This window comes from Lytechinus variegatus, chromosome 14 (assembly GCF_018143015.1).
Source record: "Lytechinus variegatus isolate NC3 chromosome 14, Lvar_3.0, whole genome shotgun sequence".
Lineage (NCBI taxonomy): Eukaryota > Metazoa > Echinodermata > Echinoidea > Temnopleuroida > Toxopneustidae > Lytechinus > Lytechinus variegatus.
The window spans coordinates 4,143,846-4,288,024 of NC_054753.1; the positions used below are offsets into that span (position 1 = coordinate 4,143,846).

At 35.7% G+C, this 144,179-nt stretch overlaps 2 protein-coding genes across 8 annotated transcripts; one reads left to right on the forward strand and one right to left on the reverse strand.

Moving 5' to 3' along the window:
- The first annotated feature begins 27,404 nt into the window (after positions 1-27,404).
- On the forward strand, positions 27,405-81,155 carry LOC121427258 (titin homolog). Of its 7 annotated transcripts, XM_041623583.1 has the most exons (20): positions 27,405-29,304; positions 35,149-35,237; positions 35,973-36,001; positions 36,643-36,784; positions 40,638-40,716; positions 42,637-42,718; positions 43,142-43,337; positions 44,207-44,371; positions 45,768-45,861; positions 48,645-48,713; positions 49,256-49,479; positions 49,878-50,060; positions 51,859-51,903; positions 58,663-58,833; positions 62,724-62,903; positions 68,790-69,108; positions 69,724-69,847; positions 70,314-70,464; positions 79,536-79,646; positions 80,675-81,155. In XM_041623583.1, exons 1-20 carry the CDS (start codon positions 28,452-28,454, stop codon positions 80,693-80,695), a joined length of 3,327 nt encoding a protein of 1,108 aa, XP_041479517.1. In that variant the 5' UTR covers positions 27,405-28,451; the 3' UTR covers positions 80,696-81,155. The 7 variants fall into 7 exon arrangements, with proteins under 7 accessions (XP_041479517.1, XP_041479520.1, XP_041479521.1 ...); XM_041623586.1 differs by lacking the exon at positions 51,859-51,903 and having other exon boundaries at positions 27,408-29,304; XM_041623587.1 differs by lacking the exon at positions 62,724-62,903 and having other exon boundaries at positions 27,410-29,304; positions 80,675-81,154.
- Positions 81,156-128,265: 47,110 nt separating this feature from the next.
- On the reverse strand, positions 128,266-133,702 carry LOC121427877 (choline dehydrogenase, mitochondrial-like). Its single transcript, XM_041624450.1, has 2 exons — positions 133,672-133,702; positions 128,266-130,062 (listed from the first exon to the last, which is right to left on the reverse strand). The coding sequence occupies exons 1-2, from the start codon at positions 133,700-133,702 to the stop codon at positions 128,309-128,311; spliced, it is 1,785 nt and encodes a 594-aa protein (XP_041480384.1). The 3' UTR covers positions 128,266-128,308.
- Between the last annotated feature and the right edge of the window lie 10,477 nt (positions 133,703-144,179).

Consider the following 144,179-nt stretch of genomic DNA (forward strand, 5'->3'; position numbering starts at 1 on the left):
CGACCAGCTCTATAGTAGAACGGTTTTCCTAGTTTTGATTCATGATTTAGGTTGGACCTACTCTGCCAGATCATCTTATCAACAATGTGGCAAATACTAAAATAAATCAACACTACTCTGAAAATGAGAAATCCGTTCAGCAGGTTATTCACTATTGATTTGAGGGTCTCTTATAATGCAAATCTGAACTTTCAACTGTTACTTGAATAGGATTATTTACCTATCAAACTATGCGGACAATTAGGACTTAAAGCTGAATGAGAGTTAAAGGAAGAACATGTCTCACATTTAAGCCCAAACCCAAATTGAAAAGGTTTTGATTATGTAATAAATAAAGCTAAACATTACAGCGGTACCATGCTGAAGACAACACAGTGTCACAAAGTGTGATCACAGTGTGTTCACAGTGTGGACTTTGTAAGTACCATTCAACAGTGCGGAGATATTTTCACACTGTGGACACCTCAACTGTGTGACTGTTCACAGAGCGTTCTCATGGTTGAATATATTGTTGAAATGCTTAAATTTAACAGTGTAAAAGTGATTTCACAGTGTGAGCCACACTGTGGCACACACCATGGAATAATGTGTTCTTTCCAGTAGAGAAGGACTTTGATTTAACAACCTTTTTTCTGATTCAATTTGACAAAAGCATTTCTCAAATAAATATGATCAGATTTTTGAACGTAAGATATTTATTTGATTGATTTAACTTTGAAGAGTTGAATTCTGCATGAGACAAATAATGATAAAATCTTACAAATATGTAGGACTATGTATATCCCTTTAAAAGCTTACGTATAGTGTTATAGTACAAAGAGATATTGATGTCACTGGTCACTTGATTTAATGATGGTCAGAACAAATATACCATGGTCTTATCAATTGGTATTTGACCCTAACAACCACTATTTGACCGGTGTTGTGGAAAATCGTTAGAGTAACTTGTAAATACTATCAAAAGATGTTGTAATCGAAGGATTTAGAGGCTTAGTCACTGATACCGGTAGGTAGTAAATTTATGTACCCCTACATTAGTTCTGCTAGCTCTGGACAATTTCCCCATTTTACATTGAATGGAAATATGAATATTTGGTATAAATGCAAGTTATTTGATTAATTTGATTTATTTTTTGGATTTCCCCCCTTTTTAGCAGAGTGAGGATATAGGCACCGCTTTTCTTAAGCGAAGGATAATTTTTTAGAAATTACATCATAAGTATATGGACCTGGCTCATGAAACTTGGACATAAGGGTAATCAAGTATTACTGAACATCCTGCCTTGGTTTCAGGTCACATGACCAATGTCAAAGGTCATTTAGGGTCAATGAATGTACAGACCATGACTTGATGGGGGAATCAATATCGAAATCTTAATCTTTAAGGTTAAGTTTTTGTCTCACCTGCGAAGCAAAGTGAGACTATAGGCGCCGCTTTTCCGACGGCGGCGGCGGCGTCAACATCAAATCTTAACCTGAGGTTAAGTTTTTGAAATGACGTCATAACTTAGAAAGTATATGGACCTAGTTCATGAAACTTGGACATAAGGTTAATCAAGTATCACTGAACATCCTATTAGAGTTTCATGTCACATGACCAAGGTCAAAGGTCATTTAGGGTCAATGAACTTTGGCCGAATTGGGGATATCTGTTGAATTCCCATCATAACTTTGAAAGTTTATGGATCTGATTCATGAAACTTGGACATAATAGTAATCAAGCATCACTGAACATTTTGTGCAAGTTTCAGGTCTCATGATGAAGGTCAAAGGTCATTTAGGGTCAATGAACTTTGGCCGAATCGGGGGTATCTGTTGAATTACCATCATAACTTTGAAAGTTTATTGGTCTAGTTCATTAAACTTGGACATTAGAGTAATCAAGTATGACTGAACATCCTGTGCGCGTTTCAGGTCACATACCAAGGTCAAAGGTCAATGAACATTGGCCGAATTGGGTGTATCTGTTGAATTACCATCCTAACTTTGAAAGTTTATGGATCTGATTCATGAAACTTGTACATAAGAGTAATCAAGTATCACTGAACATCCTGTTTGAGTTTCAGGTCACATGATCAAGGTCAAAGGTCATGTAAGGTCAATGAACTTTGGCCATGTTGGGGTTTTTTTGTTGAATAACCATCATAACTCTGTAAGTTTATTGGTCTAGTTCATAAAAAGTGGACATAAGAGTAACCATGTATCACTGAACATCTTGTGCGAGTTAGAGTAGTATTCAAAGTCAGCACTGCTGCTATATTGAACCGCGTGATGCAGGTGAGACGGCCAGAGGCATTCCACTTGTTGAAATCATCATTACTTAGGAAGTATAGCTACATGTATACACCTAGTTCATGAAACCTTCACATATGAGTTTCAGGTCATGTGACCAAGATCAAAGGTCATTCTAGGGTCAATTGACTTTGGGCATGTGAGGGGTATTTGTTGAATTTCCATGGTAACTTAAAATTTTATGAAGCTAGTTCATGAAACTTAGAAATCGGAGTAAACCTCCTGTGTGAGTTTGAGGTCACATGACCAAGGTTAGAGGTCATTTAGGGTCAATGAACTATGGTCATGTTGGGGATATTTGTTGAATTACCATCGTAGCTTAAAAGTTTATGGATCTAGTTCTTGAAACATGTATAGACCTAAACTAAAGGTAATCATGTATAAATTATTGTTTTGCACACATCTTAGATCACATGATCATGGTTCAAAGGTCATTTTGGGTCAATGGACATATTTTCATATTATGATATGAATGTTTTCTTTTGCGAATAATTGATTCAATAAAAAGCTCTGTTTTTCAAGTCAGCACTGCTGCTGTATCAAATCGCGTAACGCAGGTGAGACTGCGAGAGGCATTCCACTTGTTTCATTTACTCCCCCATTTGTAATTATAACCCCCCCCCCCCGAATCAAAATAAAAGAAAAATCAAGACTTTGCAGTGTCTGATATGCAGGTTACTCATTCATGTGTTGGTAGATTTTTACTAAATATGTCCTTGGCTCCAGTTTTTAAAAGCTCCCCAAACCAGGAAGTACTAGAAAAAATGAAGTTGAAGAGAAGTCCCTGTTCCATGTTTGCTGTCAACAGTAAAAAATTACATGTGCATTTTTGTATTTGCTTAAATGAGGAGGAATTCAATAAAAAGAATTTCCCTCCCTTTATGAGTTACCCATTTTTCATGAGGCAAAGTACAAAGGCTATCCAAAAGCAATTTATGTTAATTTCAGTAAGGATTGAAATTAATGTCTGTTTAATGTATTGCTTTATGTAATTGCATTGTAATTGGCCATTTCAAAACCATATGAATTGGCCATTTATTTCTTATCAAGTGTTTGGTCTTTGTCAAGTGAGTGGCATATTTGTTTGAGATTGCAATTGTTCAGACAAAACATTAGAACATTTCTTTTGTTTGTTAGACTGGTATATAGCAACTATCCTCTTTTTACATTAACTTTAAAAGTGATTATCTTTAGTTATGGTTCACTGTAGAAGATCTTCAATTTTGATTTTCTTAGGAATGAATACTATTGAAAATTAAAAAAAATGAATAAAACGTAACAAATATTTAAAAAAGTAAGTAAAACCACCTTATAACTATACAAAGAATGGTTTAAAAGTACTAATTTTAGGAAAAACAAATTACCTGCCCCCTAAACATATGAATAGACACCAAAACCAAAGACCACCAAATAAAGAAGTTGTGGCCAAAGCTGTAATTTTTTAGGGTTTTGGCGGCCATTTTGGATTTTGGCCTAGCACAATTTTTCTCTGACCCGAGACAAAAATTTTCATCAATTCATGTTGAGATAAGGTAAAAAGAATACCAAAAAACTGTTGGCACAGTAAAACCCAAAATCACCCATTTATAGCCCACTCCTATTATTTTTATTTAGGGGGGGGGGGGCTTTACATAATTTCCAAGTTTATTTGATATTATTTTACTGGTTTGCAAGTTTTTCTCTTTGCTTTTAATAATTGATTTATTTATTTATTGACTTATGTTATTTTTAGAAACAGTAGTTGCAGCAAAATTTCACTAGAAAATCTTTTAAATCAAGGTTAATTGTCAAAATATTATCACACATCTAGATCTGGTACATTAATGTGAACTTACTTTGTAAAATCATAAAATCCTACATGTAGCTAAAAATTGATTATTATGATGATCACTAACACAGAAAAGCATATGTGGGACAGTATATTAATATTGCTCAAAAAAACACCGGACATTTGATTGGATTCTTGTTTATTTTGCTCATTTCCGGTGAATAGTAATACGCATTTTCTTCCAGAGCTATTTTGCACATATTTTTTTATTTATACACTTTGGTGGTAATTTCTTTTGAGTCTGTTCGAACTCAGTTTTCATATCGTTATCACAACTGGTATTTATCTTTAAGACAGGGCGATATCTTCAGTTCATTTTAAAAATATGCTTTTCGAGAAAGCCCTGTAAATTTAATAAAAGTTCTTTGATTTCAAAAGTACGTAATATATTTTTACCTAAATAATGAAATGATATATGATAATGATTAATAATAATTGGCATTTATATAGGGCTTTATCAATCTACGACTTCGTAGCAATTCAAGCAGCCTGTTAGGCGCACACATGCTAAACTAACCACAATGAGAGGGGTTTCCTACCGATACCCAATTAGCTTCTGGTTGAGAGTGGCAATGTGTGGATCGACGCCTTGCCAACCCCTACAGAAATTTAAGCGTGCCGCTTGCTAGTAACTAGCATGCGACCTGCAGGGCGCTCGCTTAATAAGCGAGTGCATGCTAGCGAACAGTCCCTGCTCGCTAAAAGATTGCTTAACTATTACTCTGCACGCATATTACACGCTTATTAAGCTAGCCGCATGCTAGTTACTAGCATGCCGCAAGCTAGTCGCACGCTTGCCGCAAGCTTGAAAATTTCTGCAGGGGAAAGGGCTTGGTGGGTTCAGAACACACGACCGTTTGATTGCAAGGTGAGAGTCAGAACCGCTACACCACAGTGCTTCTACTTGATATTATCATATGTGACCTTCTACCCCAAAACCTGCAATAAGTCGACCAAAATGAATACATGTATTGAGATTTTTATTGAGCTTGAAAATTCATTTCCTATGCTTTAAGGTGATATATGATGTGTTAAAATTGACCAACAATAACCATTACCAGTACTTGATTGAATGCAGTGGAAATTCAGCAACAGCTTAAAAAATAAGGAGAAAACAAGGTTTGAAGTTTGGGGTTCACTCAAGCATGAGATGTGCATACTGCTTATCTCAATGAAACTTCCAAGTAGTTCGAAAAAGTAGTGTCCAAGTCCAAGAAACTCTTGTATCTTTTCTTTTATTCAACTTTACGACTTCAAATTCTTACAGAATGAAGAAGAAGAAATGCTTTTTCAGATAAGCTATTTTCTAATTTAATATTGATTTTTCGAGACAAAATACTATTTTGGCTTGCCTTACCTGGCAACTTATTGGTGGTTTTGGGGTGGTAGGATACTACATGTAGGCATGTATCATGTAGATATTTAGGTAAAATCTTTGCTAGTAAAGCCAATATACATGTACATGTATATTTATTTAGGAGGTGAGAGATAAACAGTGTTTAAGGAAATGGTTTCATGTGCTTACATGAACATGAATTATCTCACCTCAGATGATAAAAAGTCAATATACGTCACACTTTGATTTAATATCTGTGCAAATATTTGACTTTAAACTCAAAGATTATGGCAAACAATCAAGGAATTTTCTCTTTATTTTGACAGAGATCCAATTATTTGAAACAGTAGGCCTAATGTGTGTATTTCATGCTCGTTCAAGGCCTACAAATAAATCATTTCAAAGAATCTTGTAATGGAAGAGTGAATTTGATGTTAAGTTAGCATTTATCCCACGCAGATATCCCTGTAATGATGATAATGAATGGAACATAATGTGCTATATCTGGGACCACCTCTCTGTAGTTTTAAGGTCAAATAAAATGATTAATATTCATTAAAAAATGTAAGGATCACTTTACATACTTCAAGTAAATTGCTTTTCATACTAATATTTCACGAGCCAAGATTTGCTGGAAACAAATCTGATTATTTGATACCAGAAATAATATTTGTATTTGTGGTATAATTGCTTGTTATGGAAAGTAGACTTTGAAATTGAAGTAGCCCCACAATAATTTGGCAATGCCAAATTGTGAAAATTGTAAAAAGCCTCTAAATACATTTCCTGCCCTGATAAAGCAGGTTACTATTAAGAAGCAATGAAGAGGGTTGCCTCTGACCGTGGAGTCACCAACCCTCTTTGAAAATTAGTCTAATGATTTTCTTCTTTGATTTTTCAACGATTTGGTAAACCTCAATATGTAATAGATAGTTGTAATGATTAAACCCCAATTTATGATACATAGCTACCCTCCAGTTTTATGGATGGCAATCCTTCAGTTAAAATGCCTGACAGTTGGACCTTCAGCTATAGGCCCACGTGTATGAATTACATACTAACACATAATGAGCATACATGTATAATAGGTAAAAAGCCTGGTCATGCATTCCTATCAAAGACTTGTCAGGAAAATCTTTGCATCACGCATAACTTGACATGTTCTATTCTTTACAGTGATGCCAATTTTCAATTTCTACATAAATTTCTACATAAATTACTACATTTTCTACATTGAAAATATAGAAATTTTCAATTTCTGCATCAATTTCTATTCTTTACATTAATGCAAATTTGCAATTTCTACATCAATTTAGCAAGTACTGTGAGGTGGTACTAATAGGTTTCTGTAATTTGCTCTATATTTCACTTTCTGACTACTTTCCTTTCCTGTCTCCTGAAGTCAGCCTCCACCAGCCCGGGTTTTCAAATTAGCGCACTATTTCCGATCCAGCAAATTATCCCAATCTGAGCAATCTCGAGATTATTTTTAATGGAGACACAATTATCGTGCTAGTTTGCTGGATTAATCTTGAGATTGCAATACCAAGTCAAACTCGGGATCATTATCCCGCTAATTCAGACGCACTCGGGATTATTTATTCACTGCGTCACACCATAATCGATAATGCATCGATGCCTCGCTATAGCACTAATCGTTCTTGTGATGGTGGAGACAGGGTTTCTTTAATCTCGAGAATAATCGCGAAGAGGGCTGATCGGTCTAAAATCTGGAGATTGGGCAAACTCTGACTGGTGCAGCACAGCCTAATGTTTCAGAAAGGCGACCCTCTAGTTCTGTTTTGACAGGGTTCAGTATTGACTTCAAAGGTGTGATTGAAATTAGGCCATTAGTCTGTTAGTGACATGCATGATTGATTGCCTAGATTTATCTATGAAGTGATTTTATTTTTTATTAGTTCTCTTGTCTGATTTTTGTTTGTGTTTGTTAGTTTTATTAGAGTAGGGTTCTTTCAAATCATTAGACCAGATTATTTTTAAATCGATTGGTACTTTTGTTGTATAACACTTTAAATGGAGGGCCTTGGAATTATTATTTAGAATGAAATTTTCATCATGACTGATTTGTTTAGAGCTTCTTTCCAAATACACCAATGTTTCTTTCATTTTTTGGATATATTTCCATTAACATGAATAAGGTTCGATTGAAATGTTCATGCCTTATATTTTTTCCACCAGGTCACCTTACATGTACAATATTTATTACAATTTAGTGAAAATCATGATTTGTCATACAAACTGCAAACACCTAAAAGTGTATTTCCTTCTTTTGATTTCGCTGTAAGTTCTGCAATTCAGATGGCGAAACTAGATTGAGATTAGCCAACTGCATACTAAATACATAATTTCTTGATCGTTTAATAATATTGTAATGGACTTCCTTGAAGATCAAGTCCACCTCAGAAAATGGAGAACAATCGAACTAGCATAACGATGAAAATTTCATCAAAATTTGATGTAAAATAAGAAAGTTATGACATTTTGAAGTTTTGCTTGTTTTTTTTCACTTTTTTATTTATGTCTTTATTGATAAATCATCAACATACAAATCATTTACATCAAATTTCACTATAAAAGTAACATAAAAAATCAAAGATAAATCAAAATATATACAGAAGATTGGAATGATCAGGAAAATAAAGAGAAAGAAAGGAAAAAAACAACAACAAGGAGAAAGCGGAGTACATGTATATCATTTCATTAAAACAATATCATACTTTTACATGAGCAAGAAACCCTGGAATGGAAACCAGAAAGCAACGAATTTTGGCAAAGTTATTTAAAAAAAGAAGAAGAAAGTTTTGCTTATTTTTCACAAAACAGTGATATGTTGTACAACTCAGTGACATGCAATGAGTCAGTCGATGATGTCCCTAAAATTACTCACTATTTCTTTTCTTTTTTTCTTGTTTGAATGATACCATATCACATTTTTTTTTATTTTTTTTTTTTACAAATATGACAATAAAGACCAACTTGACCGGACCACAATATGAAACAATGCTAATATCACATGTTCAGGGAGGAATGAATCGTTGTTTCACTTGACAATGATAAAATTAGAATATTTCATTTTTCATGAAATAGAATACAAAAAATAGTGAGTGGATAATGTGAGCAGTCTCCTCATTTGCATAGCGACTAGGATGTGCATATAGATGTAAATGTTAAGTGAAATTAAGAACAACTTTAAAATGTCGTGACTTTCTTATTTTATATCCGATATTGATGAAAATTTTAGTGTTTTGCTTGTTGGATTTTTCTCTTTTTATTCAATCAACTCTTTGCTGGAGTGGACGTACAAGTCCTGTAAGTAGCTACATGAGCTTTTAGTACAAAATATAGTTGTACATATGTAAATCATTGAAATTATTAGGGAACCAAATTATTTTATTAATTAAAAGGAAACAGAGAAAGAGAGCAAGCTTGGTAATCATAAAGTTGCAGATTTTACATGAACTTCTGCTGGTTATGACATTTAGAGGTTTATTTTAATAACTTACTCATCAACATATTTTCATTTGATCATTTCATTTATCTTAATATTTCAACATGTTACATCTACTTAAACCAATGGCTTTTTTTTCAGAATGTCCTTGCACGTTTATGTATCGGTAGTAAAGAACTGCTAATTATTGGGAAAAGGCTCACTATTGGAAATGAAACAGGAAATATAAAAATATAAAATAAAAATATGTTGATGAGTAAGTTATTATAATGAACATTATAAAATATAAAAATAAATATGACATCGCAACAATTAGCAATTATTGGGAAAAGGCTCACAATTGGAAATGAAACATTATAAAATATAAAAATATAAAATGAAAATATGTTGATGAGTAAGTTATTAAAATGAATATTATAAAATATAAAAGTATATATGACATCGGAACAATTAGCAATTATTGGGAAAAGGCTCACTATTGAAAATGAAACATTATAAAATTAAAAAATATATATGACATCGGAACAATTAGCAATTATTGGGAAAAGGCTCACTATTGAAAATGAAACATAAAATTTAAAAATATATATGACATCGGAACAATTAGCAATTATTGGGAAAAGGCTCACTATTGAAAATGAAACATAAAATATAAAAATATACATGTATATGACATCGCAACATTGTTCAATGATAAAACCAAGCATGCTTTGTGAGACACAGGTATGCCTGAAAGCCAAGGTGGCTGGACAAGATGATGATGATTATTAAAAAGAGAAAAACAAATGTATGGAAGATTGATAGAAAAGAAAGGTCACTTGACTGCTAAGTCCACCTCAGAAAAATGTTGCTTTGAATCAATAGAGGAAAATTGAACGAGCCTAACGCTGTAAATTTCATCAAAATCGGATGTAAAATAAAGAAAATTATGGAATTTTTGCTTATTTATCACAAATCAGATATGCAACTGAGACAATGATGTGCCTCACTATTTCTAAGTTTTTTTATTGTTTGAATTGTACTATATTTTAGATTATTTACAGATTTGAAAAATATGAGATGATGTTTGACTGAGTCACACAAAAAAACTGGCAATATTCCTCATGTTCAGGGAGGAATAAATCTTTGTTTCACGTGACGAGGAAAAAATTAGAATATTGCATATTTCATATAATGCAATACAAAATGAAAGAGTGAGTGGGTGATGTCATTGGTTCCTTAATTTGCATACCAACCTGAATGTGCATATAGCCTACTGTTTTGCGAAATTTAGCGGAAGGTCCTGTCACATCATTCTATGCAAGCCTTGCAGGCAGATATTTTCCAGCATGCAACAAAATGTGTGTGGGCAAACAAGAATTTTCACAAATTCTGTGCGGGATGCGTGCCCGCGAGTGTGGCGCGTGCAAGCTTCCTTGTATTAAATTCCAGGTGGCATATGAGCCCTGTGTGTTATCAACCTGCATCAAATCTGTGAGTTACAGTCATTCGCCCTTACCTGTGATTTGCTCGTGCCCCTCCCACAGAACCCACCAGGTACATGGTATGTTGGCAGTATCATGACCGTTCCTTTGCCAGTAATTTACCCATATTTTGCATTCAAAATACCCGCAGATAACATGCGCGCCACCCCCTCCCTCCCCCCCCCCCCCCCCCCCGAGTATGATAGATGGTAGAGGAGAGGAAGAAAAAAGTGGTTATTTTGAAAGAAAGGGTTTTTGTATGCTTGAATGACAGCCTTTATCTGTAAGTTTCTACCAATTACATTTAGTAGGATTCGAGCTTTCAAGGAGTTGCTTATTTTTTATATGTGCCTGCATGGCCCTGCTCCATCCAGATATCTGTGGTGGCTATATATTGACATTATTTTCAGCTTCTATTAAAAAAAAATCAACTATTTTAGTTTAAAACATACTGATTGCTAGATTTGAGTACTAACACTACAAGCCTGGACCATTTCTTCTAATTAAGATGCATTTTTACATTTATTTTTTTGTATCTCTTACAAGGAAGTAATTCTCTTTAATAGTCTGCATGACCATGTGAAATTGCATTAGGCCTACTGATGTTTATTGAGGCCTTCACTCATAAAGGTTTTTTTTTCATTTCTTTCATGATTTATTTAAGTTCAGTTGTGTGCTTTGGGTTTGATGAAGCAGCTTCCTTGCTTTTTACCATAGAGGGCAGTATATACCTTTCTCATCTCTGCAGTCAAGAGTCCAAATTGGTTTCAGATGGCCAGCATTCTGCACAGTGCACATGGTGGTGGTGACTTTTTACCTGATTGCTAAGAAAGCATGAATGCTTGTTAACAAGCAACCAGAGGACTGACAGCTTAAAGTCCTCTCCAAGGGACCTGGTAATGAGGATTAATGCCTTTAATACCAAAGGGCACTAGCGCATGAAGTGGGAATTGAACCTGAGTCATCGGAATCCAAAACCCCTTCTCTACCAACTGAGCTATCATGCCTCCTGAAGAGTATGCTCTTGTCTAGCATAACACCTTTTTATTGTTGATGATTATTGAACAGTATGAGAGAGAACCTACCCCTTTCCCCATCTATTTTATAATAGGGCTTGTGTTAACTGAAAGCAACTGCATTTCTGCCCTCAGAATTCCTTTATTTCCAACATTGGTTCTATAGAGCTATTTTATAAAAAAAAAATTGTGCCCTCCTTCAGGAATACTGCAAGGGCTCCTATTTTGTGACGACAATAAATACTAGTAAACAAAATTGAATGAATGAATTAGTGAGTGACATTGTTAAAAGCAAACTGAGCTTTATCCACGACCTCATTTTTTTTCTTCCATTTTCTTTTCCTTTCCAGTGCTTGAGGACCTCTTACCAGGCTTTCAAGATTTCCTCTCGGACCTAGCTCTCATCAACCTCACGACCGGGCTGAGAGATAAAGTAGCTAAATATCAAACGTCAATAAGTGATTATATAGATAAACATTCAGATGTGCCCTCTGCTCCTTTACCACCATTACCTACACAAAATAATGGTAAGAATGGAGATGATGTGAAAATGCAAAAGGATTATTCTCTTGATGTTATTGGTGGTGATTATGATGCCAGCGGTGATGGTAGTATTTTCCGTTCATTATGATGACAAGTATAAGAATGATGATGGGTTTGCTGGTGGTGATGGTGGGGTTAAGGTGATGATGATAAATAAATGGCAGTAATGGGAGGGAATGCTGATCATGAGGATAACAACATTTTAATGATGATGTTATTGATGATGATGATGATAGTGATGATGATCTTGGTGATAATGGTGCTGATGGTTATGGTTGAGATGATTTTTATGAGGTTACCACTGTACAAAATGATCATTGTATAAGAAGATATCATGGTGATTAAAATTATTTGTATCATTCTTTTAATAATCACAAATAGGATTAAGATTATGGAAAATGGGAGGGGAAATATTGTTTGAAAATACTTGAGTAAACACATAAACTAAATAGTATATTCATTATAGAGGGCAGCATACATCATAAGTATCATTATTTTTCATGCTGTTCAACTCTACCCTTCACTTCCTCTATTTCTCCCTCTCTTTCTCTATATTCAAAGTAAATCAATCTATCTCCCCTGTCTCTCCCTCTAATCTCTATCTATCTATCTATCTATGTGTCTACATATCTGCCCACCTGTCTGGTTATCTGTCTGCAAGCTTGTCTAGGCTCTCATGTATCTATAACTTTCTAACTGCTATATTTTCTGTCTATGTATATGTGGTCATCTAAATGTAACTGTGATGTTGGTGACAAACTATCATTTCTGAGGCAGTTTGGATGGATGCTGCCCTCTATTGTGATAGTGTAATAGTCTTTGTCTTTGCGTTACCCCAAGTATTCTCATGTAACATTCCTTTCAAAATACTCTTGACCCATTAGTAAAAAAAATTATATAATTATTTCATTCATCTACATGAATTAATAATAATAATAATAATAATAATAATGGTGGCTACTTATATAGCGCACAGGTCCACCTTTCGGTGCTCATGGCGCTTTAAGGAAAATGAACAGAAAACACATCAGTAATAGAAAACAAACAAGAATAGAATTTCAATTTTCCTGAAAAAAAACACAATACTAAACTCAGGGCTCCACACTAACCCATTTTTTCTACTGGTCCAACCTATTCATGTCAGACCAGTAGATACCCAGTTTTTCAAATTTTTACTGGTCCGAACCTAAAATCTACTGGTCCCAAAAAATAAAGAAAACATTAATAAAAGGCGCAAGTATATTTTTCTAGCGTTGCGTTACCCCCCCCAAAAAAAAAAATGGAGGACAAAAAAAAGCAAGACCGAAACGAAGGAAGACAGAAAGAAAGAAAGAAAGAAAGAAGGAAGAAAGAAAGAAAGAAAGAACAGAAATAACAGAGAATGCATGGTCCCCCCATTTGTGTTTTGTTCTGGGTGTCTGGAGCAATATGGCATCAGATGATGAGCGAAGACTACGTGAAGGCTGATATTTTGAGAATTCACAATGAAAAATAGTTCCTCTCATCAACTGAAATCAAAAGGTGCATATGAGTTTGGGTAGTTATTTACCTTATTGTAATTAAAAAGAATATTCTTTTCCCTAAATAGAATGTTAGTTGTGCGCATCATTGTTCGGCTGACTTCTGCATACAATATAGTACAATGGAATTGTAAATTTAGATATGGTTTGCCTATTTACTACAAATTTATCTGCCGTCATGTATAAAAAAAATCAGAATATTTGTTTGAGGTCAAACAAAGTTTATATAGTCCTGTATGCATGAATTCATATTATTTGTCTGCCTTTGTTCTAATTGTTTTGTGGTTAAGTTTATGGCTAATTTCCCCATGGTATGCATAAAGGGAAATTATTTTGATAAGTAGAGAAATTTGCTACATATCCCCAATTCTACTTGGGCTTCTGTTAACACGATGTTTTGAATACCTGAAACCCTAATAGGCCTATATAATATAGGGGTACACAGCAAAAACTGGTGATAACTATTTTACATAGAGGATCACACCAGTTATTTTACACTTGTGTTAAATTGGTGGTTAGTTTTACACCTGTAGGTGTTATTACAAAACCTTTTGTTGTTACATTTACACTCTTTGGTGTTATGTTTAATATCTAGGGTGTAATTTTAACACCTCAGGGTGTTGTCCTCTATTAACACCAATTGGTGTCAGTTTAACACCGCAGCTTTTACAGTGTATGTTTCTATTATCATTAGCAACAGAATATCAGTGTGTTTTTGTATTGTTAGGACAGTTGATTGAATTATTTCACATGTTGTTATGTTCTAATTTTGTTCAAAAGGCAGCTAGGCATAGGCAGGTAATATTTCACCCGGGGGGCTACTTACATTGACGAGTGGATACTATGTGCGACAAAAAAACACGTAAAAAGGATGTCTTTTTCACGATAGGGCACGTTACGTACGTAACGTGATAAGGGTGTCAAAAACACAAAAATAATGAAAAAAAGGGTATCTATTTTACTAGGAAAATTACGTGTTTAGGGTCGATTTTGCGGGGATGATCAAAGGCAGCTAGGCATAGGCAGGTAATATTTTACCCGGGGGCCACTTACATTGACGAGTGGATATCATGTGCGACCAAAAAACACGTAAAAAGGATGTCTTTTTCACAATAGGGCACGTTACGTACGTAACGTGATAAGGGTGTCAAAAACACAAAAATAATGAAAAAAAGGGTATCTATTTTACTAGGAAAATTACGTGTTTAGGGTCGATTTTGCGGGGATGATCAAACAAAATTAAAATGTTTTATAAAGGATGTCCTTTTTGCCCCAACACTTCGTGTTTAGAGTCCGATTTGCGCGAGATGTAGAAGGTGGGGTCGTACTAAACCAAATAAGGTAAAGCCGACGACCGAAGGATCCGTAACAATAAAACATTCATGTACTTGTTTAGGGGTTCATGTCAGGGAATATATGCCAAGAGTATTGTTTATTTTGTTTCCAATACTTGTTAAGGGTAGGGTTTCACACACCAAAACTTGTTAAGGGGTGCATTTTCAGAATGTGGAAATTACGTGTTTAGGGTGCTTTTCGAGACCCCATGGTCGCGCATGGTATCCACTCTTGAATGGAAGTGGCCCCCCCCCCCCCCCCGGGTATTTTACTGGACAGGAACTTTCCTAAGCATCTAGCTACATGTACTTTAACCTTGGATAATTCATGTTTTAATATGCTGTTTGCTTTGTACACAGTAAAAACGTTTTTTAAATTTCTTATACAACGCTGTTTACTATATGAACCTTGCAGTAATTGTTTAAACTGTTTAAACAAGTGTTTAAAATCTTAAACAACAAAGTTTAATTTTGATATATCTAATCTTCAATAAATTAATCATGATGGTTTAAACTGTTAAACTATTGTAAGGTTCATATAGTAAACAGTGTTGTATAAAATCTTAAACAGCGCCTTTACTGTGTAAAATACTGGTCTATTCTTCACGTCATTTTTCCACCTAAAAGAGATTGGTCTATCACTCAAAATGCACCCCCTTCCTCCACACACCTTTCCTCACCTCTCCTCTTCCTTCCCCTACAGGGATCTTCCCTTATCACCTTCTTTTTTGCCATACACTTTGTGAAGTTTTTTTTTTCTAGAAAATGAAAAAAAAATCTAGTCAAGCTTTGATTGTCACATGTAAATGACATGACAGTATCACACGTAAATGACAGTGCCACTTTAAGAAATAACCTTATTCAGCGGACTTTTTATAGAAAGATTTGTTTGTTGGCAACGTATATGAATGGCTTACTCTATTCTCTTCTTTAACTTTATAGGCCTAAAAACAGATTAAGAAGGGGGTGGGGGAGGGAAAGAGTGGCCTTTGTTGGGATTTTGAATGAAAGCAGATGTAGAGAAGAGAGGCAGGGAATGGAGAGAGTCAACATAAGGGGGGGGGGGGTACTGTAGGGAGAGAGAGAGAGGTAGAAAGGAGGGCTATTAGCAGAGCTCCTGTTCACTGATTCTGAACAGAGGTTTGGTTTATGACCGAACAAATTTGACTCTGTGGTTTTACTTCAAAACCCTTCCAAAATGAGTCATACCTTTGATTGTGAGGTAACTTCTGTGTGCTGCAAGACGGACAATGTGAAAGTTCTCTTCAAAAGTGAAAACAGCAACGATGACGTGATTTGAGTCCCCCCTCCAAGCTCTTGTGGTTATTGTGGATGCTTATTCCTGTCAAGCTCTTCCCCTATCATTTTGCTATGTGGAGTATTCTGGATTAGCTGGGGCAAGAAGCGTGTCAAGCCCACTTTGTAATTAGTGAACATAAATGGATCAACCTCATTTTTAAAGTTTGTTCAGGATCGCTTAATTTATGTAATGTATCAACTTTATAATTAATGAATGCCTTGTGATGTTATATGCCCTTGGATTTCTCCGTACCTTGACTCATCATGGTTTGCTTTGACAAATTTTCCCTCTCGTCAGGTTCTTCTTAACCAGTTTGACCAATTGATAGGGTTTACATTTGATGTGGCAGATAGTGAATGGTGATTTATTAAGTTGTCTCTTTGATTTAATTTTTGGAAAGTGAAAGCTTTGCTGAGAGGATTGTTTATGGTTAGCCTGTATAGGGTTCAACAGGTGAACATTGAATGGTTGATTTTGGTTGGCCAGTATCACGCAGTCTCCATGGTTGATGCCAAATGAGCTAGTGCCTTCAATAGTCTACTGTGCAAACCCTTCACTTGAGTAAAGGGTCTGAATTGCAGCCTACTCGTGCCTTGTGTACTGAAGGCCCTCTCGCTCTGAAACAGCAAGTTTTGTATGTGCTAGTCTTTGCGTGGAGACACACTTGTTGATCAAATGCTTCAATCAGGGTCTGTACCTGCAGACTACCTCCATATGACCTGTAAATGGCATAGGCCTATCAGCCTATAGATTCTATTCATAGTATCTTGAAGAATATTGGAATGTTGAGTAATATATATGTTATCTTTTCTATTGATATCTTTTTGTTGATGGTATTTTTTAGTTTGTTATGTTTAAGTCCACAAGACAGTTACAGTAAGGCCCTTGCACACATTACCTGTCATGACTTGGTAGCAGGGTCAAGATAAGAAAGGTTTGGAAGGTTAGTTGTTATATGATTTTCCTAAGTCCATTTTGTTGGTACTGTCACTGAAGAATATGGTTGCGAGGGGGTGAGGGAAGAGGGGGCTGTTGTAAAAAAAGCCATTTCTAAAGGTTTGTTAATATTATAGAGATGTAGGCCTATATGTAGTTTACATATGCTTAGACCTACCTGCAAACTATTCTTACTTTAAAGAAAAGAAAATTTCATTTTAAATCAGTATGAGTTTTCTTTGTAGTATTGAAGAAAATTTATTCATAATTTCTTCCTTTTTCTTGGCTGTCAGGGAAGACAGGTTTACGATGGCCAGTAATTGAATTGTTTTTCTTACATTGGGCTAATTGTTGAACTGACCGTCTTTGAACACCATGTGTCAATCACGGTATCTGTGTCAATATCTCCATGATAAAACCCATCTCCAAAATCATAGTACTTATGGCAGTCATTGACAATCATTCTAAACAAATCATTTAATGTTTGCACTTACTTCAACATTTGATTGTATGGCAGGCTATATCATCTGAAATGTGCAAGGTGCACTACAAGATTATCTTTTTTTCTTGACACTATCCTTGGCTTGCTCACATGATTTTTTTTTCACCTTGATCATTCATATACCTTGGCATGTTCCCATGTGCAATGTAAAGAAGCTCCATTTTGATGAATGTCTTATGTCCAACCTGACGTTAACTCAGAAATAAAACTTAAACACAAACCAAATTGCGACCAAATTGCAAGAAACATATTTCTTATGGTTTGTTGAAAATCCATAAAAGAATAAAAGAGTTATGCATGTTCAATTTTTATTTTTCATTTATTTATTTTATTTCATTTTTTTGGGGGGGAGGGGGGGTCATATGCGTCCAGCTCCATCACATGTAATCACATAGAAGGCATCTGAACCAGTAATGGCGGGGGTTGGGTAGGGGAGAGGATAGTTTATTTGTCATTTCAGTAGAAAAACAATTCCAATGCCCCTCCAATAAGATGCAATTTTCTCAATTATTTGAAAAAAGGATTTTATGATGTGCATTCATGCAGACATACTATACACTTAGAACTGCTGGGGAAACAACAGTCATCCAGAACAACAGATGAATGGTACATACAGTAGCTGCACACAATGATGTCACAAATTAAAAGTGAAGATACAATCTTGACACCACAACTTTATGCATATTTTTATTGTTTTTTTCCTTCAATTTTATTAAAACAAACTTGACACTATGGTATTTGTTAATAGTTCAATTGCTTCATGGTCACACCATTCATAGCCTTTGCCACATCAGAGTTAGACCATAAAAATGAATAACAGATGCATTGCTATTTATATGCTTGAATAATGTAATTCACAACTAATCTTTATTTAAGTAGGGTATTAGTTTTGGAGCCAGGAAGGGGCTACTTTTTAATTTCAAGATCGTGTTTTGATTTATAAATAAAAGCTTTAATATGTGCATGATAAACAAATATATATGTTTGCTGTCTAATTGTGCAGTGAACACTCCATGTTTTGAAAGACTTTAAAGGAAAGCAAATTATTGGCTTGGACAGGTCATTTGTTTTGAATTTACTCAGCTGATAATGAATGTAATGTTTTAATAGTTCCCTTTTTGTTTGCATCTAGGCGATATTTTCTTTTGATTATATAAAATATCTTGCTTTGATATTTATTTCTACTTTATAGAGAGTCTCTGAGATGATAAACATTTTCCTTTCCAGAAATTATTGGTAATACTAGCTTTGCTAAAAATATAAATTAATGAACTTTTGACTTCTAGGTAGGTATACACTGACGGGTCGGTATCTTTCATTGAAATTTAAAGTTATTTCAGGAATTTGTAATGGTATTGTGACAATAGTCTGCCATTTTAGATTTGATTCAGCACACATGACGTGTGTACTGTAGACCCATGTTCAATTATTTAGTGACCAGTCGCCCATCCAGATCTATGCAAAAAAACTGAATTTCATTTGATCAAAGAGTTAAGAAACATGATGAATGATAAATGATTTGATAGATGAATTTGAATGAATTAATGTTAAGCTGTGAACATGAGTAGAGAAATGTAACTTATAGAGACCTTAGACTTTCTACTTCAAATGAATCAGTAATTATGGATAAGATTAATGATCAAGTGAAAAGTAAATGAATTGTATTACTTTTAATTGATCCGTATGAACAATAGAGTCAATGTATCATTAAAAAAAACACTCAATACCACAGCATTGTTGAAACATAATGTACTTTTTTGTAAAGTTTTTGCATCTCTATTTCCAATTCCCTTAGCTGGGTAGCTTTGTATTTGAACGAATTTGGAAAATTAATGATCAGTTCTTTGTTAAAGTTATTTTCACAATCATTAGTAGATTATCATTCAGTCTAGGGTAAAAAGAGGAACTACTCTAATGTAAATATGTCCTATGATCATTCTGTCTAGACCACATGTGCATACATTATAGGGCACAATTAAAATTTGATATAAACAAAATATTGGTATAAGAGTTCAGGAAATTGCCTCTTGGAGCTGTATCCACTCACTTGACTCTTGAGCATGTCTATATCACTCTAAATTACAGGGATTTAAAATAAGTCTAGATGGACTGTAGTTAGGGACCAATCGATTTCTGGATTTAGTTTTCATCCTAAAGACTTAAAGTTAAATCTGAAATGATTAAAATTTAAATCTTTCGAGATTTAAAAATGAATCTTAAGGATTCAAACTAAATCCGGAATTCGATTAGTCCCTAACTACAGTCCATGTGGACTTATTTTAAATCCCTGTAATTTAGAGTGTAGTAGATTTTCTATTGCACTCCCTTTCATACAATAATAATAAAAAAGGGAAATAGTGTCGTTTGTATGAAATTGCCAAATATTCAGGCCTTTTTCACCCCCCCAAAAAAGATCCCCCTAGGCCCCTTATTTTAATATCAAGCTGCGTGTACATGCTGGCAGAACTTCCTTGCCGCATACTATAGTACGCCCTACATATTAAAGGGATGGTCCGGGCTGAGCATATTATATTTAAAGAAATAGATTAAAATTCACAGAGCAAAATGTTGAAAATTTCATCAAAACCGGATAACAAATGAAGTTATTGAGTTTTGAAGTTTGGGGGTTTCAGCAATGTTGTGTGAAAACAGTCATCTGCACGTCGTCATGTATTCATTAGATGGGATGATGATGTCACATTCCCACAATCCCACAATCCCTTCTTATGACATTACATGAAATCATAATTTTTCATTTTTTCATACATGTGTATAATTGTAAATGATGTTTCTCCATTATGATGAAATTAATTACAGCTATAAATACCTACATTAAATGCACTGAATCAGTTGTCAATCCAATTGTTTTCGTTCGTGGTAGATTTTTTTTAATAAACTTTATTTCATATAAAATAATGATATACAAACAAAAAAGAGGGGATATGACATTATCAGCCCATCTAATGAATATTCATGAAGACATGAATATTCATGTCTTCATTATTTGCTATCCAATTTTGATGAAATTTTCAGCATTTTGCTCTGTGAATTTTTCTCTATTTATTGAGATATAATTTCTTCAGCCTGGAGCATCCCTTTAATGATTAATCATCAATATTTTACAATTAATTTCCTGTATTCTTTTTCTCTATAAATCATTGCCAGGCCCTCAGACTGAACTTTATCTTTACCTTTTTACTATGAGGCTTTTGCCATGTCAGCAACATGATTCCGAAATTCTCCATCAACCTGCTATTACACTGATGACATCATCATCATCATCCATGAATTCTTGACATTATATGTTGTGAGCACCACTGAGTCATAGTTTAGAGCTCCCTGGACACTATTTTACCTTCAAAACACAGCTTTCAAAGAGTGTTTGAAATCGTAGTTGCTGTGTTTTATCATTTCTTGTTGGCCCCCAAGACCCAAACATAAATTTTCAATGTATGCAAACTTGAACGAAACACTACTAAACATTATGCATTCAGAAACTGAATTAAAATGACATTCGGCAGAACCATGTACTTACATGCTTAGAGTCAATTTAATTTAATAGAAATCTTAGTCATTATGAGCAGCCTGTGACACTGGGTTGTCTAGAAGTGTTTCATTCCCTATTTCACAATAAAAATTGTGCATGTATTGGTCACATTAGAGCTATCATCAAAACCCAATTAACCCTACAGTCCTACACCTATACGTATACCCATTTTATAAATTCACCCTCAAATAGTCTGGATTGAATGTTGATCAGGATAGCACAGCTCGGCAATAAAAAAAATGTGAGTCTGAATTAGTACAGCGAGGAAGTAGGGTTAGAATACGCCAGAATAAGCCATATTTTTTGAGAATCCTGTTCATCAATTTAAAAAAGTGAGACTAGATGTGGCTTGAGTGCTTATAGAAGGAGGACTCGAGTAAGTAAAGCAGTTTATTCTGCTTCTCAACATTTCATGAATTGGAATTTGGAAATAAACAGCTGCATGTGATCCGCATCTGGTCCGGAGCAGATCCCCATGCATGAATACATGAAAGGGGTATTATAGAGGAAGGGTGAGTAATGTCTTTGGTCTCATGTCAAGCAAGAAAGCATGGTATCATGTCTCCTAAGAACAATATGATGAGGCTGACTAAAGGATGTGAAGCAAGAGTCAGGATCCTGTACCTGCTCAGCTTGGGTTGTCTGCCAAACCAAGGGGGTCGTTTCATAAAACTACAAACGAAAGACTTAACCAGCAATTCTTGACCTTGTGCAGTTATCACCAAACAACATATGCGCCAAGTGTGTGTAAAGTCGTTTGCATCTTTTCAAGATCTTTATGAAACATCACCCTGGGGGCAACTCCTTGGGCCAAGCCAGTAGGTTCCCTGCCAAACAAGTCATGATGCATTCATATGATGTGGGTGTGTACTATATAATCAATCAGGAACAAACAGATAATAATGAGCAATAACAGTCTCAAACTATGATCTGGGGGGCGTTTCATGAAAGGACTTGTCAGACGTTTTATCCGACAATTTCATCCGACAGTTACCATAGGAACAGTGCCTCTTAGCCAATCAAAATCATGGAAAGATGTCAGATCTGACAACTTGTCGGATGAAAATATTGATGAAACGCTCCCCTGATCTCAAGAAACTCTGAAGGGACTTTTGTCCCAATCTGAAGATTGAAAACATTTTCAAAAATTGTGTAGCCTGCTGACATAAAATTTGTTTCTACATGCTCCTTGAGCCATCCAATAGAGTTTTTATTTTTTATTATCTTTTTGTGTAAAGGCCTATTATACCCCTTTCATATTGCGCTTTTCACCGGCGAACTTCACCGGCGAAGTTCGCCAGCGAAGGGGAAAGTGTCCAGTATGAAAGGTACACAGGAGAACTTCACCGGTGAAGTTCGCCGGCGAACTTCTCCACCTCTAGAGGTGGAGAACTTCGCCGGTGAAACTTTTCACCGGTGAAGTTCGCCGGTGAAACAGCCAGTATGAAAGCAAACCGGAGAACTTCTCCTCTTTAATGACGTCAGAGGTCAATTTTTTTCTCTCCCGAAGTCCCCTGTACCGAGATTCTGCGTGCGATAAGTTGCAAGCTCAGCTGAATGCTGTGGCCAAGTAGATACCCTCGAACATTTATTTTTTTTACTAACAATATTTATTAACTCTTCATGCGTTATGTTCGCATTATTGCACATCCGTAGGCGTGTTTCGTTCGCATTTTTGCACAACCACACATTTCCCATAGACGTCCCCTGTCCCATTGTTTTTGGAACAATTGCATGCCCCGGAGCGTGACTAGCTACAATGTATAGCCTGGCGTTTGTGTATACCGTACATGTGTAGCGATCGATAAATCGCGTGCGACATTAGTTTAGCGTTCGACGGATTATCGCAGTTTACAAATTACAGAATCGTTGAGTTTTCCCCAAAAATCAATACATCCTGATCACAGCCAGGAAGTTCATTGAAAAAGGAGAGGAGAAAATCAATAAAAACCCTTCTCACAAACAATACCATGGCCAGGTTTATTGTTAGGAGTCTGTTTTGTTGGAAGTATTACTAGGAGAAAGCATTTAGAAAATGTAAATTACTATACATTTTTCCATAATCATGATAATTAATCAATGAATTTATTTACGATAAGAAAGCCCAGGAAACATTCTACAAGTTTGCTACATGCAACATTTTCTTTCAAAATGATCAGATAAAAAGTAACGGCACCCTAAATAACAGAGTGTATTATACTGCGTAGAGGGGATCACGCTAAAATAATGCAACACACAGGGGGTTTACAGGTGAACGCATGAAGAGTTAAAAAGCACCTTTTACATGTATAAAATGCGCTAAAATATAAAAACACGGTGATATTGTTTGTTTTTCTAGTAATGCTTCCAAAATATGTTGTAATTAATTTTTTGAAACCTTTTTGTAATAGGTAAGAAGTAATGTTTACAATTTTCTTCGTGTGGTTCTGCAATCGCCCGGTTGACCTTCGCCGGGGAAGAAATGTCAGTGCGAAAGGGTACATTTTTTTCTTCGCCGGTGAAGTGAGGAATGCGAGGCGGAGAAGTTCGCCGGTGAAAAATGAACAGGGCAGCATGAAAGGGGTATAAGGGGTTACAGCTCTGTTATAACTTTACTATAATTAATTTCATTGCTTGTATTTTCTTTAGGCAAGTAGGGATTGGACAGTGTTGATAACTCCCCCTCATCTACAGAAAATGACACTGTGAGAATATTTGTTACTGTTGCATCTAGTGTATGTGATATGGTTGTCGACATCTATAGACCAAAGTGAATTATTATGTACCACATGGGGGTCTGGTCAGGTCTGCAGATAAGTAAAATCCCTAGTTTCCATGGTTACTGTAAAACAAACATGGATCAACTTCAGAGTCTGTTTGATGCTCTCCAGAGAAAAATGCACTTATGATTTTAAAGGAAATAGGGTGACTGCTAAGGGGAGGGGAAACTAGTAGGCCTATATAGCATGCTATGTATTAACAAGTTCCCTGATGTCATTGTGGTTTACATCTTTTTCACCTGTTAATCGTTTTTGCAAACCATTTCTTTGTGTCCTCACACCTTTTGATAATTTGGATATCAGTGAACAATGTGAAGTGGGGATTTGCCTTAAATATAAAGCAATAAGGGCATAGTAGAACTAGATCTATACATGTACAATGTATTACATAAACCTATTAAAGGCAGTGGGATTCAGGATCACATGCACTGTCTCTTCTTCCTGAGGAGAATTCAGTTCATCATAGTCTTTTTATGTTCAACCCAGATTTTCTTCATGTGTGTACAGTCTTTGGCACCCTGAGAGGTACTATAGTGATTTTGACAGAAAAGAGTAATTGCTACACCTTAGCTGTCAATACCAATTCTGCAAAATGCAATGATCGCAGTTCAGAACTATCTTCACAATTGAAGTGAAAGTGACTATTTAGGAGAAAGGTTAAAGTTGAAGTTCAATAGCATAAACATATACCTGCCACATTCATGGGCATATGCCAGTACTCACCTTTACATTCACATCAAGTAAAGTTTTTTCTTATTTTTCTTGTCTGATCCATACTGGATTTAAATGGCATGGGCATATGGGATTAAAAAATATATCACTTGGAAGTCGATTGTGTTTTCTTTTGTTTCCACTGTATATAGGCTGCACACACAGACTACAATTAAAGGGGAATGAAACCTTTGGAACAAATAGGCTTGTGTAGAAACAGAAAAATCAAAGAATAAGAATAAAGAAAGTTTGAGAAAAATCGGACAAATAATGAGAAAGTTATGAGCATTTGAATATTGCAATCACTAATGCTATGGAGATCCTCCCATTGGCAATGTGACAAGTATGTGTGATGTCACTGATGAACAACTTTCCCTTTGGTGGACTATAAAATACCCTCAAAATGTCTCTGTTTGCTTTTTCTTACGATGATACAAACTCTTTATCCATTATGTATTCTTAAAAAATATGTATTACATGCCCTCATGTAGAAAGAACACATGATCTATGCATAGATGTGATAAAAGAGGCAATTCAAGTGAAATATATACTAAAGTAATGGGGAGAGTTGTTCATCAGTGACATCACACATCTTTGTCGCATTGCCAATTTGCTATCTCCATAGCAATAGTGATCGCAATATTCAAATGCTCATAACTTTCTCATTATTTGTCCGATTTTTCTCAAACTTTTGTTGATCTGTTTCTTTGATTTTTCTGTTTTCACACAAGCTATCTTGTTCCAATGGTTTCATTCTCCTTTAATTTTGAATTAAGAAATGACAAGGGGCAATGAGTTCCAATTCATAGACAATTCTTCAACATATCTAATCTCTTCTATAATTTGGAAAAACTGAAGACCCAACAGTTGATCAAAGTTTCAATCACAGTCTTTTTAGCCTTCAGACTACATGTCCCCCCCTAAAAAATACAGTAAAACAAACAATAAATTTCTCAAAAATTTTCACCAGTACTTGGGAGGGGGGTGAGAGGGGGTAAGGGGTGATGAGAATTATGTCCCCATATCTCCCCTTATGCCCTTTTTACACAGGATTTTCGTAACCCCGGACTATCGCTAACCCCGTACTATCCTTAACCCCGTACTATTTTTTTTCCTTTTCACACATGCCAAATTGTTATTGCTAACCCCGGATAAGGAATGCTTGCTTTTTACACACGAAACTCGCTAACCCCGGACTAGTGGATTTTGTCGATCATTCGTAGTACAAGTACTTCACTCGTACACTTTTTACACACGCTACAATTTCCTTAACCCCGTACTATAGGTGGGGCCAAATTGCCATTTAGCCCCACCTATAGTACGGGGTTAAGCTTAGCCCACTTTCGTTTTACACATACGATCTTAACCCCGTACTATTGCTCTTAGCACCGCAATTGGTGGGATAACCCTGCTTTTTTGCAGGGCCAAATAATCCCGTACTATAGGTGGGGTTAGCCCACTTTGCAAAAACGCTGTGTAAAACGAAAGTGGGCTAAGCTTAACCCCGTTCTATAGGTGGGGCTAAATTGCCATTTAGCCCCACCAATAGTACAGGGTTAAGGAAATTTTAGCCTGTCTAAAAAGGGTATTAGATTGGCACCCATGCCCGCTAGCCATCTTCGTTTATCTATCTCTGGCTTCTGCAGTTCATGTGGATTAGTGCAATCAAACTTGAGAGTAAAAATATTAGAATGAAAGGAAACATTTCTCAAGAAACACAAACTGGTGACCATGGACCTGACTAGGTATGGTTTAAAGTCTGATGTGGTGTAAACACTTCTTAGTTCTTCATCAGACTGTTTATTTGAGCACTGACCGCAGGCACAAAATGGTTCTTTTCAATGATCTCATAACCAGAGGACGGATTTATGAGGGCGGGATAATCCTCTTTAATCTTCAGATTATATCCACTTATGGAATTAAAATTTTAATGAGAGTTTCATTGACCATGAGGCATGTTTTAGATCTACATGTACATGTATGTGATAGGTTGTTAGTTTTATTCACCTTTCGTTGATGTCTAGAAACTAGATTCTTAGGCCTTGTTCCTTAGCCGATGGGAATACTTTCTCATTCATCCCAGGATGCAGTACTTGAACAGTCGTCACTGATGCCAAGCCACACTTATCACTTTCATTTACAATGATTTTTTTTTTTTGAGAGGTGGTAAATGAAGAATGATACTTGATAGATAGATTTATTGATAAACACATCATTGCGACAAAGTAGGGGGGACAAGAGACATTTTAAGGGCGGTCCACCAGAATTTAGGGGGGGGGGTGCAGGAAACAAAATTGACAAGCAAAAGAAAAAAGAAAAAAAGGTTATCAGCTAAAAATTTAGGGGGGCCGTTCACCCCGTCCCCCGCTTCCGCCGCCTATGCCTACACCATGTATTTGTAATAATAGGCCCTTTTAAAATGCAACATGGTTTTCTGTTTTTATTCCTATCTTCACCATAAGATACCTACATGTATCTAATGGTGCTTATTACAATTCCTTTAATTCAATTTTCAGGGAAAGTGTTATTGTTTTGGGGATACAACTATTATAAAAATTACTGCATGGCGTAGTTGCATCATAACAAGAGGCCTAATATAGAGAAAAACATATACAGTAGAATATTGTGAAATTGATTTTTCTTTCTGATTGCTGGCTAGACCGAGGACTGGAAGTAGAGCCAGATATCTGCCCTTCAATTATGATAATCTCCTGATGTGATAATTGAAAGTTGTTATGCACATTGGATGACCAAAGTTAATGTTTCTCTTATGGGGATGTTCCAAGATTTGCTCCATGTTTCATACCATTCTTGATTGAATTAGAGGGTCATTTTTATTTATAATAGGGCTAAGTACGTCAAACCATATGGGGCGTTTGATTAGTTTTTAATTACTTTTTCTTTGTTTTACTTGTAAAAGCAGCTCTGATTGTCTGTTCAATCACATCTGATCAAAGTTTAATGCATTGTCTTTGGCATCTCCAAGGATTCATAATGCAGTTATGGCTTGAGGCTGCGACAGTTGTCACAGAAATTCCTTCGCATTTTCATAGGTCTGTCATGTTGACATCACTTATTTTGCAAATCTTTCTCCTCCTTCTGCCTCATCAATGGACTTAAGCCTAATCATCAAGACTCAGTGAGGCTCACATGAGTGATTTCTAACGATGTTTCCGATGAGCAGCGCTCAAGCATTTCATCACCACTTTTTTTTCCTGATTAGCTGTGCTAGAACCACGCAGACATCAGTGTGTGGGATCATGTAAGGGGTTTGACGTGACTGATTTGTGTATTAGCAATCACGGATGTGGAGAGGGTATGTTCCCCAAGAAACTTCTGATCCGACTGCAAGGTGACATGGACTAATTAAAGAGATTTGGAATGTCTTGGCTTACGTTGTGACCTATGACTGTGCCTCTGACGCACTGGGAATTGGAAAGCTTAGCAAATTGTTAATTTCTAATGGCAAGTTAAAATTTATGTGGATATATCAGAAGATTTGTGAAAGTTGCTTGCTGGTGAAAGTCGGAAAGACCTAAAGCTGTAATCAGTTGAATGAGTCTGACAAAGATTTAGAAGTTAAAACATGCTCCCAGGAGTATGTGAATAGAATAAGGATTTCAGGTTAACCACGTTTACTGCAGGACTGCAGCATTTATTCCTCCTTAGAAGTTGATATTGAAGGAAAGATCGTCGAAAGAGACTGGAATGTTAAGAATGTACAATGTAGGTAAACTTTCAGTGTTAAGCCATAATATTAGCCAAGGATTTCATTCAACAATACTGCCTTAATGCTGGAGGTGCTTTCTCAACATTTTCATTGAAGGTAGTCTATTTACTTTGAAGTTCTTCACGGGAAGCCTCTACTGTTTGTACCCTCATATCCTCAACCAAGATGGAAGGATTGTTATGTTTGTCAAAACCTGCAAAAGAGTATGCGGAGTTTCAGGCATGCCCATCAGAAAACAACAATGCTGACCCTGATTCTGAGGATGTCCCTCACAAATCCAGCCTCTCTGGAAAGCTATCTACGACATCGATGACCTCTGTCGGATCGATGTCGGCAGTGAGCAACGAGGAGCTCAAGGACTTCCTAGAGCAGATGAAATGGCACATCAACAACAAGCTGGACAATACCAGGATAGAGATGGTGGAACTACGGAAGAAGGTGAACTCTATCGATGAGAAACTGAAGATTGTCCTTGAACAGAAGGAAGGTTCTTGTGAGCATTGCCATCAGGAAGTTGAAAATGGAACATTGGAACCAGGAGAAGAAAGCGGTGGAGCAGATGGAGATGGTGGAGGGGTTCCTTCCGCGGGGAACTCCAAAGGTGGTATACGACGAGGAAGTGGTAGTCTAGCAAAGAGCATCAAGGGTGTCTTCATGAACAGCAATAACAACAAAGTAGATAGGCATAGTCATGGAAATCTCAAACCAGATAAGCAGACCAATGGTGGACCCATTGCTGAGGAAGAAGAACTTGAGAAACGGAAAACTGTCACATTTGGACAAGATGTGGTTGTAAAAGAATTCCAGAGAGTTTTTAGTGGAAGGAAAAGATCAAAGAAAGGTCAAAAGGTCATTGTCAGGGAGGAAGTTCCAGAAGAAGATGAAGAAGAGGCTGAGGCTGAGAGGAATAATTTGGAAAATGGAAAGCACAGTGAAATTCTCAAAGAAAATGGGCATTCTAAAGATGAGGATAGTGATGATTTTACAGATTCTGAAGAAGAGACGCAAAGGTCAGAAGGTAACTATGATTTATTATACAAAAAAATGAACATACAATATGTCGCATGCATTACATTTGGATCACACTGGCAAACAGGATTTAGATTCTGTTGCCAGCTAAAAGGAAGAGCTTAAATGTAGGCTATAGCATATGCTCACTTATCTTTTGGTTAAAAGTAATGAATAATCAACAAATTCTTCTAAAAATGATTAAATCTTTCCATATTTGGAAACTTTTGTTGCGTATTATACATGCACCACAACAACTGCTTAATTTGAACGAGCGAAAGAGGATGTACTTGGAATTTCCTGTAATAAGTCTTGACATACTGTGCGACTTTGTTTCCTTGCTGTCATATCTGACAAACTTAAATGAATTTTAAAAGTCCAACAGAAATGATTGCAGCGAGTGTGTAGGAAAATGAAGTTTGTATGATTTGTTACACTCATTAACAATTTAGACAGTGAACTTGAGAAAATAAGTTCACCTACTTTAGATCATTAATCTCTCAAATTAGATACATTTCCTTCCCTGTTGAGTTCATGACCAGTCAGGGTTTAGGAAGCAATGAAATCTAGCCATTTCATTGAAAGCACACCTAAGCCACGGATTTAGAGATTTTCTGGCCTGAGATATGTAATTCAATCATAACCTTATGAAAAATCCCTGGGGAGTACCTCCATGAAAAAGGTTTTGAAATTATTATTGGTGGATGTGATCTTTCATTACTCCCTCATTAGGTGGTTTCAGACCGCCTCGAAGTTCGTCAGTTCCAGGTATCTTGGTAATGTGAAAGCAAACTACGCGTAATTTCCCCGAAAAAAATACCCGCTAAATAGTAGGGACTTGGCAAAATTACGAGAACTTTCGCAGGGATTTTTCCAAGGTCACAGGTATTTTGGCAATGTGAAAGCAATTTACTGGAACTTTTAGCCCAGCGTGTCGTTGGGCGCGGGGCCGTGGGTGGCTGCTGGGCTTGTGATTTTGAGTCTCGCGCCTTGCCTGCTAATCAGACCATACTGCGCATGCTCGTAACTTCAGGAACTTATCCCGAAGGTTATGTTTCTGGGCGATGTGAATGCAGGAATAATTAATGGGTATTTTTTAGCCTAAAAAAGTTCTCGTAATTTAACAGGGATTCTTATGATTGAAGCGGTTTGAAAATGCCCATTGCAATGTAGGTGGTTTACTAGTATTCTGCCCCATGGATGGAATGAGAATATATTATTGCAATTTAGATTATACAATACATTGAGACTTTTACCTCAATAGGTGGTTTCAAATCAAATCAAGTCAAATATATTGCTGTACACATGCTCGACCCCAAAAATGCATTTAAAGGGGTGTTATTTTTTTTCAGTTTTGGACGCGCTCCATGCATGACTGACTGGTGAATCGCGGGGTCAAACGTTAGGGTATCTTTTTTTCCCCCAAAGCTTTTTTATTAAGACTAGCCAAACGTGTTTTAGGTATGTTTTTCCCCAAGCTTTTTCCCTGGAGGTTATACTTTGGCGGCAACTTGTTTAGGGGCCAAATTGTGTTAATAAAGCCCGCAAAAAGTTGTTACGGGGTTATTTTGCACATGGAGAAAAATAACTTGTTAGGGGGTGTTTGGAAATATTTTGGTCATGCGTGTGTACATCAATACATTTGACTGCTCCCTCGATCCCTCACCCCCCCCCTGGGCCTTGTGGGTGATCTCCCACAATTCACCCGCAGCAAAGTTTTGAGCATGTTCAAAACTCTTCTTCGTTCATATCAAACTTACGTGCACTTCTGTGGGCAACTGCGTGTGAGATACATGCAAGATACTGTCGATGCGAGCGACCTGCGGGCAACTTGCGGTAAGCAAAATAGTTACCTGGAGGTCACATGCAAGGCTTGTATGGAAATGTGTGACAGGTGACTGTCGATGCGAGCGACCTGCGGGCAACTTGCAATTAGCAAAATAGTTACCTGGAGGTCACATGCAAGGCTTGTATTGAAACGTGTGACATGGCTTTAGTCTTAACTCACTTAAAGTGTCAATGAACTGGAAGGATGAACTGAGAATGGTGGGCTTGGGTTCATTGGATGCATTGGTGACGACAGCCTATCGTACATCAGAAGACATGGGCTCAGAATTGCATTAGTGTGTAAATGAAGCCAACATAGCTTGTTTCAAGTTTGAAAAGGGAAAAATAATTTTTTTGTGTAACTTGAAGCTATGTGTTCATGTTTGCCCTGTGTCAATGAACCATGTTTGAATAAACACTGTTGGTAATGGGATTGTCTGTTAGGTTGTTTGTTTTTCCAAACTTTAAAGTATTTCTGGCATTCATTTTGAAGAATGGCACATTCTTGTTTGTGATTTCATTTTGCTTGCATGTGTATTGATGTGTGAGTTTGTGTTTCTTATGAGTTTGGTTATAGCTTTGTGCTTTATGTTTCCCCTCCTTTCTTAGATTTAGATGGATATTTTCATTGATCAGTAACGAAATCTGACTACAGTATTGATTTTGTATTGATGAATTTTCATTCAGACGATAAATAATGTGTCAATGACACAACATTTGGATTTCCTCTTGTGAATATTATCATAAAATCATTCATGATGATATTCCTTTACCATTGAACTACTAACACAATGATATGCTTTTCACACTGTACTTTTTTTCCTTAACTCACTTCTTTTTCACACTTCGTTTTAGCAAAGTGTGCTAGCACGGTAAATAGTACGGTGCTATCTGGCCCTGCAAAAAAGCAGGGTTAGCCGGCTTATTGTGGTGCTAGCACCACAATTGCAGTGCTAAGAGATGCAGTGTGAAATGAAACTGGTCTTAGGAAAAGTGGGGCTAATTAAATAGCCAAACACAGAAGTCGAAATTGCACGTTAATCGCGCTCTGTATGGTAAAATCGTCAATATTCATTAGCTGAGGGATAGTCGGGGTTAAGGCATTAACCCCGGCTGATCAGATAGTATGGGGTTAAGAAAGACAGTGTGAATGAAAAAAAAAGATAGTTTGGGGTTAAGGATAGTATGGGGTTTAGGAAATGCAGTGTGAAAAGCATACAAGAGTGTTTCTTTTAGTTTACATCAACCATCTAATTCTCGGTATCAACTCACAAAGTCAATATTGAAGATAATATTAAAAACAAAATACAAATACAGGAACAGGTGATGAAAAAAAGAACGAGTGTAAAGGAGGAAGGAAATTAAGGGTTCCCAAGTGAGAAGGGAAGAGCATCTTTTCGATAATAAAGAAATATAAATTTGAAGGTGAAAAAATATCCAGGTCCCTGTACTGTGGTTATGCTGGGGGAAATGGGGGACATGAAGGTTAGGGTAAAATATTGGCCTATGGCCAGGGGTGTTGTGTAGTTTGTAATTTCCACTTAGCTGAAATATGATAGCTTGGGAATTCAAGCTCTTGTATATTTTTTATGTAATGGACTGAATTTGAAGACTACCAGGAGCTAAATGGAACCATGTGTCATTTGACTAGGATTGTACAAGACCCACTTAGCAGTATTTGGATAATAGGTTCCAAAATATAGATTTTTTTCTGACATTTGAATAAAGTAAAGTATTATTCCATTGCAACTAATTGTATTTGAATGAAATCAAAACACAGGGAGAGAAAGAAGTGTTTATAACAATTATATTAAATTAACAACCTAATAATTGTATTTCACCTCATGCTTGTTCAAATGAACTTGAGAAACTTTTTAGCATTGCATTTTACACCAGTAGCTAAAAACAAACAAAAAGCAAAAAAATGCCCATAGGTTTATTATAATATATCAGCTATGTCATAAAACGTGCAAGCTCTATAAATTGAGAGGTAAATATGTCAATTAGGAAATAAGTTGGGCCTAATCCCATAACTGCTCATGAATACTTAATTTAATTAGGAAATTGGTAGTTAGCTCATTTACCAATCCTGCTGAGCAGATCCTCTGTGTGTTTTATGTTTTAGGCGATATTTTCTGTTGTGCTTCCTCCAAAAATTAGGTGAATGGATATGCTGTTGAAAATTGATTGCATTTTAAAGAGAAGTTTATTTACCAAGCACTACAACTTAGACGTACAGTCTTGCAAGCATTATTATTTTATTACCAGGAGAAAGGAGAGGGGAGGGGTGGATGAGAGTAGCATTTTTGATGCAGAATAAACTTTTTTTTTCCAAGTTTGATGTGGACATGCTGATTCTGAGCCCCCCATTCCCTCTTAAAGGACAAGTCCACCCCAACAAAAACTTGATTTGAATAAAAAGAGAAAAATTCAACAAGCGTAACACTGAAAATTTCATCAAAACTGGATGTAAAATAAGAAAGTTATGGCATTTTAAAGTTTCGCTTATTTTCAACAAAATACTTATATGAACGAGCCAGTTACACTCAAATGAGAGAGTTGATGACATCACTCACTATTTCTTTTGTATTTTATTACATGAAATATGAAATATTTTAATTTTCTCGTCATCGTCATGTGAAATGAAGTTTCATTCCTCCCTGAACAGGTGGAATTCCATTATTTTAACATTTTGTGCTTCAGGCAAGGAGGTCCTAATCGTCAAATTCGTAAAAATTGAAATATTGTATAATTCAAACAATAAAAAACAAAAGAAATAGTGAGTGAGTGACATCATCGACTCTCTCATTTGGATGTAACTGGCTCGTTCGTATAACTATTTTGTTGAAAATAAGCAAAACTTTGAAATGTCATTTCTTTCTTATTTTTACATCCGATTTTGATGAAATTTTCAGCATTGTGCTTGTCTGATTTTTCTCTATTGATTCAAATCAAAATTTTTCTGAGGTGGACTTGACCTTTAATGCTTTTCATTCGACCGAACACTGATTTATTCATATTAGAAAACAAAATTTGTGTTTGGTAACATTCATGGATTGCAGCAAGCATCCAAATCTGTATTATATAATTTTCTGTCTTGAAAATGATGTTCTTGTCTTTCCTAGAGCAGTACAAATTAGCCATATTTAGTATAATTGTGACTATTACCATAACAACTTTATTAAAATAGTCAGTTCTTATCAATTGAAAAAATACACTTCGGCTACTTAGAGAATATCCCCCCCCTACATTTGTAGAAGAAAAAGAAATCAATAGTCATTAATTTCGGAAAGAGTTCATATTAGTTGCTATTGGATTTATGATTTTAAGCATAGCATCAATCCTTTCAGCCCCCCCCCCCCCCCCCCCCCCCCCCCCCGCTTCACCTCTCCCTCATGCACATATTTTGTTTAAATCCTGTTTATTATTTGATTTTCCACTGCTATTTTCATGAGGAAATATGATTTAACAGCTCATGAATCAAGATTTCCATGAATAAAATGATTGGTTTATTAAGACATCTTAATTATGCACTGTCTTTATTTTCTCTGGTTTACAACATTGCTTATGTACTATCATGGAGCTATTAGGTCCATGATACTATTGAGTCATGTTTATGTGGTCAGTACCGGAAATGTGTGATTCTGGCATGTATTGTACAATTGAATCCCTTACTTTAATTGGTAGAGTACCTCCTCCCCCAAACACTCTCTTTCCAATATCTTTTTATAGCCTTTCTGTACTTTTGTTCAGAAAAGCTTTGATTCTTTGCATTAATAATTATGGTTTTACTTTTGTACTGTTCCATAAAAAGTGGGTCTTGAATAAATTGTTAAGGTGTTGAAAAATAATTGAATTTTTTTCTGTTAAAATGTCATATCTTGAATTTTGAAAATCGATTTTGACCATACGTGATAATCATTGAGCACTACTATAGTTTCACAATCATGATATGTATTTGATCATTTTATTTTTTACCTAAGTTTTATCATTCCTGCATCTCACTTTTTTCATTTTCTTTTTGCAGCTGCTTCATCAGGAAGCAAAGGACTTACAATAGATATTGCAAAGCTGAGAGAAGAAGCGTGGAGGAATAGCAAATCTGTTGATGCACCGGTAAATCAGAATTATTTTGACTTTTATAGTTGAATCACCCCCACCCCAATCACCCTCAATTTAATCTAATCATTATGTGTGGGAATATGTGAACATATTATTTTTTTACTAAAAAAGGAGATGTATAATATTTTTCTGATTTCTTTTGGTAATTTTAACTTCTTCTGTACATGAGTTGAATGCATTCAATTTGAAATCGTTAAAACACCTTCATATGGCCAATACATCTGAATTATAGAGTGCCTAAGTGTGGCGTCAGTTGTCATGGTGTCTTGGCGGGCTGGTTCTAAAAAGAGTCGCACTTGACGATTGTCTGTAGACATTTTTTTTATGCAGATGACTTTGGCTTGTCTGAAGGATAGGTTGCAAGTGATCATTCTGATGGCAGCCATTTTCTCCTATGAGAAGTAGGTTTTTTTTCCAAGTCCATTTGTTTGGAACCAGGCCGCCATGACACCATGGCAACTGACATCATCGCTTCGGTACTCTATATAAGAGAAACATGCAAGTCCTATTGATTATGATAATATTAATAATGATGATGATGAAAATATTAATATTTCACATTTATTCAATTTCTTAAATATATTAATAATTGTTTGTTCTCAGCAAGCTCATCAGCTGATGAACTTGACGGTTCTGTTAATCTGCCTACAAACTTTTACTTACCAAGCTATACATGTTGTGGAAACATGCAATTTTATAAAAGTCATCTTGTTTATCCCTTTATTTCAGAATCAATACCAAAACACAACAATTGGAGAGTAAGTATAATCTGTTTCTGATTCAAACTTTTCATTTTTTCTTTAAAAATATAATAAACTTTTATCTACGATGGTATCATACTTCAACAACAGGTGCTATAAAGAACATGTGACCATTGTGTAACAGAGCTTGGCAAAGTGTTGTAATGTTAAAATTGTTGTTTTGTTCAGTATAAGGCCTACACTTTTACCCTTCAAAATTTCTTCATTATTGTTCATAGTTTTATGTGATTTCAAAGAGGCTTGCACTTCTTGGCGAGATCCACTTAATCCAATTGTTAAAATAAAGAGTACATTTTGATTGTAAAACTAACTTTGTTTCTGCATCATATTTTTTTTCTTCGGCCGCTCACATATCGTCATATTTTCAATGAATATATATTGGAAATAGTGGCCCACACCGTTGTATTGTCTGAAAACAGCCTCCTAAGTCCTTGACCCTTGTTCCTGCAGAGAATGATCTCTAGATAGCAAAACAAGTTTACCACTTTATGTCATAATTCTAAAATCGGGCTCTCATGATGTTCTTTTTTTAGATAGGCCTACAATGTTTTAACAGCCTAGCAATGACTTTGTAATGATTTGTGTCACATTACAAAGAGCTTTATGAAATACTCCACCTTGTCTATCCTTTCCAAAAGTCTTCCAGAAGATACCTATGAGATACCAGTACAAGATGAACCTCCGGCGTTACCACCCACCATTAGCAGACCGCCAATCAAGAGAATAATAGATGAAAGAGAAGACTTCTATGAAGATCCAGATGATCAAGAATCAGGAAGGGTTTGTAGATCTAGTTTTTTTCATGAACTGCAACCCATGATGAACATTGCTATTATGCGTGACCTGCCACCCTCAAAACTAACAGTAAATTGCCCCAGATGAATGTCACGATTTTCATTGAACGTACTAGACAAGACACATCCTAAGCTTTGAAATGGTTTACATTGTGTAATAATTAAATCAACAATAAGCAACACAGGTACTTGATGGAATGTAGATGATAGCCTGTGAGAGCTTCCATGATTGAGGAGAAAAAAGGGTTTGATTTGGGGTTTACTCACTCATGAAATGTACACTCTGCTTGGTCTTTTAAGTGTAACTTTCCAAATAAACCAGACAAAAAAAAACTTGGGGCCAGAGACTAATTGTGTCTTTTATTTGAATTTACAACTTCACATTTTCGACAGTATGAAGAATTATTATTTCAGATGAGCAAACTTATTACTTTTGACCAGAAAATATTCCCTGGTGGTTCCTTGTTGTTTTGGGGGTGGCATTTCATATTTCCCTCCCCAGAATTCTGATTAGGGACATCCTGGTGTCCATAAGGGTACATGACTTGTACATCTGTAAAAAATAAATACTTTGGATTAATTTGGGAAATGATTGATTCTTTTCACCAGCATAATCTGACAAAATCTGTTTTTTAGCTGCTTTCCATGAAATTCATACTTGAAACTTTATAGTTTTGAAATCAAATTCTAAATCTTTGCCAATCATTTTGACTTTCTAAAAGCTAGCAACATTGGTTAATAGGCACGCTTATCTTAAGAATTAAAGGATGCAGTGGGAATAGCAGAGTGCTGTTGGACTGCTGTGTTTAATTTCTTTATTATATCCCGAAACAAAGCAACGCAATCGAGAACCAGCCGCGCAGTTTGCAAAGCATTTACTCTTCTCCTTATTTCCTTTTTTACTTGGCATTTTAAATTCTCAATATTCCCAAAAGAAACAAGCTGCAAGTAGGTTTGCTCTTTGTATGTTAGCTTTGCAATAGCTGATTCAAGAAATGTATAAATATATGTTCATATATTTTTCATTGTTTCTTCAAATTTGAGTGCGTTTCTGCTCTTAATTCAATGATGTGTGTGGAGATGGCACAATCTATTACCCATCTATCTTACTGCAATCCTTATTTTTTGCATAAAAAATGCCTGGCAAAACCCTTGATTTCAACCCGAAAAAGTGTATCTAAACTCATATGAAATCCATGTACCTGTTCTTTGTATTGATTTGGTTTATCCCTATCTAGGCCTGGGTATTTTGGGAGTTCATATGGCGTGAGGGGGGAGGGGGCCTGCCCCCCTTTATATCTCCGCAGTCGACCGTGCGATCGTGCCGAAAATTGGCATGCGGGTTGCCTGGGACATAATCTACAAGATTGTATAATAATTTTTTTCATGAATAATTCTAATCATGTGAGTGGCTATTATAAGTGATTATGCTAATTGATGCATAATTAGTATGCAAAATCATACTTTTTTCTTCAACTCCCTAAATAAAGCTCCAAATGTACTGATTTTTGGTATAGAAACTCTTTGTGGTGTTCTTAGCAAGTGTACATGAAAAAAATTGCGATATCAAATCATTTTCTTATGTATTATATTGTTTTTTGCAATTTCTTATGTATTACTCTGTTTTTTGACCTTTTTTTTTCATTGTTTTTTCAATGAAATTTGTTTGGGACTCTTCTGTGATCATAAAAAGCATAAAATAAATACATTTAGACCAGCAAAACTAAAAATAATCATGCATTTATGAATTTTGGTTGAAAACACAATTTGCATTGACTCTGTACACAAAATCACGTTTTTGAGCAATTTTTGGTCTGACATGCACTTACATAATGTTGTGTAATTTCGGAACCACGTACCCGGGTGACACAAAATTGGTCTCAAAAGTTGCGCAAGACTTAAAAGTAAAAAGTCAGCGAGCGGCGCAGTAAAAAAAAATTTGCGCGGCAAAAATCTTTGAAGAGCGGGGCTCCGAGCCCCCCTCCCCCGGCCTACATAGGGTTATATATATCCCAAGTTTGCCCTCCCAACAAGTACACCAGACCTCTACATTATGTAATTTAGGATTATAATTTAATAGCAGTGTATGATTCAGTTTGCATTTCCTGTACCCCTTTGTAGCCTATTAGTGAGGGGTGTGACATTGAAATATTCTTCAATTTTTCACTGAATCAATTATTTTCTTGTTGAGGTAGTTTTACTGAATAATTGTAAACCTACATATTATTACAAGAGAAGGGAGATTAGCAGGAGTAGAGATGTGGCGGAAAGGCGGGGGGGGGGGGGGGGGGGGGGGGGGGTTTGTTCTCATTCCGATCCCTAAACAATGCATGACCTATGGATACAGGCACAGTGGCATCTTGATCGGGGGGGGGGGGGACATGGTCATATAAATAGATTGATAGGGTGGAAATGAATTATCTCTAACTCTAGGGGAGGAAATGATTACTTGACCGTTTGCATGGAATACTGTTAATTAGTTCACAATCTTTTATTGAATCAGGAATCGAATCATTACATCAGGCTACTTTCTTGGCTAATTTTGTTCTATAAATTTCCTCTGTTTTGGTATGAATCCTAATGAACAGGGAAATCAAAGTAATTGAAATGGGTAATTTACTGCTTTATGGCTGCTGAACATAAGGAGATTTGCAAAACAAAATACTACTACATGTTTATTCTCCTCCGTTTAATGTACAATGGACTATACATGCACATTGTGAGTGCAGCCGACAGTGTATACTTAAGATTTTTGAGAGAAGCACACAATATTTGTTTTACTTTTGGAATTTAAATTGAGAAAAGAAATTCAGCTGGAATGGATTTGGATGAAAGTTTTGAATTTGTTTATATTGAGGATATTCCACATGCATTGGTAAGTATTCCATGTATATTTCTTCAATTATTGATGTACATGTAGCTATTAAAAAGCAATGTCTTAAATTGTTAAAACCCTTGAACATATATACACACAACGTATTTATGCATGTTGTTCAGTAAGGCACTTTTATATCCACGTTATCACAGATATGTACTTTGTGATTAGGAATTTTTTTTAGCTCCGAAAAATGCCAGGAATTTCTCAGTGTGAAAGTAAAATTACAGAGTATTCTCAAAATATAAGTTATTACATGGAGGTAATTTTTATATATACTAAGCTAGAATAGTTCTTAGAGCTGCTAGATTAATTTCTTTAAGAAAGACTATTCTCATACCTGTCAAAATATGAGGCCTTGTTTTGGAATTTCACCAAGTGGTTATACAAATTTAATTGAAGACTATTTTTAGTCAGATTTCATGGAACTTTATCAGATCTACCATCTTGGACAATAAAGCACATCACATTGGAGTGAGCCTTGAATTAAAAGAGAAAATATAATCTGTTAACAAAATGAAAAACAAAACTGTTGTGGATTTTTATCTCAAACTTTTAAAGAGTAATGCATCAATCCAATTTGAGTGTAAGAAAGGGATAGCACCCTACTTATAAAGTTCTATGTACAGTACCCCCAACTCCCTGCTTTTAATATCTTCTTTGGAAAGTACTTTTATAGAAGTGAGAGATACATGTATCCTGATATAGCATCAGCAGCTGCTGTATATGACTACTCAGCTGAGATTATTTATTCAGTTCTTGACAAGTATCTCAAGTTGAATTACTCTGTAAATTTATATATCTCCTTTGATATGTTGTCGATATAGACAAATATTTCAATGTAATTGGAGAGGTATCTTGGTTAAGCAGTAATAACTATTATACTGTATTTGACCACTTATCAATGGTAATTCATTTATTCCTTGACCTGCATTATATCAAGTCTTTCCAATCAATCTTTCAGGGATCAATGCCACCTGGGTCATGCAGTGATGAAGGGAGTGGTAATACGTTTGTATTCTCACAAAAAGGAGACAAGACTGGTAAGAAACATTCTCAAGTTGTTGTGATGCTTGATGATTCACGTTTTATCCGACAGTTGCCATGGTATCATTGCCTCACGACCAACCAGAATCAAGGAAAATTGTCAGATCTGACAACTTTTCTGACAGAAACATTGGCGGCGGAAGCCAAAAAATTTAGGGGGTGTCCACCTGAAATTTTGGGATGGACACAGGTAAAAAATTGGACAAGTGCACCCAAAACAGTTATCAACCTAAATTTTAGGTGTGGCTTACCAAAAATTTGTGAAAAGCAAAAAAAAAAAGTAAAGTCATCAACCTAACTTTTAGGGGGGGGATAATCATGTTTCAGGAGGAGGGTCCACGTGAATTTAGGGGGGGACGCAGAAAAAAAATTGACAAGCAAAGGATATCAAAAAAAAAATTAGGGGGGGGACCATCCCCCCACCTAAAATTTAGGGGGGGACACGTCTCCCCCATCCTCCCCCGCTTCCGCCGCCTATGGACAGAAATGTTGATGAAACACTCCCCTGAATCAAGAGCATGATGCATGGTGAATGGAGGCAATTTGATGCAGAGTTGTGTAAAATAGTTTGGTGGAAAATTATGCACCTTATCAAAACTTCAATCCATATTTTGATAAAGTTTCTATTGGGGATCTAATTCAGTATCTTTCCATTTCTAATCATTTAATTCTGCATAAAAATCTCTTTGAAATCCACAGAGTAGTGGACTTTAGCTATGATCTTGCTAGGTGACTAACATGATGTACCTTGTAAAAAGTCAGTGCCATGTCATTTTGCAGGAAACCTGCTATAAAGAATCTGTGGCCTGTATTCTGAAGTTGGGTTTAATTCAAACTCTCACTCTCCACATGGCCTGTTACGCACTCACGTCTAGGAAAATTGTCAAAAAGGGTCCAGTTTCAGGCATTTGGGTGGCGTTGATGTCTTTGGCAAAAAGGGTTGCATTTCACCACCATTCCGTGGTAAAAGGCTAGCCTTTGCTCTCTCTCTTCACGCCATTTAGGGTGCTAATTTAGCTTTGAAAATTATGTCATTTGGGGGTGCAAATTTTGGCAAATTTGAAGAGACCCGGGAGCAGATCTAAGCCATAAACACCATGAAGGGTGATTTGAAGGGATACAAAATAATCCTTGCACATGCTGGCGTGGCCAGCGCAGCACTTATGAGAGTCAGATGAGCTACCCCTGTACATTCCTAGCTAGTCTCTTACACCTTGCTCTATACTAGGCAGCATGCATTATCCACAGGTATCATATCAATCGATTTCGATGTTTACGCCACATAGGGTATCAAATTAGGGGATTTCCTTGTTCACACCATTTAGATGGCTTTTCTCATGGGTCATGCAGAGCTGCCAAGTAGTACTGATTTTCAGTATTTAGTACTGAAAAGTGAGAAGAATACTGATAGTTTCATGTAAAATACTGATTTCTTAAGTTTCAGCTTTACATGTGGTCCTATGGTATTCTCTGAAAATACTGATTTCCTCACCGAAATACTGATTTTCAGCTTTAAAAATACTGAAATGTTCTTTTTCTGGTTGGTAGCTCTGGTCATGCCATGTAGGGTTGCAAATTTACTTAATGTCATTACGCCATTTAGGATGAATTTCTGAGGTTGTCGGACACGGATGGATAGCAGCCCATGTGGAGAGTGACCCCCCCCCCCCACGGGTCCGAAGTTCCGGTTTAACTATGGATAGCCCATTGTGACATAAATCTCTTACAGTAGAGGTTCATTTTAAAAATTGGCCTTGCCCTCACTTAAGAATATTGAAATTAACATCTCAAATGCAGTACATATAATTCTCTAAGCTAACTTCCATTTTGGAAGATGAATCCCAACAGGAGTACACCATTTATGAAACGGCGCAGTTTCATCAGAAGTGACTTTTTTCTTCCACCCTTCCAATTAGATCATCAAATCGAAGAGGATTTCAACAGTGACTCCACAGAATATGAAGATGTTGAAGATATCGATTTAGAACAACCTCAGCAGTAAGTACATCTTGGTATCTTGGTATTTATCCATATATTTAATTAATCATACTTACTTTACAGGCATGGATGGGACTTGTTGCAATTTCAGCAGTCTGTTTCCTCCTCCTGATAACACAAGAACTGTTTGATTGGTCATCTTCAAATCTACTCAAAGTTTGCATGTTGGAGTGACCACTATCTGCACCGTTTTGGGGTATCGAATTCTGAGTTTCAGGGTCATGAAGGTTGTTATATTAGATTAGATTAGTCCGTGGTTACTGCAAAACCATTTGAGTGATTCACTTAAAATTTGAATAAACTATTGTCTTTTATTATTACCATAATATATACATATATGTTTAAAAAGATTTGAACGATCTGCATATTATTTTACCAGTGATAGTACCTATTATTATGTACACCGATTATTGTTATATTCAGAGAAAAGCAGAAGAAACCGAAGGTGGACAAACTGGAGGAGTTCAAGAATGACCACAGAAATGAAGAGGACATTGACCTCATCGATAGGCTTCTTATGCTAAACAACTATTTCAGTACAATTAAGAGTGTTGGCAAGTGGGAAAAACGTTACTGCATAGCGAGGGATGGACAACTCTTCATCTACAAATCATATAAGGTAGGTTCTTTTAGTCTTATTACTCAGCACTATGTTATTTAAGTATTTCCTAGAAAAAAATGTTATAATTATACTTTTCAAATGCTATGCAATGACTGATTGAATAATTATTGAAATGAGACATGTATACATTGCTTGGAAAAATGCTAGAAACTGTTAAAATTCTCCCCCCCACAAGAAAAAAATAATAATATGGTTAGAGGAAAGGAAAAAAGTGAAATTAATTTGAAAAGACAAACAACTCTTGAGTATTGCTCTAACCATATTTGGAGAAAATAAAGATTGTCAAAGGAAATAGTTTTAAAAATTAGAATGCATCACATTAATTTTATTGATGTGGTCTCTCACAATTAGTTATAAAGGATCAATGAACTAATCAAAGGATTTGACAACAATTACACACATGTACAAACTGTACCGTTCAAAACAAATCAAAGAGGTTTTTTTATCTGAACACTAATTTTGAATAGTGAAAAATCTATGTTAATTATTTGAAATAGAAAAAAATACGAAGTAGAAGTCCTCTTAAAATTAATTTTGGTCAATTAAAAGTGTGCATGGAATCATCTGAGTAGTGCCAGATCAACTTTAAGATTTACATGTAAGGTTCAAATTCATTTGTCACTTTTATCTATTTACCCTAGAAAGTCTATGCATAAAATTCAGATTCCAACTACACCTGTATATGCAATTTGGCATTTTTTTATCCATATTTGTTATTGATATAAATTCCAAATAGATGAAAACATGTATTTACATAGTAACATTTATACAAATTGGCATCTTTCCAAGTATATTTGCTTCTAACGATGTTCAGACTAGATGAAGAGTAAGACGATTCATATTGGCACTATGCTTTCTCTTTATAGGACAAGCAATCGAAGGCCCAGCGGTTACCGTTGATGGGCTACAATGTGTTCTTACTAGGACAACAAGGTAAACAAGATCATGTGATCAGGATTGAACATCACAATATCAAACCTCCTATTCTTCTCGCTTCAGAGTCAGCTGAAACATCAAACAAGTGGGTTGCTGTGAGTATGATGATTACAGGATGTTATCCCTTGGATTGAATGGTAGCTCGAGCTAAAGCTGGGGTAATAATAGCAGCACTTTGTATCCTCAGGCAAAAAGTGCTTTATAAATCCAGCTATTATTATTATTATTGGTATATGACATTGAACAGAGGAGTAAGGGAAAACCCTTACTCTAAATTGTCTTTTTTCCAGATGTCATCTTTTTTATCTAATTTAAAGATTTCCTTAAAGAAAAATAGCAAAATCCATTTTTTTCTCAAGTATTTCTTCATTTTTAAATTTCTTATGTATTTCTATGTTTTTTCATCTTTTGTCTTTCATTGTTGTTTTTTTCAATGGAAGCTATTACAGACCATTTAACAACTGAATTAACCCTAAATTAATTAAGCAGACCAATAAGAAAAAAATATGTGTAATCACCTTTTTATGAATTTCATCTCCTTTAGACCTGTACACAAAGTATGAAAATGAGCCATTTTTGGCATGACATTGTCTCATAAAAAGTCATGTGACATTGCGATGATGTACCTGTATGGTCTCAAAAATTGCACAAGGCTTCAAAGAAAAAAGTCATAAATTTTGCGGTGCTATCTTTTGTATTTCAGAAATATCGCATGAAGCTTTGAAGGGGGGGGCATCATGGGCCTCAGTCCTTTTGGGGTTAAGCTTTCACATGGTCATCTTCATGTGGTGTTCCTGAACAAAGCAAACAACATTTGTGATAATAAATAAAATGTTGCCAAACAGGGCTATTGCTTTGCTAGTAGAATTTGATCTCTTGTGCTTGTAAAACTGGTTGATTTGTGCAATATCTAAATGCTGAATTGGTTGAAGTGGGAGCATAAGTGCCATTTAGAAATGAAGCTGTGTTCCTTTCTTGGTTTTAAGGTTTCTAAGCCTATTGAATGCATGTATTTATTCTTGGTTGGTTCTCATGTACAAATAAAAATAAGCATTGTGCATAAAGAAGCCCTTCTTGTTTTCTTCAATAAGTCCAGATTGCGCTCTCATTATTTCATTCCATTCTCCAGCTTCAGTTCTAAATAATTATGCAGTGATCTTGTTTAAACTCTTACATTTCTTGTTTACCATTTCATTTTATCCTTGCTTCACTTTTTTTTCCTTTATTAATCCTCAGTGTACATTCGCACTGTTTGTTTCTCCTCTTGCTTTTCTATCTCACATTTCTCTCAAATTTGCTTCCCTGTCACATCTCATTCCATTTCCAATTCATCTTCTGTCCTGCATTCATATATCTCTCTTGATTGCTCTCTCTCTCTCTTTTCTCTTTATCTCTTTATTCACTGTTTATATAATGTTCTTTTATCCTCTTCCCCCCCACATTTTCCCTACCTCCTTATAATCTTCAACTCTTTTTAATTCTTTTTTGCAGGTCCTTCAGAGGTATTCTACCATAAATCACACCATTGTTCCTGGAGGTCAGCAGGATGAAGAGGATGGAGAGGAAAGTCCAGACAAAAAGAAAGGTACGGTCAGTTCCCCCATGTCTGCGCGGTCTCCCTAGTCTGCGCACCCTCGTAACTGCGCGATTCTAGTAAAAGAGGATAGGTAATGAGCACAAACTTTACACATGCAATACGTAGACAGGTATTCATAAAAAAATCCGACTCAAAATGGTGGAAATTGAATTCAAGGCATTTCATGTGACAGCCTCATAATGCAGCCTTTGTCATCAAAATCCCTGAATCGTGTGCAAAGTGAATGGGTGCGCAGACATGGGGTACCATTTTTTTTTTCAATCTGAAAATGACTGCCCGAGGTTTTTTCAAGAAAATCCTATATTTTCTTCCATTTTTCAATGAGAAATTTGGTACACTTACTGTTAACAATATAAGGAACATTAATAACCAAACGATTATGTGAAATAAGATATTCATGTTAAATCTTAACTCAAATTGTTAGGTGCGCAGACTTGGGGCCCATCATCATATATGTTATCTATGAAACACTCCCTAATTTCAATAAGCCAGTTCATGGTTAGCTCGTGATCAACTTTTCTTAAATGACCTTTTTGATTTTCATTAGGATTAGCACTATCATTTTCAAATGTAGATATTGCGTAAACTTTACCTAGAGTATTAAAATTCTAAGAACAAAAGGCATTGTATAGACCAGGTGAATACATGTAGAATAGTACATCAGGGATAAAGTTTGGAAATCTGTTTTATTGTCTGCCTTTGGCACATTTGACTATTTTTAGGCTACTGTCAAATACCAGTGAATATGAAGGCTCTATTTATTACTCTTCAGCTTGGATGTGATGAAAAGAATATTTCAAAAGGAATACATGAATAATCATCAAATAAAAAATGCCTATGCCACTGAATTTGAAAACCATCTTCATGGTTTGTCTCAAATGACCTTTTACTGCGTGTGCGCAGTTTTACAACCGTGAACAGGCTTATTGATTTCAGTCAGGTACTTACATATACAACTCTGTTGTATTCTATACTCTTACCAAAAATGACATTTTTTTTTCAAATATGATTGTGTCTCCTCTTTTTAATCTTTAATCAGGTTTTGGGGCTGAAAATAATCATGTGAAAATACAAGAGTAAAATTCTCTTGGCAAAATGTAGAAAATTTCATCTGAATCTGATAACAAATAACATTTTTGTTTTAAATTTGTGACCTTAGTTACATGTACCCTGTCATGATCACTTTCCCTTTTCTAATGACCTGAAATCATAGTTATTGTATATGTTATGTTAATCCAGTATTTTTCATTTTTGGTGAAAAACCTTAATAGAGTACATAAATTTTCATATGATAATACATAAAAGAATAAGTGGGGATTAGGCATCATCAGCTTGCATAGAAATGCTTTACCGAAATAATGCAAAGCTTTAAAATTTCAGAATTTGTTATATTTTGGATGAAATTTTCAATGATTTGATTGTCTTTTTTACTTTATCTTCTCAAATCATGCTATTTACAGCCTTGAGTATCCATGTTGTTTTTATAATTTTCACATTTATTAGAAATGAAGGGGGTTACTTAGTTATACACTTCTGACTTTCCATAAATCCTTGAGATTCTTCTTATCATATTGCTTGTATTTGGTCTTTATGTTTTCTTGGTTATGACAAAGAAAATAAAAATTATAATGGTGAAAAGAACAAAACTTCAATTTCAAAATATTCCAGTCACAGTTAATATACAAAAGTATACTATAAAAATGATAACATGGAAAATAAAAACATCTGAGTCACAGTGGGCAGTGCTTGGATACTCATTTGTGATATGACAGGTGTTTTATAGACCACTTCATTGTCAAGTCAGTGTTATACATTGTATGCAGGTCAGTAGAAATCCAATGAACGGGACATCCTGATAAAGCTGTATGTCCTATACGGGTAAAAGAAATGAAGCAAATCATCTGATCAAAACTTATTAAACCATTTGGTTTTGTAAGCTTCACTGATTGAATATTTGTTTTCATTTGTCATAAGCTTGTTCTTAAAGCATTGGTCACTGGTCAAACCAGTGGTCATATATCGTCAGGAGAAAGGTCATTCAAAGAATTATGTACTCATCATTTACCCTAGAACCCTATCTATAGTCACCAACCTGGCCACTCCAAGAATTATGCACTCACCATTTACCCCCAAACCCTCTCAATACTCATCAAACCAAATGAAAATGTTTGTCTGGACTATAATCCCTAACTTAGGATTGAATGGAACCTTAAAACAGGTGTTTGTTAGTATGATGTCAAGTTATAATCCATGAAGGTCAAAATCATGTCACAATCTTGGAGTTATTTTTTTGATTTTCACATGTCCATGTCCAACCAGATTACAAGCACTTGCAGATCAGTTATCAGTTGCACAATACTGGTTTTATACAAAAAATATCTCACTGACTCGCTCAGCAACAGAGAAACTGGTACATTCACTCATTTCTTCACGATTCAATTTTGGTAATAGCCTCCGGACCAACCTCAGATAAAATATTTCCACTATACTTTCCCAAACCCGATATATTTTTATATTGTCTGGTCCTTGACCTCTGAATAGGCAGCATCATCTGAGCTGGATTTATGAATTCATATAAAGGGTATAAGAGCCATAATACAAAGGTTATTACTTAAGGTGGACATCCTTGTAAAAAAGGCATGAAACAATTCAAAATATGATCAAGTTTACATTGACTAGATTGTGGAACTTGAGTGTAGACATTTTGCTTTACTAATAAATGTTCATTCTTCTTAGACATTGATTTTCATACACTCACCTACATCTTCCAGGTAAATTGTTTCATCGAGAAAAGAAAGATGGAACTCCACAACTCACCATGGAAGGAGATGTATTATCAGGTAGGCTATTATATATATCGATCATCATTAGTCGTCCTTTACACATTAAGTGCCACTCAACTTTGAGTAATCATATAAGGATAGATATTTTGAAAATTATTTCTTCTACAAAAAAATTAGAACATTTTTAAAGGAGAAGCCTTCTTTCATGTTGCTTTTTACTGCATACATGGATAAAACAAATAGGGAACAATTAAGGATGCCAAAATATTTTTGCAGATGTCTGAATTGATAAAATAAAATATAATTTTCTTGAAATGTGTCTTTCCACCCTTGATTATGATGTCAGGAAAACGTTCCCAGTAATAACAAAGTCAACTCATTATCATTCAGAGAAGAGTCATGCTCTAGGATATTTGTAAATGAATAAATCTTATTTTACATGTATCATACATACCATTCCTCATTTATCTTATTCCACAAAGAAACAATTTTGTAGCCAAGTTAAGAATTCATTATATTTTAACATAACCTCATTTAGGTACAAATCTATCTTTTCTATCATAATTTTATATTTTGGATTATTTTCCCTGTCCCTCAAGGTTATGTAAACATTTTTGGGGCCAAGTTTGGAGAAGCGAAGATCAGACGGAGATGGATCTCTCTACATGATATGGTATTCTCATGCTCTGTGGCCAGAGAGGAACCTAAGAGTTTTAGCTTTAATATCAGAGGTATTGATGTCACTGCAGCTGATAAGAAGGAAGTCAAGATGAAAGGAGCATTCAAACTCAGCAAAGATGGAGAGGTCTACTTGTTTATTGAAGTAAGTGAAAATTGCTTGATTTGTTACTTATCAACTTACTTTTTAACCTACTTTATTGCTTACTTACCGACTTCTTACATTCTTATTTACTTACAATGTACATGTACTTACTACTCACGCACTTGCTTACTTACGTGTACATACTCACTTACTAATGACTTTCCTCTATTTGCCTTCTTACTTTCGTACTTATTTCTTGCTTACGTAATTACTTACCACCCACTTATTTACATTTACTTTCTTCTTACCTACATACTTAGTTAATACTTATTTTCTCTGTTACTTTTTACATAAGATTATCTATTGACTTTACTTTACTTAATCAATTTTATTATCAATTTTATTTTATGTACATATACAGTATGCCTACTCACTTCACTTTTTTCATTTATTTCCAGGCACTCAACATGTTAGATGCTGGACACCTGCTGAAGAAGCTTGTATCAGCCTCCATGAGTGCTACTACCAAGACAAGCACCGGAGGAAGACCGGCAAGCTCTAATGCAGCTGAGGAGAGTGGCATGGTGGCTAAGCTACTTGCTTCTTTTGAGACGGCTGCTGATCAGACGGATAACGCACAGGTAGGTTCATCTGTTAATCTCTTGATTGGTTTCAAAGGGGGAGTCCACCGTAATCATGTTGGATTCAATAGATAGACCGGACTTGTAATAATATTTTGCATTTATATAGTGCTTGACACAGCAGAAAGATGTCTTTCTAGATGGTATACAGATATTTTATTACAAATCACTGATTTGTGGATTACTCTTTACCTTAGTTCACCTGATTCTATTGAAATCTAAGCTGATTTTATGGTAGACTTCCTCGTATTAGTACAGGGAAAAATGAACTATTGATGTCATGTAGCCTGCATTTTAGTGCAATGTAGTTCATTGCATATCATGGGATTCAGTTTCAACGTGTTTGATTGTTGTGTGTAATTTTGCACTATATATTTTGCTTTTTGTTGAATACTAATTATGGTTTTATGTTCAATATCCTCAATCCGACTTACCTTAATATTTAAAAGTAAAGACGCAGAGCAGTTGGTTCTGTGAACCTGGACGCACTAACATCAAGCTTATTGATCGATTATTTTGCTGATTTGATAAGCTTTGATTGTTGTGTATGATCATTAAATAAAATTTCCCTGCGATCAATTGCTTTGCCTAATGATGCAGCATCAAGACCTATTGTACAACGCCTACTTAGCTTGTTGTACGCGATCAAATGGGAGGCTGAATGTCACACATTCGTACCGTTGCACACAAGACGTACCATCCAAAATGTACCGTCCAAAATGTACCATTGCACGGCTTTAGGAGGTGACGTCACAATGCGATTTCATTGAATAAGATGACAATGCGCGTACAAACCGCTGGCTAAATGCGCAATGCTGTCCAAGATCATGTGCGCTTGTGGGCCCGGCTTGTGGGATTTTGCTTTTTGCTTTCAATATTTTTGCTCCTTTTTCATAGATTACTGGAGGGAAAAACTCTTCTTTTTTCATATTTTCGCTAGATTCCGAGGCGTTGTACAACACAAATAGCGAATATTCTTATTCGTGCAATGGTGCGAGATTTCGCACTCATGCCTATTCGCTATTTGTATATTGCTCTGTGCTTTTTACAATTTTAAAGTGGTTCAAAGAATGTTGGGGGTTTATATTATATTTATTTTCAATGATGGTGGGACAAACCAGGCGCGGATCCAGGGGGAGGGGGGGGGGGCTGAAGGTGCGCTATCCTCCTCCCCCCTTTTCCGTAGGAATAAAAATATATAAAAAAGAGAAAGATCAATTGCCCTTTAATATACAGTAGGTGAAAACCTTTTTGGGGGAGGGGGCTTGTTACTTTTTTGGGGGATGAATTACTTACCTTAATTTCAGGTAACAACGTTTGTTTATGCTTATAAAATTTCCAATGGGTAAAATGTGCCATCACTTTTTAAAAATCCTGGATCCTGTAGCACTCCGTAAAATTTCAACTCTGGATCCGCGCCTGCAAGTAGATGATTTTTTTTTCTTGATGAACTCCCTGGTGGATACTAATATTGTGGGAATTTGTTTTTTCTGTTTTGTTTTCTGAGCCTTCATATTATATTCGTCAGAATTGTCACTGTTTTAGGGGCCATTGTTAGTATCGATGTAGATGATAACATTTATATGTCATCATAGGCTGGTGGAATAAAGCATGTTTATTTCTATACGAAAGATAAATATTATATTGATTTTGTTATACGGTATTTAGGAATACTCTGTTTTCCAATCACAAACGGTATATACTCCAAGATTGTTTATGATTTCATTTCCTTTGTTACTCACTCCAACCCCCTCTCCATTTACCTGTCCCCATTTTCAAATGGCATTGCAATATTTAGATCAAAAGAGGAAGAAGAGTACAATTACAAAATCAACTGAATAAGGTTTGTTTGCATGCGTTATACAATGTAACCCTGCATGGATATAGACACTTATAATTATCATTTTATATTATCTTGTTTTATCAGTTCTTAATAAGTTTGTTTTATGAAGGGAAAATATGACATATTAGGAAAAGGTGAGAGATTCACTGAATTTACTACAACATAATTATTTTCTGTATGGCTAAAAGGCTTACAGCCTGAAGGAATTGCAATTTTTTAAAGATTATTAGCTAATAAATCCTTAGGTTGGCTAAAAAGATAAAAGCCTTTTAGTACTTAACTTTTTATCATATCCTTTCTCTATTGATTGATTATTTGATTAGCTTTTGGATACATTATTTTTGAAGACGTTTACTTTATTTGGTGCCAATATTCAGGTAGCTCTGAAACAAATATCATTGTTGCCAAATCTAGCTATTGTTTAGCAGTCAGAATATACTGTTCGGCCCTAAATCATTTATGTGAAGACCCTCCTTTTAATATATTTTCAATTCAGTATGTAAAGCATTTTTTTCCTAGTGGAGAACTAATTAAATCAGTGTCTTTGCTTCAAATCATGTAACTAATCTTGATCGCTTTTAACAAATGATTGTATCCATGTCTCCATCGCATGTGTATGTACAATGTATACTGTAAATTATGAAAGTCTATCCCATATGAAATTGTAGTTTGAAATTATTACAGCTGGAATTTGAATGCTTTATATAAATCCACATTTGACATATTAGCATCATTAGATGTTATTTACAGAGGTGTTATTGGTAATAACCGTCTTCAAATGATTTTTCCTATCTATAAATTATATTTTTTCTATCAGGTATGCTGCAGAAACAAAACAACAACTCAGTTTGTTGCAAAAATGTACATGTTTGAGTGTTCCTTATCTGTGATTAGAAACAAAAGCTTCAGTCTCTGTATTTTGGTTGTTCCGCTGAACTGTGTTGGCTCCACTCACCCATACATAGACTGAAGAGTTGTTGGCTCGTACCTATATACAGCCAACGTATTAGCAGTAACGTTAGATCTAACATTCGGCGGAAACCCAATTTTTCTACGTTCTACTTCATTCTTGTATTGTCATTCATCCATTGGTGACAACGATGATCTTATAATTATACATATGGTTTATCATCTGATAGATCCACTTTGCAGAGTGTTCAAGGCACATTGAAAGAGGAAGAGAGGGAGGGGGGGGGGGGGAGGGCGGAGGGCGGGGAAGAAGGGGTTAATATGACAATTAAGAATACGGAGCATTGTTAAAGTACAGTACCTTATTATTGCACAAAAATTACTAAAATGGTAACTTTGCCATCCAATGGTAAACTTCCCCTGAAATCATTAATTCTGATTTGACATTTAACCTTTCTCTTTTTCATACCTACATATCTAAGTTTTATTCTATTGTGACTTGATATGATTGATTGTGATTATTTCGTTATGAATAAAACAAACAAATACAGAGAAGGTTTTCAACAATAAGTCAGCTGTCTACGGCATCTACCATTGAGCCATTATACGATGATACAGATTTGTCTCCAGGGCCGGAAGAAAACTATGAAAACAGCATTGTAAGATCTCCACCTTCCGATGCTGCAGGAAAGCGAAAGAATTTTTTTAAAGATAAGCTTGTGAGTCTTGTTGTTCAAAAGGGTATTCTAGAGCTGTCTGCCTTTGCTGGGAAAAGCTGGTTATCATTCAAAGCACCATTGCAGCAAGCTTATTAAAACTTCTTTTTTAAATTAGTGTATAATCATGAAATTTGCATAGAATACAAAGTTAAACCTTCCACCTTAATCCCCACAATTTTCCAACATTATTTTGAGATTTTAATCTAAAATGAAAACGAAGTAGATCCATAGCGTTTAAGTTGGGTGTAACTTCTGGAACTTTAGATATAACTTGTATAATGTATTGATTTCATTTGAAAAAGAAAACATCCAGGAGATATACAAAAAATAATGGAAACCACTGTTTGGAATTTCATGCTTACTGAATCGTGAGGCATGCATATGGTGATGTGATCTAATAAAAATGCTTGTATTTTGGCTTTGATTTAATGGCAAACATTTCAGATATGTCAGAAGACAGAGGATCATTGTTGGTTCATTTTTAGTTATTTATACCCAAATATGTATTCTAGCTCCCTATCAAGAACCGTCCATGGCAAATTAATGTGGGTTTTAGGGAGATGGTTACACATTGTACATATTTATTTCATAATTGACACAATGACATTATAGCTGTTAGCAAGGCACTGGTAGCACTCACCTGTTGGTCTGTGTGTCTGGAATTTGCCCGCCATCTATCAAGTCATGTGTTCAGGTTTCCCGATGATACAATATACATTAACGGTCACAACCAACTCCTTATTATGCAATGGTATGCCATAGGTAATAAAGAAGTGCAGGTGAAATAGTAGAATGCATTGCTTAGAAGGTCCCAGTAGCTGAGATGAATCATTGTTATTATTTACATTTCTTCGTATTTTTGTATTGTTGGTTTTTGTTGTTTCTTGCTGCTGATGTTTTTTTTTTCTTTAGGGATTATGATGGTGCATCACATTGATAAGAATAATTGATGATATATTGGCTAATGAGAGAGGGGGGGATAGGGGAATGAGAAGGTTGTACTTTGGGATATTTATAGTTTTTAATTTCATGTGCAAAATGCAAAACATACATGTATAGCCATATATGTATACTTCGGGTTTGGCATGGCAATCTCATTTCAAATTGCACTCATTAAAAAAAAATCATACATCAGTCGCACGTGAGTGGGTGCGTGTTTAAATTGTGTGTGTTTTTGAGTGTGTGTTGAAGTGAGTGTGTATAATGGATATGATGTGTCTTGTGTTCTTATTTGGGTGAATAACCTTTGAAATTATCTACTTGCAATAGAGGATCAATTCTTTAACTTGCATTTTCAGATTTACTGGTCATTGGAATGTGTATAATATTTAGCAAATGTCAATTTGTAATACCCTTAGCTTTAGGATAGCATACTCACAATAACAGGCATTGCAGTCATTGAAAGAAAGGCAAATTTGCTGGAATAGAACGTTAAAGAAAATCATAGTTACAGAACAAAATATACTTATAAAGAAAAGGCGCTTTCTAAATTAATTGAGACAAAGAGGAGAGAGAGAGAGAAGGGAAGAAAGAGAAGATCAAATTTTAAGTTATTATTTCTTATCTACTTTTTATCTGGCCCACATGACTTGCTGACAAATATCATTTATTTAATGTCACATTGTCACCTATAAACACATCGTTAACTCATCATGATATCTTCCCCCCCCCTCTCATTTACATATAAATAATTTAAATTTGCAATTTTTGTCTCACCTGCGAAGCAAAGTGAGACTATAGGCGCCGCTTTTCCGACAGCGACGGCGGCGGCGTCAACATCAAATCTTAACCTGAGGTTAAGTTTTTGAAATGACATCATAACTTCTAAAGTATATGGACCTAGTTAATAAAACCTGGCCATAAGGTTAATCAAGTATTACTGAACATCCTATTAGAGTTTCATGTCACATGACCAAGGTCAAAGGTCATTTAGGGTCAATGAACTTAGACCATGTTGGAGGAATCAACATCGAAATCTTAACCTGAGGTTAAGTTTTTGAAATGTCATCATAACTTAGAAAATATGTGGACCTAGTTCATGAAACTTGGACATAAGGTTAATTAAGTATCACTGAACATCCTGCATGAGTTTCACGTCACATGACCAAGGTCAAAGGTCATTTAGGGTCAATGAACTTTGGCCGAATTGGGGATATCTGTTGAATTCCCATCATAACTTTGAAAGTTTATGGATCTGATTCATGAAACTTGGACATAATAGTAATCAAGCATCACTGAACATTTTGTGCAAGTTTCAGGTCTCATGATTAAGGTCAAAGGTCATTTAGGGTCAATGAACTTTGGCCGAATCAGGGTATCTGTTGAATTACCATCATAACTTTGAAAGTTTATGGATCTGATTCATGAAACTTGTACATAAGAGTAATCAAGTATCACTGAACATCCTGTTCCAGTTTCAGGTCACATGATCAAGGTCAAAGGTCATGTAAGGTCAATGAACTTTGGCCATGTTGGGTTTTTTTGTTGAATAACCGTCATATATCTGTAAGTTTATTGGTCTAGTTCATAAAAAGTGGACATAAGAGTAACCATGTATCACTGAACATCCTGTGCGCGTTTCAGGTCACATGACCAAGGTCAAAGGTCAATGAACTTTGGCCGAATTGGGTGTATCTGTTGAATAACCATCATATCTCTGTAAGTTTATTGGTCTAGTTCATAAAAAGTGGACATAAGAGTAACCATGTATCACTGAACATCTTCTGCGAGTTAGAGTCGTATTCAAAGTCAGCACTGCTGCTATATTGAACTGCGTGATGCAGGTGAGACGGCCAGAGGCATTCCACTTGTTTGTGGTTGGACATGAAACTTGGACATAATAGTAATCAAGCATCACTGAACATTTTGTGCAAGTTTCAGGTCTCATGATTAAGGTCAAAGGTCATTTAGGGTCAATGAACTTTGGCCGAATCGGGGGTATCTGTTGAATTACCATCATAACTTTGAAAGTTTATTGGTCTAGTTTGTAAACTTGGACATTAGAGTAATCAAGTATCACTGAACATCCTGTGCGCGTTTCAGGTCACATGACCAAGGTCAAAGGTCAATGAACTTTGGCCGAATTGGGTGTATCTGTTGAATTACCATCATAACTTTGAAATTTTATGGATCTGATTCATGAAACTTGTACATAAGAGTAATCAAGTATCACTGAACATCCTGTTTGAGTTTCAGGTCACATGATCAAGGTCAAAGGTCATTTAGGGTCAATGAACTTTGGCCGAATCGGGGTATCTGTTGAATTACCATCATAACTTTGAAAGTTTATTGGTCTAGTTCGTTAAACTTGGACATTAGAGTAATCAAGTATCACTGAACATCCTGTGCGCGTTTCAGGTCACATGACCAAGGTCAAAGGTCAATGAACTTTGGCCGAATTGGGTGTATCTGTTGAATAACCATCATATCTCTGTAAGTTTATTGGTCTAGTTCATAAAAAGTGGACATAAGAGTAACCATGTATCACTGAACATCTTGTGCGAGTTAGAGTCGTATTCAAAGTCAGCACTGCTGCTATATTGAACTGCGTGATGCAGGTGAGACGGCCAGAGGCATTCCACTTGTTTGTGGTTTAGCTTGGTAGCATACATGTTTTGACAAATACATCAAAAATAAAATTTTTGTCTCAGGACATGTTATTTTGTTCTACTGTGTGTTTTAGCTGGCTTTGCAGTATACAAAGCTCAACATACCAATGGCTGAAAAGTGCTTATTTGAAACTAGATGAAATTAGCACTTGGCCGAAGCTAGCAATATTCGGTCTTTACTTGTTGTTAAGCTGATTGACATTCACAAAATACTGAATAGCCAGATAAAAAAAAATGTGAGTGACAGTAATCATACTTGTTTGGGATCAGCCAGTCATGGAATATCTAATGAAAAAAGAGGAACGATCCCTATGAATATTCATGGAATTTAAAATTTTTATTCAATCAAAAGTGAATAGGAAGAGGGTAACATCGTCATTTTGTGTTTGTGTGTGTGGGGGGGGGGGGGAGGGCTGCAACCTGAAACAATTTTAATAGGGGAACAATGTTTTCACACTGATAGTTCCTACATTACATACGAGGGCCATTCAAGCAGGGCAAACACCCATTCCATTCATTTCATGAAAGTTTTATTTGAATCATAATATTTGCAAATTTGGGGCTTGAGTGGTGTATCCTTTTTTTATATTGCAAATTATTGTGCTCATATCAACCGTATTTTTGCATTGAGTTTCCCATTTGTTTTTTTTCCATTTTTGCTCATTATTTGTGAGAGAGTGATAATTTATGTTAAAATTTGTTAAAACTCCATGTAGAACAACACATGAGGGCCTTATTTGCAGTCTAAAATTTGGTGATGGTTTATGTCATGAATCCTGCAAGTAAAAAAAAATAAATGAAAATCATAATCTCAGTATACAGCAATTGCTAATAATGCCAAAATATATTGTGTTTTATTGTTAGAAATTCATATCATATTCATAATGTGGCAATATCCTCTTGCAGGTTTTTTTTCTTTGATTTGTATTAAATATTTGTGTATTTTTTGTTTGTCATGTTTATTTTGGCAATTCTGTTTTTTTTTCTATGAGCTATTTTGTCTTACAAGTGTTATGACAAAGCAATACATTTTTAGCAATATGATCTGTTATTATTTTGAAGTAGACATAAGATTAACACATATATATAGAAATGTCTTAATTTTTACAGTGTATCTTTATCAATGTGCATCTTTTTTTAATTCACCTGCTGTAAAGAGAGCTAGTTTTATTGAGATTTTAAAAGGACAATGAATGTTTTAATTCCCAATGGTCCATAACACTTTATTTCTCCAATGTCAATGGAGGATTAAAAGTAGAATGCCCTTTGTTTGTATTGCTTAATTCATTCATCTTAATATGTGTCTACAAAAATCATATTTATTTATTCTAGCCTGAGCAATGATGTATTAAACAGTGATCCTATTTACATTTTATTACAATAATTAATAAACTTCTATGATGTTTAGATAAGTTCAAATTTGACATTTTACGCTCTGATCGCTTTTTCAGATTACGTGATGAATATTTATACCTTTAATCCCTGCCCACCCAATTCATGTTTTTATCAATGACAATGAATAGAAGTTTACCAGGAGTCGTCAGTCTACTGTAGAAGACCAAGGATTGTATGAGGATACTATAGCGCCACCTGTTGGAGGAGCACCAGACGATATTTATGACGATGTCCTAGCCCCTCCTATTCCTCCACCTAGTGAAAAGACAACAGCCCAAAAGAAAACAATGTCGTTACCAGTGAGTCTGTGACAAGAATTTGTTCACAATTCCAAGCTCCTATTTATTTGCTAATCTTCTTGCAAATGAAAGAAAAACATAAAATAAATCACTGCAGCTCACTGATATATAATATAATGCTAATTGTTTTCACTTTCTCTCTTCACTTTGCATTTTATAATAATATTAATTTTCTAAAGTCCAATAAATTACATCTACTTTCCGAGCTATTTCGTTGCTTTTCCTTTGCAAAGGAAACTGTGACACTTTTGAAAATGTCATGATTTTGGTGTATTTTATTTTTTGAAAACTTGATTTAATCACTACCAATACAATTGATCTTACTATGGTACACACATGGGACCTTTTGCTACTAATGCACATTTTTTGTTACTTTATTAACCTATGTTAGCCCTGCAATATAGATATAAACTTGGGAGTGAGAGGAAGTGTCATTTCCACCATTTTCTTTATTTCTAATGTTAATCATCTTTCTTATGAATAAATAACATAAATATCATAACAGGGGAAGAATATTGTCTAGTCTTCGATATCTAAATGCCATCCACAGCCTTACAAATTAAACAAAAAACTAAATTTTCATCAATTTTGCTATCCATCCGAGAAATGAAGAGTGTGATAACTTGGTATGTGGTATACTAATATAGATGAAAACTCTTGTCTTTTCTTACTAATTTCCTTTTCAGTTTGTTTTGATACATATCTGACATTATTATGTCTGGTACAATTCTTCTGGCATGCAGTTTTTTTTTCTAAGAATAAAACATTTTTCTGTTTTGAGAGTATGCAAGAGAAAGAAGTTTTCATATTATCCATTAAAGCAGAACTGGATCCACTGCTGATATTACTTCACTGTAGTATTATTGTGCACTTTGCTATATATCAAACTACTGCATGTTTGTAGAGATGATTCAAGGCTTAAGAAGAGAAGAGGGTATTATAGAAGCAGAGTTTAGATGGAGAGAACAAGATAGAGGAAAGAGATGGGGAGAGACAGGGTTGTGAGAGAGGATAGATGGGAAAGAGGTAGAATGATAAAAAGAAAATGAATATATCTAAAAGGAATTGTACATAAAAGAGGCTTGAATTGTTTGATTGATAAAAAATAAAGGGGGGGGGGAGCTTAATAGATCTTATGAAATTTCACTTGTCTGTCTTTTTAATTTGCCTTTCTATGCTTGCCTGAGCACGGAATAACAATTTTTGCTTTCTAATGTAGTAGGTACTACTGGGTTCATTTATTTTGCAAAATGTTTGCAACACATGTTAGTTTCTTAATTATCGAAACTGCATTGCACCAAACTTATCACATCTTTTATGAATGTTTATTCTTCATTCACTTTAGTTTATTTTATCAAATTCGATGTAGAATTGTAAAATGTAATTGACAGATTGTTACTCCGTATATGTCGGGTATGAATTTGACACAATTTAAATATATATATATATAATTTTAAAATGTCTCTTAACAAACTTTCTGCAAACTGTCACTGAAATTATTAATTCAGTCAGGATTTGAGGTAGAAACACCAAATATATTAATAATATAACAGGTGCATCTCAATAAAGCAGGGCTCAAATCAGTGTCAAGTTAGAAAATGTGGAGGTGCTGTGGCCGAGTGGTCCAAGGTGCCTGACTAGACGTGAAAACCAGTGATTCAAACCCTATCCATGGCACTTATGCCCGTGAGCAAGGCATTTAATAAACATTTCTCTTTTTTTTGTACAAGTAATTGGAAATTCTATAGGTGTTCTTTTTATGTTTGTATTTTTTTTTTTAGAAAAGTTAGAAAATGGGATGGATCTGTGCCATTTCATTCTGTAGTGAGATGGTTGAACACTGTTAGAATCTCACATTATATGAATACAGGTTTATATTAATTTCAATGCTTTTAAAAACTCTAAGACAGGAATAAGAAGAATAATTATGTTTAAACGTTTCTTAGTGTATACATTCTCTTGTCATAATTTCTTGTGCAATGTACTTTTTTCTTCCCTTTTTCCCAAAATGTTAATTGACTATTCTAGCCACAGCTGATTTTCATTTGGTGGTGATTTTTTTTTACCTGATGAATGATTGCAAGCAAGCAACCAGAGGAACCAAAGGATTAAAGTCCTATCCAAGGGACCTGGTAATGAGGATAAGTGACTTGCCAAAGGGCACTAGCGCACCAAATGGGAATCATAACATGGTGCACAGCAATCCGAAACTCTCGCTCTATCACCCGAGCTAACAAGCCTCCTAATTATTTCAACATGAATCATGTTTGTACAATATTAGATGTTTGGATGGAATTGCAAAGCAGTGATCTACTTTTGGTACCCTGTACCCAAGTATTTAAAGGACAAGTCCACCCCAACAAAAACTTGATTTGAATATAAAGAGAAAAAAATCAACAATCATATCACTGAAAATTTCATCAAAATCGGTTGTAAAATAAGAAAGTTATGACATTTTAATGTTTTGCTTCATTTCAAAATACAGTTATATGAATGAGCCAGTTACATCCAAATGAGAGAGTCAATTATGTCACTCACTCACTATTTTGTTTTTATTGTTTGAAATATGAAATATTTTGATTTTCTCATCATTTTCATGTGAAATGAAGTTTCATTCCTCCCTGAACATGTGGAATTCCATTATTTTAACATTTTGTGCTTCAGGCAAGGAGGTCCTAATCATCAAATTCGTCAAAATTGAAATATTGTATAATTCAAACAATAAAAAACAAAAGAAATAGTGAGTGAGTGACATCATCAACTCTCTCATTTGGATGTAACTGGCTCGTTCATAAAACTATTTTGTTAAAAATAAGCGAAACTTTGAAATGTCATAACTTTCTTATTTTACATCCTATTTTGATGAAATCTTCAGCATTGGTGCTTGTCTGATTTTTCTCTGTCGATTCAAATCAACATTTTTCTTAGGTGGACTTGACCTTTAAATACTAGTACTTGTATCAACAGTCAATTGAAATGACAGGATACCAGGAGTTACCATGAGTGTGTATCAGGACTGGAATGTAACAAGTCAAGTGTATTTCCATGCCAGGAGCTTTCCTCTGCTGGGGATATATAGGATTTCTTATGTGGGTATGACATCTGGGGTAGCTGTCACTCCAGTGGAGTTCTGCAAGAAAGTGGAATTCTAGGAGTATCAGAGCTGTTCATGCTCAAACAAGTAAAATGTATGGGTTTTTTTTTTTCAATCTCATGGTGCCAGTCTTAAGGCCCCCTCACACCTAACCGAATTGCTTGTAATATGCCTTGTGATGACTGGCGAAAGGCATTTAAAAAATTTGTTTTCAATGGTAACTGATAGTAAATCATATTTACTCTTCTTGTTTGGGTTCAAACACCTTCTGAACTAACAGCTGCGGCAATTTTGAACCTGTTTAAAATTTCCTGACGAATTGAAAAATCAGTCATCTGTTTGAATTTGTATATTTAGTATGTGGTAATCGTTCATGTGTTATTGTCACACATAGTTCCTCATTTTGCAGGCGAGACTGCCAGAGGCGTTCCACTTGTTGGGTTGTATTAAGGCTTAAGCATTTGCTCGCCTTTGGCTGCAATTCACTCAAAGAGGTGAACCTCTATTCTTCGCTTGTCATATTTATCCTTCGCTTACCGTTCATGGATCAAATCTCACAATAGTTACTGATTGCATGATTTGAAGAAAACTATTTGAATGCTGTGAATTTGCATGCATTTGTCACGCTTTGCCTACATTCGGTCAGGTGTGAGGGGGCTTTTAACCATAACTCGTGAAAGTATTTTCTAAGGCACTGTAAATCGTTGCATGTTAATCTTGTAATCATGATAATTTTGTTTATCGTTTGAATAAAAGAACCTGCTAACATATTTATATTCCCTATGGTCCCCTTAAGCCTGAGGACGACGTACCTGCTGTGTTTGAAGATCTTTATCTTGAGGTTTTAAACGACTCAGAAACAACAACCAAGGAATCGCCGGCAGAGGCATCTGTTGATTCACTCCAAATTCCCAATACCTCTCAAGCCCCATCTTCTCCTTCTTCTGCGCAATCTCGAATAAAGAATTTCAAATTAGTAAGTCAATTTCTGAAGAGTTTATGCTGTATCAGCCTGCATCGATCTACATTTATATTCTTCATACTTCCACATCCTCTGTACACCTTTCTACACTGTAGTATTGTTTTAATCAGCTGATGGAACCTCGGAAATGTTGGTTGTTATTGCTGAGGAGAACCTATTCTGGCTCAATCAAGTTCAATTTGTTCCCCTTTGTACTTTCCTTTTGATACTGTTTTTACCTTGATAAAGGAAAGTACTAAAAATGCTTCTTAATGGCATGGAATACTGCCCCCCCCCCCCCCCCCCCCCCCGTGTTTCTATCTCACTAAATCTGGACCAAAAATTTCCATTTTCCATTGCTCTTCTGTTCTACTGTTCACTCTACATGATGCCCTCTGTACACACTGTACTTGGACTGTATTTCATTTCTTTGTTACCAATCGTAGTATTTATCCTGTTGGAAATTGTCTTTCTATTTAATCCTCCTGATGTGCATAGTATTGCTTCACTTGTCTTTCTTCGCTTTCAATTCATTTCATTTAGCGATCAGTCATGAAGTCAGTTAGATTTAAACTGGTAAGGGTCCATGCTCTATGTCATCGCTGACACACTACACACAGGAATTCAAATACCACCAGTCTAGCTGTCATCGCTGAAACCCCACTCACAGGAATTCAAATGCCACCAGTCCATGTCATTGCTGACACACCACAGAGGAATTCAAATACCACCAGTCTGTCATTTGTGACACACCACTCACTGGAATTCAAATGCCACCAGTCCATAGTCTATGCCATTGCTGACACTCTACACACAGGAAGTCTAATGCCACCAGTCCATATTTTTATGTCATCGCTGACACACCACACACAGAAATTAAAAAACCACCAGTATGTCATCGCTGAAACCCCTCTCACAGGAATTAAAATACCACCAGTTGATGCTCTATGTCATCACTGACATACCAGACACAGGAATTCAAATGCTACCAGTCCATACTCTATGTCATCGCTGACACACCACTCACAGGAATTTAAATACCACCAGTCCATACTCTATGTCATTGCTGGCACACCACAAACAGAAATTAAAAAACCACCAGTATGTCATCACTGAAACCCCACTCACAGCAATTGAAATACCACCAGTTCATGCTCTTTGTCATCGTTGACACACCACAACAGGAATTCAAATACCACCAGTCTATATTCTTATGTCATCGCTGACACACCACTCACAGGAATTCAAATGCCACCAGTCCATGCTCTTTGTCATTGCTAACACACCACTCACAGGAGTTCAAATCACCTGCAGATCACACAAGTTTTAATAACTGTGATAACATTGTTTTATCACTTGCTGACTAGAAGATCCCAATTTAAATCTATTGGGAATCACCAAATACAGGGGTCAACAGGTTAGATATTGATGAATTCCTGCTGCTTATTGCATCATCTCATTTGAACAAGCACAATCTACTCACAGTCATCCTATGCACAATGTCTTATGAGTTACAGTCAGCCATACCATTGCATTCTATGCTCAGGAAACCTGCTAGAGTCGATGGACTACATGTATGTGTGTTATAACAAAATTTATATTCAAAAAGCAGCGGGTTAAAAAGACTATTCTAAGGCTCTAACTTTAAGGCAGCCTTGCTTTCTAAATTTCACTTAGCCCAATACAAAGAAGGTATAAGACAAAAATGAGTGCTGTGATTATCTTATACCAACTTATGTGACATTCCCTGATTTACATTGGTGTGAGGACTAAGATTTATATTCTTTTACTTACTAATACATTTGTGTGTCTGATCCATATGTTGCTCTTGTGAGATCAACTTCTGCAGAATTTTGACTTGAACAAATTTGTTTTTGCAATTATTTACCTTGTGCACATTGAAGTTGCATAGTGTTTTGACTTGTATGAGGTAACCTTATACAAATATTGGACTTATGCAAGGTCGTAAAATGCAATATTTAGACTACAAATTTCTTCATGCAAATCAAATGACTATATGAAAGAGATATTTATTGCATTTGTTTTACCTACATTATGTCAGATAAGCTTATGCAATTTGTTTACCCATGCAAGATCAACTAAATGCAGTAGTTCTTATTTCAAATCACCTTTTAAATGCATTAGTATTCTTTTAGCCTGATGTTGAATATTCCCTGTGAATCTTATATTGACAACTCAGACCTACATCTTTCTATTTCATTAATATGCTTGCATTCGATCTGTCTCCTTTTCCCAGACATGAAAGATTTGTATTATTGCATATAATCTGTTTCATGTGATTATGTCCCAAACTTCCATTTCCCGTTTCAAATATTCATTAGGTGTCTTCACACAAGTCGCTTCACTGCTTTGCCACATGTACACATGGTTTCACATTTTCTTTTCTCTATCCCCTTGTTTTCTCTACATATATAAATTGTATTATTAGTAGGGATAAGTTACTTAGAATTGATTCTGCTAAAAGTGACTGCTTAACATGGCTCTGGATAGAGTTTCACAAAGATTCAAGTTTGACTAGAATGTAGAGATAACATAAAATTGTCAATTGTGAAAACCCTCTCTTTACTGATCAAAATGCAAAAAAAATTTAAAGCAACAATAGCAAGTTTTTGATTTGCACGTTGACTAGTGCACTGTGACGAACTTCAAAGTGTGTCATAATAGTCTGCTTTGTTTTTACGGTATACACAACCGCTGGAGTAAATCACCACATGGCTTCCATCAATGGGCAAGGATTTGATTGCTCGTTTACTACATTTCGAACGAGCGTGATCTGAGTAGATCCACATTCCTCATTATGATTTTGACGTGTCAGGAATGGCTTGCACATGCTCAGTGTCTTTCAATCATGTGCTCGACTGACTTTGTATAACATCAACACAAAGCAGACTATTATGACGTACTTTCGACGCAGTCCACTAGTTGACGTGCAAATCGAAAACTCCCTAATGACTGTTTGGTCACATCTGGCAGACAATTCTTATATGGAATATATACTCATACCACATATTATTTTTTTATTGTCAATATTGTCTAAGAAGCGCACATTCTATACATATATGTTCTTTTCAGCTTTAGCAATCAACCCCACATTTACTTTCAAATTGTCTCTATTGGTTCAAAAATCATTAATACAAGTAGAACATATCTAACCTTCATAATACTTCAGCTTTTGGCCAGGTAAGTAATATTTGTGTCCTTGTTGATATTCCAGGGTTAAACATGGATAATTGTGACTGTAGGAGCTTGATTTAGCTCACTTCCTCAATGATTAATTAATTGTAAATGAGTGTGTATTCCTTTTTTTTTAGGGGGGGGAGTTTAAAGTTCAGAATATTTACTGTGAAGTTTGTTATGCTTCATTGGTGTTTGTTTTAAAGGGAGCACACAATGACCAACATTGTTTTTTGTCTGTCATTGACTATGTGTTATGAATGTTTAGTCTTAAAATGCAATACAGTTTTTACCTTTCTACAAATACAGATATTTGTTTTTAAGTAGCCTATGATTTTATTTGTCATAGAGAAAACAACATGTTTTGGAGATATTAAAAAACTTGCTTTGCTACTGAATACCACAATGTTAGTGGTATGACTATGTCCCATTCAAGTAGACCTCGGCACTGCTAAATATGTTGCATTGTGGTTAAGGAACCTGGCCAGATTCAAATAGTTGAAGAGTTGAGGTGGCGCTGTTCTGTGGAACATTGGTAAATGTGATGAGTGCAATAAGATGCTTGGAAGAGAGGGGGGAGATATGTGGGAATGGGTGATTTCAAGTCCGGTGTTGGCCTTGGTGTTGGTGTTAGTGTTGAAATTTGGATTGCTTCCCCTGGCTCCAAAACTTATTCATAGTTTGTAAAACTGATCCAGATCACATTATTAACACCTCAACAAATAGTGGCTTTTCTGAACTATCTTCATTTTATTTTTCAGCGTTATAATCGTCTAAAAATTGACCTAACACCAACACCAAAAGGTCAACACTGAACTTGAAATCACCCAATCTGAGTATAAGAAGAAACTGAGAACGGAGAGGGAGAGGGGGAGGGGAGGTTTGGGAGAAAAAAGAAATAGAACGGTACAAATAAAAGATTTTGGAGCTGTTTGGATTATGACCTATATCACGACGAATTATGTTACATACTCTTCTTTATAGTGAATACAACAGTGCTATCTCTTCTTATTTATCTCTTACAATTGTCTTTTTTCCTGCCGCTCTATAATTTTGTATTAACCTGGTATCTTGTTCTTGTCATTTACTCTCTTGAAATTTCCAAACCAATTTTAAAAATCATATCATTCATCACGTTTGATGAATCATATTGACATTTGTATTCAAACAAAGCTGTTGTTGTGATTGATTATGTATCCCATTGCTGCTTTCACATGATATTATGTTGTGTTTACTGTTATCCTGTCACATGTTTGTATTAATCCATCAATTTAACCTTTTATGTATATTGCATTATTCCTTTGTCATATTATGGGTCCCGATAGACGAAGGTTTGACATCAATCACAAAATGACGATGAAGAAAATTGTTGTTCTTTGGTAATGTGTAATTGATTCCAAATCTTTGTGATGCAGACCCTCGCGACTGCCATCTAATGTTCATATATTTCGTGGCATGATCTTTCAATATTAATTCATTCAGTAATATCCCATGTGTTTTGTAATTCTGATTTAAAATCTTCTGCATGTATTCTGAAATTTTGATGAACAATGTCTGTGCCAAAGTTTTGGAAAACAGAAAATGTCCAATATTTCAAAATGTATAACTTGTATGTTTTACTGGCCTCCTTATAATCAAAACGGTTTCAGTACCAGTGGAGCAAAAACGTGAAAATTCCCCAGAAAGTTGTTAATTTTAGATTTTCAAATTATCTCTACATTAATAGGAGTCACGTTTTGCTGTCCATGGTTAAATTTTAACCCCAAATTTAGATCTGTGTTTAAGTTAAAACAAGAGTTCAGAATATAGGCCGTTGTTTTAGCATGAAATTTTGATTTTTTGATCAAAGCTTATTTTATGCTAATATTCTTCTTTTAATGCAAATCACTAACATTTCATTAAGCTTTTTATTTTTATTCTTCAACATTGCATGAATAAAACAATCACTTGTATGTTGTATCATATATTTGAAAGTCTAACATTCCTTATCAGTGCTAAATATTGAGTGTAATGATGACATAATATGAACTAATGTGTAAATTATCATGATTTTTATAGTAGCAATGGCAATTGAAATTAAATGATTGAGTGCACTAATACAAGAAAGAAAATGTGACATAAATGCACCTTACAAACAGAAGAACAAAACAAAATGTGATTGTTCATTTGTTTTATAAAGTTAATATAATTATTGGAAAGTTAATGAAACTTAGAATTGCTGCACTTATAATGCCAGTACTTTTCTGGTTCTGGGGTAAGTGCAGATGATAATGCTTCATTGTTGATAATTAAAAATACTTGTATATGATTAATGGAAATTTTAAATGTCAACCATGATTTTGAAAGGGAATGTATATAGTATGAACATATTGAAAGAAAGATAGACTACATATCTTTTGAAAGAATTGGTTCCTTTTCAAGACCTTGCCAAAGGTTAGCTAACATATCAAACCGTACATTACAAAGTACAGGGAATAGAAATCGGGGCAGATTTGTCGTAATGACTAGTCAAAATCAAGTCTTCAGGGTTGAATTCTAGGTCATTTCACTGGTCATTCACCTGACCAGTAAAAATTAGATTGAAATCTGAATTTTGATTACTACGTTCTTTGAGAAAATGTATAGATATTCATAATAATAATGTGTTTGAGAGTAGATTGAGCTGTATCTCATTTTACTATTTCATGTCCTTGATTCCTTTATCAGAATTTCAAAGTCAAGAAGGACAAGGAAAAGGAGGTGATTAGTCCAACGGAACCTGTTCCTGGGGAGAAGAAAGAGACAGAGAAGGAGAGGAAACAGAGGGAGAAAAGGGAAAAGAAAGAGAAGAAAGAGAAAGAGAAGAAGGAGAAAGAGAAGAAGGAGAAAAAGAAGAAGAAAGAGAAGGAAGAAGTGGAGGAGGTACCGTCTACTCCAACAACTCCATCAACTCCAGTGTCAACTCCACCTATTCCATCAACTCTTGAGACACCGGAGAAGATAGAAGTCAAGAAACCATCCCCAGCTCTTCAGAGGAAACCATCAGGTAGGTTCTATCCTATTTTATCATATTTAAACGTCACGTCCACACCAGAAAATGTTGATTTGAATCAATAGAGAAAAATCAAACAAGCATTATGCTGAAAATTTCATCAAAATCAAATGTAAAATAAGAAAGGTATGACATTTCGCTTAATTTTCACAAAACAGTTGTATGCACAATTTGGTGATAGAGAGTCAGTGATGTCCCTCACTCACTATTTCTTTTGTTTTTTATTGTTTCCATTAAGATACATTTGTGAATCAAGGATTACAAGCTGAAGAGCAAGTACAATGAAAATTGAATTTATTTAATCATGTTGGGATTATGTGAATTAACTTTGCTAGCAAAAAGTGACCCGTCACTTGTCAGATATTATACTTATTTTGGTATTTTCTTAACAACAACTTTGCATTTACTACCTGAACCATTTGGGACATTTTTTTTTCATTTATATTAGTCATTCCATGCCTGGGATTCAGTTCAAATTCATGTTGATATTGTTACCACATCTGGATCTGGTATTTACAAATCTTATCCTGTGACTTACTGTGTGTTTTGATCTCACAGGTAATACAGTGTAGATATGAATCTTACAAAAAATGTATTTTTTTTGTACAGCCCCAGTGAATAAATTCAAGGATTCTAGCATGAGCCACCTATTATTGAAGGATAAATTGATGCAGGATAGAAAGGAATTGGAGACGCAGCAGAAAGAACTTAAGACAAAGATAGCAGACCTGAGGTAAGCCTGAAAAACAACACTCTTAACATGTCAATTTCTGGTATCAAATAATACTTGCAAATCCATTAGGGCTGAAATACCACAGGTATATTGAGAGATAAGTGCAGTTTTGGGGGGCAAGAAAAGGATGTATGGCAAGGATCTAAATTTCAAAATAAATAGCAAAATCAAACAGTTCTGCCTACGTATTATAGGCTGTGAAAGATCGCCAATCCAGCGCAGGGTTTAGAAGCATCAATACATTATTTCAGTCCTTGTGTTTGTTTGAATAATCTTAAAAGCTTTTTTATCACATTTTTATTGGTAGTCATAAACGGTGGTGCTTTCTTTAGATTTTTATAGATTTGCATGTTTATGGTCTTATTATATTATGATTTGAACCTAGCAATTGGTTCCAGTGGACCATGTCCTCTCTATGCTGTTTGTAACAATCATTATCATTATGAGTGCATATGTTTCCTTACAGGGCTAAGAAGATGTCATCTTCAGATGCAATTGAGAAAGAGAAGATACAGAAAGATATAGATGTCATGCAGAAAGATTTACGAGAGCTTAACAAGAAACATGTCAAAATCTCTGCGGAAATTGATGATGCTACTGGGAAGAGGAAAGATGCAGTAAGTTTGTGTTTCTTATTTCCATCTCTCTTTCTCTCTCTCTCTCTTTCTATCTCATCTGTCTCTCTCTCTCTCTCTCTCTTTCTTTCTTTCTTTCTTTCTTTCTTTCTTTCTTCTTTCTTTCTTTCTTTCTTTATTTCTTTTTTCTTCTTTCTTTCTTTCTTTCTTCCTTCTTTCCTTCCTTCCTTCCTTCCTTTCTATATTTTCTCCTATAGTTTCCCTTGTATTTACCATTGGTTTCTCACTCCCCTTTCCCAACCTGCCTTAATCTCTCGCTTTCTCTGTCCATGTCTCTTGCTACATGTATCTCCATTTCTTGTCTCGCCCACCAGAGGTGAAGGGGAGACTAAGGGATCCAAATGTCATCTGTCTGTCGTCCGTCCGTCACAAAGCCTTGATTATCAGTGCTCCGAAGTGTATACTTTGACGATTAAAATTGTATCAACGATTTAATGATGTTCATTCGATCTGATTTTAGTCTAAGAATTGGCTTTATTGATTTTGTTTTGTAATATCTTTATAGAGTGATTCCTCATCAGAGGTGAGTTGTTGATTTTTTCAAAGCTTGTAGAAGCATTGTGCAAGTGTTGTTACGATTCAAACCTTTCTTTGATATTACTTTCAAGACCTGTTTTTTTTTCTATTTTTGTTGTCATATACCCCTTTTTCTAACTTTCTTCGCTCTTGTTTGTCCGCGAATGCTGTTACAGTAGATCTTGTTCTTTGATTGATGTTAAAAGTATATCACTGCATCCTATTTGTATGATGATACTCCCTTACAAGTTTTTTTTTTATTTGATATTTATCTTTCCCCCTCCCCTCCACCCCTTCTCCCCCCTTTCTAAATGTTGTTTTTAGCATGCTTATATACATACATGCATAAAAAATAAAATATTTGAAAGTAAATCCTCATAAAAATGTGCAGCACTGATATCTTGAAAGATGTTTTGCTAAAATGTCAATGACCAATCAAGATCCTTGTTGCATGTCAATTTTGTTCAAAACACAGACTGGTAGCCAATCGGGCATTCTTTCACATTTACAAACTTTCATTAACCTCTGTGTAAATGAGCCCTGGAATGAAAAGAATAAAGTGTTTGAAAAGCTCTTTGTACTATCTACATGTAAGCAGTCCTATTGATTTCAATGTATTTTTTTTATTAAGCCTACTCTCTTTCCCCGCTAACCCCCCCCCCCACCCCCCTCCTCCCCGCCCTCTTCTAAATGTTGTTCTGGGCACGCTTATATACATACATGCATACAAAATAAAATATATGCAAGTAAATGTTCATAGAAATGTGCAATACTGATATCTTGAAAGATGTTTTGCTGAAATGTCAATGACCAATCAAGATCCTTGTTGCATGCTAGTTGTGTTCAAAACACAGACTGGTAGCCGATTAGTGGTGTTCTTCCACTTTTACAAAGCTTCATAAACCTCTGTGTAATTGAGCCCTGGAATCAAAAGAATAAAGTGTGTAAAAAGCTTGTACTATCTAAGCAATCCTATTTTCAACATCAAAGCCTGATATATCATGTTTGATAAACATCCCTGTATTCAACTCTTGATTTCAATATTCAAATCTTAGGCTAGTGCACTGACCATTTATCCACTTTTTAAAAAATAATTAATAATGTGGAAGGTAGAATTTGATAGTTGAACAGTTTCATTTCCCCCTCTGCGTAATAGTATGATTTTGCCTCATATATATTTATACATGTTGTGTTCATGACAGAAAGCTACATTCTATAAACTGGAATTTGGTCTTAAAAATTGTTTTCATATCTCTTATTATCTCACTCGTGCTTTGCTTTTTAACAGAAATAAAAATAGAAAGAAAAAAAACATCATAGATTGATATTTTTTTAATCAGACGTTTTGATAGTAGGTTTGACATGTACATGTGTATATTAGATCACATCTTTTCATGCAATTTATGCTTTGTATTTTTTTGTATATTCTTTCATGTTATCTCGCAATGAAGTAATCAACTCAAACTGTAAACAAGATCATCTTTGGATTAATTTTTTTAATCACAAGCTTTCAGATGAACGTTCCTAATCAGAAACATGCATTGAAACCAGCTGTTTTGGAATGCATTATGCAGCTAATATTTTTATTACCAAACCTCTCTCACTGTTTACAGACTGGGTACACCTCACTAGTACAGGTGCAATCCAAATAAATTTCATTAAAAGTAGTTCAAACTCACATTGTCAAATTAATTTATCTCAATTTCAAAAGTTGCTTCATTCAGTTCTGATGAAATTTGGTAATTGATATTGATTCAGTACAGGTCTGTCTTTGAATCACAATGTCTAATAGTAGAAGTTTCTCTTCATTGGTGCCTGAACAATAAAGAAGTTCGTAGCAACCTCTGATGTATTTTATAGTGCCATGTGAATGATGTAATTCATTGAAAAAAATATTCCATCTTAAGCCGTATACATGTAGGAATAGATTTATATTATAAGCTATCCACTACAAAAATTATAATCATTGTTCTACATGTAGCCCTTAAAAAAATTCATTTGATTACTCATCTTAAATGTCAAAATGAAACTCTTTCATTCCTATTTTTTTTTCAATTTGATAATTGTTGTGATTGTATGTTTAGTGATGATGCAACACCCTTTTTAGATTGTAGAAAATGATAAGACCCAAAATGATATGATCTGAGGGTTTTAATAAAATTCTGGTCTAAAGTTATGATTTACTTCGGTAAAGATGTTTTACTGAAATGTCAATGACCAATCAAGATCCTTGTTGCATATGTCAATTTTGTTCAAAACATAGACTAGTAGCCAATCGGACATTCTTTCACGTACATGTACAAACTTTCATTAACCTCTGTGTAAATGAGCCCTGGAATGAAAAGAATAAAGTGTTTGAAAAGCTCTTTGTACTATCTACATATAAGCAATCCTATTGATTTCAATATTTTTTTTTATTTAGCCTTCTCTCTTTCCCTCCTCCCCTCCCCGCCCTCTTCTAAATGTTGTTCTGGGCACGCTTATATACATACATGCATACAAAATAAAGTATTTTAAAGTAAATGTTTATAGAAATGTGCTGATATCTTGAAAGATGTTTTGCTGAAATCAAGATCCTTGTTGCATGTCAGTTGTGTTCAAAACACAGACAGGTAGCAAATCAGGGATGTTCTTCCACTTTTACAAGGCTTCATAAACCTCTGTGTAATTGAGCCCTGGAATCAAAAGAATAAAGTGTGTAAAAAGCTTGTTGTACTATCTAAGCAATCCTATTTTCAACATCAAAGCCCGGGGGGGCACTCGACCAAAAAATGGTGGGGGTGTGCCGCAGGCGAGACAAAAAACGGGGGCCTCGGAGCGGGCTTATTGTAAAAAGAGGGTCCTCGGAACGGGCTTCGGAACGACAAATGTTTGTGAAAACGGGGGTCCTTGGAACGGATCGCCAGCGTGTGAGCGCGTATATGCATCCCTATGATCGTCATGCAGCTAGCGCGGCCTCCGCCGGGTGAGCTCTGCGGCCGCTTTTCACCAAAATTGCGGATCATTGTAGCAGATCAATGCGATCGGAACAGCGTAACGAAAAATATGCAAAGCTTTGGAGCGGATTTCTTTCTTCTTTTTTCTCGATAAGAAGAAAATGCTATGCCTTGGAGCGGCTTTTTTTGTTCTTTTTCTCAATAAGACAAAAATGCTATGCCTTGGAACGGAAATTTGACTGTAAAAATGGGGGTCCCCTCCGCGGCACATACCCAATATGCATTATATACTGAGTGCCCCCCCCCCAGTCATCAAAGCCTGATTTATCATGTTTGATAAACATCCCATGCGAATTATACATGTGTTCAACAACTGATTTAAATACTTTTTTTTATTAAGCCTACTCTCTTTCCCTCCTCCCCTCGCCCACCCTCTTCTAAATGTTGTTCTAGGCATGCTTATATACATACATGCATACAAAATGAAATATTTGAAAGTAAATGTTTATAGTTCAATGTGCGATACTGATATCTTGAAAGATGTTTTGCTGAAATATCAATGACCAATCAAGATCCTTGTTGCATGCCAGCTGTGTTCAAAACACAGACTGGTAGCCAATTAGTAATTGAGCCATGGAATCAAAAGAATAAAGTGTGTAAAAAGCTTGTTGTACTATCTATTTTCTACTACTATTTTCATCATCAAAGCCTGATATATCATGTTTGATAAACATCCCTGTATTCAACTCTTGATTTCAATATTCAAATCTTACACTAGTGCACTGACCATTTATCCACTTTTTTTAGAAAATAATAACGGCATTTATCCAATGTGGAAGGTATAATGTGATAATTGAACAATTTCATTTTCCCCTCTACATAATAGTATGATTTTTCCTGATAATGCCTCTGGAATATTTATCTTCTACATGTTGTGTTCATGTCAGAAAGCTACATTCTATAAACTGGAATTTGGTCCTAAAAATTGTTATCATATCTCTTATTATCTCACTCGTGCTTTGCTTTTCAACAGAACTAAAAAAAGAATCATAGATTCATATTTTTTTATTAAGACATTTTATATAGTAGGTTTGACATGTACATATGTATATTAGATCACATCTTTTCACACAATTTATGATTTGTTTTTTGTATATTCTTTCATATTATCTCGCAATGAAGTAATCAACTCAAACTGTAAACAAGATCATCTTTGGATTAATTTTTTTAATCACAAGCTTTCAGATGAACGTTCCTAATCAGAAACATGCATTGAAACCAGCTGTTTTCGAATGCATTATGCAGCTAATATTTTTATTACCAAACCTCTCTCACTGTTTACAGACAGGGAACACCTTACTAGTACAGGTGCAATCCAAATAAATTTCAATAAAAGTAGTTCAAACCACATTGTGAAATTAATTCATCTCAATTTCAAAAGGTGCTTCATTCAATTCTGATGGAAATTTGGTAATATTGATTCAGTACAGGTCTGTCTTTGAATCGCCATGTCTAATAGTAGAAGTTTCTCTTCATTGGTGCCTGAACAATAAAGAAGTTCGTAGCAACCTCTGATGTATTTTATAGTGCCATGTGAATGATGTAATTCATTGAAAAAAATATTCCATCTTAAGCCGTATACATGTAGGAATAGATTTATATTATAAGCTATCCACTACAAAAATTATAATCATTGTTCTACATGTAGCCCTTAAAAAAATTCATTTGATTACTCATCTTAAATGTCAAAATGAAACTCTTTCATTCCTATTTTTTTTTCAATTTGATAATTGTTGTGATTGTATGTTTAGTGATGATGCAACACCCTTTTTAGATTGTAGAAAATGATAAGACCCAAAATGATATGATCTGAGGGTTTTAATAAAATTCTGGTCTAAAGTTATGATTTACTTCGGTAAAGATGTTTTACTGAAATGTCAATGACCAATCAAGATCCTTGTTGCATATGTCAATTTTGTTCAAAACATAGACTAGTAGCCAATCGGACATTCTTTCACGTACATGTACAAACTTTCATTAACCTCTGTGTAAATGAGCCCTGGAATGAAAAGAATAAAGTGTTTGAAAAGCTCTTTGTACTATCTACATATAAGCAATCCTATTGATTTCAATATTTTTTTTTATTTAGCCTTCTCTCTTTCCCTCCTCCCCTCCCCGCCCTCTTCTAAATGTTGTTCTGGGCACGCTTATATACATACATGCATACAAAATAAAGTATTTTAAAGTAAATGTTTATAGAAATGTGCTGATATCTTGAAAGATGTTTTGCTGAAATCAAGATCCTTGTTGCATGTCAGTTGTGTTCAAAACACAGACAGGTAGCAAATCAGGGATGTTCTTCCACTTTTACAAGGCTTCATAAACCTCTGTGTAATTGAGCCCTGGAATCAAAAGAATAAAGTGTGTAAAAAGCTTGTTGTACTATCTAAGCAATCCTATTTTCAACATCAAAGCCCGGGGGGGCACTCGACCAAAAAATGGTGGGGGTGTGCCGCAGGCGAGACAAAAAACGGGGGCCTCGGAGCGGGCTTATTGTAAAAAGAGGGTCCTCGGAACGGGCTTCGGAACGACAAATGTTTGTGAAAACGGGGGTCCTTGGAACGGATCGCCAGCGTGTGAGCGCGTATATGCATCCCTATGATCGTCATGCAGCTAGCGCGGCCTCCGCCGGGTGAGCTCTGCGGCCGCTTTTCACCAAAATTGCGGCTCATTGTAGCAGATCAATGCGATCGGAACAGCGTAACGAAAAATATGCAAAGCTTTGGAGCGGATTTCTTTCTTCTTTTTTCTCGATAAGAAGAAAATGCTATGCCTTGGAGCGGCTTTTTTTGTTCTTTTTCTCAATAAGACAAAAATGCTATGCCTTGGAACGGAAATTTGACTGTAAAAATGGGGGTCCCCTCCGCGGCACATACCCAATATGCATTATATACTGAGTGCCCCCCCCCCAGGCATCAAAGCCTGATTTATCATGTTTGATAAACATCCCATGCGAATTATACATGTGTTCAACAACTGATTTAAATACTTTTTTTTATTAAGCCTACTCTCTTTCCCTCCTCCCCTCCCCCACCCTCTTCTAAATGTTGTTCTAGGCATGCTTATATACATACATGCATACAAAATGAAATATTTGAAAGTAAATGTTTATAGTTCAATGTGCGATACTGATATCTTGAAAGATGTTTTGCTGAAATATCAATGACCAATCAAGATCCTTGTTGCATGCCAGCTGTGTTCAAAACACAGACTGGTAGCCAATTAGTAATTGAGCCATGGAATCAAAAGAATAAAGTGTGTAAAAAGCTTGTTGTACTATCTATTTTCTACTACTATTTTCATCATCAAAGCCTGATATATCATGTTTGATAAACATCCCTGTATTCAACTCTTGATTTCAATATTCAAATCTTACACTAGTGCACTGACCATTTATCCACTTTTTTTAGAAAATAATAACGGCATTTATCCAATGTGGAAGGTATAATGTGATAATTGAACAATTTCATTTTCCCCTCTACATAATAGTATGATTTTTCCTGATAATGCCTCTGGAATATTTATCTTCTACATGTTGTGTTCATGTCAGAAAGCTACATTCTATAAACTGGAATTTGGTCCTAAAAATTGTTATCATATCTCTTATTATCTCACTCGTGCTTTGCTTTTTAACAGAAATAAAAAAAGAATCATAGATTCATATTTTTTTATTAAGACATTTTATATAGTAGGTTTGACATGTACATATGTATATTAGATCACATCTTTTCGCACAATTTATGCTTTGTTTTTTTGTATATTCTTTCATATTATCTCGCAATGAAGTAATCAACTCAAACTGTAAACAAGATCATCTTTGGATTAATTTTTTTAATCGCAAGCTTTCAGATGAACGTTCCTAATCAGAAACATGCATTGAAACCAGCTGTTTTGGAATGCATTATGCAGCTAATATTTTTATTACCAAACTTCTCTCACCGTTTACAGACTGGGGACACCTCACTAGTACAGGTGCAATCCAAATAAATTTCAATAAAAGTAGTTCAAACTCACATTGTCAAATTAATTTATCTCAATTTCAAAAGGTGCTTCATTCAGTTCTGATGAAATTTGGTAATTGATATTGATTCAGTACAGGTCTGTCTTTGAATCGCAATGTCTAATAGTAGAAGTTTCTCTTCATTGATGCCTGAACAATAAAGAAGTTCATAGCAACCTCTGATGTATTTTATAGTGCCATGTGAATGATGTAATTCATTGAAAAAAAATATTCTTAAGCCGTATACATGTAGGAATAGATTTATATAAGCTATCCACTACAAAAATTATAATCATTGTTCTACTTGTAGCCCTTAAAAAATTCATTTGATAACTCATCTTTAATGTCAAAATGAAACTCTTTCATTTCTATTTTTTTTAGTTTGATAATTTTTGTGATTGAATGTTTAGTGATGATGCAGCACCCTTTTTAGATTGTAGAAAATGATAAGACCCAAAGTGATATGATCTGAGGGTTTTAATAAAACTCTGGTATAAAGTTGTGGTTTACTTTGGTAAGCCAATGTTCACTTGTATCTCTGACAGTTCAGGTTCGATTTGTCAGCTCTTTTAGAGGGGTACTTCAGGCTGAAAATATGCTTTGAATAGGTAAAGAAAAATCAGATAAGCGAAACAATGAAAATTTCACCAAATCGGACAAGGAATTACAGAGTTATGTCATTTTAAAGATTTTCATTATTTCAATGAAAGAGTTCTATACATGTGGTCATGAATATTTTATGAGCACCTAATGAATATTCATAATGGCATGTTTATAACTGCTGTCAATAGTTGATGCAAAGCTTTAGAATTCAGTGGCCCGTATTCTAAAGTTGGGTTTAGCCAAAAATTCCAAGAAAAATTCTTTCATTGCATATTTCTTGTGTTTGCTTTTCTCTTCCATAGTTCATTAATGGTGAAGACAGTTATCTTATTAATCTTTCCCAGACAGTAATAAGCTGATATTTTGAACCTGTATTGTTGGAGATTTATGTCACAAATTGGCTTTCCATAGTTTAACCACAACTATAAACCAAAGTTAAAATAAAATATTTGTTACTTGTCATCAGATTTTGTAGAAACTTTCAGAATTTTGCTCAGTGAATTTTATTCTCTTTTTCAGATGTAATAATTTTCAGCCCAAAGTACCTCTTTAACGCTCAAATCATTCATAACTGAATGGGAATAATTACCTACACAGTTCTCTTCATCATAAAATATGAGACTAGAGCATTGTCAAGATATGAAACGTAAAAAACGTATAAACGTATAAAATGTAAATGTAATTTTGACATTTCTTGCATCCCATAATTTTAAAACGGAGATAGACCATTGCTTAAACTGTACTTCAGAATGTGGGTCAATGGGGCTGAGAGAAAGAGTTGTGTTATGCCTCTATAAGATGATTCATGCAATAAAATCCTTACTGTGTCTTCAAGCAAGAAAAAAAAGTAATTTACTAACATGAAAAAAAATAGTCAAGAGTGTGCATGAATAGATGAAAATAAACTTCACTATGATTTTTGCTTTGTTTTGAAACAGAATGAAAATGATGCAAGTGAATCCTCGCCCTTCACTAAGAAAGCATCGGTGAGATCATCCTCGCCAGGAAGAGAAAATGTTAGCAAAGGAACGGTATCAGATAGAATGAAGGTAATGTGTCTTCTATTTCATAATTGACTATTTTTTAGACCCCTCAAGTCGATCCAGTAAGATGGGGTTAGTGGGGTATACAGCCAGGGTAGACTTGATGCCAAAGGCCGTGTTTATGCTTCCACTTTTCAGGCCAGAATCAGCGTTTTCAAACGAGATTAGTCCAAAACATGGTTGCGTCCATGCTTACTTTCATTTAAACGCTGTTTCAAATCGCCGATCGTAAACTAAAAAAAAGATGCGTTTGTAAATGTTGTTTGACCAGAATCAGGCTTTCTGGGGAAGTATAAACAGAACCACGATCGTAAACGTGTTAACATGACGTCATTTGGTACATGCTTCCGGTGAGATGAAAATTCGCGTGCATATACAGTCGCATTGCTCCATGTTATCTTCACGTAATAACAACACTCGGGAAAAAAAATTCGAAAAAAGGCACATCCAATTTGACCTCGCTTTCCTGCGAAGCCAGCTGGAGATCGTGATTTCGCCTCTGAAAAGTAAGCATAAACAGCACTCCCAGAATCATGTTTACGATCAGCGTTTTGAATCGACGTTTGAAAACGCTGATTCTGTCCCTGCAATGGAAGCATAAACATACCCATAGTTGGTCAGACCATTGTATTGAAATGTTAGTGTGTCATACCAGAATGAATCCGTCAAGTGCTGGCAATGATCTTTGTTTAGTATTGTGCTTGTTAAGATGCATATATCTGTGGATGTGAATAAATGCATTAAATAGTATTGTTGTTGCAAAATAATGTAAGGACTAATCTGAAAATGCACTCTATTTTGACTGGACAAGTTTATTCTTATTTTTTAGTGCGGGGGGGAGGCTGTACTTTTCTTAAAATGTATAGTCAGCAAGTAGGCTTGACTGTACACTCTATATCATTTCTTTGAAATGAGGATTCCTCAAAGCTATTAAGTTGTCTTCTCTTATGTGGGAGCTTGTGTAAGTGAGACATGTTGTATCATATTTTTGTATTTTTTTATCTCTAATTATGTTATTTATTATTCTATTCCAGATGTTTTCACAAAGCAACTGATTTGATAGAACATTTAATATATGTAGCAGGGAAATGACCAAGTGAGAACCCCAGCATTTACCTACGTTATTTTCAAAGGATTTCTTTACATTTCATCTTCCTGTGAGTCTTCCAAATCTTGACGTCTAAACCTGAGTGCCTTGTGAATCTATGGACAAATAAACTTTCTACAAAGCACATCTAAGAAAATGTCAAAATTTAAACTGCAACTCATCTAAGATGTGCTTGGTTCCCTGATAAGTTCCATGCTACTTGTTGCCAAGGGAACCGCTTTCAGCGTGTGGATATTTCTCTATTTTTAAAGGTAAAAATTGAGAATAGAGAATGCAAACGGTAAAATCCCTAGAAAGCCAATGAACATTATTTTAAGTTACTAATAAATGAGGTTCTGGAACTGTAAGATAGAATCTTTGAACAAACAAAATTATGGCACTTTAATTGTTAACATGCCTTATGAAGTAGGCACTACATGTATGAAATTTGTTTCGATAATTTTTTTTTTCAATTTATAATGTATGTTGCATATAATTGCATAAGCAGGAATATGATTGATTTGACTTTTTTAAATGCACTATATAATTCTTTAGATGTTAGTGACAGAAAGTTGCTTGAAAAAGAGACTGTACAGGGATGCAATTTGAAACACTTTGCAAACAAATGATGATATTGGCTCCAATCAGTATAAAAATAGAGACTCAATGCTATCAATCAAGGGCACAAAGCTTTTACTTCCTTTATTCAGTCTGATACATGTATATCTTATTGCCCTACAGCAATTAGTTAGTTTTGTTGTTATACAGCTTATTCTTTCTTCCATTGTGTCACCAAAACCTTGGGTTGTTAGAAGTTTTCTGAATTATAGAGCCATCTTAATTATAGAAGGACATGTTAATAAAAATATATACACTGTAAAAACTGTGGTGTTAAAACGGACACCAATTGGTGTTAATAGAGGACCACACCCTGATGTGTTAAAATTACACCCTAGAGATTGAATGTAACAACCAAAGGTGTTGTAATAACACCTATACATGTAGGTGTAACACTAACCACCAATTTAACACCGGTGTAAAAGATCTGGTGTGGTCCTCTATGTACACCGGTTAACACCACAGTTTTTGCTGTGTATACATATACATATATATATATATATATATATATATATATATATATATATATATATATATATAAACACAGAAAGTGTGTATTATTGCAAGGTGATAGAAAAATATTCTTAAATCATGAATTTGTTTTTAATTAGAAATAATAATTTGTGTCATGAAATATTCAGTTGATCTGAGGATGAGTTTTCATTGAAATACCATTATGTATTATTTTTTGTTGAAAAAATATATGATAATTATGAATCATTTCAGTTCATGTCATGTACATGTTTAAATATAAAAATGTTTACTGTGTATAAGAGGAATTGTTTTGTTAGGAATGTACTTTATATAAACAGTATTCAACTATAGAGGGCGACAGGACCCTTCACTAATCTGATACATTAGTAAAGTAGAAGATGCTGTACATGTTTCAGGCTAACACAATTAAAAATTACATTTTGGGGACTACCATCCGAAGTAGAGTCTGAATTATTCGAATGATTCATAACTTGATCGATAGAGAAATTATATTGATTGAGAAAAACCTGATTGTAGCACCAGAAATGGATATAGCCCGGTTAAAAGGCTATACATTTTAACGTATTATTGATCTGAAGTAGGTTTATGCTTGACAACTCCTTTCCTCAAACTGGTGATAACTTGAATGTTAAATTAGAAGAAAACATTGTGTGAACAGTGTCTTTATTTGTTGAAGTCGTTCATTTAATTGAAATAGAGATAATAGACTACAATCAGTGGAATACCTCAGTTACATGAGAGCTTTATGGTGCTTGATAACAACTGTAATGATATTCTTGGAAGTACAATAATGGTGTTGGTTATTTTGTGATAGTTTATATTAGTGTCAAAAGTCTTATTTGCATTTATCTGTTTTTATATAATGCAATGAATTTTATTTGAAGTAGGATTAAGTGATGATTACATGTCAGGCATCAAAATATTGACCACAACTCTATTATATCAAGTTTGAAAGATGAGTCCACCGCAGAAAACCTTGATTTTGAATAAAAGGAGAAAAATCCAACATTTACAAGAATATAAAACAGAAAGCTTTATCCAAATTAGATGTAAAATAAAAAAAAGTTGAAACGTTTTAAAGTTTTGCTTAAATATACAAAATATGCACAGTATGGTATGCAAATGAGGGGACTGATGACATCATCCACTGACTACTTCTGTTGTATTTCATTTAAACAAGTATGAAATATTCATATTTTTCCTTATTGTCATGTATTTATAAGTTTTAGTCCTCCCTAAAGATGCGACTTACCAATGTTTTAACGTTTTGTGGTTTAGTCAAGTTTATCATTATTGTCAAATGTGAAGAAATTGATATATTGTATAATTCAAACAAATAAACAGTAGAAATAGTGAGAAAGTGTCGGACTCTATATCATTTGCATATCACTGAGCTGTGCATACAACTGTTTTTGGAAAAATAAGCCAAACTTTAAATGTCATACTTTTTTTGTACATTCGAGTTTGATGAAAGTTCCAGCATTATGCTTGTTTCAATTTTTCTGTATTGATTCAAATGAACATTTATCTGAGGTGGACCGGACCTTTGATTAAGGGAATGTTTATATCAACTACAGAAATATGTAACCCATTGATAAATGCTCTTAATAAATGTTCTTTTTGTAATCAAGTTTGATTACTGGCAGATGGTGTTATCAATATAAGAGAAAATCTACTTTTTGGCTCGATATATTGTTTCTATTTGAAAATTAATTGAATGAAAGTCAAAGTATAAAGATTATTCATAAATGACATACAAATAAAGTACAGGTACTTTTGAAGAAATTTTATTTTGTGTTTGTAATGTAAAGCATATTTTTTGATAACATTGTTAGATGACAATATCTAGAGTAATCAAGTGTTTTTTTATATTCAGCGCTGGTCGCTTGGATTCTATGATTGATTTTTTTACTCAGCATTGATTCAGCGAAATGTTCATGGTGTTAGTGGGTACATTCTAGTCATTAAAATTAAGGGGCGATGGTGAACTGATTGCTTAAGTGATATAGTACACTATGTGAGACTCAACATTGTACTTTACTTTTTTTTTTTAATTCTGATTGATCATTCATTATATGTGTAAACAAAATTTTGTATATCCTTTTATATTATTTGGTGCGGTGCAAGGTATAAAGTATATTTCTTGGTGTTCGATCATGGGGTTCCCTCTTCTTGTTCTAAAATACTGTAGATGGTCTAATCGAATGTGATATGGAAATCTAGATGGATTTTAAGTACTTGTTAGTTGCAAGGATAAGGCAAAACCAGTAGAATTTTTGGTAATTCCATTCCTCTTTTTTGCGCAGAAAAGGTTCACACTGGGTAGAAGTCTGAACAAGTGTATCGCTGACTGTCTGAGCTAGGGTGGCCAAGGAAAAATGTATAATGCTTTCCTTTTAGAACTAGATACAGATACTTTGTCTCAACAGTTAAAATTTGTCGAATTATCTTTAACCTTGACACCTTGCTGCAAACTGAGGTTTACTGTTTCTTTTCATATTATTTTGGCTTGAACAAATATTAATTCTGTTTTTAAGAACGCAACAGATTTGCTTTATTTAAATTTCAATCACTTGACTTTTGCGTCAACTACACAGCTCATTTTCTGCTTTGGTTCATTGTTTTTCGTTTAGCCCTATTTGTTGGTTTCTGTATTTTGATTCAAACATAATACTAGAAAGTTGATTTATTGCTATTTCCATAATTTGCATTTGGCGTTTTATCAATGTTGATTTGATTTATGTTTTATCTCTTTCCCATTGTATAATTTTAGTATCTCTGTTGATTTTTTTGTTTGTAAATTGAACATTTTCAGCCTGCGAGCTGCCTGTTTGATATTTGTTTCAATAAACCATACCAATTCAATTCAATCAATCAAACAAATCTTCTGGGACATCAGAAATCTATTAAACTTGGTAGAGTTTTGGCTAAGAAAAGGTTTATATCACACATATTTTGCATTGTTGATAATTTGATTTGTTAATCATTCTTGTTTCATTTTTTTTGGGGGGGGCGGGGTCTTGGACAAGCATTTGACTTGTGGAAGGTTGATGGATTTACCTAGTTATAATTCATTGTCGTGCACTTCATTCAAAACACTGCATTGAGTGCACACTTCAACATTATATTCCACCCATTGATGCTGCTTGAAATGTAACTTTATTATCAAAATAATCACATCCATGTAATTTTAGTTTTCTTGTCACTGTTAGGATCTGTGCATAATACCAGATGGCGGCAACTAATTTGCAAAGATTCTTTTCCATGCATGATTGATTAAGTACATGTATGTACATATTGTGTTATCTGCATAAATGCATGTGAGTAAATAATATAATCTTGTATAAACAAGCACATTGCATGGCATAATCATTTGTGAATGCATGCATGAAAATCAATCTTCAGGAAATTATCTTTATTTAGTGTTATAAGATCAAAGCAAAGTACATTAATGGTTAGAAGTTTCATTTGTATAGTCTCCAATTCACTCTGTAACTGTTCACATAACATTGGCAAATAGATTTTGAATGAACATGTAATGTCACACTAATGTATAGATTCCAATTTTTCTATTAGTCCTATCAAGTAGATTTATTATCTACTCATTTCAGAGACTCCTTTGTGCTTGTTTGAAACTGCATTCAACATTCATTTTCAAATTGCAGTTATGAGAGATTTTTTTTCTGTTTAAATGAGGATATAATCGTTGATATATATTGTAGAATATATGCAAAAGTGTATTACGTATCTGATCAAATGTTATTCTTATATTTTTGCGATGATTCTCACCCCTAATATTCATTACCTTATAATAGTATAGGGAAAATTATTTTGTTTTGTTTTTTACTCAAGATATGTATAGAACCCCACACCATTCTAAAACATAAGTATTTTGATTATGTACTTTTGTGTAAATCATTCTCTGTTGATATTCTTTCATGCCCTTTCTATTTGTATACATCTAATACCATGTTACAATTTATAAATTTTGGAAAATTCTCTATAGACTCATAGAGATATGGTATATCTGTATGTGCTGGATATCTACGAGATGCATTTGATGTACATGTATTTTGAGACATTGAATGCTTGATTTATCTGTGAATGATTTTAAGAAATATGTATATTGATTATTTTTTTTTTATACTCGGAACTTGTCTTTCTTAAATAAAATTAAATCAAAACAATGGCATGGTTTGTATTGCATTTTTTTATTATCGGAAGAATCAGTGGTAAAAAGACTTTAGCGCGTAGATAATTAGGTAAAACACGCGCATCCACAAGGGGCGCAGGAAGCTGCCTAAATGAAATCGGGGGCAGCCACAACCGCATGGATTTGGAAATGTGTAGCGAATAAAATGTATTGGTGTTTCTGTGTTTCTTACACTATAAAAAAATGTGTGCTTTAGGTGAAAACTACACAGTATTGGTTGAAAATTACCCAGAGTTGGATAATTTTTAACCAATATTGTGTAAACAGTATGTTGGCTGACATTTTAAGAGTGAAAGAACCATTCTATCAACCAATTTGAAGGGGAAGTTCACTCTGATGTATAGTTGTAAGAATTGCAGAAAAAATACATTGGTGAAGGTTTCAGAAAAATCCATAAGATAGCTTAAATAAAGGTTCCCCAGAGCTATCTACCCTTTCGAAAAATTGGTGATGCCGAAAAATGTCTCTGCCGGGAATCGAACCCGCGCCCCCAGCTTTGAATGCCGGAGCCTTAACCACTAGACCACAGAGACGGGTTAGTGGCTAGGGCGACCCCGATCCGATCATGGATCGTCCATGATCCGATTGATCGTGGGATAGACAGACAGGCGTTCAATCTGTGGTGCGTCACAACATGGCCCATGGTATGCGTCAATTATTTTTTCTTCAACTTTTGACCACATGTTCTTGGTGAATGAGGTAAAAAAAAAATGGCAACCCATATAAGTATAGACTAAAAACGCCTTGGGCTGACCAGCTGGACCACCCTTGTCATCCCTCTAGGGTTCAATATAAGCGATATGCAGATGATAAGGTGTCTCGAATTGATCAATTTCTATTAAATAATAATCTTGATTGACACTGTCATAGTTCTTCATTACTGCAATCCCCATCGGTTCAAATTCCTTCAAGAAGTATACGTCGTCATTAATGACGCTGAGGTCTCTCATCTGTATGTTAATTAGCAAAGTGCAATTGTTGAAGTGGCCTCTCGGCGACACATCCTTGTAGAAGTTATTTCCCGTAATTGAGACAGAAAAAAAGACACGTGGTGGATTTCCTAAAGAAGAGAACATACCCAATAATACCGTAATATTCCATTCATTACATTTGATGTACATGTAGGTATATACAGTGAATTGGATTCGGTCGAAGCTATTAATGCAAGTTGAAAGGTAAGCTTATTGTATTACATAAATTAGGCTTATGCCGAAAGGGTGGGTGATGTCGCGTTAGGGTGTGTTGACATTAACGCGAAGATTCGTCGAAAGCCCCCCCCCCCCCCCGGCTTGGCCGAAAGGGTGCGCTTGGAGCGTTACGTCACGTCGCGTTCACTGGAACGCATCCATTGATTGATTGATTGATAGCATTTATTCCATTTATCATAAAAAAACAAATACAAGGTACATACAAAGTTTACATAAATTACATGAGAAAATTTCAGATATCACAATGATAAAAACTGGAAAACAGTTGAATAAAAAGAAAAGAGTGTACATGATTTATAAATGAATGAGGAGGCAACTAGAAAGGGAAAGCCTTATTAGCGTTGCCACCTTAACAAAATCTGGAAAATGAATATATATATGATATTGTAAAATGCAAAATGTAATAAATACTGAATACCAGATATAAACATTGAACATAAAAGGGGAAAACACAAATTTTAACACAAAAGACAATATACATAAATAATATATCAACGATTAAAAAAAAAGCCCCCCCCCCCCGGAAGTGCCGAAAGGGTGCGTTTTATTTTGTTTTTAATAATAATGATACTAACAAGATTGATAATAATAATTACAATAATAATGATAATGATAATAATAATAATAATGGTAATATTAATACTAATTATAATAATAATTAAAATAACAATAAGAAGAAAAAGAAGCAGAAGAAGGAGGAGGAGGAGAAGGAGAATAAGATAATGATGATGAAGAACAACAACAATAACAAGAAAAATAATATCACCAACAACAATGATTAATAATGATAGTAAAAAAATAATTATAATATGAAGGAGACGAAGAGGGAAGAAGAAGAAGAAAGAGAAGAAGTAGAAGTAGTAGTAGTAGTAGTAGAAGAAGAAAATTATGTAGAAGAAAAAGAAGGAGTATACGATAATAATGAAGAACAACAATAAAAAAAAAGTATCACAGACAACGATAATTATAAAAATACTAAATTTAGTAATAATTATGATAGTAATTATAATAATATGAAGGAGAGGAAGAGGGATGCAGAGGAAGAAGAAAAAGAAGAAGAAGAAAAACCGAAGGAATTATTTTAATTACAATAATAATAATAATTAATCCAAATAATAGCATGCTACTACTCCTATGGATCATAATTATAATAATAAAAAAATGATAATGATAATGATAATTATAATAAAAATGATGAAAATAATACTTAATGATAATAATAATTATAATAATTATAATAATGATAATAATGATAATAACAATAATAATAATAATAAAAATGATACTAATAATAATAATATGAAGGAGAGGAAGAGGGATGCAGAGGAAGAAGAAGCAAAAGAAGAAGAGGAGGAGGAAAAAGGAGAAGCGGAAGAATAAGAATAAGAATAATAATAAGACGAAGAAGAAGAGGAGAATAAGAAGAAGAAAAAGACAAGGATGAAGAAGTTTGAGGAAGAAGAAGAGGAGGAGGAGGAGGAAGAAGATGAAGAAGAAGAAAAAAATAAAAAACGAAGGAATTATTTTAATTACAATAATAATAATAATCTAAATAATAGCATGCTCCTTCTCCTATGGATCATAATAATAAAAATAAAAATGATTATAATGATAATTATAATAATAATGATAAAAATAATACTTAATGATGATGATAATAATAATAACAATAATGATAAGAATAATAATGACAATAATAATAATATTAATAATAATAATAATAATAGTAATAATAATGATAGTGATAATAACAATAATAATAATAATAATAAAGATAAGAACGATGATAATAATGATCATTATAATAATAAAATATCACAGATGATTATCATCATCATAATCTTCATCATCAACATAATATAAAATAATGACAATAATAATAATAATAATAGTGAATTATAATAATAAATAAAAATAAAAACAAAATCATCGATCGAAGTGAGAGGGTTCGAACCTGCAACCACTGGTTTCGAGGCGCCGCTCTCAACCAATTATTTGTGCATTGCAGCCATGTAGTGGTCTTTTCTTCTCTAAGTATATATCCCCTGGTATTGCGCAATGCCCGAACGCACGCCGCGCTACATTGTCTCTGGTGACGATAATGTCGAAACGGTGATACGACGAAATTGAGTTCCTTCTCCGCAGAATCATGCATTTTTCAAGAAAGAGTGATGCAAGTACTTGCATGAAAATATTCTTAAGATATTTGAACGATTCATTTTGATTCTAGGTAAGTTAAGCTTCTTTAAACTCGGATCATTTCTGTCGCCACTGTTCAGATATGCTTCTGCAGCGATGAGCGGATCGTGCCATCGCCCTGCCGCCCTGGCTAGCCGTCCGGCCGTACGCCTTCACAATTAGCCGCTGAGTGTACTGAACGCGAAGGTTCGGGAAAAGCCCCCCCCCCCCCCCCCCCCGTTGTGCCATTTGGGGGCGTTGTCGACACTGACGCGCCCTAACGCTCCCAACATACCCTTTCGGCCAAACCGGGGGGGGGGGGGGGTGGGGGCTTTGGACGAATCTTCGCGTTAGTGTCAACACCCCCTAACGCGACAGCACCCACCCTTTCGGCATAAGCCCATAAATTAGGCCTAATCCTAGTTTATGATACGAATTTGATAGACCTCCAAATTCTTCATTGAAAGCGTGGACCTAGGCTAACATTGATTTCCGAACCCTTCTGTCGAACATGTTTTCATTCTTTGCTTATTCCAAATACACAATGTGTAAGAAAGGTGAAACGAATAGGGGAAGCCGGTAAAGATGGATTGTGGTCGCCTTCCCGCACAAAGGCCGTTAGCGCGCTCTGCGCGTCGCCTTTCCACACAAATGCCGCACAAAGGCTCTGCGCATCGCCCTTCCGCCAAAAGGCAGTTAAGGTGCACAGACTGCACGTCGCCTTCCGGCCAAAAATCCGCGCTAACGTCCCTTGTGCTAATAGGCGTCGCGCAGTGCGCGCTAACGACGCATCGTAGGGATATATCTGTCAGAAGTTAGACCGGCAATTCAATACAAATTTGATTCGATGGTAATTTAAAGTACGATATTCTGTTTACGATCCACTGTCTTGAATTAATGAATCCACTATTCAAACGGTGGACTCATGAATAAAATAGCGCTCTTAACCATGGCAGCAGGCGTAAATTTTCGGCGCACATGTGACAAATACAGTGTGTACACTCAATCGGCTTTTGGTTCTGAACCAAAAGCTGACCAATACCGTGTTTACACTTAATCGGCTTTTGAATCGGCTCGCGGTTCCGAACCGCGAGCCGATGCAGCATCGGCTTTTTAATATAGCGTGTAAACTGCCCGGGGGGCCACTTCCATTCACGAGTGGATACCATGCGCGACCATGGGGTCTCGAAAAGCACCCTAAACACGTAATTTCCATGTTCTGAAAATGCAACCCTTAACAAGTATTGGCGTGTGAAACCCTACCCTAAACAAGTATTGGAAACAAAACGATACTCTTGGCAAATATTCCTTGAAATGAACCCCTAAACAAGTACAGGAATGTTTTATTGTTACGGGTCCTTCGGTCGTCGGCTTTACCTTATTTGGTTTAGTACGACCCCACTTCTACACCTCGCGCAAATCGGACTCTAAACACGAAGTGTTGGGGCAAAAAGGACATCCTTTATAAAACGTTTGAATTTTGTTTTATCATCCCCGCAAATTCGACCCTAAACACGTAATTTTCCTAGCGAAATAGATACCCTTTTTTCATTATTTTTGTGTTTTTGACACCCTTATCACGTTACGTACGTAACGTGCCCTATCGTGAAAAAGACATCCTTTTTACGTGTTTTTTTGGTCGCGCATGGTATCCACTCGTCAATGTAAGTGGCCCCTCCGGGGTAAACTGATCCAGCGTTGTCTTTAATATGACGTATTAAAGACAACGCTGGATCAGTGCGCTTACAATTACGTCACAATGGTAAAATAAATGAAATGAGCACAAATTGCCGATGCAGAATCGGCTTTTTGTTTCCACGTAGTAAAAAAAAGCCGATTCTGCATCGGCTCGCGGTTCAACACCTACTACTTTGGTGGTGCAAATTGCCGGTTCTGAACCGCGAGCCGATTCAAAAGCCGATTAAGTGTAAACACGGTATTGATGCAGAATCGGCTTTTGGTTTACACGTTTTTACAGCTCGCGGTTCAGAACCGCGAACCGATGCAAAAACCTGAAATGATACGCACACCAATAATGAACCAAAAGCCGATCAAGTGTAAACACGGTATATAACACTGGAAGTGTTGGACATTTGTTTGATATACGCGGTAAATAGGCGTAATTCATACAGGAAATCTGCATAAACCATGCAGGGTTTTAAACGAGGGTTTTAAAAACCATGCATCTTTGTGAATTCGGCCCATTGGATCTGGGATGGCAAGGTAAACTCCGAACTTTTTTGCATACTACTGAGAAACTCTCTATAAGTACCAAATCCTTTGAAAATGCAAGTAAATTCACAAATCACAATGGACAACTGAGAGGCTACGCAGGCGCAGATCCAGGGGGGGGGGGGGGGCAGTCGGCCCCAGGTCACAAGCATTGCACAGAATGTTCAATTTTCAGGACAAAGTGCATTAAATTTCCAAAACAAGTGGAACACCTCTGGCAGTCTCCCCTGCATTACGCGATTCGTTATTGCTGCTATAATAGCAGCAGCACCCGGGAGTCTTTGAAAACAGCTATTGAATAAAACATTCATACGATAATTAATATACTATATTATGTCCATTGGCCCAAAATGACCTTTCACCATGATCGTGCGATCTTACATGTGTGCAAACCAATCATTTATACTTGCTTACCTTGATGTCTATGTTTCATGAACTAGATCCATAAACTTTCTAAGTTGTGATGCCAATTCAACAAATACCCCCAAAATCACCAAAGTTTATTGGCCCTAAATGACCTTTGACATTGGTCATGTGACCTGAAACTCACTGATATCAGATTACTCTTATGTTAAAGTTTTGTGATTTAGATCAATGACCTTTGAGAGTTACAATGGTAAGTCAATAAATAACCAACATGGCAAGGCTCATTGACCCTACACTGTAAAAACTGTGGTGTTAAAACTGACACCAATTGGTGTTAATAGAGGACCACACCCTGAGGTGTTAAAATAACACCCTAGAGATTGAACATAACACCAAAGAGTATAAATGTAGCAACCATAGGTGTTGTAATAACACCTACAGGTGTAAAACTAACACCACCAATTTAACACCGGTGTAAAATAACTGGTGTGGTCCTCTATGTACACCGGTTAACACCACAGTTTTTGCTGTGTAGACCTTTGACCTTAGTCATGCGACCTGAAACTCGAACAGGATGTTCAGTGATATTTGATTACCCTTATGTCCAAAGTCAAAGTTACGATGGAAATTCAACAAATACCCCTAACATGCCCAAAGTTCATTAACCCTAAAATGACCTTTGATCTTAGTCAGCAGAGTGTTAAATAATACCTCATTGTCTTTATGTGTAAGTTTCATTCACTAGGTTTATATACTTCTTAGGTTATGATGACATTTAAAATACTTAACCTAAGGTTAAGATTTCGATATTGATTCCCCAACATGGTCTAAGTACATTGACCCTAAATGACATTTCACCTTGGTCGTGTAACCTGAAACCAATGACAAATATTTAGTTATACTTGATTACCCTTATGTTTAACTTTCATGGAATAGGTCCCGGGGGGGGGAGGGCACCAAGAAACACGTAAAAATGATGTCTTTTTCACGATAGGGCACGTTACGTACGTAACATGATAAGGGTGTCAAAAAACACAAAAATAATGAAAAAAGGGTATCTATTTCGCTCGGAAAATTACGTGTTTAGGGTCGAATTTGCGGGGATGATAATACAAAATTAAAATGTTTAATAAAGGATGTCCTTTTTGCCCCAAAACTTCGTGTTTAGAGTCCGATTTGCGCGAGGTGTAGAAGGTGGGGTCGTACTAAACCAAATAAGGTAAAGCCGACGACCGAAGGACCCGTAACAATAAAACATTCCTGTACTTGTTTAGGGGTTCATTTCAGGGAATATTTGCTAAGAGTATCGTTTTGTTTCCAATACTTGTTAAGGGTAGAGTTTCACACGCCAATACTTGTTAAGGGGTGCATTTTCAGAATATGGAAATTACGTGTTTAGGGTGCTTTTCGAGACCCCATGGTCGCGCATGGTATCCACTCGTGAATGGAAAAGCCCCCCCCCCCCCTGAGGAATAGGTCCATATACTTTTATGTCATTGAAAAAACTTAACCTGAGGTTAAGATTTGATGTTGACGCCGCTATATACTGTCACCGCCGCCGTCGGAAAAGCGACGCCTATTATCTCGCTCTGCTATATGCAGGCCAATCCAAAAACAATTATTTACGCTTCACGCTCGCAATATTTGTGTTTCTGTGTATGGTAACTCGTGAAGGAACTGGTAAACGCTAAGCTGGAATCTAACCTAGACGTCTAGTTTAATCAGTCATTTGGCTGACCTTAGAGACGGCAGATAATTGCATTCGGGCCTATTTATTGAAGTGGAGACAATGGCAGATTCCAACTCACGCTTAGTCGCTTACGATTGTGAGTCCATTGCTCTAACCACTAGACCACACGATGGTGTGGATAGGGCCGGTTCCATCGGAATCTCTTGACTCTGGACTACAACATATTTGCAATTGTTCGTCCGGTGCAAATCTTTCGATGATCTGCTCTCCCAGTCCACCATCGTTCGACAAAACCTTTAAAGGGGAAGTTCACCCTGAAGAAAACTTTGTTGTAAAAATAGCAGAAAAAATAGTAAAAAATATTGGTGAAGGTTTGAGGAAAATCCGTTGAAGAGTAAGAAAGTTATTAGAGTTCAAAGTTTTGGATTTGTGACGTCATAAACGAGCAGCTGCCCCATGTGTTATGTAATATAAAATGCATGAATTTCAAATTTCGTATGGTTCCTGATGACTTAATTTTGTTTTCTATTCATGATCGGGTGTGAAATGATTTGTCTATTGACATACAAAAGTTACAGTGAAAACCATTTTCAATTTTCTGAGAAAATGACATTTCATTGATTTTTTACCATTCGCTATGTAGGAATGCTGCTCGCATATGACGTCACAAATCAAATAATTGAAATTCTAATAACTTTTTAATTACTTGATGAATTTTTCTCAAACCTTCGGCAATATTTTTTATTATTTTTTCTGCTATTTTTACAATAAACTTTTTGTCAGGGTGAACTTCCCCTTTAAGCTCTCAATTGTGGTTTTAATTGCATTTTCAAAGGAATCGATGTGTTGTACAGTTTCCTCGTAGTACATACGAAAACTAATAGACGAATTCGGATCGAGTGTTGTTTTATCTTATGGCGGCCATGACCGGAGACTTCCATATGATGCGTAATAAACGGAATGTACAAACGCGCACCTAGCTCATTGCTGATAGCCCTGGTACCCCCTCCCCTAGTCTGCTATGCAGAATCTGAATGGCTCATGAGGTGGCGCTGCTGCTGGTTTGCGAAGCAAACCAACCTGAAAGGGCGAGCGAAGCGAGCCACATCTGCAGCCACAGTAGACCTAGTCTGCTATGCAGACTCCTTGAATCAGCTGTGGTACAAACACTGCAGATGTGGGTCTACATTTGTAGACTACCCCCCACCCCGCCTCTAAGCTATAGCTGCCTTAACAAGATTTGTCTTGTTATGTTGACGTTTAAGTTTTTATTTCAAAGTTGACCTGACAAGATATATCTCGCTTTACTGTAGGTAATTAATTCGACTTGAAAAGACAACGTATCTCGCCATGTTCACAGGCGAAATTATAAGATAATGTAGCTTGCCATCTAATCAGGTAGATGACGTACACTTTAAAGCTACTGCATTTTCTTATACAGGTTGGTTAGGAAAAAAGGACTGATATTGGATGTATACCGTCATACTCACGGGTAAGATCGATGTTCAGACCAGTGATTGTCCCTATGAAATTTTGACTGTTTGAAAATTCAACCACTTGACGAAGCCAGGTTCCATTGAGGAATGTACGATAAACCATTCTCAGTGATGTCCAATAAAGGTACCTGAAAAGTAGGGGAAACAATGCGTTTTCTCAGTTTCAATGCCTTAGCTATTTGGGAGTTTTAGCCAAAGACGTACGAAGAATTCTAGAAGAGAATAAAAGTTATGTCAAGTTCCCTTGGTGACTAAGACAATGAAGAAGGCATGGTCAAAATTTCGTGTGTCATAACAGTAGTTTAGTCTTTGATTCTGGTAAAAACGATACAGTTCTAATTTTTCATCAGCTTGGAAACTATGGAATGCATTATGCCAGTGCTTGCCTATTAGTCGATTTGACAGTCTCATAGGCTCAATACACCAACCTAGAAATGTTCTTTCCGATGAAGTTTTTTACTTGATTCGTGATCCTATGGGGTCTTAGAACAAATTCAGCTTGGTTGCCAAAAGTTGCCGTTTGGGCAATTTTGCTAATTTGCATAAATCCAAAATTATAACTCGTTTTAGGGGTTTAGAGATGTGTAGAACCGATTTCTGTTATCATTTTTACAATGTAAGGTCATCTTCAGGTCAAATCCAAGATGGCCGCCAGATGCCATCTTGGAAAATTGACTTTTGTTCCCTTGCCCCAGAATGACGAGTAATACCTCTGTTTAGGGGTTTTGGGGTGTGCAGAATCTCTTTCTGCTTTCTATTTTGCAATATAATGTTATCTTCAGGTCAAATCCAAGATGGCCGCCATATGACGCCATCTTGAAATATCAACTTTTGAACCCTTTGCCCCAGAATCATGAATAATGAGTCTATTCGTGAGTCATTTGGTATGTTGATTAAATTCATGCTGTAATTTTGCATGAAGGACAATGTTCAGATAAAGTCCAAGATGGCCGCCAACCGCCATCTTGAAAAATTACTTTCTGAGGCTTATACGTGTTAGAACTAATGTAAAGGGATTTCAGTAAGAATACTCATTTCTTTTATTAATTCTCAAGTTTTTGTCCAAGAATCATGAATAATCCCTCTTTTCGTGAGTTATTTGCTTTGTTGATTCCATTTCTGTTAATAATTTTGCAATATAGGATCATCTCCAGGTCAAAATAATCCAACATGACCACTGAACGCCATATTAAGAAAACAAAACTTACTTAGTTCTGAGACTATTGAACCTTGAAGAAGTGCTCTCCCTAATAAGGTTGTTATTATGTATCGGAGCTCATGTAAGGGGATTTCAGTGAGAATAATTCGATTCTTTTAATCACTCCATTTTTAGTTCGAGGTCAAGTCATGTCTAAGATGGTCATATGGTTGATAGATTTCGTCATTAACCGCTTACTTTAAAATGAAGCCATTCAAGGTTTGGGCTATGATTTCGGGAGTTTTGATCCTGTTTTATTTATGTGCAACCATACTTTCCAGTGAAATTACTTTAAAGTATTATTTGAATTAAAACGTCATTTCTCCATATTTTTTTTTCAAAAATATTAGTTTGATTATTAACTTCCTTTATGATTATCATTGGACTTTTCCTCCTGACAAGAGCCATTGACTTGGTCAGCAGGAGTGCACTATTTAGCCTCCTGCAGAAGATAGGCTCCCCCAAGACTGTTCCATGGTCAGGATTGTTCTCATTCGTGAAATGTTGTACGAAGACGATGTCGCCCCTGCCTCTCAAGAAGTGGGAGTACAAGACCTAGTCATACATAACAGCTGCCTGTCATGTGCATGTAAGGGGTTTGGATCATCCATCAGCCTTTGAGACAGTCAGAAATCCTGATAGACTCAAGACACCGACTGTCCTCCAGATATGTATATCAACAGCACACACTCGTCTGGTTGTGGTGGACTCCTACCTTGGACCGACTATATGTCTCTTGCCCCCTTTCACAGGACAAGCATATAAGCATTAGGATTGTAAAATCTGTCACAGTCATGGCCAAGCTCCTGCACGGAAGTAAGTCCTGGAAAACGTACGCCGACCAAGAAAAGTGGCTAAACACTTTCCATGTCAGCTGCCTCGGACGTATCATGCACGTTAAATGGCAGGACAAAGTGAAAAATACAGAGGCCCTTCAGCGTACGTGCTGGCATCAAAAGCTTATTCTCGCTCCTTAGTCAAAGGCACCTCAGGTGGTTGGGGCATGTTTGCCGCATGAATCCTTGGCGAATCCCTTCTTGGATTCGCCAAGGTAAGGTGAGCTGTGTGATTGGTCTCACCCCATCGATAGATCACACCTCCGTTATAAAGACACCTGCAAACGTGACATAAAACTTGCCGGCATAGACACTAACACTTATGAAGGTGTAGATGAAAGTAGAAAATATTCGGAATGCTAAATTGGCAGACCAAAGGCCTAGGAGGAAGGCTAGGGCAGCATCTCTATATAAACGTGTCTCAGCGCCATCCTCCTTCATCTGTAAAAATTTGCTCTAGAGACTGCCACTCTAGAGTGGAGCTCTATAGTCACTCTCGAAAATGCAAGGCCTAGCGCTACACCATCGTCTTTTAAGGCGAACTGATCATTGGACACATTGATTTAGAAAAAAATATGTAAAACACTTTCAAATTCAAATAAGACCCTAAAAGCCTCTTCAGTACAAATGTATGGATTGACCTTCAAAAAAATACACTCGAAATTGATCATAGCCCAAACCTAAAGAGGATTCATTCTAAGTTGAGCAATTAATGTTGAAATCTGACATCTAAGATGTAACTTCACCTTGACCTTGAGAATTAATAAAAGAAATGAGTATTCTTACTGAAATCCCTTTACATTAGTTCTAACACGTATAAGCCTCAGAAAGTAATTTTTCAAGATGGCGGTTGGCGGCCATCTTGGACTTGATCTGAAGATTGTCCTTTATGCAAAATTACAGCATGAATTTAATCAACATACCAAATGACTCACGAATAGACTCATTATTCATGATTCTGGGGCAAAGGGTTCAAAAGTTGATATTTCAAGATGGCGTCATATGGCGGCCATCTTGGATTTGACCTGAAGATGACATTATATTGCAAAATAGAAAGCAGAAATGAATTCTGCACACCCCAAAACCACTAAATAGAGGTATTACTCGTCATTCTGGGGCAAGGGGAACAAAAGTCAATTTTTCAAGTTGGCATCTGTCGGCCATCTGGGATTTGACCTGAAGACGACCTTATATTGCAAAAATGATTACAGAAATCGGTTCTACACATCTCTAAACCCCTAAAACGAGTCATTACTCATCATTTTGTGGACAGGGGTTCAAAAGTTAGGTTTTCAAGATGGCATCTAGCGGCCATTTTGGATTTATGCAAATTAGCAAAATTGCCCAAACGGCAACTTTGGGCAACCAAGCTGAATTTGTTCTAGGACCCCATAGGAACATGAATCAAGAAAAAAACTTCATCGGAAAGAACATTTCTAGGTTCGGAAAATGTCAAATCGACTATATGATGCTCTGTGGACAATGTTGACACACAGTTCCCATGGTTACAATACATACCCTTGGAATTCGTCAACAGTCAAGGCTCTCGGCATGAACAATGATCCACCCATATCCGTTTCAATAGGAGGCAATTGACTGCCAGCTCTTATCGACATGCTTGTAATTTTATTTTCTCTTCGATAAGCAACGTATAGTCTCCTTGCATTCCTAGCGATAGCAACGCCATTCGGATCTACACACAATGTATACAATTTCATATTTTAAAAAATGCAGTTTTGGGTGTACTTTTATCAAAGGGCCACTTAATGCTAATGTAATCATGATAATCCGAAGAAATAGATAAATTAAAGGAGCAACAGTCTTAGAGTTATATTAAAATATGATTTAAAAACATGTGGTATTATTATTACCATTGTTGCAACATCTTAATATGGTTCTGTTAAGTTGGTCCTTAATGTGAATGGTAAAAATTGAAGTAATGTATAATTCAAACAATAAAACACAAAAGAAATAGTGAGCGTGATAGACATCATCGACTCTCTCATTTGCATGTCACTGAGCTGTGCATAATAACTGTTTTGTGAAAAATAAGCGAAGCTTTAAAATGTCATAACTTTCTTATTTTTCAACCGATTTGAATGAAATTTTCAGCATTATGCTTGTTTGATTTTTCTCTATTGATTCAAATCAACGTTTTTTCTGAGGTGGACTTGACCTTTAAATTTCAGCCCATTCTCATTTTATGAAGCTAGGGTTACACCGGAACTGAATCAGCTGCAAATCCATCCGAATACACGAATACGTATTTGTTCTCCCTCCGCGAATGCTAGAAAATTCTGGAGGGATTCGGGAACATTGGCGAAGCAATCCGGCTCGTTTTGAAATGTGTTCAAAACCAGCCAAATACCCTCCAAACTACTCTTGAATGTGGCCACAACAAATTTCATTCGGGCCACATTCGGCATAGGCGGAGCGAGAAAGTGGAGATTTGAGAATAGAAAAGTCTTCAGGAGACGGACAGTCAACCTGTCCGAAACGTCGAGTCTATCTACTACTCATCATCTCTACTCGCCGACGCAAGCCAGCATCTCCTCATCAGCTCTACTACTCAAGCTGTTCTCACTCAACATTCTTTCTGGTTTACAGTCCTTTTCAGGACTATTCTCAAGAAAGAATACTCTATTCTCAAATCTCCACTTTCTCGCCTATCCACTTCCTTCTCTTCTTCTATCCACTGCTTCTATAACACTCCACATGGTTGATTGATTCACATGGCAACGCGTACAAGAACGACCAAAATTTTTGGTCCACGCGCATGCGTACTCTTATTCCGAAGGCGCAAGTCATTGATATTCACATTGGCTTCCAGAACTGCAGTGGGGAAAAAAAATCGCAAGCGGGGCCCGGGGGGGGGCGGGGGCGGGGGTCACTCACTACATGGACTGCTACCCACCCGTGTCAGACAACCTCATAAATGCACCCTAAACGGCGTAACTACATTAACTATAATTGCAACCCTAAATTGCGTAACCCATGAGAAAGGCCCCCTGAGTCGCGATAACAGGAATAAGCCCATAATTTCATACCCTAAGTGGCGTAAACATATCGAAATTGATTAATTTGATACCATACTTATTACTGATGTTAAATTGATGTTACATTCAACAGGTATAAATTTACGGCATTAAAAAAAAAATTTGAAGTAAGGCCAGCATAATTTACTCTCAATGACACTTCTCTTAGCCACTTTGAACAGATATCTGTTAGCCTAAATTAATAAATGCAGGTGAAAAATGTTGCTTGCCTTGACTGACTGATGCATCAATTAACATTCGTTTTACCAATGTCATCAAAACTTGAAAAAATGGAATTCATACCAGTTAACGTGTTGAAAAATACATACTTTAATTAAACCTGTATCCTCTTTTTTTTTTTGGTTTTCATTGATAAAAAACATCAGTATAGGCATGATTGGAATCCCCGGTATGAATCAAAAATAGGCCTAAACCCTGAGCGTGCTGCTTATTATATAGTGCGTATCAAAAAAAGTTTACACTTTGAAAAAATCCTGTAAAATTAGACATTTGTAATATCCTGAAGATTTTTCCACTTTTTAACATTGGTACAGATCCATTTAAGCAAATGACGATATAAATATCGAAAAATATTTTCGCTTGAGTGAGCACCGCTTACTTTTGAAAAGTTAGTGAATAATGATTTGCGCAGAACTTTGAAATAGCTATGCGAATAAAACTAAACCATTATCATGAAGAACACGTAGAATTTAGCAAGTAAAATTGATTTGAAGATATCTTTGACCTCTTTTAACTTGTTTCCTTGCCCAATACACTTCGAAGAGTGCAATACACCTTGCCCCACTCCCCCACACACCAAGGCCATCAAGACGATATTTGATTTACACTGAGCTGTTATTTACATAAAATGAATTAGGACTGATTTTCAATTTGTTAATGATTGTTAAGCTTGGGAAAAGTGTGGAGAAACAAGTATTAATAAAAATTAAATGTCAACCCACTTAAAATAATAAAAACTTAGTGAAAAAGTGCTGGAGATGTCTGACGTAAACTTGTGTTCAGATTCAATTATGTCCTCAGATCCAGCTGGCACAAAAAGGGTAAAAGTTGTGCTTACTAAGTGTTGAAATTTCAATTTGGGTGGCAAATTTGTTTTAAAATGCTTGAATGTATCTGTTTTATCTTAATTGACTAAAAGTGCAAGGAAAATGAAGGGAAAATGTATCGCAGGGTAAGTTTGCTTTCGCCCTTTCCCCTTGACACTGCGTGAAAACGAGCATTTCTGCGCAAACAGATTTCTGCGAGCTTTACAAAAATGGACAGTGCTCACTCAAGTGTAACATTCTGTCAAAACCTTTACTTTCATTGGATAGATGAGAACCAAACCCAAGATTATATGTGAAAAAATTACTCACAATATTTTTTAATTCCCAGAGCTTATTCAAAGTGTAAACTTTTTTTGATACGCACTGTAGAACCGGGTGTAAGACTGAAGCTATACTGCATGGGGGTATTCTCTCATTTAAGTGATGCGCTAGCCGGCGTGTGCGAGGAATATTTTGTATCGCTTAAAATCACGACCTTCAGATGTTTATGGCTTAGGTCTGCTCCCAAATCTCAAATTTGCAACCCTAAATGGCGTAGATCTATTCATATTTGCACTCCTCAATGGCGCCATCTTCATAGCCAAATTAGCAACCCTAAATGGCGTGAAGAGAGACAGAAAGGGCTACCTTAAAAGGCGATTTACCAGCGAATGGTGTTTATATGCAATCCTTTTTTCAACCAAAGACGTCGACGACGCCCGAGTGCCTGAAACGGGACCCTTTTCGACCCTTTTTCTGGACGCGGGTGCGTAGCAGTCCATGTGGAGAGTGACCCCCCCCCCCACCCGGGAAGCGGGGCTGGGGGAACGGAGATGTTTCATAACAGGGATCTTGTGAGCGGGGAATGCGGATTCTGATAGGAGCTTTGGTCATTCGGAGTATCTAGGGAACTGAAAATTAGTTCTGAAAAAGAGAGTCTTGAAAGCGTGAGTGCCCCCCCCCCCCCGGCAACGGTCCGAGCTCGTCGCACACGGCCATATTCGTTTCGATTCGGGTGACTATTCGGGTCGATTGTTGCCACTATTCGGCTGGAACTATTCGGAGCGCTCCCCGAAGAATCAGAGACGAATAGGTTCTCAATTTACCCAATTCATCAGAATCAGGCCATATTCGGGCAGAATCGGCTCGAATTTATTCGGAAGAATTCGGTTTTGGTGCAACCCTAGCTTTAACCAGACATAAATACACATATATTTTATTTTAAAATCGGTCATCCGACCGAATTAAATTTTTGATATGAAATCGCTAAGTTTATCAAAACACAATTTTAGTTTATATCCTTCCGACTATAACTGTTTTAGGGCAGACACATTCATGGAAAGAGTGACGATGCACTTTTGTGGAGATTTGCCAAATTAAAGGCATTGCCATTAATGCAGCCAAATTTAAATATAAATAGGTAACAGATATTGAAGCTTTTTACAGGTTTCGAAAAAAAAAATGTGAAAAGTTACAATGAGGGTTCTTAATGCTAAATGACAATATCTGAGGTTAAATGCAAACCCCAGGGGCCCGTTTCATAAAGGACTTACATCGGTTGTAACTTTGCTATTATGGCAACTACCTTGGCAACATGGCTCAGCAGCCAATCAAAATCAAGGTTACCATGGTAGTTGCCATAATGGAAAAGTTACAACAGTTGTAACTCTTCAGAAATAGGACCCAAGTAATTTCCCTGAAAATGGGATAAAGGGGAAATAGTTCGCACAGATTCAAAGGGTGGGGCGAAAAAAAAAATAAAAAGGGAAGGGGGTGGGGGTAAAAAGAGTGTAAACAAGAGAGACCCTGAGACCTTACTTAAGTAGGAAAAGGAATCATAACTTGACGCTGCCCCGTGCTGTCAGGGCCCCGTCTTACAAAGAGTTACGATTGATCCAATCAATCGTAACTCGATCAATGGAAATCCAACAGTGTCATAATTCTTTCTACAGGAAATTTGCAAAATGTCCTTTGTAAACAAAGGAAAACACACCAAATTGTCAAAAAAATCAACTACGTTATGGACTTACATTCATATCTATAATTTTTTTTTGAACAATCATGCATTTCTTATGTTGACTTTGCTGGCTTTCCATAGTTGCGATTGATCAGATCAATCGTAACTCTTGTAAGACAGGCCCCAGATGTGTTTAGAGTAGACTGACCAGACCAAACGCTGTTTTCGATTGACACTCTCTTACCAGATTTAGCGTCGGGTGCGGTAACTGCCTCCATATTTCCCCCTTTCCAGTCAGAGCGGTAGACCCTTCTATTTGTCCAGTCGGACCAGTATAATCTCTTATCCACATCATCATATGTCACGAAGTATGGATCGCCACTTGAGGGGATTTCATTGAACACTAAATCGTCTAGATCGGCCATGAACATACGTCCATGATCCGTCACAAATATCTTTCTTGATGGTTCTAGTTTGAATGAAAGGACAAGAGCAGTGTTCCTGGGATTCTATTCCTGCCTATGTAAACTAATGATTAGAAAAATAAAATTGTAGGACTATGTTTTGCGCGCAATACATTTTCATTTTGAAAACCTACACTCATGAATACAAATTCGCTCTTATACAGTTCTTGAAGAAACAACAAAATCTAGACATATTGAAAGAATAGCGCATAAAAAACAGCTTTGGATCGATCGGGGGCTGCAATCATGCACTGCAAAAACTCTGCCATTGATTAATCACCAGCCCGGAATCTATGTATGTCCACACCAGAGAAGTGTTACACAACACCAGTTTATCGGTCTATCACCAGATAGGTGTTTGTACAACACCAATTAATATTAAAACAGCATTGGTTTCATTCCAAACTGGTGTTGTTTCAAAACTTCTCTGGTGTGGACATATAGATTCAACACCGGAGTTTTTGCGGTGTACCGCACGCCACGCTTATGTCGCCTGTTGACACGGCCATGCAGTCTTTTGCGTCCCGATAATACAGTGGGTATCAAAAAAAGGAGCGCCTATGGCAGTCTCGCCTGCAGTCCACGATTCAAAATAGCAGCAGTGCTAAATATAGAGTAATTATCAACAAATAATGAAAAATACTATGTTGATCTCCCCTAAATTACCTCTGACCTTAGTCATATGACCTGGAACTCAGGCAGGATGTTCAGTAACACTTAATTATCCTTGCATCCAAGTTTCATGAACTAGGTCCAAAATTCTTAGTTATGATGACATCAATGTTGACGCCGCCGCCGTCGGAAAAGCGAATCCTACAAAGTCACGATCTTCTATGCATGTAAGACAAAAAAGTTTTAAAATAATCCTATAAAATAATACTTTTGTAATATGCTAAAAACTTTTCAATATTTATAAATTGGTATAGGCCTCTTAAAGTGAATGACGATATGACTTTTCCGCTTGACTGAGCACCAATTAAATTATTAAAAGGAAAGTTCGTGAAAATGATTTTCGCCAAACTTTGATCATGGAACTTTGTCAAAAAATAGAGGATGAATGTGTAATCCTATTTCTCACATGCTTCTGAACCTTAAAACTTAACACAATTCTAAATCTCCCCTTATATCTTCAGAGATTCGAGGAGCATGTTGTAGTAAGAGCATATGTCATGTTTCCTTTTGAAATACCCACAACGCACTATAATAATCCTGTAATTTGATAATCTGAGGACAATTTGAGATTTTGGAAGGGGAATTCGCATATTTGCATAATAGGAAACAAATTCGAAATAAAAATCATTCAAATGTTGTTCATACATAACGCTTAGTTGAAGCCCAATTGAATGTTGGTTTGATTTAATGGGGGTATATTTCGTCGGCGTTCATCCGAACCGTGGTATCACTCAGTTTTGGTCACAAAATCGATTTTAAGATTTTTGCAGAAAAGTTTTATTCTATGAAAAAAAAATATTTTAGTTTTTGAGATATGACGGGATTTTTTTTGACATTTTTGACAAAATGCGCAAATCCCATTCGAAACGCACTATGACATAGCGATACGACGTTTTGAATGACCGCGATTTCAATGCGCGCGGTCAGCCAAGCCATCGTACTGCATTGACTTCTCACGTGAACAGCGATACGACATTTTGACTGATCGCGCGCATTTGAATTGCGGTCAGTCAAAACATATTGTCGCTTTTCCCTGTGGCGTTTTTGTACAGGGAAAATCTAAGCCGCTCAAACCAGAATTACAAGCATGTAGCTCTTAGGCGATGTTTTTTTCCCGATTCTTAGTTTTGTGTAAAATTAAGGATACCAGTGCCAAGCAATTGTCTTGGTCTTTCCAACCATAATACTTTTTAAGCAATGAATATGTTGTAACTAAGGCTGGTGAACTAAGTGTGAACATAATAGCTAACCTTGAGGTCGATTTTCTCTTAAATGGGTTTGAATGGCAGAAAGTGTGATACGACGGTTCGGATGACCGCCGACCGTGACGATATGTGCTTACGATATCGATACATACTGTAATATACGGAGACGAGGAATGAACATGATTCATCGACCCAGCCAGTGCCATCGGCGATTGTATAGATGACTTGCACTGGTTCATCAGTGACATTGAAGAAAGATCCTGGGCTGATGTTAGGCACGAAGGTTGGTGTCCCGGATGTATTGGAGACGCTCGGTGAAATCCAGAATACTTCAACGCCATCATATCCTATCTTCACCGATTGGTTGATGTTCTCTGGGCAGTTGTACACCACGGGCAGGACGGTACTAGTAGCTACGGTAAGATACGAGAGTTCAGCGGGAATATATTTTTGACGATTTGATAGGTTTACAGTGTCAGTGGTTTCAAATAAGGCCAATACACAATCATTAAAAAGTGCACCAGACATGCCAGAGACCCAATCATGCCACTCTACAGGACCATCTTTCAGATGTTCTTGGATACATTGGAGCACCTGTCGGACCAAAAGGTGCCTAAAGATCACCCGTATAAGATTCCCCCAATCTGACATTGCTTAAGTGAACTTTTTTGTTGTGAATATTGATCCTTGATATCAACCCCCGTGCTTATTCAAGAAGCACGGGTTCTGGTGCCATACCAAAACAGAGTCCTGCGTGAATAAAAAAAATAATAAAGGGAGAACCTTGTCAATTCTTTCCCCCTTTATAAGAATATATACTCTTCCAAAGACATGAAAGTAGTGCTATCTTCACAATTATATCCTTTATTCATATCGTTACTATATACCTGTGGCATACAGATCAATTAATATATATATATATATATATACAGCGCGTCCCAGTAAAAAAAGAAACCGAGATTTAGCGATTATTTATCATAATCATAAATAAAATAGACAAATGACCGACAAATAATCTTCTCTTTCATTTGGTATTACTTAGATTATTCCTCATTCACGCATGAGGGAGCAAAACAATTCGAAGAAAGGATGCCAAAAACTCATTTGGCGGGGGGTATCTGAATTTCAAAAAGAAAATCACATGACTAAAAATTTCAATATCTGCTCTTTTCTTTGATACCTTAATCACAGAAAATGGTCAAGAAGTAAAAAAGTTATGATCCCTCGAAACAATGCTTGTATTTCCATAATTTCATTTAATAAACGTGTTTTTCACCGGTTTCCCACAGAAAATGGTCAAGAAGTAAAAAAAAGTTATGATCCCTCGAAACAATGCTTGTATTTCCATAATTTCATTTAATAAACGTGTTTTTCACCGGTTTCCCATAGAACCTATCGCACAGTAACAAAAGACTTAATGCATGGCTGATCGTCAACAAAACGGAGTGTCGAGTGAGTTTGAACGCTAGCCTGTAAAACCTCTTCATTTTTTCAAATTATTGAAATTCAAGCCTTATTTCAAATAACCAGAACTTTGTTATTTCTTGACCATTTTCTGTAATTGAGGTATAAAATTAAAGAGCAGATATTGAACTTATTAGAAATGTGGTTTTCTTTTTAAAGCCTGTGTATAGCTTTGGTAAAGGGTCAATAATGTGATTGATAATCGAATATCATCTAGTATGACAGTCTTTCTGAAGCGTAGAGACCGTTAGATATTTTTCCAACTGCACTTCTTTGAGAAAATTTCAAATATTCAAATCTTGGATATATAGCGCCCTCTCACGGCGATCCTTGTTTTAAATTAGAAAAATGTGCATTCAAGCACTTATCTTATAAATTTAGTGATTAGATATCCAAAAGTTACAGACAAAGAACATATCTTGAAAGTTTCAGCCCATTCCATGATTTGGAATAGGATTTAATTGAAAGACAAAAACACACAGATATTTTAATTTGATCGGGTGACCCGATCAAGTTAAATTTCCATAAAAATCGCAAAATTCATCCTGTAAAACACATTTTCATTTCATATTTTCCACATCATAACTGTTATAGGGCACATCCATTCATATTAGCTAGCAATGAATTGGAATAGTGATAGGTGCATTTTGGTGGATTTACCAAAACTATACACAAGCTTTAAACCCAGATACGGCCCGCCAAGTGATTTTTTGGTATCCCCTTTTCAAATAGTTTTTGCTCCCTCATGCGTGAATGAGAAATTAAGTTATGACTAATCATGGATAAATCTCGGTTTCGTTTTTAGTGAGACGCACTGTATATAATATATATATAAAGAAGAAGATGATGATGAAATTGAGGAGAACTGAATAAAAAAAATGAGTCAAAGAAGAAGAAGGAGGAGGGTCAAATTAAAAAAAGGAAGAAAAGTGAAAAAAAAGATAAAAGATAATAAATAAATAAACAATCAAATAATCTGAAGAAAAAAAGAAGGGGGGGGGAGATAAGGGAAAAGAAGAATAACTAAATGAAAACATATCTCTAAAAAGATTACAAAAATATTGATAATGATTAGAAAAGAAGAAGAGAAACACAATAGAGGGGAGAAGAAAGGAAAAAAACGGGTAAAGAAGAATAAAGAAAAATAAATAAAATTAACACATAATTCCTAAAAGATGACAAGCAGAATAAGATAGTATAACATCTTTGATATACAGTATATCACTTTTGTTATAAAACGCAACTACCTTCTGTTTCCGACAAGGGTGGAACGGTTGAGTTTGGAAACACTATAAATTAAAAATAAAGAAAAGATAAGAAGTCAAGTTCAAGTTTTCTTTATTTCATTTCGACTCAACATATTACACAAATATGAAAAAATAACCATGCAAATCATTACAATGGAATAGAGTACTACGTAAACAATGTAGCCATACAAAGGAAATAGATAAATGTTTTCGGTAATAAACAATAAACAATAATGATAATCATACAAGTAGGATATATACAATGAGGGTAAAACAAAATGTATAACAATCTCTATTAAACATCAGCAAGATTGTTTTATTTATCTTTTAAATGAAATAAAAGTTGGGGAAGTGGAGTTCAATAGTTGTATCTATATAGTCTTATAATCAAGAAAAAATGTGAAATTATGTATAAAGTGAGGCACACCAACGAAACCTACTCCAGAGATTTTTGAGATATTTAGATTACATTCATTCTTCAATGTTATTATCTATTGGTGTAACGAGTGCGCTTGTCACATCTGGAAAAATAATAATGGAGAAAGTCTTGTACTACTGCGCGAAGTGTAATTTTAATGGAAAATGTAAGTGCATTTCTCAAGTTTTAAATAGGATATGCATGCCTAATTCTAAGGACAAACATTTGAGTCTCAGTAGATTTTATGAAAAAAATGACACTTCAAAATTAATACATGGCATAGACTTAAGCTAACCAGATATGCATTTAATTACGTCAAGAAACTTCATCGTATTATGAAAACTTACTTGATTCACACCTCTCTCCTGTGTAACGGGGTGAACAATGGCAAATGTAGCTGATGATAGACTCCTCACACCAGCCGTTTATACATGGATTCATGAGGCAGTCTTCAGTGACAATTTGTGAAAGAAGTGGGTAGCATTTGAAAAAGACAGTATAAGGACATTGCATTTAGTTCTATTTTTACCATGTTCACTTCATTGTGTTTTCCAATTTAAAGAAGAAACAAAGGGCCTTTTAGGTATCTAGCATAGGGTTTCAGCAGCGGTATTGAATTTATCAATGTCCAATTATACATGTATATCTAAATATTTATTTATACATACCCAAAATAAAACTGTTCATGAAAAAAAATGCATATACTCATATCAATCAAGCGTAATATTGGACAGGGGTGACTAGGAAATATGAGCTTATACAGTTATATATGAATTTCCCTGGAAATGCATATACATTTTATACAGCCCAGTTTTAAATACATCAATTCATCGGGGTTTTTTTTCTTTAGATTATCGTTTGAAAAAAGCTTGAAGAAATTTTTCAACAGAGATTTAACATCTTAATCGCCGACGTTCATCTTATAATATTGCCTATAAATGTAATATCGTCGTTTAATATTTGTCTTTATTGCGAATCCAGATCAGAAGAACCAATCTGCTGTTCTGTAATGGTACACTCTAAAAAAATGAAGTGCAGTCACTATACACGCTCTTTAAGAGCTAAATTAGCACTTCATTTTTTAGAGTGTAAAAGGTAACCTGTACATAAAATACCTGGAAACTGACAGATGCGCAAACCGCTCTTATTTCGTCTGTCTGAGCATCCTGAGTCAATCGTGAGCGTCGGAATGAGTTTTGGAATGGTTTTCACAACGCCCATCTCAGGGTGTTCTCTCTCAGAACATGTTTCGAACATTGGTAACGTGTAGTTTAGATTGTATCCATCGCCGCAAATGATCTCTTCTGCAAATACGCCGTTGCAGACTGATGTTTATTTTTGATTAAAAAAAGGGGAAAAGCGGTAGTCGATTGATTTTGATGTTTAGAAAGCTTCCAATTGTATGTATGTATATGTGTATATATATATATATATATATATATAATGAGGCAAAGTGGTAATGCAATATACTTAGTTCCAAAGGTTTATTTTGAAGTCCAAATTTTCGACGTTAAACACACGTCTTCTTCAGGGACTGTGAGCTTTTGTTTCCCTGAAGAAGACGTGTGTTTAACGTCGAAATTTTGGACTTCAAAATAAATTGTTGGAACTAAGTGCAATGCATTACCACTTTGCCTCATTAATATAATCTATGTCCAACACGTGGAATGTAATATCGTATAAATATATGTATATAAATAAATATATAAATATGTATATATATATATATATATATATATATATATATATATATATATATATATATACATATATGAAGAGCACCATTTTTCATAAATTTTATTGTTTTCTGTCTCTAAACCTCTAAATTTTTAGTCATTCTGATGATACCAAAGACAATTTGAAATTTAAATGAAAACGTGAATGAAAGTGGCAAAGAAAAATCACTTTTTTTATCAAAAGAGATTGGTTTGATTTCAGTTTAGTTGCAAAAGGGGATAGGTCCACAATGATATTTAAAAAAAAATACGTAGAAAAAAAATTAAGACAGGTAGATTTCTTTTATAGCCAATTTTTGTTCACATGATATAGTAGTACATCATGACAAATTAGTTTCTCATAAGAATATTGCATGAAGTGAGAATAAAAAACATGGTTTTTCTCGGAATGGTCCAAGTGGACCAACCCCCTTTGCAACTAAACTCTTCATATATATATATATATATATATATATATATATATATATATATATATATATATATATATACAAGACTTAGGATTGGAAGCAGAATGCCATAAACAAATTACAATCAATATTTCCAAAGAACGAAGCATATAACTCTAAAAAATGAAAGGCAAAGTCACACTCCGACGTTAGTGAATAATTATGTGCCCCCCAAAAAAGAATATATAAATACAATATGATATCAGTGCGCTTCCTCCATCTTCAGCGCATTGATTTCTTTGAAAGGTGAGTTTCACAATCCGTATGCCCATGAACAGACGTGTTTTTCACTACTGTTTCAGAAACGGATTTTGAATTCTCTTTTTTTTTGTCACATCATGGGCACTGACGAAGAGTGTGACTTTACCTTTCATTATGAGAGCTTTGCTCCTTTTAAAATCTATGATTTTATTTTATTTACTATACCATTTATGATTATTTTATTCCATATGCCGAAGCAGACTATTTCTATTTTACTCAGGTACTTTTTACTGCTAAACTTCGATTGTTGGCGGTGAGGCCCTTTTCAGATTTTCCTGTTTTGGAGCCGGAGATTCGCCATTGTCATCTTGCAGTCATGGCAACGCGTCTTTAGATGCGTTTTTTCAGTGCGCTTCCTCCATCTTCAGCGCATTGATTTCTTTGAAAGGTGAGTTTCACAATCCGTATGCCCATGCACAGACGTGTTTTTCACTACTGTTTCAGAAACGGATTTTGAATTCTCTTTTTTTGTCACATCATGGGCACTGACGAAGAGTGTGACTTAACCTTTCATTTTGAGAGCTTGCTCCTTTTGAAATCTATGATTTTATTTTTACGGCATTTACTATACCATTTATGATTATGATATATATATATATATATAAATCAAAATCCGTTTCTGAACCAGTCGTGAAAATGAACAACTTTTTATGATTGTATTTCAGGAACGCATTTAGAATCCGACTGTTTGAATATAACGTTGGATTTTGATTGATTGTTGCTTCCATATTGTAGAGGCGCTCTCGAGCTCTACGACGATTGTAAATGTGGCTCTTAAACTCGTCCAAAATCGGAGATGTCATTTTAACCAAAGCAGGAACTAGAATTTTTGCACACGAACCACAGATCTAGTGTCCCACGTTGTGGTTGCGAAATTCAAAATATTTTTTTTACGACGGGGCTAAAAGTCTCTTCCTACATCAACATCGGCGTACGTTTCCGTCGTCGGGCGAAAAGTGCGGACATCGTTTATACCATAGGCTTACAGATGGGGAGAGAGAGGGGCGCCGGGCTGACAAGAGATCTCATCACGATCATAAACAGGTTTAAACAAAGAAAAAAAAGAAATTAAAGTTTGTATAGTTATGACTTTGATCATCGGCGTAGAGCCTATAAAGGTAGTTGAATACTCAAAAGTACAAATACCCGACTACTGAACGTGATCGTTATACGCCTTACCAGATGATTTACCTGAACTTCAGAAGAGGATGCCTGACAAAAATTTATTGGCGCCGAGAAGATGCGTGATCAAATCCTACTCATAAACGTGATGTTTTATTGATATCAACCACAAGTGCTTTTACTATATACGCTTCGGCACAGAATGGATTAATATCATATGACCTAGGTTTGGTACGCGTTATAAAATTCGCGTTATGACAGAAATATCTTGTCTGATGTTTTTTTTTTTATTTTATCCGAAGGTTTCCATAATGACAGTGTTTGTTAGCCAGTGAAACTCAAGGAACCGTGAACATGTCGGACAAACAATGTTGATGGAACGCTCCCAGGAGGACTTATACCAAATGAGTGTGCTGATAATTTTTTTTTCATTCACACCCGTCGTTAGTATATGGAATAGTTTTTATGCAAACGTTGTATTCTTAGATTTCGATATTGGTACTGAATACGGATTTACTAGGTAAATTAAGAATTAAGTATAGTCTAGGAGATAGGGGGCTTTATTCAGAATTTTTGGTGGGGAAGGTTTGACAAGCTTATCCGGGGTAAAATTGTGCGCTGATTCCAAAAAATGTCACTCTTATTGACCGTACCCACGCCATTTTGGCAATTTTGGCCATTTTTTAACCAAAAATAACCATTTTGACCACTCTTTGAAAAATGGTCCCTTAACAGACTGCTTTTGTAGCCACATGCGATTAAAAGGGTCTATATTAAGTAAAAATTGACCCAGATCCCAGAAAAAGTGGTTTCATTTGCCAAATCACAAGAGCAGTGGTCATTTTGGCCATATTTTGCCCCAAAATGACAATTTTCATGATTTTTTTTGTCCGAAATGTGTTACAAATATTGATCAGAGCAACGATTGGATGTGTTTAGAAATCCAAATTTATTTTCAAAATATGCGCTGGATCATAACCATCAACCTCATGTAATTTATTCCGTCAGTTTTGACCTATGAGGGTCATTTAGGGAACTTTAGACATAACTGACCATTCGCGCAGTTTTGCATTATTAATGGTCAAATATGCAGGAAATTGAGGTCTTCAGCATGATTTATCTTCTTCCCTTATGAAATGAGAATGCATTTAAAGGTCCTTCTTGTGTAGAATTTTATGCTGATTCCAAATATAACAGTCTTAATGACATTATTTAATAGATTATGGTCATTCTGGCCACTTATGGCCCTCAAAATGACAAATGACATCAGTTCAATTTATCCAAAAATACTTTGAATGTCACAAAAAATTTTACAATGGCATACTGTGACACCTAACATTGGTGTATTATCCTTTAAATTGAACATTTCCAACGTATTTTGACCTTATGCAATTTATTCTATCAGTTTTGACCTATGAGGGTCATTTGGCGCACTTTACACATACTGACCATTCTCGCAGTTTTGCATAATAAACTGCATATAGGCAGGAATTTGAGGTCTTCAGCGTGTTTTATCTTCTTCCAATATAAAACTAAAATGCATTCGAAAGTCCATCTTGTGTAAAATTTGATTCTAATTCCAAATGTATCAGTCTTAATTACCCTATTCAACAGCTTAAAGTCATTTTGGCTACTTATTGCCCTTCGATGGCCAATAATATCAGTTCAATTTATCAAAAAATACTTCGAATGTTACCAGAATCATAACAGGGGTGTGCTGTGACACCCAACATTGGTCAATGAATCCCTTAAATTGAGCATCCCAAAAGTTGACTACCTTGGTCATGTTGGCCACCTTGACCCCCGGCAAGCCCTGCTCATTGTGTATATTCAGGTTATATCTAACCTGGTGAGGAGAAATTTGGGATTGCGTTAATATTAACATCAATTATTGTTAAATGGGGAAAAATTGAAAGCTTCTTGGTGGAAATCAATGAAATGATTCCACGCAGACCAGTGTTATTGGCCAACTATTGGACCCTGTTGTCACTTTGACCACGTTTCCCTCAATATTGACCAGTGACCATGGCCCCTAGTAGTAGAGTAGTAAAACTAAGATAGAGACCACACATGCTTTGATGAGTAAAAAAGGGCTCAAATGTTGGTCAGTATCATTATCAGTATGAGCTACCAATAATCGGTGAAGAGTGTTGATAATTGTGATAAAATCCTTTACATCGAGCATACATAAGGTCGTTTGACCATGCACTGTGGCCATTTACATGATTTTAGCCACCATGACCACACAGAAAAGGTTTATGGAAAGCTCACATATATAGGGCAGCAAATTCAGCAATGAGACATTTTAGCATCATTTACATGTTATGTTAGAACATTTTTCTAGATTAATGTAGATTAATGATTCCAAATATATTAGTCTTAATGACAAATCACATTTGCATGTATCAAAAAAGATTCAAATTTTGTTGTCGCTCCGTATTGTTAATAAGATATGCTATATCAATTATTGATTTCAATATGATATGACTAATAGTACATAAATAATGTAACCATTTTTGCCATTTTGACTATTTATCGCATGACTTTAGTAAATAAACATGACAAGAGCAATTGTGGAAATGCGTTCAATCCCTTTCGATTGGAAATGTTACAAGCTCACCTTGAGTAAAAAATTCTGCCAAATACTTCACCACTGTCTAATGTGGACCATTTGGTCACTGTATGGTCATTGAGTAGCCATAACATCATTCCCTCCTTTTTAATATAAATTATACAGATAATTATGTTCTAGAGAAAGGCACTTATCCTCAATTCAAAGGTGCGCCATTACAAAGCAATTGGTCAAAATGAATTTCACGAATAGAGTTGACTATGATGCATTTTAATCACCTTTGCCATTTTGTATAATGTTTCACAAACCTCATATTGGCATGATTGGTAACGTTGAGAGTGGAAAACTTGCCGTAAATTGTTAAAGAGTGACCAAAAATAGGCACAGAGAATAATTCTATATAGAGAATGTGTTTTATTACCCAGTAGGTCTTCAAAAGAATTAAGGGTAAATTTACTGCTCACCAATCATGCCAATGTGATGTTTGTGAAGCATTGTACAAAAAAAAAACAAAGATGGTAAAAATAAATAATAGTCAAAACTCTTGGCGAACTTTACTCTGACCTATTTTGCTTTGTAATGATTCTCAGTATATTTTGATCTGAAAGAAGGAAATAATGTTGGCTATTCAGGACCATACAGTGACCAAAGGGGCCACAGTAGACAGTAACAAGATATTTGGTAAAATTTTTACTCAAGGTGAGCCTTTAATATTTCTCATCAAAGGCATTGAACGCATTTCATCATGTTCATAGACCTAGAGTGGCTGCTCAGTCACGTTTATTTCAAAATTCACTCATTGGATAAGCGGTCAACGTAGCCAAAATGGTCATATTTTGATTATATACTATTAGTAATATCATATTGAATTAAATAATTTGTCACTGATTATGATTGATACAACAAATCTTACAAAAATACAGAGCAACATCATTGGAATACTTTTGATACATGCAATTGTCATCGCTAATTGAAGGGACCAAAAGTGACCAAACTAACCACTAAATAGTCATTAAGACTATTTGAAATCATTGTATTAATCTGATTCAGAGAGTTCTTGTGATATTTCCTATCTTACATTAAATGATGCTAATGATATCTCATTCTTGAATTCATTTCCATAAATATTTACAAAATGGTAAATTAGCCTAAAATCATCAAAATGACCAAACTGCATGTTCAAACAACATTATGTATACTTGATTTTAAGGTTTTTATCACATTCATTAAACTCTTGATTATTGGTGTAGTAGCTCACGCTGAAAATAATATTAAGCAACATTTGAGCCGTTTTTAAATCAAATATTATTATTGAGGAAAAGTTATTAAAATGACCACAAGGTCCAATAGTTTGGCCAATAACACTGGTTTATATGGAATCATTTTATTGATTTTCACCCAAACATTTTCAAACTTTTCCCATTTAACAATAATTGATGCTAATGTTAACACAATCCTGAATTGTCTCCTCACCATGTTCGCTATAGGCTGATTTAGTATACACACTAGGCAGGGAACAATGTGGCCAAAATGACCAAGGTGGTCAAAATATTTTTGGGACACTCAATTTAATTCTCAATTTAATTGATTAATACACCAGTGTTAGGTGTCAAAGCACACCCTTGTACATTCAAAGTATTTTTGGATGAATTGAAGTATTGAACATGGTATTGGTCATGGGGGGGGGGCAAAAGTGGCCAAAATTACCATAATCTGTTAAATGGGGTCATTAAGACTGACAAAGAGAGGGGCGAATAACAATTACCTAAAAGCTTGTGTGAATAACCAGGTTTTCAGAGAACTTTTGAAAGTGGTGAGAAATATTGCGGATTTCTTAGACATGTTAGAGGAAGATAAACACACTGCAAGACCTCAAATTCCTGCCGATTTGCACAGTTGTTATGCAAAATTGCACGAATGGTCAGTTACCCAAAATGACCCTCGTAGGTCAAAAGTAAAAACTAATGATATAAATTACATGAGGTCAAAATACTTTTGAAATGTTCATTTTAAAGTATTAATACACCAATGTTAGGTGTCGCAGCATACCTTTGTAACGATTCTGGTAACGTTCGAAGTATTTGGGGGTAAAATTAACTGATTTCATTGTTTCATTTCAAGGGCCAAAAGTGGCCAAAATGACCATAAGCTATTCAATAGAGTCATTAAGACTGGTATATTTGGAATCAACATAAAATTCTACATGAGGTTGATGGTTATGATCCAGCGCATATTTTGAAAATAAATTTGGATTTCTAAAAGCATCCAATCGTAGCTCTGATCAATATTTGTAACACATTTCGGACCAAAAAAATCATGAAAATTGTCATTTTTGGCCAAAATATGGCCAAAATGACCACTGCTATTGTGATTTGGCAAATGAAACCACTTTTTCTGGAATCTGGGTCCATTTTGTACTTAAGATAGACCCTTTTAATTGCATGTGGCTACAAAAGTAGTCTGTTAAAGGACCATTTTCCAAAGAGTGGTCAAAATGGTCATTTTTGGTCAAATATTGGCCAAAATGGCGAGAGAACGGTCAATAAGAGCGCACAATTTTACCCCGGATAAGCTTCTCAAACCTTCCCCACCAAAAATTCTGAATAAAGCCCCCTATCTCCTAGACTAGTATAACTGAAACCTCCCCTATAAAAAATATCATGTTTTTACCATAGTACTTTTACAATGGTATTGTATAACTATGGTATAGTAAATTTACAGACGAAGGCAGTATATTTACCATGGATTTATCATGACAAAAATAACATGGTAATACTATAGTATTACCATTGTAATAAACATGGTAATATCATTTATTACCATGGTTGTACCATTCATTACCATGGAACCTTCATGTCATGAGTCATGAGTTCCATATCATGTCATGATCCGCGTGGGTTAATCATCTTGGTTCCATGTGGGTCAGATATGGGCCCCATGTGAGTTTATTAGAAAATAATAATTAGTGTGAAGGTCATTGAAGCACATTTTTTCAACTGCATGCTCTATGTCATATCATCTTATCCTAATATCTTACATCATAATCCTAAATCCTAATCCTTTCCTACACCTATGCACAAAGACCTATCATTGACTTCTATATCTTGAGCGAGTTCACAAATCTTGACAAAATATTTTCCACAGTTTTCCATATTGAACCCTAAATCTTTTTTTCCAAAATTAAATGTCATGATTATGAATAACATGATATATAAACCACACATTTTTCTGAAAGCTTTTGTGGTGGAATCATTGCATAAAAATAAACACAATAATTATAACTATACTAGCTAAAACTTTGGTCATTTATTTTTGTAAAGAATATTCATGAGTGAAGTCCTGTGACCCGTTTCATAAGGGACTTGCCATTATGACAACTACCATGGTAACCTTGATTCTGATTTACTGACAACAGTTTTAAGTCTTTTATGAAATTGGCCCCAGCTCAAGGGATTCCATAGTAATACCATGGCAGTATCATAGAAATACCATGGTACTTAATGGCACTTTTTTTTTACAAAAGTATGGTACTCATGACTCATGACATGGAAGTACCATGGTAAAGAAAAATACATTGTAATACTGTGGTAAATCCATGGTAAATGTATTGCCTTCATATGTCAATTCACCATACTATGGTAAAATAATGGTATTACAATTGTAAAAGTATTATGGTAAAACCATGGTACCTTTTTATAAGGGTACAGCCGTTTTCAAAACGTTTAGCAAATTTGTATTCCGTGCTACATAACTTTTCTTCAGTATAATATTCAATCTTTATGAAAAACATCATGTACCATCCACAAGAAATGACTTCATGTATGCAAACAACCGCGTTATTATTCATCCGTTGTTTTTCATGAAAGTGCTTTGCTGAGGTTGTGTGTATGGGGGTAGGAAGGGTCCCCGGTTCGCGATTGGCCAAATTTGAGTCCCGTTAGGTGATAAAAAAAAAAAATCGAGGGTATGAAACTGGAAACACAAGTCCCCACTTTAAAGATTAATCATAAATGATTCCCCGATTTTCAAGTTACATGACCTAGTTTGTGTGTGTGTGTGCAATAGGTGTATGGGTGGATGTGCGGGTGAGGGTGTGTACGTGCCTAAATTTTTATCCGAACAGGCTTATATTGTCATTTCCTTTATAGTGGGAATAATACTCCAAAACTCCGAAAAAGCCTCCCATGAAGCCCGTGCCTTTGAAAAAGCTTTAATAATGTGAAAGATTCAAGTATCATAAGTATCATCTGATATTCCAATCTTACAAAAGTGAAAAAAATTTGATTTTGTTTAATTAGAAGATCTTTTTAGAGATGTCTTGGAAATGTTTTGTTATATTGAAAAAAATATTGAACCCCTATCACTATCATATTTTCAACCAAGTTAGTAATTGCACATCAGAAATGTAGAAGGACGGATAATATCCTGAAATTATTAGTCAATCCATGCTTGAAAAATGGTATAGAACCAAAATAGGGAGTACAATCTGATATGTTTATTCCTCTTTGAAATAACCCATCCTCGATATCAATGAAGAAAACAAAGCCCTTTTTTAATGGGATTTATATACGTTTTATTGATGTCATCAATATCATAAAACTAGTAATTTACTGTAATAGTGAACAATAATCTTTGAACAATTATAAAAAGTTAAAGACGCAAGCTAAATTACATTAAGGCCTACATTTGTTTCATTTAAAAAGAGTACTGGATTTGATTTGATTTGTAAACTTTGATTCATGTTTTGATATAATATGTATTAGGTATTGTTCAAGAGTACCTCAAATGGATGAAACAGACGCCTCTAAGGAGAGGCAGAAAAACAATTCATGCACATACCTTCAAGATATGTAAAAAAAACCGTCATCATTTATCAAGGGGAGATCAATTATTACACGTGTTAGTGTATGGACACATATTAAGATGGTGTTTCCGGTCATTTTTATTTTTGAAAAAGAACTAAATAATGTTTTTTGCACCCTTCTTTTCTTGGCTTGATTTTATAAACATATCATGGACACCAGCTGCTTGGGGGAAAATTGACAAGCAAGAATGGGGAGGGGGGGGGGTTTCACTCTAAAATGAAAGTGATTTCGGTCAAATTTCTACATTTTCGCGGTGCTATGGTGTAAAACATACGCAGCAGCCCTTGAAGTATGAGGGATGGGGGGGGGGGGTCATTCAGCACCCCCGCTTCCCATGGCCATAATAGGCACAGGTGTCAAGTGGGACTTTGTCGCGGAGATATTTTAAAGTCAAATCAATGGTTACCAATGGCATCGAAGAAAATTGTTTAAACTATTTCGTTCATACCGTAATGAAGTTTATTTTGCCAAAAGTAGTTACTTATATCAGAACTTACCTAGTGAGAGAAACAAAATCATCTGGGTAAATTCCACATTCTCCATTCTGACTTCCTAGAGATAGACACAAGATGAACATAATATAGTTTTTCATCAATCAAAGTGATTGTTGGAGACCGGACACCTTATCAATCTCTTAACTCTTCTAAATAAATCCGTGCCTTTTTTATTGATAAAAAGTAGGTGCATTATGTACGACTGACACATCTCAACTCTATGCTCTTTCAATATTACTAATCATGCTAATATAACTTCGTCGAAACAATAACAAAATTAATTCTAAAGCTTCCCAGAGAATTACTTTAAGAGAGTCTCAGCATGTAAATTGAATAATAGCAGTTTTAAAAAAAATGCATATTTTTGGTCCGATTAAGATCCCTAAAAATGAATTCCTCTGTGAATTGATGTTTTTTTCATTTTAATATTTCGGAAGAAAAAATAAACAAAATATGCAGGATCCTCCTACCGCTCTTCAGCCAAAACAATCAGTTTTCAAAAAGAGATCTTACTTTCAAAACCAACTGTCTAAGAAGATTGCGAAGATTACGAAGTGTTGCTTCGTTATGTCTGCAAGTGAAGGCGTTGCTTCGTTTCGTCAGCAAATGATATACTTTTACTAAACAGTTTGATGGTAAACATCGACTTCAATTCTCCGTTCTGGCGAATGCTCCTATGCTTGTTGCATTTAGATGGTTTTTAAAACTATAATAGTGCGCAATATCTGCGTGGGTGTGGAACGCGCACGTTATAATCGAGTGACGTAACCTTGTCGCAGTCACACCAACGAAACGGACCCAAGAACGATCAAGCGGGGGGGGGGGGGATGGGATAGAGAGAAAGTGGGGATTATGGGGTGAAGTTCAGGAGAAAAACAATGCCTTTGGTTGGTTTTTAATTGGTGTTGGAGTTGTGTTGGCGCTCTTCAATCTGTATAGATTATTATTTGGGGATGGGGTAGGTCGTTTTATACCCCCCCCCCCGCTCATCAGGAAGTGGAATCAATTACCAAGATATCTACATTTCATACTCTCTAACTCGATTGTGATTATATTAATGAAATCAATTATATTTGTCCTTATAATGATGATGATGATGATGACAGTAATAATAGGATATTTGTTTTATAGTGCACATATCCACCTATTTAGGTGTTCGAGGCACTCTTATATCATGTACATGGCCGGCTTATATGCTTTTTGGGGAATTACTTTCTGCCAGTACCGATTTATCTCACCCAGGTTGAGTGCAGCACATTGTTGTTCATTTTTTTGCCGAAGGAAATCATTCCAAGGCCGGCATTCGAACCAACGACCCTATATCTTTCAAAAAAGTTTGGGTCATAATATTATGTTGCTTTCAATGTGTTTTGCCAATAGCATTTCTTTTCTCACATGCGTCATAATGGAAATAAGCCCGAAGAAATGCCAGGGGTTATTCATTATTCGTGAACTGTTCCACAGAAGCTTATCAGTGGAAATTGAAGCAAAACCTCCCGCCACTTCCTCCATTTCATTATTTTTTTCTCGCCTGCATAGCAGATCAAGACTCATAGGCGGCGGCGTCAACATTGAAATCTTAACCAAGGTTTTTTTTTTTACGTCATCATAACTTGAAAAGTATACCGACCTAGTTCGTTAAACTAGGTTATAAAGGTAATCAAGTATTACTAAAACTCCTGCCTGAATTCCAGGTCACAGGACCAAGGTCATATTGGGAGTATTTGTTACGGCAAGTATCAATGATCATCTTGCACAAGTCTTAGGTCACATGATCAAGGTCAAACGTCATTTAGGGTCAATGAACATAGTATTTTATTATCATATGAATGAAGATTGTGAATGAATAAATAAACATTTTGTAAGTCAGCAATGCTCTAGCTGTATCGAATCGTGTCCAGGCGAGACTCCAGAGGCGGTTCACTTGTTACGATATATTGTACGATGCGTGTTTGTTTTTGTCTCTTTATATATCAGTTTTACAATACATCTTGTTGATTTAGTGGGCTAGACTTAATTGATGTAGTTTCTAGATTTTACAGGTGTTTCTCATAAATGTACTTTCACGGTCATCAATAATTTCTTATGTTAGAACCCCTCTGGAAATAAGCCATCTCGGCTTTCATGGGCTATACTGCCAAGGAAATTTTTATACTTCATTCATGTACTTGTTATATTTTACCTGATAAATACAATCAATCAATCAACTCTCCATTGAAAATCACTTATGGAATAATGATTCACTATATATATATATATATACATATATATATATTGTTTACTTTTTTGTAATCAATTATGCAAATTAGTGTATGAGATTATGTTTTGCTTTTAGGTCACTTGAATTAGCTACATGTATGATGTCGTAGAATGATAATTCAGATTCAGACATTTTTTTATAATCCATTATGCAATCAGGTACAAATGGGAATTCAATTTGTTCGCGCAAAATAATTTAGAATATGCCTACAAAGATTACATTAGTAAACATGATAATAATAACAATCCGCTTTTATATAACGCTTTATACATCGGAACGACGTGTCTAAGCGCTTCACAGATATATTATTACCCCGGTCATCGGATTCAATCAGTCATTCCCGCACACAATGTGTGCACATTCTCCACTCCCTGGGGAGTATTCCAGTCAGGCGCGCACACAGTACTGGACAAGCTACAATGACTTTCACATCCTACCGGGTACCCATTTAGCACCTGGGTCGAGAGTGGCAAAGTGTGGATTAACGCCTTGCCAAAGGACGCAAGACCGCGGTGGGATTCGAACACACGACCCTCTGTTTACAAGGCGAGAGTCAGAACCACTACACCACGGCTCCTCCACATCATACAAACATCATACAAATTTAACAATCAAAGATAAAAGAGAAATTAAAATGGAATTATGATCTAAAATATGGCTATTAAATGGACGGATTGAAACAGGGTCAACAGAATTTACGAGTCCTGATGTTCGGTACAGAAGAGACCATTTAATTTCATTTATTTATGGTTTATTAAATAGACATGTATCGCAGTAAAAAAAAATGAATTACACATGGTTTACAGGGTATTGCAGCATACGTGGATAATGAAATACAGAGGATTAAAATTATTCACAAAATACGTGAAATTTGCACAGTAAATTATTGATAAAGATAAATACATAACAGAAGAATTCATATAATTTACAAAAAATATTCCTGATAAATCTCTTAAAACACGATAAAATAAAGGTAATTTAAAAAAAATCACCATTTAATCTAACTGAACTAATATTTGGTGATAACATGTTTTTTTTATACTTCCAACAAATATATACAAAAAATGCCAAACCATTATTAATATCATTTGAATTTCATTGTTTTTTGTGATTTTCTTTTTCATTTTTAGTATTTCTTAGTTTTGTTGTTTTTTTACTTTTATTTTTGTTGTTGTTTTTCGATTAAATATGCCAGGGGCTATTTTGTATTCATAAACAGCATAAATTAATCATCTGAAACCAGCACAGGCAAAATAATTTTTTGAATATTGTGTTCTAAATCACGTTTTGGAACAATTTTGGTCTGACGGGCACTTACGAAATGTCGCGTAATTTCACAATTGGTACCCAGGCGTCGCAAACTTGGTCTCCAAAGATGCGTAAAACTTCAAAAATAAAGTCATTGAGTGTCCCACATCAAAGTCCCTTAGCTTAGTTTACCAAATTATGTAATAATACAAGTGCTACTCAAATATATATTAGTTGGCCGTGTATTTGATTGCAATATATTTGCCTAAATTAAAACGATTTTCAACTTTCTTTCACTGAGCAGAATTTCGTCAATTAATCAATAATACAATATAATATATCTTACAGCACAGCTTGCTTTTTGTTGGAGAATATCTACAGATAGGCATTTTCATTTTTGAATCCGAAGAAGTTAGGCCTTCTTTCAAGAGAGAATAACGGGTATAGATCAGCTCAATATAAGAGGATAAAACATGGAAAAGTTTTAACAAAGTCGGGTAAAACCCGAATCATCGTTCCTACAACCTTGTTAAGAGACATTCCAAAGAAATTCACAGTAGCAATAACCACTCGTGATAAAAGTAATTTGATTAAGCCGTATATTTATCATGCTTCACTCTTAAAACAAATCAGTCAAATTGACTAGACCAGTAGTCAGCTGGGAACAACTGATATGACAATCACTGATATTCACATTTCTGACATATATTCTAGTCAGAAATAACTCTTTTCTAGTACAATATGACTAGAATAACAGTTGCACCCAGCTGACCCTATTAACTAGTCATTTTTGACTGACTTGTTTTTAGAGTGTTGGTTGAAAATGGTTTGAAATTTTGTCTGGTAAATATCAATCTCCGAAAGGGTTTATCAAAAATTCATTCAAACTACCGTCGATAATGCGAATTCGCAAATCGGAAAATATATCCAAATTGTAAACTCCGATCAATGTTATGCAAACTTTTATTTGAAGAAAATTTATCATATGAAACCAAGGAGACACCTCAACAGCATCATTTTTCAAAGTAAGATAAATCAAATATACTCCCCCCAAAAAAGTTTGGAAATCTGACTTTGACCGACAATCCTTCCTCGGTTTAGTAAATATCAATGTGTAATTAATAGCAATGAATAAAGCATTTCATTCTCTTAAAAATGATACCCTACATGACATGATTATGGTTCACATGGAGGTGCAGTGCCTTGAAATGTGGGGCAAGGTCAAAATTCAAAAGTTGCAAAATGACACAATATTGAAAGTCACTGTTCTCAGTGAGAGTGTCATGTGATAAACAGTTTGCAGATGACCAAATAATTATTTTCACCACAGTATACATTTCATTAAACTCTTCGTCACTGACAGTTGACATACATTAATTAAGTATCTTGTTTTGTTAACTGATTGAGATGTCACGTGACGGCTTCCAGACAATCGATTACCTACTTTCCCAATCTACGGTTTATTTCATAAAGCCTGTCATCAGTGATAGCTTGATTGCTTTTAGCTCATCTGGCCCGAAGTGCAAGAAATTTATTCATAAATGATTTTTTCTCTCTCATTTGTTCATCAATTTCACCTTTGTTTGCTTTACATGAAAGCTCTAGGAAGGGATACAAAATTTCTACACATAATTTTGAAACTCGTTACTGACCGATTTCGATTTTTTTTTTGTTCCATCCGAGAGCCACAGGAGGTTGTCCAAGGTTCTACACACGAAAATTTTGACTAGAAAGTTATTTATGCTTATTTATCATTATTATTACTTATTATTTGTACTACGCTTTTCCCATTAGGCCCAAAGCGCTTACAATTAACATGATTAATTGAATGTAATATTTAAAAAACTACAAAGTACGAAAGAGATGAGTTTTTAATGACTGTTTGAAAATTGCTAATGATGGAGACTGTCCAATTATTAGTGGCAGGTCGTTCCAGGATTTTGAAGCGACACCGTAAATGTTCTGTCACCAGCTAATGTACGGGTTAATGAATATGTGAGGCAAAGGTGATCATATCTATATGAAATTCATAAATAAATCACAAAAAATGCTTCTTCTCTGTCATTTCTTCATCAAGTTCAATTCTGTTTCCTCCATTCATGTCACCATTTTAATTCACTACAGTGTCAACTAGGTTGACATCTGACATTAAAAATTGTGTTAATTTTATTTTGCGAGATGCCGGATGAGCTCCACATCATTGATAAGCTACTTTACTTTTTGAAAAAAGTGTACCCCATTTGTGGTTGATCCACCCCCAAGTACCGGAGAGACCACATGTTAGTGAGAACAAGACAATAAAAAGATTAACACAACCTAAACATACATTTGGAACTCAAAAAAGCATCATTCATTGTCAGCATATCTGCTTTCAGATACATAAAGACTCTTTTAACGGCAAGGCAAATTAATGTGGGCATCTTAAAGTTAGTTTCAGTATCACTCCCTAATTCGAACCATAACAATAACTATAGTGTGTCAGAAAGTGGCCACACTTATATACAATGACAACCAAAAAAAAAATGTAGCGGTATATGTTGTGCATTTGTAGCTACGATACCTCAAGCTTGTCACGCAACATTAGCACGATCGCAGTGCATGCACCTTCAATGATGTTTACAACCTCCAACAACGATATAACGTCGTCTGACAATGCTCTGGTCCATCGATGGCTCAACCATATCAATCATGAAGTTTCTGCAATGCTGGTGAATAACGTTTAGAATCGATAATTGTGCATACACATATAGTAACTTCTTTCAAATGATGCATGTATAGTACAGAATCTTAAATGTGGCACCCACATGTTCAGATCTGTTAAAACAGATTCAAATGTGCTTTTGTCTCTTCTTAATTTTCAAACCTTACAAGTTTCAAACCTTGCAAACTTCGTATCCTTGTTGATAGTCCATCAACTCATTTCATCGAATCAGTCCCTAGCATTGTGCTGTCGTCACACAGTATATGTCATCAATTAATAGTTTCCATCCTTGCCAACATGTCATTACTGCTTTGAATAGATGTCAATTTTCTATGTTACATTATCATGATTATGCGGACGATTTACAGCTGATGACGTTTAGGAGAGTCTGAGAGATCTCCAAGAAACCTTTGCGGAAACCATGATCTCGATAACAGTAAATAAGGGGATTGATTAAAGAATTAAACGAACATGATGCGAACACTATTCCTACAATAATCTCACTCATAGAATCAGTGAAATCGATTGCTAAACCTAAAGACAACATGACGAAGAAAGGAAACCAACACAAGATGTAAGCGCCTACGATCAGAGACATCGTTTTAAACGCTTTGAGCTGCAGGTTACCTTGATAGTTTCCCGGTCCATTCACTCTTCCATTAGCTATGGTTAAAGACTGTTTTACTGCAATTCGTAATATGCGCACATTGAGCCCAAGAACAGTCAACGTCGACACAGAGTAAGAAATTATCAAAGCCGTAGAAATGGACTTCGTGGCATTGTCAGTATAGCTGGACCCAAAACAGTGGGGATTCTGTTCATTGCCTGAGATGGCTAAAACCAAAGCACGTACTGTATAAAACGAAATGTTACCTATCCAGATGGATGCGATCCCACAGGCAACGCGGTTGTTGGTCACGATTCCTGGGTAACGCAGCGGTCGTGTAACCGCGATGAAGCGGTCAGCGGTAATGGCTATAATATGAAAAAAAGATACCCCCAAAGAGATGAATATCGGAAAGGTTAACACGTACTGAGATGTTGAACAGTATTGCAAGTCTTTCAGTACCAGGATTTCCGCAGGAGTGCCAACGAGCCCAACAAGGAAATCTGTAATGGCAAGACTAGCTATTATGAGGTTTGTGGGTGTCCGCAGAGCTTCACTCTTGTACACTGATAAAACCACAAATATATTTCCAATTAGAATAAATGGAATAAAAATTATAAGAACCGTAATAAGTAGGACAATTACATGCGTCATGATAAACAGATAAGCAAAATGCCTAAGTTGTTAGCTAGTAAATACTCTGAATCACAGAAATGTGCGTACCGTAAACGCAAGGCACGATTCCCAAAATCACCTTCTTCAGAAGAGGCATCCTCACAAAGACGATGCAGACCCTGAGTAAACACTTAGAAACTGATGACATTTCCAACGTATAGCTTCATCACGCTTTATCTTTTAGGTCGATACCATAATTTTGACATATAGAGAGAAACATAATTAGACATGCTTTACAGAAACGCCAGTCATTCAATTGATGAAAAGATAAAGATGTGACAATATTAGGAATCATGTAACTGTCATTACTTGACATCACTAAAATAGAAACCTACTAGGTGGAAATATCATCCACGCGCAATACTCAGGATGCCAATTCCCCCGTTCGGGAGAAAGACGGGTTAAAGTAATTAATCTTGCAAGTGATATTATTGCAATGACGTTAAATAGGCCTACTCCTTTTTATGATTTCATCACTGATATTTTTTTCAATGACCTTTTGAAATATATGTAGACCCTTATCAGAGCTCATAGCATGTATAACATTGATTTACCATTAACCATCCCTTTGAGTTTCTACGGATGCAGGACTCCAGATGGGTGGGTTAGTTCTCTCAAGGGGTTCGTTACCAAGGATGATGTCAGCAGCCTTCTCAGCTATCATGATTGTTGGGGCATTGGTGTTCCCGCTGACAATGCTAGGCATGACGGAAGCGTCGACCACTCTTAGATTCTCCACCCCAAAGACTCTGGTAGTGTTGTCAACAACGGCCATTGCATCACCTTCAGAACCCATTTTACAGGTGGATGTTGGATGATAGAGTGTGTCAGCTTTGGCGGAGATAAATGCATCGAACTCAGAATCAGTCTGGACTGATGATCCAGGTGACAATTCTTCTCCACGGTATTCATCAAAGGCCTTCTGTGCAATGATCTCGCGCGTGATTTTGATACTCTCTCGCAAGTCCCTACGATCAACCTCAGTTTCCAAGTAGTTTGGATCGATGAGGGGATGTTCGCCGGGGTCACGAGAGAAAAGCTTGATGAAGCCACGGCTTGTCTCTCTCAGCGTATTGACATGGATCTGAAAGCCATGACCATGTTCGAACATTGGTTCGTTATCTTCAGATAGTAATGGCAAGAAATGCATCTGGATATCGGGATGTTCTACTCCTGGGCGGCTTCTTACAAAAGCACCTGCTTCTAGGTGAACCGTGGTACATGGCCCCGTCTTTAACATAAACCATTCAAGGCCCACTCGAATCATATAAAAGGGCATCTTCCACTTTGCTGTATAAAGTGTGACGGGCTTCGTACATTTATATTTGATACAGAGCTGTACGTGATCTTGAAGGTTCTGCCCTACACCGGGAAGGTTAGCAACTACTGGGATACCTAGCTCTCTCAGCTCATCTGCATTTCCCACACCAGACAACATCAGCAACTGCGGTGAATTTACTGCCCCTCCTGACAAAATCACTTCGTGTGATGCCCTTGCAACCTTCTTTTCGTTGTCACAGGTGAATTCTATACCTACTGCCTTTATCCCATCGAATAAAACTCTATCACATAATGCCTGTGATTGAACGTTCAGGTTTGTCCTCTTTCGGACATCCTCTGGTCCAAGGTATGCATTCGATGTGTTCCATCGCCTGCCCTTGTGAACTGTCAGGTCGAGGTATCCAAATCCTTCTTGCTGGTATCCGTTTACATCAGAGGTGTAAGGGTATCCACATTGTTCACCTGCTTTAACGAACGCAGCAAAGAGAGGGTTTTCTGATTTACCAGCAGAAACATGCAGGGGGCCATCCGCCCCTCTGTACTCATCTTCACCTTGGTCATGGCACTGGGCACGCTTTAAGTATGGTAGACAATCTGCATAAGACCATCCAATAGCTCCCTCTCTCTCCCATCTATCGTAATCAGCCGCATTACCTCTGACGTATACCATTGCATTGATAGATGAAGAGCCGCCTAGTACCTTACCCCTTGGCCAGTATATCTCCCTGTTGTTCAGGTGTCTCTGTGGAACTGTGCGGTAATACCAGTTGTGGTCTTTGGCGTGGAGGGGAATCCCTACAGCAGCTGGCATTTGAATCTTCCACGAATTGTCTTTCGGTCCAGCTTCGAGGAGTAGCACCTTGTTGCTAGATTGGGCAGAGAGACGGTTGGCCAGTACACATCCTGCAGACCCTGCTCCAACAATGATGTGTGTGTACTCGTTATCGCGTATGTTCCTAGCCTGAATACTTAGTGATGCCTTCTGTGAAGAATCGTGTATCAAAGACAGGTGCTTCCAGTTTATCAAACCTGTTAAGATAAAGGCGGGGATCAAACAAGAGAAAAGGAATAATAATAATAATAATAACAAGTGGATCGCCTATGGCAGTCTCACCTGCATCACACGATTCAATGTAGCAGCAGTGCTGACTTTGATAACTATAACATAATTATTCACAAAAAACACAATTTTCAATAATGATACAATAAATGACATTTGACCTTGCTCCCTGAGGGGGGGGGCACTTCCATTCACGAGTGGATACCATGCGCGACCACGTAATTTCCATATTCTGAAAATGCACCCCTTACCAAGTATTGGCGTGTGAAACCCTACCCTTAACAAGTATTGGAAACAAAACCGTTCTTTGCAAATATTCCTTGAAATGAACCCCTAAACAAGTACAGGAATGTTTAATTGTTATGGGTCCTTGGTCGTCGGCTTTACCTTATTTAGTTTAGTACAATCCCACCTACTACACCTCGTGCAAATCCGCGGACTCTAAACTTGAAGTGTTTGGGCAAAAAGGACATACATGTACTTTATAAAACATTTTAATTTTGTTTTATCATCCCCGCAAATTCGACCCTAAACACGTATCTTTCCTAGTGAAATAGATACCCTTTTTCCTTAATTTTTGTGTTTTTGACACCCATATCACGTTACGTACGTAACGTGCCCTATCGTGAAAAAGACATCCTTTTTACTTGTTTTTTTGGTCACGCATGGTATCCACTCGTCAATGTAAGTGGCCTCCCCCCCGGGCCTTGCTCATGTGACCGAAGACTTGTCAGTGATACTTGATTACCCCCTACATCCACATTTTACAAACTATATCTATAAACTTTGAAAGTTATTACAGTAATCTAATAATTACCTCCAAAATGGCCAAAGTTCATTTACCATAAATGATCTTTGATTTTGGTCATGTGACCTGAAACTCGCACATGATGTTCAGTGATACTTGATTACACTTATGTCCAAGTTTATGAACTAGACCAATACACTTATAGAGTTATGATGGTAATTGAAGAAATACCCCTTACATGGTCAAAGTTCACCGACCTTAAATGACCTTTGACCTTGGTCATGTGACCTGAAACTCGCACAGAATTTTCAGTGATACTTGATTACTCTTATGTCCAAGTTATATGAATAAGATTCATAAACTGTAAAAGTTATGATGGTAATTCAACAAATAACCACAACTTGGTCAAAGTTCATTGACCCTAAATGACCTTTGACCTTAGTCTTGTGACTTGAAACTCAAGCAGGAGGTTTAGTAATACTTGATCACCATTATGGCCAAGTTTCATGAACTAGGTCTATATACTTTTGAAGTTATGAGGAACTTTCAAAAACTTAACCTTAGGTTAAGATTTGATGTTGATTCCCCAAACATAATTTAAGTTCATTGAGCCTAAATGACCTTTGACCTTGGTTATGTGACCTGAATCTCAGGCAGGGTGTTTAGTAATACTTGATTAAGCTTATTTCATGGACTAGGTCCATATACTTTCTAAGTTATGCTATCATTTCAAAAAAAAGTTAACCTTCGGTTAAGATTTGCTGTTGACACCGCCGCCGCCGTCGCCGTGGGAAAAGCGGCACCTATAGTCTCACTCTGCTATGCAGGTGAGACAAAAAAAATATCAGAAAAATGTTTTTAACATTATTAGCAAAAAAATGTACATAAATGTAAAAAAATTCCACTATTACTTCAGATTGATTTCGCTGACCACAACGAACTTTCCTTACTATCTAATGTAATAAAATTTTGAAACTACGTGATGATGGGGATAAATATTTTTAGAACTGAATTAATGGCATATGGTGAATAATTTAAGGTGAGTTCTACAAAGATTTGAAAATATTTGCACTTTGAAAAATAAAATGTTAGATCAAAATAAAAAGGCCTTTGTCGTCAGGAATTATGGCTCCACAAACTTGAGTATGATCTGGTTCCGTTTCTGAGGTTGCTCAGGTTGATCTATTCCTGGCAATGGTCAAACTTTCAGGGTCGGCGTACTTTTTTTTCTTGGGGGGCAAAAAGGGTACTAATATGTCAAAATTTGCATTTTGGTGCAAACGGATATTTTCACCAGGAGATTATCTGCGTGAAGTAGTTGCGTGTTTTGTAGTAATTGAGCAAAGCTTTTAATTTTTTTTTTAATTCTATTTAATAGAATATACATTTAGGCTTTATTTTTTGGAAAAAAAAATCATATCCAAAGTTGTGAAACTTGCTTTTGGGTCAATCATGGCGCTATTTACCGTTAAAAGGAAACCCTCACGAGATAGCGAGCGCGAATAACAAGCTCAAACTTTTCGATATTTGATTTAATAAGCCGTGCAAATTAAACATTTCAATTAGTTTTTGTTATCATGAAAAAGTTGTGTATCTAACTTAAGAATTCACGCAAGCGCGAAGCGCGACCTGAAATTTTTAATTTACTGACCAGACAGGGGTCCTGATAAGTATTTTCTTTTAGTAACTGATTAAGAGGATATATATCTCTCAAACCAAATAATGCGAGCACGAAGCGCGAGCTGAAAGTTTGTGATTTTTCAACCTAAAAGGCACTTTTTGTAACCAATAATACAATATACCTTATCAAACAATGTCTGATTTGTAAAATTCTAATGTGAAATCTGGAAATTCTAAGCATTTTTGTAACCTAGGACAGAATGAGTATACGGGGCAATAACTGATGCCAGCACGCAGCGCGAGTAAAAAAATGTGTGATTTTTATTAAAAAGGGGCAATTTCCATTTTGAAAAACGTGCATATTTTTCTTCGAGGAATTTTGGGTGGCAAGTGCCCCCTGCCCCCCCCCCCCGGTTCCGCCACCACTGCAAACCTGTTTCAACTTTCAGGATCATAATCAAACAATATTAACTATGTTGGGGGGCTTACTTTGTATTTTATAGCTCCATCCATTGTGTTCTTTGCATTTTGCTGACTGGTAGGACACTTAACCTGCCTACATTGACATGGACTGTTGGATTTGCCAAGTGGTAGTCTTTATCTATAGGTCTACATTCATTATCCAGTAACCTTCGACGAAGGTAGAACCTCTATCAGGCTCTTTTTTTTCTCTTTCATAATCAAACAATATTAACTATGTTGGGGGGCTTACTTTGTATTTTATAGCTCCATCCCTTGTGTTCTTTGCATTTTGCTGACTGGTAGGACACTTAACCTGCCTACATTGACATGGACTGTTGGATTTGCCAAGTGGTAGTCTTTATCTATAGGTCTACATTCATTATCCAGTAACCTTCGACGAAGGTAGAACCTCTATCAGGCTCTTTCTTTCTCTTTCTTCTTTTTTCTCTATCCGTCTTTCTTTCTTTCTCTTTTCCCCCTTTTCTCCCCATTTGGCCAACTCGTATATATTTGCCGACTGCCATGGACACCACCATACCCCCCATAACGACGCCCCTTCCTCTCTTATCTCGTTCGTATTTTTATTCGTATTCATCTATACATTGTACATTGACGCTTTAAAAGTTCTGTGCATTTTTTTAACCATTTCAGGACTTGAAAAATAAATAAATATCGTTAGACTGATGTGCTTAAAAAATGAAAACATTTTCGCACTCCACAGCTGCGTTATATGAAATGGTAAACTTACCATGTTGCACTCTCGCCAATTTCCGAAACATGATTGCTTGATCTTAATATTCTGCTCACAGAGAAATAACTCAGCAATATGATGACAAGCCCAACTGCATTAACGATCGGTTTGATACTGAACCTGAATGCAGTCGTGTTTGTCTCTATGACTAAGACATATAGATTTAACTTCAAAGTATGAAAGTCATACGATACAATAGGCCTACACCAGTTTAGTTCATGACCTCCTTTTTAGACTTTGACCGTGTCTTAAGTGTCAAACAAGGCTGTTATATCGGCGAATTTGTATACCGTCTTCAAGATAAAATCCTTGTACCACTGTTGTCTCCAATTCATAGCATCATCATCGTTTATAATCCATTGAGCTGTTGGGAATCATAATTGGTGTCATTCCATTGTACCATTTTCCTAGCATCGGAATATTAATGTCAACGTTGGTTTAAATATGGACACCTGTAATGTTTCTATCACCACATCGATAGATGCTAAGAGTGGTGACGTGTTTAGTATGAACGTGTTTGTATATATGCGTCTCCAAAGAATTGCGACTTATTTATTTAAAAAAAAATATTCAAGTGAGGTACATCATAAATAAAATATGAACATTGACATAGTGACATAGATAAACGGTATTTTTACCTTGTATTTATTCCCTTTTTCTGTATCTCATAATGTCCTGTTACTATGTTTTTCGTGCATTGTATGTATTTTAATGCTGATCAGGCACTATGTATAAATATTCGAGAATAAATAAATAAATAAAAAAATAGATTTGACTCATAACAGGGGCGGATCCAGCTTTCGCCAATTGGGGGGGGGGGAGCGAAAAAAGATTTACCCATAATTTCCCAGATGGGCTGCTCAAAGTTGATTTTTATTTGTTTCTTTTGAAGGGCAGTCCTAGCAGTCACTTGTTAGCTTTATTCTCACAGAATTATAAGTAAATAATGCCATATAAGCCCTAATTGAACAGAACGAGCGCGAGCTAATTTTTAAAGGAAATTTCATGTATTTTTTCCTGAAAATTGAACATTCTGAGCAATGATTGTGATCGTGAACAAGATGTGTATGTAACTAAATATTCACTGCGAGCGCGAATCGCAAGCAGAAAATTTAAATACACGTTCTTGCCTGGTGGAAAAAAATCATAAGGACTGTTTGCTGTTGCCCATGAAAACAATGCACATTTCAACAATCAAATAATATACAGAATATGTATATAACTAAACATTTCATGCGAGCGCGAAGCACGAGCGATAGAAATGAGATTTAGTCCTAAAAGCGGGACACACTATTCATGTTTTGTGAATCACAAAAAAAGATGAATAGTTGGGTATCTTCCTACATTAATAATGCGAGCGCGAAACGCGAGAAGAAAATTTTGATATTCTGATATGAAACTGAATAATTCAAGCACGATTTGAATAAAGAACAAACTGCTTGTTTTTTAGATTAAGACCTATAATCTAGGCATTCTAAATACATTTCTTTTATTATTAAAATCAATAAAACGCAAGAGCGAACTGGAAAATTTTGACGATCTAAAGAGGGTCAATTTATCAAACATCGTAGGAAAATTGCAACGTGTGTATGGATTGTACTGATGCGAGCGCGAGCCGATTTTTTCATAATTATTTTTTAGACCAAGCACCCGGGGACATTGCAGGGGCATTTTGTCATCATATGATAATGAATATTTATCTATTCCTCTTCCTTAGCGCGAGATGAAACTTGTCGATATCGATATTCCATTCTGAAAAAAGGGACGATTTCAATAATACCTCCTTTGTGCGTTTTTCCTGTTTTTCAGCGTTTCTCTCATGTTATAAGCACATTTTAAAGGGGTTGCCAAAAATATGATCCATGCATGCATAACACAAGGTATTGAATGGTTAACAAACATTAAAAAAAAGGAAGGGTTAATGCGAAAAACGAAGGCTGCGTTATTATTGTTTGGCCACTTTTCCATTGTTGAAGAATTTAATTCATTTTTACCACTATAGCTTCTATTGTTATAAAAGATAATGCTGTACTGTCAACTGAACATTTTGCTTCCTTTCTTCCAGAACAATGCCATGACGCCATCTTTTTGAACCGTACGTTTAAAAGCATATAATAGTTCAGGGTTCGATGGCATTAGTCAGTCTGTAATTAAACACATCATACATTTCATTACAAAGCCTCTTGTATAAAAATGAATATTTTATTTTCTTTTGGTAGATTTCCCAAGGCCATGACAATTGGCAAGATTATTCTGATCTTCAAAAAAGGAGACCCTCATTTTCTCAATACAGGCCAATAACGTGACTTTCTTGTTTTTCCAAGATTTTAGAAAAGTTAATGTATATTAGACTTGTAAGTCATGTTAATACAAACAACCTTTTGAACGATTCCCAATACGGTTTCAGATCAAATTCATATTATGATATGGCGCTTATTGAACTCCACGATCACCTCCTTAATAGTATGGAGAAAAACTTACATTCATTTGGTATGTTTCTTGATCTTAGTAAGGCGTTTGATGTAATTAATCATAATATTTTACTTTCCAAACTTTATCATTTTGGTATACATGGTATTTCATTTAAGTGGTTTTATGATTATCTATCTGATCGTTTCAATTATACTTTATATAATAATGCTGTCTCTCGTCATGAGAGGGTCCGGTGTGGAGTCCCCCAGGGTTCCATTCTGGGCCCTCTCTTTTTTTGTATATAAACCCCTCCAAAAAAGTTTGGAAATCTTAGTTTGGCCATCAATTTTTCCCAACTAACAATATTAGACAATGCATATTAAGTGGTTTAATGATTATCAATCTGATCGTTTCAATTATACTTTATATAATAATGCTGTCTCTCGTCATGAGAGGGTCCGGTGTGGAGTCCCCCAGGGTTCCATTCTGGGCCCTCCCTTTTTTGTATATAAACCCCTCCAAAAAAGTTTGGAAATCTTAGTTTGGCCATCAATTTTTCCCACCTAACAATATTAGACAATGCATATTTGACATCATTCAAAAGATCATTTGATTTTCTTTAAAATGATACCATGCTTGTTATGCTAATGCCATCATGAAAATAGCAGGATTCAAAACTGTTGGATGAGGTCTGAACTGAAAAGCTGCAAAAAAGCAACAAAAAAAAAAATGGAAGTCTTAGTTTGCCCATTAATTTCTCCAAACTAAAGCAAGGTTTTCACTTTGGCGAGTTGGAGTTGCGAGTCATATGCCATTTTTACCTCTGCCAATTTTACCTCTGCCATTTTTACCTCTGCCAATTGTACCTCTGCCATTTTACCTCTGCCATTATTACCTCTGCTATTTTTACCTCTGCCATTATTACCTCTGCCATTTTTACCTCTGCCATTTTTACCTCTGTCATTATTACCTCTGCCATTTTTACCTCTGCCATTATTACCTCTGCCATTATTACCTCTGCCATTTTACCTCTGCCATTTTTACCTCTGTCATTATTACCTCTGCCATTTTTACCTCTGCCATTTTTACCTCTGCCAATTGTACCTCTGCCATTTTACCTCTGCCATTATTACCTCTGCCATTTTTACCTCTGCCATTATTACCTCTGCCATTTTTACCTCTGCCATTTTTACCTCTGTCATTATTACCTCTGCCATTTTTACCTCTGCCATTATTACCTTTGCCATTATTACCTCTGCCATTTTACCTCTGCCATTTTTACCTCTGTCATTATTACCTCTGCCATTTTTACCTCTGCCATTTTTACACCGAGCCAAATGTAACCTCATGAATAAGGGATTATGATAGTCAAACGCTGAGTGAAATTTATCGCCTTTATTATACAGTGCGTCCAACAAAAAAACGAAACCAAGATTTAGCGATTATTTATCATAGCTTAATCATAATAATAATAACAATAATAATAATAATAATAGGCATTTATATAGCGCCATCTATCTAGAAATATTCTATTCCGAGGCGCACATGCATTCAAGGAATTAGTCCTGCCGGGTACCCATTCACCTCACCTGGGTCGAGTGCAGCACAATGTGGATAAATTTCTTGCTGAAGGAAATTACGCCATGGATGGGATAAATATATATAAATGTATCATAAATACAATAGACAAATTACCTACCAATGTAAAGCTTAGTATCCCCTATTTCATCTAATATTACTTAAATTATTCCTCATTCACACATGAGTGAGCAAAAATTATTTGAAGAAAGGATACCAAAAAAACCCATTTGGCGGGGGTATCTGAATTTCAAAAAGAAAATCACACGCCTAAAAAGTTCAATATCTGCTATTTTATTTGATACCTAATACCTTGGTCACATTTTAATTCAAACCACCTATTATGTACTTGGTACAAAAATGTTAAGACGGCTGTTTTCGACTCGACGTACGGTCACCGGTTTCCCAAAGAAGCTATCGCACAGTTAACAAAAGACTTAATAAATGGTTGATTGTCAACAAAACGGGGTTTTGAGTGAATTTTAACGCTAGCCTGTAAAACCTCTTCATTTTATGAAATTATTGAAATTCGAGCCTTATTTCAAATAACCAGAACTTTGATATTTCTTGACCATTTTCCGTAATTTATCAAATGAAAGAGCTGATATTGAACTTTTCAAAATGTGGTTTTCCCCTTTGAAACCCAGATGCAGCCCGCCTTGTGACTTTTTGGTATCTCCACTTGAAATTGTTTTTGCTTACTCATGCGTGAATTAAGAATAATCTAAGTAATTTTAGATGAGAGATGAGATTCTAAGCTTTACAATGGTAGGTCATTTGCCTATTGCATTTGTGATTAAGTTATGATAAATCATCGATAAATCTTAGTTTCGATTTTTTTTGTAGGACGCACTGTATATTGTAAACCTTTGTTAATCTATTTCACCCTGACATAAAGTATACGTAGTAAGGTCATGCCGATAAAAAAGTGTTAAGAGACAAGATCAATTTATAGATACAAAATTTACTAGTATTCTGTTTCCTTCTGACCCACTTATCCAATTCAAATGGTCATATTTTCAAATAATTATGTCAGATAAAGCGGCTAATTGACGTAATGGCGGCAACAATAATCACTGGTGGTTCATATCACCCCCCCCCCCCCTCTCTCTCTCTCTCACATACTCCTTTGCGCGGTGGAACTTAAGAATAGCAATTTCTGGGGCTTCAATACAAGGACTTAGAAACCGATTAATACCCATATACCAAAGGTACCAAATCAGTCTTTACTATCGGTGTTCAATGGGGGGGGGGGGGGGGTGGTGTAGCTTTAATTATAAGCACTTATTTTCAAGATACATGTTGTACAGAAAATCAATAGTAAAGTCAGCCAAAAAGGGGTCTTAATGCATTAATCGTATTCATTTCTTAGAATTATTATTTGACTAAATGGTATTTGTCGAGATCAGAAATATACAAATGTTACAACTCCGGTTGTATCTTGTACCTATTTGTATTATTCTGAAGAATGAAAATAAATTGAATTGAATTGAATGCATTACCTTTTTGCCTCTTTAATCTCATATGTCCAACAAGCAAAAATTTAATATAGTTTTATATATATATATATATATATATATATATATATATATATATATATATATATACATATATATATATATATATATATATATATATATATAATTGACCTGGGCTATGCATATAAATTACATTTAACAAGATTATAATATGGCTTAATTTCATAGTAGCTCTATAAAAATTAATATTGCGATTGAGCTCAGATTCTTATTTGTGCAAATAATAATTGCCTACCTTGTCTAAATATATCAGCAAATATTGGATATTGCGCACGCTTTGAATGAAGTAGCACGACAGTAGGGTAGTTACCCCAGCAACAAATGTATTTCAATAGCTTTTAAATTTTCTCTCAGTCAATCAAATGGGTAAAAGCATTGATAACAAGCCAGATCTGTCAACCGTTTCAATCACAAAGACGCAAGGGTCTGATGAACGTGTATTATTATAAACCGAGTGCATATTAAAAAGCGAATTAACTTCCTTAAGTCTTAGTTTATATCCTGAATAAAAAATATAAAACCCTAAATATCCTTTGTCATAATCTCGGTTCTCATCATGACCATCATAGTCTATTTTTCCATGTTATTGTTTATTATTTTTCTATATTTCTTTGCTAACTGATTGTATATTATTCTTTATACATGTGCAGAGTTTGCTTGCAAAAGTGGTTAGATCCACTTCGGACGATTCCGAAAAACGTTGAAAAAAAATCACGTTTTTTTTTCTCTCCCATACTGTAATATTCTTATAAGAAACTAAATTGTCACGGTGCACTACCCTCCGGTGTGAACATAAATCAGGTATAAAAGAAATCTACCTGTCTTCCCCTTTTTTCAATTATTTTTCCCCCCAGAAAATACCATTGTGGATCTAGCCCCTTTTGCAAGCAAACTGAAATGAATCCCATCCCTTTTAAAAAAAAAAGGTAATTGCCACCTTCATTCACGTTTTCATGGTTATTTCAATTTTCATTCGCATCATCAGAGCGACTAGAAATCTATAGGTTTTGAGACAAAAACAATAAAACACCATGATAAATTAATCTAACCCCTTTGGCAAATGAACTCTTCAGAATAGTTTGTTTGCAAAAGTTATCATCCACTCCAAGAATTTTTTTTTTTTTCATTCTCCCATATTGCAATATTCTTATGGGAAATTAAATTTTCATGATCCCCTACCAGGCAAACGTAGAATTCGGTATTAAAGAATCTACGTGTCTTCTAGTAGACTTGTTAACTGCAAAAAAAGAGATGAACGCTGCATTTTTGAGTACAAATGTCCCACTTGGCACAAATGTTCCTTGAGTCAAAAGATAAGGATCCATCCAAAGAGACACGCTGTATCTATGCAAATAAGCAAGTAATTTGCATAAATTTGCATATTAGGTCGATATAGTGAAAACAAGTATTTAAGAATATATATTTAACCAGAACTGCCCTAAAATTGGAAATAAAGACTTAGGGTAAGAAAGGGAAGAAAATTGACATAAAATAATTGGGATATCCTTGTTTATTATTACCTAATTTACATAAATTATGCAAATTATAATTTAAAACAGAGTATTTTTTTCATTAATCCTGAACTCTTTTATAAATAACAGCAATTAATACACAATGTCAACATTCTACATGAAAGAGAATATATTAGCTAAAACATCGATATGCTTCATGACAGTATTAGTGTCTTAATTTGCTTAGAAAGAGGGCAAATATGTCAAAATGTATGGCGTGATATTGCGCTAAAACGAGACCAAAACAACCTCTATACCACAGTCACACTCACGAAACGGACAATAAAGCGATCAATGGTATGCCATTCGAGATAACACAATCCCAACACAATAGCTTCCATCTGCTTCTCGTATCGCTTTTGTTGGTGTGTCTGCCACACCGTAATCTATGGTATATACGGGCAAAATGCATTTCGGTATCGGTAAAACGCTATTAATTTTGTTTTATTTGTTTATAATTTGTTTCTCTTGGAAAATTTACAGGAGAAATTGCTTTGCAGGTTACTGCTTTAATGAAGCTCTGGCACATGAATCATGACGAATGTACCCCACCTCAATCCATATTTTAACTTTGTTAAAATGTATACCTTTTGGAGACCCCGAAGTGGCAAAACTGCATTCCCCGCGGCATTCCCGCCACTTTACAGTTTGACTTGTATTCTTGACTTGGAAAAGACAGATGCATGAGACATCAGTTAACGTGTTTCCTGAAGATTTTTTTTAAGCCTACGTCCACGGGAGCTTTCCTAATTTACCCCATCCCCTCTCTATATTTCGACACTAAATAACAAAATACCGTGTTTTAAAGCCACCGGCAAGGCAAATTGCGTTTTTGGTATAATTAAGCAACTTTGGGGCTATATTTCCTATTTATCTATATAAGTGTCAGCTTAAACACAAACACACTCACACACACACCCCCTCACACGCAAACACACATGGCCAGGGTGGCCAACTACAAGATACCTATAAAATATAATAGACTCTATGGACGAAAAAAAACTTTCTAAATTGTCCACATATTCAGCTTTGCTATAGATAAGGGATAAAACGAGGTGACTTAAATGAGTTAATCACAGGAGCTAAAGATGAAGCACATGAACAGTCAACAAAAACTTACTCAAGAGTGCCAAAAAAAAAACGAGCGGAATAGTCAATGACTAATAAAAGGGAGAGAACGCAGCGACCGAGCCGATCGATCGTATGGGCATCTTTTGCATTTGTAGATATAAAATTTGGATGACCAGATTCTTTTTGGTGCATTTTTGCAATAACACGGAGATACCTATAATAATCTACAGGAAGCGATGGTCTTTTTTATCTAACCCTTATCACTTTCTGTAATATGGACGTGTACGTTTAGTATCAAAACTTTGGTGATGGAGAAATGTGTGTCGTTGGCAGATATGACTATACAAGTCATGAGGATAAGAGCTCTGGAATAAATATGGTGTCGATTGTCTAGTACCTGCCGAGTCCGATGTAATAGGAAGAATAGGATGGGACTGGATCTATCTAATACCCATAGAGTTTTAAAAGCATTGCTGTCAAAATCTGTCGAAATCATTATGGGTCGCTGGAATTAGAAATGTAATATGCTGAATATTCGGGTGTGAACGATCTGTTACAAGTCAAGTGATCAGTAATTTTATCTTTGGATGGTACACCGGAAAGTCTTTCGGATTATTGCAAGAAATTCTTGTCGAAATCGATGATCGCGATGTGCATAAATCATGGGATTGATGAAGGAACTGAAAGAAGTTGATACGAAGGTTAGGCCGATACATGCAAGTCGAACCGTCTTGGAGACTGGAACAGTCAACGCCACAAATTCAGAAATAAGAAATGGGAACCAACAGATGACAAAAACTCCAACAATAACAGACATTGTCTTGATTGCTTTGATGTTGAGGGCGTTGGCCTGTGGTCCTTTTCCATGATGGTCGACGATTCGCTCGTTCGCAATGGTGCGACATTTTTTAACAGCAACATGTAATACACCGACGTTGAGTATGATAATAAACAAGATCATTAAGCTATAAACAATCACGAAAATCCAAACCGAGGTAATGATTTTGATATTTGCATTCACATATTGGGCAGCAAAACAGTGGAAAGTTTCATTTGAACCGTTAGTCATAAATGTAGCCGTTCGTCCGGCGAAACTCACTGAACAAAATATCCACATGATAGCGATACCCCATCGAATGCGGTAAGGTGTAACGAGGTAGTTGTACCGCAGCGGTGCCATCACCGCTATGAAGCGGTCACACGTAACCGCCATAATATGAAGAAAACCCACTCCTCCGGTTAGATACGTGGGTAATGCCATGATGTGAAGTTGGTGTGTACATCTAAATGCGTACTTAATGAGCACAATTTCTAGAGGAACAGAAAGCAGTCCAACAAGGAGGTCTGAAAATGCCATGCTTGCCAGAATAAGATTCGTAGTTGTCCTCATGGTTTCGTTTCGGTACACTGCTACAATCACTAACGCATTTCCAACAATTATGCCAGGAATATAGACTGAAAGAACCATGATCGTAGAATTTCGAATGAATTCCATTTTGGCTTTCAAATGTTTATCTCCACAGGAACTTTGATATAATTTCAAATTATGTTTTCATTCTTAAAGTCCCTTTAAATTCGCAGGTGTACAGACCACCACTGGTGGTCACATCAAACTAATTAAAGCCAAAAATTGCAGGCCGTACGTGAGCGCTGAACATCGAACAAAGCAATTATCAGACCTGACGTGATATGCCGGTAATGTCCACTGGAGCAGACGCGCTTTAAACTCTAATTACACAGATATACCGGTGAAGCACAGGATTCAAATAGAGAGCACGCGAAAATAATTGTCGGGAGGGGGGGGGGGGGTAGCTTAGTAAATGTCGAAGTGACACTTATTTATGACTTTTCCTCAATTGTTACCCCGAAACTACTCTGTTGAACAGTCAACGGTTATCTAAACTAAAACAATTTCAACATTTAGCATGTTTAGTGTTCTGCTTATCTTTTGCCTTGCCGGTAAATTATTCCTAATGTTGACTACCATAATACTGGTTTATAAGCTTTTGATATTTTTTATTATTTGTTTGGCGTCTTGTGTGCCTGGGATGCGAAAACCGAACCGAATCACTATGACCTGCAGGTCTCTCCTCCCGATATAAGTGATTGAGGGAGTGCAGGTGGACCACTTCACAGGGGTAGCTTTAGTCCAGATTGGACCTTGTTGTTTGGAAAGCCCTTTCCCAAAGCTAACATAGAGGGCACCTGACACCCTACCGTGTAACTTGTTTGATTGATGCCTAGCTTTTCTGGTAGAGCAAAGTTTTGTACTGGACCTTGTTGCATGGGGAGGCCGAGGGAAGCTGAGTGGATTGGCGCTGGAGATTGGGAGTCATGTGCCCTCTATGTTAGCTTTGGGAAAGGGCACTTCCAAACAACAAGGTCCAATCTGGAC

What these genes read in the sequence shown, in the direction of transcription:
- LOC121427258 (XM_041623583.1), top strand. Translation starts at nt 28,452, where the DNA reads ATGGAAGGATTGTTATGTTTGTCAAAACCTGCAAAAGAGTATGCGGAG. An exon ending in AGGTCTACTTGTTTATTGAA is followed by an intron (nt 49,480 to 49,877) that starts GTAAGTGAAAAT and finishes ATTTATTTCCAG; the next exon opens with GCACTCAACATGTTAGATGC. An exon ending in AGAAAACAATGTCGTTACCA is followed by an intron (nt 58,834 to 62,723) that starts GTGAGTCTGTGA and finishes GGTCCCCTTAAG; the next exon opens with CCTGAGGACGACGTACCTGC.
- LOC121427877 (XM_041624450.1), bottom strand. Translation starts at nt 133,702, where the DNA reads ATGTTTCGGAAATTGGCGAGAGTGCAACATG. An exon ending in ATTGGCGAGAGTGCAACATG is followed by an intron (nt 130,063 to 133,671) that starts GTAAGTTTACCA and finishes TTATCTTAACAG; the next exon opens with GTTTGATAAACTGGAAGCAC.